Genomic DNA, 141092 nt, shown 5'->3' with positions numbered 1-141092 from the left:
AAAGGGACCTCAGGAGGTCATCTGGTCCAATCCCCTGCTCAAAGCAGGGTCAACTATGAGATCAGACTGAGTTGCTCAGGGCTTTGTCCAGTCTGATCTTGAAAACGTCCAAGGATGGAGACTGCACTTGACCCATCAAACTAATGGTTAATGACCTGAACCATATCATCCCGAACCATATCATCCATTTTGTGCATTTCTTTATCTACTCATCTTCCCACCACAGCAACATATCTGATCGTAGCAGGAGAATGTGACGCTGAAAGAGCTGTTCAGAGAGGAACTGTCTCTAGCAGATAACTACCCTGCTGACTGACCACCACTTCCCTGCTGTCTCACTGCAGTATTTGCATGCATTCACTGTTAAATATTCAGATTCTTTGGTGATAAACATGAGCAAGGACAAATAACAGACTGAGCAGCTCTGCATGTCACTTTAAAATGCATCATGTCTAGCAAACTCTCTAAGATGCTGCTTAATCCACAGGTATTCGCATGGAGTCCTAACCTCCTTAGACATTACTTTTTTAGATCCATGTCTGTTAATCACCTGTGATGCTTGCTGATAGGTAGGCTGACATCAAATACGTGCTGTGTAAAATTCAGAGGCACAACTGTTCTTAATCCCAAAGATACACTTAATGTTAAAGATTCATATTTCATCTTTGCAAGCCCATTATAGTAGCTCAATGCTTGTTATAAGCACCCAGGGAATATCTTTGTGTGTAGGAGACCTGTCTAACACATGTGGTGTCACAAGTGAATGGTGAAGTTCTGCAAATTCCTAATGTTCATTTCTGTAGTCATGGCTATAACGGAGGCTGGGGTTACTCTCCAGGACTGGACTGGTTCTCCACCAATACCGATAACTTCAGGTGGCTTTCAATAGCCAAAAAAGTAAATCAGGTATGTCGTTATTCACACAGCTGCCTATTTTTATTAGGACTAACTCCTGAATCAATTAGTGGACCATGCAGTGTGGCTGTACACTGAGAAACTGTAGTATGGGACACTGGAGGGGACAATAGATGGAAAGGTGGATGCAAAGTCATCTTACTGCCTGTTTCATTATGCACTCTGTGAGACTGGGCTCCTGGTCGGTGAGAGTGATCCTTGTCTAGAAGACACTCGGTGATAATGACAACAGTTACATTTTTCATTTATTTCTTGTCAATTGGCTGTAGCAGACAGCTTCAGCACATAGCCACATACTCTTTTATCTACACTGGCATATGCCAAGATAGATAGAGTCTAAGTGCCTGTATGTCTAGAAGCTTCATCCTTAAGTCCTTACAGGAGTAGAAAAATCTCAGAGTCAGCAGGAAGGCTGCCAGCACTCAGTCCAAAGCTGCCTGTGAGGGTGTCTGCACTGCTGCTTTAGGGACACAGCAGCCTGCTCCCCCTACTCTTGAAGTCCAACTGCACCTTTTAGGGATCCAGGAAATGGCGAAGAGCATGCCAAGAGGTGGCCAGAAAGAATCAGTGACTCTTGACTTCCGAAAAGTTCTTGATTTTTATTTTCCACAGGATACAGGGTTGTTTTTTCTCCCTCCCTTAAAATGATTTTTTTAGGGCATAACAAACTGTTAGTCTGTTAATGTGTTTCATTCCAAGGGCTGGTATGTTCATAGGGGTGATTCTTACACAGACAGAATTTTCAAAACAAAGTCCCTGAAGAAAAAGAGGTTTCTAATACCTAATGTGAATGCCTCTGTACATATTCTGGGCCTGATTTCAGGAATTCAGGTTTGGTATATTTTTTTTTTGCCATCATATTTATAAGACATTATATTATGGATGACTCATATATTTTATATGAAAAAAGAATCTTTTGTTAAAAGAGTTACAGATGCCTAATGCTAAAATCCACCTACAGAAATGGTTACTGGCAAAGAAAAGTCCTTTAGCATCCCCTCCTTTAACATATCTCAACTCAATAAAAGATATTCCCATTTTCAGCTAACTGAATCCCACCTCAATAAATAAGAGACAGGTACTTTGAAAATGTGCAGTAACACAATAAATGCCAACTTTCTTGAAAGTTGCACTGAAAGTCAAAAGTTCACCTCTGAAAAGCCAAGATGGATGTGCATTTTCTGCAGCACAGAGGGTGTCAGATGTGTTACGTTTCCAGGGGGAAGGAAGAGATTGTACTTGAGATTTTCCATTTTAGTGCATTTGAGAGACATTTTTTATCCATTTACTCTTCTAGCATCAGTAGCAAGAAAGTGTGTGTGAAAGAGATTACTGAAAATATAAAGCCATTCAATAAATCAATAGTGTGCTTTCACTTGGAATATTGTGTTCAGTCCTAGTCACCAGCCATCAAGCAGCTGCAGTAGAAATGGAAGAAGTTCAGAGACCAGTGACATGAATGATTATCTGCTTGGGAGGCTGCTGTTGAAGAAAGATTGAGAAGGATGCGATCCTTTAGTTTAAAGAAGAGACAAATACGAATAGTTAGGTTAGGGGAATATAAAACAGTAAATGGAACAGGAAAAGTAGAGTTAGCATTTCCTGGGACTCTCCCCGTTAAGACAAACACTGTGCAAATTCCCAGCCTGGACAATCTTTGCAAGTGGTTTATTATATATTATTATAATAACTACCATTTAATACAGCACCATTTAAAACTGTGTGCTTTATAGACAGACTTAAAGACAAGAAGCACCTACTAAGCATTCTGACTTGCCGTCCTGCAGGACAGTTGTCACCACTCCTGGTCAGCACAAGTCACCACAGAATGAAAATTCTGCAATCATCACAATCATAAGTTTCAATAAATATTTCTACCAACAGGTACAGAAGTGCTGTACCCTTCTTCCTTCCTCTTTCTGTTTCTTTTCGACTAACACTGCAATGAAGCACAAATTTTCAATAACCTGATAATTAGGGACAGCTAATTTAGGTCCTGTAACCTTTAGGGCTCAGTGAGATGATTCCTTTGAATGCATCAGTGTTCAGCAGCTGAACTTTCTCTGCCAGTTTGGCAGGTTTTGGCTCTCTTTAGATGCTTCAAAGTCTTTTCATAGTCTTTGATCTTATATTATGTGGGGTCCAAGGGAGAGAGGGGTCAAGCCACATCATAGCTACTTGGGACTTGATCAGTTTGTAAGAAGCATTATGGTACAGTTGCTTTTGTTAGCAGGGGCTGGATTAAGTCGACCTTGCAGAACTCCTGCATTCATATGTTCCTAAATAATTGCACATCTAGCTGCAGAATTTTCCAGCTGTCTAATTAGTAAAGTGTGTCCAATATGAAACCCTGCAGCATTTTGCCCCATTGCAAGCTAAACTTCTGGTCATACTCGTGGTTCTCTCTGCTGCATGCTGAACATCTGACCCATAGGACAGTTTACTCATCTTAGTTTCCTTAAGTGTTAGCTGCTATTTCTTTTATTCACAATGAATAATATCTTATTCCCTCAGCTGTCCTGCTGAAATAAAGACAGCGATTAGTGATGGAGCAAAGTACAGCTACATGCTGGGGGAAGTGGTGGAATTTGTGAGACTTAGTTGAAAATGCAAATTTGTCATATTATCTCAGAGTCTGGTAGAATAAATCCTGACACTTCAGTCCTGAAGGCATGGAGCACATTTGCACAGGGAGGCTTGGGGTGTAAATCATGCTTTGCTCAGAGCACTATGAACTGCGGTGCCCATGTCCTGAGGTGGCTCCCTGCAAGATCACTCTTTAAGCACCACCAAGGCATGTTGCAAAGCAATGCCATGATTTTTTTGTCTGTAGTCTTCACTGGGACATCAGGACCCCACAACTCTGAGGGCCAGGAAAGGTAACAGCCACCTGACACCATACCCCCATCAGCCCAGGGTTTCACTCCAGAACCCCCTGCCACCGCCGGGGAGCCCCAAGCTTTTGTGACAAATATGTTTCTCTTCAGCCACACTACTGCTAAACCTTTTTGCCTGTAGCACTGCTGACAATCCATCCATGACTAATACTGTTCAGATGGAGCTGAGTTCCTCTTCCATTTTATCATGCAGGCAGCAGTATGAAAGCCTGAGGAAACAGCTGATGTGCCCCTTCCTTTGATGTATTCCCTTTTAAATGCTTGACTCAGCTGAGAGGTGACCAAGCATCTCCTGAATGATTTGCACTGGAGCAGGCACCTGAGCTTTTCCTCAGCCCAGAGTGACACAAGTGTTGGTACTTGGTGACTTGATGCTCACAATGCATTGAATGTGACAGGGGAAGAGATGAATCATAGGCAGGCAGAGAAGGTGGTTGCAATTTGGGACAAAGGAATAAGGTATCTACCCTGACCCATGTTCAATGGCAACAGAAACTATGGCTTGCAGCAAGCTGGACAACAATATTCCACATGCTTTTGCATAGAGACAGTGTTGTGAACATACACTGGAATCAGATTTTAGACTAACTGCCATTTTACACACTGCATTTCCCAGATAAACTGCTCATTGCCCTCTTGGGTGTTTCCTGTTTGTTCGTTTATGCTGTACAAGAGAAAGCTGAGGCGTATGAGCAAATAAGATCTCTGTCTGGTGTTGCACTTAGCAATAAAAGTGTCAGAGGCTTGTGGCTGAGAGTCTAAACTGACAATAAGCATGGACCAAGAGCAAGTTTCTGATAAAGGTACGTGTTGTGCTAGGGAGATTTGTTTTTTCTTGCTTTGGTTTGTTCCCTATTAGCCGCTGCTGGAGGAACACCAAGCAGTGTAACCGATGAGTCTTTCCCTTACAGAGGAGGTGAGGACAGTGGCTGGGTAGATGCCTGTCTCACTCCAGGAAGAACCAACGTTGGCTCTCTCCCTGCAGCCTGCTCCAGGAGAACACAACAAGCCTGCTATGGGTTGAGAAACCACTTGTCAATTGAGTCAACTTCTCTTTCCTGGTGAGCCCAAAGATTTGAAACTGATGAGTGAGACCTCAACATCTGTGGGATTGGCTCTTTAAAAACAAGAAATTTTTCAAGGGATTATACTGAAATTTTAATCTATATTATCACTCTATCTATATGTGCATGACTATCCGCATTGCAAGATCTCCTGTCTCAAATTTATTATTTGGTATTTGATGTCCTCTGCTGCAAAGATTTTTCTCCCAACTGTCTGTTCCCTGCTCAGCAAACGGTCCTTGTAACACACGCCCCAGGGAAGCTACAGAGGAGACATCCTGTTACGATGGACAGTTGCTCATCTGCCTCCAAAGCTCCTGCCTGCATGACTTAATACACTACCCTCTGAAAACCCTTGGGAAGATGGAGAGATGTCACTGATTCCCAGTCTATTGCTAAACAACTATGCATGTGACATGGCCAGCACCACTGGCCCAATTTCAATGCACCCTGCGATATTTAACTAGAGGGAGAGCAACTCAGGCAAGAAAGACATTTAGCTGGAGCACAGAGGGAAATATTCTGACGGGCCTTATGGCTAGTAGCTAAGGGACTCCCTGCCCTCTGGAGCAGTTGCACGGATTCAGCTGCGTCCTGGACTCCTTATCTCATCATCTTTGGACCAAAGTACAAGAGGTACTTTTTCCACTAGCTCCCCACAAACATCCCTGCAGCTGTAAATATGAGAAGCAAAGACATTTTTGTCTTCCTTTCTTTAGTATGTCTTGGCATTAAATATCATATCATGAGCTTATTGAAGGCAGACAGACTTGACAGGTGCCAAGTTCCAATGCAGTAGTTTTTACGGTTCTTGTAGGCAAAAGAGCAAGCCATCTCCAAAGCTAGCCTCTAGCACCGTTATAAAACAAAGATGCTGATACAATCCTGATACCAGATCACATACTCGACACCCTGAGAGTAGAGCCACAGTGTGCAGGAGTCAAAAACTGACATTGAACTCAGCTCATCGCAAATAAACTGCACTGATGCAGCAGCATATATGGGAAGAAGTGTTTCAGCTGGTCACGTTGCAGTGCAAAGAGGCTCTGTAACAAGCAAAAGAAATTAGAAATTTTCATTGACATAATTGGCATTGCTGAAACCTGGTGGGACAATTCGCATGACTGGAATGTTAAAATCCATGGGTTTAATCAGTTTAGGAATAAGTGAGTAGATAAAAGAAGTGGAGGTGGCAGTCTGCATTAAAGACATCATTACTTGATTTAGAGTTATTGATAATCCAGAACCAAAGGATGTTGAATGCATACGGATTAATGTGTTACCTAATAAAACCCAGGAGGCATGCTGGTACAGGGATGTTCCAGACTGCTAAATCAAACCAGAAAATAAGGTGAGTTATTCTATAAGCACCTGTCTTTTCTTTGTACCTACTGCAGAAGGAAAAAATGAAAGCACTGTTTTAAGGAGCTTTGATTGTAAGGATATATGCTGGAGCTGATAGAGTTTAAAGGTTTCTAAATTTATCAGCAGTCCTGGCTAACCAGGGAGTTCCCAGCTGACTCGAAGTTAGCAAATGTGACACCCATCTACAAGAAGGGCCGGAAGGAGGATCCGGGGAACTACAGGCCTGTCAGCCTGACCTCGGTGCCGGGGAAGGTTATGGAGCAGGTCATCTTGAGTGCCATCACGTGGCACATACAGGACAACCAGGGGATCAGGCCCAGTCAGCATGGGTTTATGAAAGGCAGGTCCTGCTTGACTAACCTGATCTCCTTCTTTGACAAGGTGACCCGCCTAGTGGATGAGGGAAAGGCTGTGGATGTGGTCTACCTGGACTTCAGTAAGGCCTTTGACACTGTTTCCCACAGCATTCTCCTGGAGAAACTGGCTGCTCATACGTACTCTTCGCTGGGTAAAAAACTGCCTGGACGGCCGGGCCCAGAGAGTTGTGGTGAATGGAGTTCAATCCAGTTGGCGGCCGGTCACAAGTGGTGTTCCCCAGGGCTCAGTATTGGGGCCAGTTCTGTTTAATACCTTTATCAATGATCTGGACAAGGGGATCGAGTGCACCCTCAGTAAGTTTGCAGACGACACCAAGTTGGGCGGGAGTGTTGATCTGCTTGATGGTAGGAAGGCTCTACAGAGGGATCTGGACAGGCTGGATCGATGGGCCGAGGCCAACTGTATGAGGTTCAACAAGGCTAAATGTCAGGTGCTGCACTTGGGTCACAACAACCCCATGCAGTGCTACAGGCTTGGGGAAGAGTGGCTGGAAAGCTGCCCGGCAGAAAAGGACCTGGGGGTGTTGGTCGACAGCCGGCTGAACATGAGCCGGCAGTGTGCCCAGGCAGCCAAGAAGGCCAATGGCATCCTGGCCTGTATCAGAAATAGTGTGGCCAGCAGGACTAGGGAAGTGATTGTCCCCCTGTACTCGGCACTGGTGAGGCTGCACCTCGAATACTGTGTTCAGTTTTGGGCCCCTCACTACAAGAAAGACATTGAGGTGCTGGAGCATGTCCAGAGAAGGGCAACAAAGCTGGTGAAGGGTCTAGAGCACAGGTCTTATGAGAAGCGGCTGAGGGAACTGGGGTTGTTTAGCCTGGAGAAGAGGAGGCTGAGGGGAGACCTCATCGCTCTCTACAACTGCCTGAAAGGAGGTTGTAGCGAGGTGGGTGTTGGTCTCTTCTCCCAAGTAACTAGCGATAGGACGAGAGGAAATGGCCTCAAGTTGCGCCAGGGGAGGTTTAGATTGGATATTTGGAAAAATTTCTTCACTGAAAGGGTTGTCAAGCATTGGAACAGGCTGCCCAGGGAGGTGGCTGAGTCACCATCCCTGGAGGTATTTAAAAGACAAGTAGACGTGGCGCTTAGGGACATGGTTTAGTGGTGGACTTGGCAGCGCTAGGTTAACGGTTGGACTTGATGATCTTAAAGGTCTTTTCCAACCTAAATGATTCTATGATTCTATGACTGCAAGATGATTACATTAAATGTGGGCAAACAGAGGGCAGCTGCAAATAGCTAATTTCTCAACAGTAGAAGAAAAATACAAACAAAATTGATGGGGTAAAAATTAGGCATGGAAAATGAATGAAAATTGGCAGGTCTTACAGAAGCATTTGTTAGAAAAAAGTATGGCTTTGCAATCAACAAAAGGCATGCTTTGGCTGAGAGCTCATCATCCTTATTCATCTGCAAAGTCAAAGCAGCAATCAGGAACTGGAAAGAAATGTCTGATAAATGGGTTATACTGTATCAAGAAATAGATGGCAGTCAATATAAATTGGAAGTCATGAATATAGAAAATTGATAAAGGAAACTAAAGACACATTGAAAACAAGTGACTGGTAGACCTAAGGACAATAGGGAGAAATTTGTGTTAGGAACTAAATAAATTCTATAAGTTGCATGGGTCCGTGACTAATGGAGTTAATATTTTATTATATATTGGAAAAAGGGAGACTGATTTAAGTACTTCTTCTGGTCTGTATTAAAAAAAAACCCAAAACATCGTAAGAGGATGAAGAAGTACTTTCCAGTCCATTAGTGCCTGAAGATATTAAACATCATCTGCTAAGGTTAGATATTTTAATGTTTCCAGATCTGAATGACTTCTACCCAAGAGTCCTAAAGAGTTTGTTGTGTTACCTATTGATTAGAGACAGTAACCTACAGTAAACAAATCTTGGCATGGAGGGAAAATCTCAGAAGACTGGGAGAATGCTAATGCTGTGTTAACGTAGCAAAAGATGCAAGCAGCTTGTTCCAAGTAATATGGAAATATTACTTGGAATATTATGTCTGGTCAGATAGCCAGACATCAGCTGCTGACAAAGTAATGAGCAGAAGTATAATTAATGCCAATCAACATGTTCTTACTGAAAGAGAACATGTCAAACCTGTTGTGATTTTCTTGGATTCGCAAGTTTAGCTGATGAAGATAACCACACTGATTTCTGTTCACTTAGTAGCGCATGATATTCTGATTAAAAAATAGACCTGTGATGATTTTACAACATCCATAAAGCACATCATAAACGGATTAAGAATAAACAGCTGTAAGACCTCTAAAAAGAGTTGTCAGAAAGAACAACACTTCAAATGGGGAAGGTGTCTTACACAGCTCCACAATCAGAACTGGGCCTGATGCCTAATGATCTGGAAGTAAATAAAAAATCGCAGCCAGTAAAGCTTATAGAGACATAAAGTTTGGCAGAGTAGTAAATGTAAGAAAAAAGACAGTCATGGACCCTGAATTGCATTCAGTAGCAAGTGGGTGCTTACAGACAAAATGCATTTTGACGTAGTTCAATGCAAAGCTAAGAAGAAAGAGCGCAAGCCATTCCTACCAAAAGTGCCTCTGTACACATCGACTCTGAATAGGATGTAGAGGCTATGGCAGACAAGTGATAATCATCTTGTACCATTGTGTGATAAAGGGGGCTAATAAGAGCCTTGAATGCAGAAGAAAAAAATGTTTCTTACTTCTCTGGTGTTGAGAGGTTATTTTATGTTTGTATAACGGTATTAGTGAGACTAAGTCTAGAATAATACGTTCAGTTCTGGTATCCATTCCTTAAAAGATGCTGAAAAATCAAAGAGAAAAGAAAATAGCCACTCAAATGTTTAGAGGGCTGGAGAAAGAGCCTTACAATGGGAATCTCAGTGTTTAGTTTGTTTAGCTTATCAAAAAGAAGACTTAGAAGTGACTTGATTGCAATGTACAAGTACCTTCATGGGGAGAGAATGCCAGCTACTAAAGGGGTCTCTAATCTAGCAGAGAAAACCAGAGTAGGAGTCACTGACTGGAAGCTGAAGCTGGACAAATTTGTGCTGAAGACGAAGCATGAATTTCAACAGGGAGGGTGGTTAACAGGAAACAGCCACTGGTGTAAGATACAGACGTCCCATCCCCTGCTGTCCTTAAATCAAGACTAAATACTCATCTGAAAAGAAGATGCTTTCATCAAACACAAGTTCTTCCTGTCATTACAGTGGCAACGGAATAAGAATGCAAAAGACCCGCAGTGCACCAAAGGTCAGACTGCTTGATCAAACTGTGATTCCTTTTAGCCTGAAACTCGGCAGACCTAGGAATTACATTTGTGTTCACTTGGTCAAATGAGCCATGCTGTAAAAATCTGATCTCCAAGAAATAAAGAGAGGGTCTGTTCCTGCTGACTGCGAACGTGTTATTCCCCTTCTACTGACCATCTGCTGTGGAAGCAGATGGGGAGCTTGGAGAATCACAACTAACACTGTGCTGCTCCTTCATCTGTCTTCCTTTTTGTTGCCTTTAGAGGTTTGGGTAGCAATCCCTAAAAATCAGCAAAACATGAGCACAAGATCATCTGTGGCACAGCGTTGTGGAGAGTGTTGAACTCATTTCTCTCATCTGGAGGATTGTCTTTAACCAAAACCCTTTGGTGTTACTCAGTAATATTGTGTTGTGCTGTAGTGTAGCAGGGAAAGAATTTGTACAATGCAGGACCAGCTAAAGGCAGCCACAGAGCCACGGAAGATCTTTAATTCCCAGGACAAAACAGCACTGCAGTCCAAGATAATACTTCCAAAACAGTTTGGGGCTGTTTTAGTCATCGAGTCAGACTGGCTGCATAGCACAGACCATAGGAGGGTAAGAATTGCCTAGATTTATGGGGGATCTCCACCACTGACAGACCATGTACTAATGCCCACTAGCCAGAGGGCACTGCATCTCACCTCCTATTTGAGGTAGGAATGCGTGTGTACTGTTTCTCTGCCTGCCAGCCCAGGGGCTGGCTCCTGCAGGTCGAACTGGCTAACTCCCCCCTGCAGTCTGAGCAAAGCGAAAAGAATGGAAAAAGCCAAAGCAAAAAAAACTCAACTCCATCTTGCAGCTAATTATTAATCATATGCGGTTTCCCAGCATTTCCAGAGTAATTCCTTGGTCCCCTCAGGACTATGCCTTAGCCTTATGAATCAGAAACAAGCTTTTCTCTTTTTCTGTCTTTGCCACATCTTTTTCCATTCTTTTGCCTCTTTTCCCCTCTCCATCATCACACACCTTCATTCCTTTCTCTGATCCTTCTTTCCCCAGCTCCTACTTTCCAGCTTCTGTTCCCTGTATCTCCTTCTCTTCCATCATCTCTTTTGCTCCATACTGTTTTCTCTCATATGCCTCTCTCATAGCTCTACAACAGCAGTGCCCTGACACAGAAAAAGTGATCTGTTCCTATAAGAATAATGCAGCTGCAGCTCCGGCCTATTTAATGAAAGCCTCTAGTATATGGCAAGAACGGCTTGTGAGTCCCTGAGGTAGAGGTAATATTTTGTATCAATATTTGATATCTTATTTAGGATGCTAAATCAGATGCATGAAATCTCTCAGGAAGAATTGAATGCAGAGTTCTGTTTAAATGATACAGTGCTAAGCCAGACTGCCGGACCACCCCCTCTTCCAGACAGAACTCTCTGAGCTGCCCTGGTTTTAGATGGAGCACAACCTGCTGTCAATCTAAGAACCAGGGGTATAGTATTTATGAAGCCCCTATATTGCTTAGGTTAAAATTCCCTGCAACTGTGCCATCCTCCAACTTTTGTCTTGAGTTATTTCTTTCTCTGGTGGAGTGCCTAACCCCAAACGCTGAGTCAGATCCCTTCCCACATACCTTAGATCAAGCAAAGAGGATTGTGTGGTTTTTACTCTCTCTCTCTCTCTCTCACACACACATATGCAGAGGGACTTCACCCCCTCTCTGCATCCACATGTATGTGGCAGGGTGGATGAAAAAAACCCTGTCACTCACTCTTTCAAAATGCATAAAGCCAAAGTGATTTGGCCCCTGTTGAAGATGAAGAGTTCCCAGCTTTCCCCTCAAAGCTTCATCCAATTAATGCTTGTACCCTCCCTCACGTTACCCCCAAAACCTGTATGTGCACCCCTTGCCTTTCCTGCAGATGATTTGGAGACCCTCAGCTCCAGAGCAACCTCATTCTTCCAGATCTGCTCCTGCAGCTCCTGGCTGAGCTCTTCTCTCCCCTTCCTGAAACCCTGTATCTCAAGGTGGCACTAGCAATAGCCTCTTACCCTTCCCAAGCCTAAAAGGGGGGGTAGCTCTGGGCATGTTTTGTTCTCATTGCATTTTTCTGTAGTTGGAGAAGCAGGAGGGAAGGTGGATGCATTCTCTATTTGTCTCTCTTCTACCCCTACCTTGAAAAATATCTCCTTCTTTCCTGAGAGAATATGATGGGGTTGGAGGGAGTAAGGAACAGGGGGCAGAGGCAGAACCTGCCTCTCGCTGGAGCCCTCATTGCCTTTTCTGCTCCAGGAGGCAGGTGAGATTGGGGAAGATCTGTCCTTCGTGCTGCAGTCGTGGCTTGTGTTCAGACAGGCATCAATGCTGCAGGACTTGTAGTCAGACAAGAATCACGAGGCTTGGGAAAAAGTTATTTCTCTGGCCTGGAATTTTGGTCTCAGGAGGTCAGAGCTATAAGAAGCTATGATCTTTGTGTACCGCTTCTTGAAGCTAACATTCCCATCTACTCTGCCCCTGAGAAGCCCTAGCACAACAGCTCCTCACTGCATGTCTACTACCCTTCATCTAGGCACTTTCCAAAACCGCCCTACCTGACAGGGCTCCTTTCTTGAGGATGCAGTATCTCAGCGTGAGAGCAACCTCAGCAAATGGGGCAGCGGGAGAAGGGAGGTTACCTGCCCCTCAAACACCCAGAAAGGAAGTAACAGGATTAGCAAGGAAAAAACACGCTTTTTTTTCCTTCTGGGCTTGGGCAGACTGACAGGCACAATGAAATGTGTGGGTGTCACTTGGCAGGTGTGAATCGTTCAGGCAAGCTACAGTACACATATTTAGTTGTTTTAAACTGTCTTCATACATCAGACCTCGCTGCCCCTTACGCAGATTTATTGCCACAATCTTTCATTGAAAGGATTAATGTCATCCAGACCTGGTTGCTTTGGACATTTGCATCAAGGCTACCAGCCTGGTAGTCGACATTTCCTCCATGGCCGTTTCTTTCCCGAGTCATTTAGGAGAAGCTCAACGCAGGGAAGGGGAAATTCTGGCATCCTTGCGGTGAAGCAGTGTTCTGTCAGTAAAATGACTCTCTATGGCCCTTCTCTGCTAATACACAGTGCATTGCCTCTGCTGAGCAGAGAAAACCCACCCAGGGCCGGGGGGCAGGTTTGGAGCGGAGGTATAGCCAGAGGTCTGAGCACGCATCTGGAAAGTCACACGTTCTCTCTCGTTCTCTCATTAAACTCTGAGGCTGACTCACTGCATGACCCTTGCAGGCAAACCACCTCCCTTTGCTGAGCTTGTTTTCCTGCGTGTGAGTTAGGGCTGATGGTAGGGACATAGCTAGGTGCAAGATGGGGCGTCTAAACTTACTACTGTGAGAAAAAAATCATTGTTCATGTTGAGCAATTAGGCATGTGTTTGTGTGTAGTGTTTGGCAGAGTCCGGTCTTAGATCTGGCTTCATACAATCAGAGGATTATTTTTTTTCCTGAGGAATAGTGATCAGCTTTATCTCAAGAATAAGTTGGAATAACTTTTCAGTTCTTCTAATTTCCTCATGGAAGCAACACAAATATTTTCCCACCCCAGAGCTAGCACTTCCTTCTCTCTCTCATTCACTGCTGGCTACACAGGAGCCGGTGGGCAATTAGTTTTCTTTTATCAGGCTGCCTGCCAGCATGGTTAACCTACCAGCTCCTCAGCAGAACCATTACACTTTTGGGGAAGCAAAAAACCACTGCCACCATGGACAGACAGCCCTGCCTCCCTCAGTCCACGCAGTGCAGATGCACAGTTGCTCCCTGCATGGATGGATTATGTCTTCCCCATGATTAACAATTTTTTCCATGGCTTCTCATTTGGTTTTTTCACCTCAGGGCTGCGAAACTGAGTGGCATCTAGTTATATGCACATCCTTGTCTCTCTGTATTTAAGCAAGCTGGAGGATGCTGGCCTCTCACTACAAGCACAGACCTAAAGGCTCTGCAGAACTGTGTTACTGCCAGACAGCCTCTCTACAGTACTGTACCGTGGCTCCCAAGGGCACATTTTTTTCCTGATATAAAATACACTGTTCTTCATGTCCTTCTCTTGGCTACTGCTCCCAGTTGTATTTTGGTCATATACATTTGTGCTATTAATGGTGTCCTAAAATCAGAGCTTACCAACATTGGCTCTGGGCCGAGGGCTTCTTTTATTGCATCAAAGGTGCATTGACATTCTTCCATCTAATTTACTTCTCTTCTTTTTGGCTTTTTTTCAGCAAATGGGTCAGAGGGACATGGTAATAAGCAAAAATTCAAAAATAGAACTCTGATAATAACTTTCTACCCATAAAATTGTCTTGCTTTTTGGAGCTAGGAATTCAGCATTTCCCCTACGACTCCAACTTTAGAAACTACTTGGTTTTGATTTTCCCAGTGCCCATCAGATACTTTAGGTATTGGCTCTATGAACCAGCCAGTGTATGTTTAGCAGGGAAGGTAAAGAAGGCAGCAGCTGATAGCCATCCCCACCTTGACTATTTAGTTTTTGAACTAATTTCACTGAGGTTGAACATTGCTTCAATCAGTTCTGTAAGGGATCATGTCCTCTAACTAGGCTGCCATATCCTTTGCTTGGGGCTGTAGAAATAAATCCATGAGATGCTGGAAGGCCGCCTGTGGCCCCCAGAGTCCAGAGAACAGTGTAGCCTTTCAGAGGTGACAAAGCAGGTTTGCATTTGCATCCCTCCCCCAGGGCACTCAGTCATACACACTGGCAAGGTCTAGTGTGGAAGTGTATCTGGCTCTGCTTTGCAGATCTAGCAGATCATCCAGGTGAAGCAGAGGGTAAGCGGTGCTTCAAAGCAGAAGTTAGCTCTCAGGAAGCACCGAGTGCTGTGAACAGACAGCAAAGGCGGTGATTCTGTTAGCTGCGGACACCAACACCTGTGCTGCTTCCTTTCTTCACCCAAGGTTTGGAGGACTGTTTGTGGGGAGAAGCATGTCTTTTTGATATCATGCATTGGTCTGCGTTCACCTACGTACGAACATGTTGCCAAACGTGTTAAGGCTGTGAGTTCTTCCTGCTAGCTGTCCCTTTGGCTGCATACCTCTCCTTTCCCCCCATGCCTGTGTGCTTCCACCTACAAAAATTAAAAAAGGGAGGGTCTTTTTTTTTTCCACTTCTGAAGTACAGTTCAAAGCTTCCTGGGATTTCATTCAGGCCAGAGCCATAGTAAATCAGCTTCAAAGATTCTCCACGAACTGCTCCATCCCATAATCTTCACATCCCCCTTCCCCGCTCAGCCCAAACAGCTCTTGCCATTTTGCCAGTAGTTCATCTTCAGTTGCAGGTAGTAACAACAAAGCTCTTCCTCATTGCCAGCCTGATTAGTTTTGTCAGCCAGCCTGCCCTGCTGCTTTTGTCTGAGATTTTCCCCTGCAAGCTTCTCTCTCTTATCTGTAAACTGTGGTGGAAGTGTTTGGGGTTTAGCTTTGGACTGAGGTCCAGGAGGCTTTAGGCTGTCAGCCATTCAATACCTCAAATGGAGAAGGTCCTGCTGAATCCTGCGCGACCTCCCACTGGACAAACAAAATGTAGGACAAAAATCACCTGAGTTCCATTCACCTGCTTGTTTCTTCTTAGGGCCTGATTCATCCTCTCTACTAATTCGTCCATCCAGTGATGATCAAAACACATTCAAATGGCTTTTCTTGGGGGAAGAAAGCCTGGAAGTGGTCCTCTACTCCATCACAGTTTCTCAGCCTACTCAGAAATGTTTAACCAAGTCTTGCAGAGCTCTTCCTGCTGTAGTGCTGTGTAATGGAGCTCCCTCTGGCCATCAGGTCATATTATCACAGATAATCAGAGCGTATCAGTTTCACACAAAGCTCAGCCAGACAAGCAAGACAAGACAGTCTCCAATGCACCATGAATCTCTCACTCACATCACACATCATTTTGCTTTCAGCAAGACCACCCTGCCACAGCAAATAATGTATAATACCCATCTTACAGGGCAGCAGTGAAAATCAGGTTATAGCTGTAAAATGTTTTATTGCTAAGGCCTATTTATTCTTTTTATCCTTATTCTGAATCAGAACATCTCAATATCTATGTTTCTGTGTTTGTTTTAGGGTTTTGTCACCATCATGCCTCAGAAAACATTTCCTTCTGCTCAGTAACACCAGACAATAGAGTTTTTCAGACTGCAGCAGGGAAGGAACCAGTGTGCCACAGTACAGATGATCACAAGGTAAGGAAATATGACCAGGAACCAACACAGAGTGCAAGAGGTTTCTTGCTCAAAGGAAAGTCACATGGAGGAACATGGTGAACCTGCATCCAGCTTCCTCTCCATCTTTCAGACTGCAGTGAGCAAGGAAGGATCATGTGGGATCACAGAGACGTGGTAGGATGTTACTCACAGCTGGAGCCATGGTCACGGATGAGTTACAGGTTGTTTAGGAAGGACAGGCAGGGGAGAAGAGGATAGGGAGTTCAGTCCTGTGTAAAGGAGGTCCTTGACTGCACAGAACTGCAATGACGTGGTCAATCTCTGAATCAAGGTCAGCAGAGAAAGAAACATGGGGATGTTGTATTGGGGTTCCATCACAAACCACCTGACCAAAAGGAGGAACTGAATGAGGCTTTCTAAAAACAGCTAACAGAAGTCTCCTTACTGGAGGCCTGATCCTCACAGGGGATATCAACCATCCAGATATCTGCTGGAAGGGCAACGGGAAACCCAGGAATTTCCTAGGAAGCTCAAAATGCTACAGGGACAAAGCAATGCTCTTCTTCCTGCTCACAAACAGGGAAAAATGGTGGTGAACGTGGCCACAGAGAGCAGTTTGGACCACAGTAAACACACAATAATTGAGTTTAAGATCTAGAGGATGGCTGGGAAGGTAAACAGCAGTTAATACTCTGGACTTTCACAGAGCAAACTTTGCCTTTTTTTAGAGACTTTCTAGGCAGAATCACTTGAGAAGCTGTCATGAGGGGTTAAGATACCCAGGAGGCCTGACTGATTCTTAAAGTAAAATTATTGAGAGCTTAGGAACAAGCAATCTTACTGGGCAGGAAGACCGGGTATTTCAGCATAAGGCCCATTTGGATAAGCAAGGAACTTCTCAATGAATTAAAATGCGAAAGGAGAGCATACAGGCAGTGGAGACAAGGCTAGACATCAAAGGAGGAGTATAGAACAATTTCTTGGATCCTTGGGGATGAAATAATGAAGACGAAAGCAAACAAGGAACAGAGCGAGAGAGATTGGAAACCTCAGCAAGAAACGTCCAGATGGGATTCATTTTAAAAAGTCAAGGCTAAAATATTGCTAGAACATACTCAGCAAATAGAAGATATGTGAAATGTTTCTGGTAACAGCATAGGTCCTAGGGAGAGGAAGCACCAACTAAACAGAAGGTTTTAATATGAAACTGTGCTGAAAACGGCCCTTGTTGCTTTGGGCGCCTAACAAAGATGGGGAACAATCTGACTCTGGCAAGAGTTTACATCAGCTGTTTATCTGTAGCACTTCTGGAAATTTCTGGAACTGGAGATCAGAGAAAAATGATGAGACCAGTCAGAGGGCTAGAAGGTCAAATTTGCAGCAAGTATTACAGAAGTTAAATCTATATCTGTGGGATATAGATGACCAAAAGCAAACACAGCTATTCATCAATAGCTAAAGGGCAAGGCTGCTAAGGAGGCAGGGAGACAAGCTGGCATAAGTAGGAGCAAAAGAGGATATTTCCAACTCGGTGTCAGGAAAGTTATGTGGCCAAAGTTGCACTGGGTCATGGAAAACTTTCCTGTGGGCAGAGATGGAAGCTCTCTCTCCTTCGTTTCACTTGTATGGTGGCCTCTGTGCTGGGTAACACAGAGTGATCTGTGCCAGCAATGGGTGGGAGTTTTTGTAGTCAGGACGTGAGAGGGGCAAGGGGAAAATGGTGTCAGGTCCTAAGAAGGCAACAGTGCCACTACGTTGACTGCCCAGGGTTTCTGCCCGCCATATGCTCTTCCACCTTCACCTGAACCAAAACGTCCACCAGGGATGGCTGCAAGAGATCAGGGTTTGGCTCAGAATACAAACCTGATTTCTCGTAACCCTTTTTTTTTTGTCTCATTGTAACAGAACTGACTTATCTCTACCTAGAATGACACAGCACAGCAGGAGCTACAAGCATCTCCCATGGACCCCTTTCCTCTCTCCAGGCAAGAGCATTAGTCAAGTCACTCAGTTCCTTTGCAGTAAAGTCCCACTCAGCCAGATGAAAGGGACACAGACAGGATTTGGATTAAGAAGGTGTTGGAAAGGAGTGGGGGAAGGATGTTGGATGTCTGGGAGAAGTGAATGCTTCCTCAGTGGGGGCCATTTGAGGAGGAAAAAGTCAAAGCGGGGCCATATAGACATAGACCCCAGGAGCAGAGACCTGCACATCTGGGGCGAACTGAGTGCTATGTAGGGTATGGAGAGGCTGCATCATGGTTCTCCAATCCTGCCCCCTCTCCTCACCACACACACCCCTTTCCCAAGGGGCTGCCTACTCACTTTTTGCATCCTATCTCCCGGCTCTTCCACACTGGGCCTGCGACTGCAGATTTAACTCTTAACACATGCTTCAGAGAGAAGTGGCAGCTTTGGGTAATTGCAGTCTGGTCAACTGGAAAGCTGCCCTGTCCGTGCAGATGGCAAAAGGCAGGCGATTTCCCCATCTCCCCCGGCCGGCTCACACCTTGCGGTGCCCTGACTGAGCGCCGAGCTGGCAGGAGAGGAATCCCTCACTTGCCCCTGACAGCTGCCAAGCCGTTAGACAGAAGAGCACTTGGTAATGATGTGTATGCTTTGCTCTGTCAACACGAAAATTTGTCCCCCTGCTACCCTCCCCAACCTCACCCTGCGGCTGGGTTTCAGCCAGCGGAAGCCCTTTAGAAAATGGAAATGGATGCATCTTTCACAGTCATTAGTGTGGATCGTGCTAATGGGATGTCATGATAAATACTGACAGTTAGCTGAGGGCAGCAGCGTTCACTGTGAGACTCCAAATGAGAGGGCAGCAGATGCTACAACAAGCTCAAAGTGTGCCTTTGGAGGGGGAGGATGCAGTGGGAAGGCAAAGGCAAGCTGGCGGGCAGGCAGGCTGGTGACGAGGTAACAGAGCTTGCTGCTTCAAGGTCACCAGCCTGAGAGCAGTCCTGGGTGCTAGCAATGCTGCAAACGGAGAGCAAGGGGGTAAGGCCCTGCAACGGGTGGGGGTTTTGCATATTAGAAAGGCGAGGTGCTGCCGAAACCTCAGGAGGATCCCATGTTACAACAGATGTTAGCATATGTGGGGAGCCCGGGGAGGGGAGAGCAGGGGGCTGCAGGGCAGGAGGGGAGCACGGGCAGGATCACGTAAGTGCTACTGAGCACCACTAGCAAGGGTAGTTTCAGGGAAGAGATGAGATGCTGATGTTCAGGGGAGAGGATGACTTGACTCGCATTATCATTTGAGCTCACACGCACATGAAAAAAATGAGCTTAGAGCTTTGGTACCTCAGGGAACTGACCAGCATAACTATTGTTAGATAATTATACCATTAAATCTATGCTAATACTACTAAGGCTGGTCATGAATTTTTTAACAAACCAGTGTTTCATTGGAAAATACCAACTGATTTTATCAAAGATGAAACTTTTCTCAAGGACAAGCACATTTCAACTAAAAGAAAAAAAAAGAGACAACAGGAGTCAGAACACACACTTATTATAGTGAAGTGTTTTCAGGACGTTTCTCTCTAAGCAGGATTTCCAGGTAAATGTCCATCCATGAATCAGATAGTCAAGGGACCTCAAATTGTGGATCCTCTACCCATAGCAGACACCGATCAGCAGGCTGCTAAGGAGCTCTTCCTGACCTCTCTGATTTATCGTCCCTGCAGAATCTCAAAAGAATCTGATTTTCATTCTGGTGCAGATTAGAAAACAATTTTTGCATCCTGAAGTTTGGTAAGGCAGGAAAAACTAGTTCATTCTCTGCTCTTAGTATAATGCACCCTCAGGGAAATGCTGTTCTAGAATAAAAGCATTTTCTTACTTTGGAGTAATTACTCTTATTCCAGAATAGATTATGCACAAGAGGGAGTTAAAATAACATAGCTAGAGCAATAACTGTTATTCTATTGCCACACTACTCAACTTCCCAGTATATTCAAGTCTTAAAGGATACAAAAGTAAATGTATACTCTTTTTCTTATTGAGACTATTAGCTCTCCTTAGGTCAATGTTGTATACAGATGCCCTATCGACAAGATTAGTCCTGCCTGACAAAATCAGATCTGCAAAGACAGGTGAAGGATGAACCATGGCTTGTTCAAGGACTTAACATCGACTTTACTTCTTGAGCAGCAGTGGTGTGCAGTATTGGTGTGCACACATGTCCACGTAGGGACACGCATGCATGCACACATACATGGAGCCTTTGTACATTCATGCTTATTTCATGTCCCTGGCCTGATCCTTGGCTGATTCTGAGATGGGAAGCGCAGAAATAACGATGAGGTCTCTCATCACAGATGAGACTGAAATAAGGAGGGAGTACAAGGTGCATGTGGTGTCAGCACATTATGTTACATCTACCCATCTTTTTTCTCCCAGTATTTCTCACTGGAAGTAGCTCTGAAAACATCACAATAATGACTATTGGCAGGATTTGTGTAGGCGAGGTGCTGAGAGCCAAACAAGCCCAAAGTCTGAATTGCTGTTTGAGTCTCCCACGCAGAGTGGCCTCTTCAGCACTGAGATGAGGTCAACAGATGGAATAGGATGGAGAGGAAGGGAATTCCATATCGGTGCTCATGAGCTCATCCCATTTCTTTGCACAGAGAGTATTTCCACCTGTTTCAGGTTGGGTGAGACTGCCTCTTATTCTTAAAGGCAGCCCATCAGCATGAGCACAACCCGTGCAGAGGATTGTCCAGGGGTCTGAAGGCTTTCTGAGCCCTCTTATGGCATGGTAACATCACATTGTCCCAGCACCACTTTGTGATGCTCTGTTTCAGGCTGGAAAGAGAGTTTCGTGTTGCAAAAATTACTTAACTGGCCATGCATTACAAGCACTCAAAAGTGACAGCTTAAAGGTTGAGATGCTTTTAACAAAAAGCCCAGCACAGTGGCCTTTCCATTTGCTAGTGTAGCACAATACAGCAATCACCACGAGTCCTTAGTACTTCTACAGACCCTTACATTTGCAGCCTGTTGTCCTGTTCAAGTCCTGGGTTTTGCCCATGGACACATACTTCTTCACTGCTGATTGACATATGGAAACAGCATGTTTTGGCATCCAGCTATTTTTATTTTGCCATTTCACTCAGCACAACTGTAATCACCTTGGCCTGAGCAGTGCTCAGGAGATTTCCAGAAAGCAGGTGAGGAGTGTAAAATGCACTGAATCTGTAACGTCCAAGCTATCTCCCAAGCAGAAACCTAAGCAGGACTACTTTGGAGTGGTGGAGGCTGTTCACATTGAGGGGGAGATTGCAGGCTTAGAGGAAACCGTGTTGCAAAGCAAACTGCACACCATGTACTTCTCTGCCTTGACAAATTCTGCTCTCTCATCAACAGACTCAGACCTCCCATGATGGAAGGTTCTGCTCAGACTCAGCTGCCCAGCCTTGCAAGGCTGGTGTCAGTAGTCGACATAGTCAGAGGGACCCATATGCACAACAAGACTGGATGAACAAATGTCTAAGTGCACACCAGCAAAGACCAGTGTGCATCTTTCTGTGTGTCCATAACCCCCAGCAGGAGGCAGATTCTGTTCTAGCAGAGGCTGATCAAAAGCTTCCATCGCATTTGTGAGATCTCTTCCCATGCTTGTGTTGGAGGAGGCATGTGGCTGAGTCGGAGAATCCATAGGGATTCATGGCTGCCTCTCATTTAAAGACCAAAAATCACAGCTAGAGCTGTTACCCAGACCAGAACACCTCCACATCAAGAGAAATTTCCCATCCGACCTCCAAGCGTAGATCTTTCATGCAGGACTTTACAGCTGCGACTCCACCAAACTGCCGGCATGCTCAGATTCACATCCAAGCACTAACCCAGCGAGGGGGGGCGGACCAAGCGCAGAAAAGCCCTGCTCAGCCACTAGATGTTGCACAGACACAGTACTGGATGTTGCAGAGGGCGGCACTGCCCTGGCATTTGCCTCCTTCCCCGCCTCGATGTATGGACTCTGCCCCCGTGTGTCCAGTGCCAGGATGGGAGCCAGCCTTGGGGGCACATACAACTGACGGTGATTGTGTGTCTCCAGGACAAGCCCGTACTGTGTGAGGCAGGTTCCAGCCTGTGCAGGCAGTGCTATTTGACCCTTACGCGGACCATTCATTCCCCTTGTACAAAAGAAAGTCTTGTTTAATTTGATGTCGATGAAAGACGTGGAGTGGAGAGAAGCTCGGAAACAGAAGCCACTTTCTTATACAGCCAAGGACCTGGGTGACAACTGCCCTCTGTTCTCCACCCCCAGCCGCCCTCTGCCTCCCAAAGGGAACAGACAAAGGACGTGTCATGATCTGCTTTTGGAAAAAGGAGGACTTGACATCGCCGTCAGTAGAGCGGTTGTGGAAAGCAGGGCCCTTCGCATCCTTCTGGACATGAGATTAATATTGGCTGTTAGGAATGGCGGTGCAGAGAGATCTGCTGTGGTCGGTGCATATCGAGTGACAGCGTCTCCTCGGCAAGATCAGGGTCTGTATGACAGCACTTTCAAAAGCTATGCCTGCATCAATTTGATGTAATGGCATGGGGGATCTGGCCCATGCTTTCAACAGATAGGTCACTTAAGAAGTAGTTTCTTATAAAAGCAGTTACTTACCTTTATGGAAAAGCCTTATCGAATTTAACAGAGATGAGACTGACAGAATGGCATAGAAATTATTCTCAAAGCTGGTATTTTAATAGAGAGTGACTTTTTTTTTAAAGCCATCCTATAGAAATCAACCATCAGGATATAACTCTCTGCTCAACATTAAAGGATGGCTCATAAATTGATTGAAAGGTAAATACATATTTTCCCCTCTCAAAACTTTTCCAGAGGGGTGGGATGCTGAAGTGCCATCCCCCGAGTGCATAATGGAGCCCCTGCCCAAACAGCTCAATAGTTCAGGGAGACCAGAAGGGCTGGCTGCCTTCAGGTGATGGCTGTGTATCTTCAAGTTTCTCACCTGCTACAGGGGCTAGGGAAAATTCAATCTGAATTTGTCACCTGAGCTTGGGTTTCTTTAAACTTCTCCATCAATACAATGCTCCTTCTCACCTCCCTGCTCCCATCCTATTCTCCCCCCCATCACATGGGAATATTCCCCACTGCTGGGGTGAGACCCAAGCTTGAGACTTTCTTTTGTGCTGCACTTCTTTGGCTGGTGGGCAGGAGTGATTTAGTTTTGTAGGACCTGGAAAAGGCTGTCACTCAGGCTCTCTCTAGCCTTTCAGGGATAGACCCCATCCCTCGGGTGCAAGGTACGCACAGCAAGGCAATTAACCCATGCAGAAGGAGCACGAAGGCTCTGGCATGCACGCAGTGACCCTTACACACGCTGCATAACTGTAAGCTGATTCCCAGGGGTTTTTTGCAAGCTCGGAGCCCCTCTGCAGTAACGGTGCCTCACGGATGGCTAGCAAGGAGGCAGAGAGCCCTGGGAACCCCGAGCCAAAGCACTGTCGGAGGCTGCGAGCCGAGCCCTTGCAGCGGCTCCTTGCCGCACCTTTGGAGTTGCGCTGCTGAAAGAGCTGCCTCCCAGCTGAAGAATAACAGATGCGTTTACCACACATCAATCTGTCTCTGTCTGGGTCCTTACGCGGCCCCCATCATCATCCTATTCAAGAGCCTGCAAAGTGTTTAAAAATAGCAATAACACTAACAATCTCTCTTTCTTTCCTCCCCAGCTTGTAGCAGAAATAGCTTGATTAGTGTACAGTTCTGGTGCTTCAAGGGGGAGAGAAATGAAACTGCAAAGCTTGCAGAGCTGCTTTTCAGCTTTCTTTAGGCAGCAATTGCCGGCTGCTTCGTTGAAGCACAGGCTCTTCAAAGGATGGCAGGTTTTAGATCAAGGACTGCTTGTTCTGTCACACATCTTCTGAGGCAAATTCACAATGAGGAGAGAGGCATTGCCGCAGCTTTGGACCTTAGGAGAGATGCACCTGACTCCCCTCCCAACCTCCTGCCATCACTCCTTCACCACATCCAGAAAGCTGGGAAGAAAAGGAGTGTCGGGGGGGTCTGTCCTGGGGGCAGAGGGGTGGCTAGGCAGAAAATAGCCCAACAGGCTCTCTGAAAATATGATCAGGCTGTTGCCTGACCGGGGGCTTGGCAGACAAGACCACCAGGGTCTCATTGCGTCCCTCAGAGACAGATTTCAGGGGTGACTTTGAGGGAACCACTTGTCTTCTCCAGGGCTCACCCTCACGCTCAGCAGAAAGGGGGTGCCACCTCCTCAGCTCAGAGGGAAGGTTTCACTCGCTTTAGCATGTGCTGTGTTTTGAGATTCGTATTTACAGAGGCAGTGTGATGCCACTCCCTAGCAATGCTTTATGGGCCACATCAGCTGTGGGCATGACTCTTGACTGACCTTTTCAGTAGGTTTCCCTCTCTTCCCCACATCCTCTCTCTGCCCTCCTCCAGGGCTTCTGGCAGCGCTTCCTCACCTTTTGTTTGTGAAATACACCACGCCAGCCGGGAACCAGCAACGGCTCTGCTTGCTTCTCCCCTTCTTTGAGTGCAATGAAGAGGCAAGTTCTCAGCACAGCTGCTAACAGATGGGCACCCACAGCACAGCATCACAGACCTGCCCACAGCAGAGGACACCATCAAGGTCCCTGCTGCCCTGTAGCCAAATCCCTTGGCAAAAAGGAGGGTGGGAAGCATGAACAACTCACTCCCCCAGTCCTATAAGGTGCCTCGGTGCCATGCATTGCTCGTAGGAGCAGCAGCAGGAGCAGTGAGCCAGGAGAGTGGGGAGCAGCTGCAGCCCCTCAGCTCAGATGGAGTAAGACCTCGGGAGGCTTGCAGCGCTGAGGCAGAGCTTACTCCTTTGCAGCACGAGTCAGCGAACGTTTTCCACGGTGTTTCCTCTCCTGTCACTTACTGCTGCAAGACTCAGGGATGTGGTCTGCGGGTCTGCCTCAAGGCTGACACAGCATCAGGCCCCTTAGGGCATGGCAGTGAAAAAGCAAGAAAAGCAAACTGCAGGAATAAATTGCGTACAGATTGCAACAGTAAGCTACCCTCTCCAGCAGCATCTCTTCCAGGATCTCAAAGCACTTACCGCTTGGAAAGGAGCTTAGCTTTGTGGCAACCTCAGGATGGAGATTTCATGGAGCTTTTCACATCATGTTGTACTTTCAGTGGAGGAAGTGTGGGCAGAGAGAGGGGCAGATGGCCCAGGAAGGCACAGCGTGCCAGGGGAGAGCTCCCACCCGGCGCACTGGAGTGCGGATTGCTGCATTTGTCTGGGCGGGATACAGCCATGGTGGCAGTGGAAGGAGGAAGGTCTTACCAGTTCAGCGACTCCACTGCTATGTGGCTGGGAACACAGACTGCCCCGGGCGGTGCTTTCAGGAGGGATAAGGAAGGTTATGGCACACTGGATACCCCACTGTCGCCTCCAATAAATCTACTCTGGCTGCTGTAGCCAAGAGAAATGGCTCTGCACCTTCCCCAGACCTGAGTCTCAGTCCAGAAGTGTGCTGCTTGTGCCAGGAACCAGCTGACCAGGTAGGGGGAGCATATTCCTGCAGTACTGACCCTCAGCTCCTCTAGTCCAACCATGGGATGCACTGCCTAAACTGTGGCTCTGCGTGTAGCAGTGAAACAGTCATGTCAAAGGTTGTGGACATAAAAAGGGAGAGCCTGGAGCATGAGTAAGCAAAGCCTGAGTGGTTTAGGCTTCCGGAGTTGCCAGCAGTCTTGGATCTGATGTCTTCCTGCTGCCTTTGCACTTCGGAGAGATCCCCAGGAGTCAAAGTCCTTCTTAACCAACCTCTCCTAGAGAGGTCCCAGGGTTAAGGTGTTCACCCAAGACTCGGGTCCAACTCACTGACCACACAAGATGTCTGTGGCTAATAATCAGTCAGTTATCTCCTCCACACGTCCCTTCCCTGGCCACAGAAGGAGGATAATGGCTCTGCCCTGTCCCATGGGGATGCTGAGAGACTCAGTGCCTTGCAGGGGGAGGCAATCAGTTTCTTTGGTGCGGGTTTGCCTAAAATCAAGGTGCTACGGAGCTGGAGCAGCCCAGCTAGCTAATTCTTGGAGCAGGGTAATGCTTCTGCCAGTAGTGCAGGATTAATTCAGGCTTCTGCTGAGCCATCTGCGGGGAAGCATCTCGCCATTTCCTGACACCCACACGCTGGCTTTCAGCCCTGAGTGCACAGGACTCTTCTGGGCTGACTGTACAACCTGGGGACTTTGTGCCTCCAACACTGAGGATGGGTGGGTGGGTGGATGGATGGTTGGATAGATGGCTTCCTCCTAGTGAGGGCCAGCCTGGGATGCCAGGGCAGGATAATGCAAGCCCTCAACACACTTGGTGAAGGAGAGGCGTGATTCATGCCCTGCTCTGGCTGAGGGAGAGATGCGTGGGGACACAGCCAGCGGGTCTGCACAGCCATGAGCACAGCAGTGGTGAGCGTGGCAGCAGGTCCTGCCAGGGGCTGAACACATCCGACTCAGAGTGTCCCTTTGGCAAGGGGAGAAGCAGGTGAGCGAAGGCACTGGCATGCACACGCCTGCTGCTTTGCCTGTGTTGGGTTTGCCTCTGTGTTGTACTTTGTAAATGTCATTTGGGCTGTAAAATATCACTTGATGTCTGTCTTTCTGAGGTGTTTTCAGCAATGTCTGCTCCAGAAACGTGGCCGAGACCTGCCAGCTAACCCGAGAAGACAGACTTCTCTTGTTCTTCTCCAAAAGCACTTTCCAGCCAAGGATCTCAAAACATTTTGCCCTACTTAGTGCATCCCACAGCAGGAGCTTTGTTACCTGAAGCCAGACTTGACCAACAAGTCCCCACCTGAGCCTGGGACTGTGCTACCTTCTGTGCCGCATGGTTTGCTGAAAGCTGTGGCAACCTCTTCAGGAGAAACTCCTGGGATGTGGGAGTCACAACCCTCAGGAGAGTAAGCGGGAGACAGACGTGTGCTGCCCAGCCCTATGCGAGGAGGAGAGGCCTGGAAAGAAGTCCCCTAGAGCAGGGCTGAGGTGTGACAGCCCTCACTTCTCCTTCTGCCTTCTGTGCATTCAGCCCCCGTTGAGAGGTTGAAGAGTTGCTTCACACAGACCCCTTCAAGCAGCATGGTGACTTTATGGCCAGGAGACACAGCTCATAAGGGAGGCAGCCAAGGGAAAACCGAAGCGGCCCCGTCTTCTGCACCCATATAACCTGCTCCTAGGCGGAGGCTGCCAGACAAAGTGTTGGCTGTGGCTGCTCATGTGGCCAACGGAAGAAATCACCCAGCGGCCGCTGCAGTGGGAAGTGGTTGCACTAACACTCCTTGCCTACCTCAGAGCTAGAAGGGAAACCGAGGCACACAGCAGCGATGCAGGGATACCAAAGCCCAGAAGCATTGCGGCCGACTTCAGGCCGTGCCCCGTAGGTTGCCTTATCATTAGGCAACCCTCATGGTCTGTAGCGGTGGCGGGTGGCTCCTGCTTGGAGCAGCTGGAGCCTCGGTGGGGAGCGAGAAATCAGTCCAGCACCCGGTTAGCAGCAAAACGAGCCCCCCAAGACAGACCGGCAGACAAAAAAATCCCACCCCCTCGCCTTCAGCGGGGAGAGCACCGGCCCGGCCCGGGGAAGGGAAACCTCCCCCTTCGAGGGAAGGGCCCCGCGCCCGGCCCCTGCCCGGCCGCCGACCCCGGCCCCGCGTTGGGCGACGCGGCGCTCCCGGGCGCGGCGCTCCGGGCGGCGGCGGCAGCGCTGCGGCGGTGCCCGGCCCCGCTCGCCTTCGCCCCCCTCCCCGGCTCGGGTCGCCTTTTCGCCGCTCCTTCCCCGCTCGCCGGCTCCGCTCTCGCCCCTTCCCCGCTTAAGGTGGCCCCGCGGGATGCGCGGCGCGCAGGAGCCGGCTGCGGGCGGCCCTCGGCGCTCCCCCCACCCCCGGCACAGGGTGGCCTTAAATCGGCTCCGCGCCGCGCGTAGCCGCATCGCCGGCGCCGTCTGAAGGCGGTCGCCGCCATCCGCCGGCAGCGCCGACGGGCCGGTCCCGGTCCCGGTCCCGGTCCCGGTCCCGGTCCCACCGCGGCAGGGAGGACACACCTCCGCCCGGCGGCGGGCGATGCTCCCCCGGCAGCCCCCGGCTCGGTGCCGCCCCGCGCTCGGCGCCCCGGCATCTCCGCCGTGACCGGCGCATCTCGCCAGGTAAGCGGGAGCCCCCCGGGCACCGGGGTTTTGGGGGTGGGGGGAGCGCCGGGGATGCAGGGGTGACCTTGCGGTCCCCCGGGCGCCCAGCGCTTGGCGCTGGAAGGGGTACCCTGCCCCGCGAACAGCAGCCGGGTCCCCAAACTTCATCGGTGCTCAGAGCCCGAACCGGCTCCGCGCTTCTCGGGGAGCCCCTGTCCTTGCACCCCCCCGGCCCGGGCACCTTCCAGAGGAGAAACATCCCACTCCCAGACTAGAATTTTCCACCCGTGGCTGCGATGCCCCCAGTCCCGGTGTCTTGTCCACCCGTGGCTGCAGCAGCCGCTGAGTCAACGCCGCCGGGGTCTCGGGCCAGGTTGCCCAAACGCGGGTCCCGGGCACGCCGTTGCCCCCCGAGAGGTTTTATTGCGCCTCTTTGTGAAAGGCACCGGCGAAACCGAAGTACAGAGGGGCGACGGGGTTTGTGTGCAGGCATACGCAGCCCCGGTGGGAACCGGCCCCGAGCGGGCATCCCCGTGAGGAGCTCTGGAGGGGTGGACTGGGAGAGGGCAAGAGCAGGAGGGCTGGGAAAGGTCTCTGCCCCTTTTCACCCCTGCCTGGCACACGAGCGTCTGCCGAGGGATGCACTTGCTGGTTTTCTGGAGCAGAGTTTGGGGTGGATGTTCCTAGGTGAGTTCGAAAGTACTTTTTTTCGCCCCCCTGCTCCTGCCACTCACCCATCCAGCCCCGGGACAGGAGAAGAGGGGTAGGCTCAGCAGCTAGTGCATGAGAGGGGGACCCCCCAGGTGCTGCAAATCTGGAGAGAAGCAGCTGGTTCCTCAGTAACTCCTTAGGCAAACCTGCAAAGGGGCAATTTCTGTGCACACTTGGGAGAAAGGATGTTCGGATCAGGGGGGCAGCACCAAGCATCTCTGTAGCAGAGCAGTAATGACAAGCAATAAATACCCATCCGGCAACTTGAAGCCTGCACAGCTCAGCGAGTGAGTGGGGGAGCTTGAATGATGCAGCCTCTGCAGGTGCTTTCAGCTCCTTTCCTGGACCCAGAGGAGGCCTCCCTGTGCAAAGCACGTATGCAGAGAGCATAGCAGGGTACAGCGGCTTCACATGCACGTCTGATCCCCCACCTCTGCTCGGGCTCAAATCTTGTCTGGTGCAAAAGGGAAAACTGGATGGTGAGGTTCACGCCTTGTATCCCTGGACCACCAAACAGCCATCTCTTCCCTGCAGGAGAGCCTCAGACAGGGCTAGGAATGGGGACCATGTAGCAAGTTGGGAGATGGGTGCACAGAGACAGCAGGACAGGATCCTCACAGCAGGCAGGCCATCGTTACCCCGAAATGGGATACCTTGGTGGGAGATTATGGGGAGATCAGTCTCAGGTAATAGAGAGGGTTACAGGGCAGGAGGGGGGCACTAGCAGAGCTGCGTGTGACAGCCTGTGTCACATCTGTTTGCAGCTGCGCATGCCACCAATCCCCTTCTCTCCGTGCCTTGAAGCAGGATGCGGGGGCCAGGCTCGCTTTCGGTCAGCGCCTGCTCCATGGTTTCCTGGAAGCTATCTGTTAGCGGGCACACCTGGGACACAGGCCGTGCGTGAGCACTGGTGGCCGAGCGCACGCTGTGCCGGCCCGGCACAAGGCCAGGAGCCTGGTGGCTGTGATTCCTCCCCTCCCTCCCTCCAGGGAATGACTTCAGTATCGCTTTCAGGGCACTTCAGTCTGCACTGAGTTAAGGCTCTGCAGGGCAGTTAATGTACAGAGGTAGATGCTCTGAGCAGCTAACACGTAGTATCGGGTATTTCAGGAATCAGATGAGATCAAATTAAAGCTCTTGGCTTCTTTGACATTTTCAGTGTAGTAGTAATAATAATAATTACAATAATTGATAAACCATTTAGGCAACCTTGCAATCCCGAAGCAATTCAATCGGCTGACACAGCGCAGCTGAGATGCAGCCACCTTTACAGCGAAGGGCCTCAGCCTGACTTGCAAGACACTTAGCAGCCACGGGATGGAAAGTAAAGCAGTTGGGCTAAGGACACTTGCTCCCATGGCAAGGATTTTTAATGAGCGAGGCTCCCACACCTTTGGGCTTTGTTACGGTGTCATTTGGGAAGACTGTTGCCTAGGGAGCTGTACAGAGCTATAGAGCAGCTAAATGTATGCAAGAGAGAATATACTTCTACAGTGTACAGCCCTTAAATTCACATTGTTTCCATGGTTTGGGAACATCTTTGTGACTAGCACTTGTGTTGTTTTATGGCATCTTCCCTGTGGAGTGTCTGAGGTGGTACTGGACAGCTCAAGGCTGTCTCTCCTGTGTACCCAGCATTCTTTCTTCTTGCCTGTGAAGCATCGGTAGAGGTGCTTTCTGGCAGAGAACTTCCTTCTGCTTCAGCAGCAGGCCAGGAGATGTCCTTAGTGTCTGAGAGCAAAGTCGTACCTAATAGGCAGCTTGCTGGCAGGAGCCTGGAGTGGATTTACTCCAGCCGTACCCTTGGATGGCTTTCCTCCCCTCTTCACCACAGTAATCACCTGCCAGTGGCACTGCCCTGCACACCCCCCTGTTTCTCAGTGCCTTCATAGCTCTAGCCCCCACTGCCCTTCTCCCTCAGGGTGCTGGTGCTGCAGGCACACTCACCTCTGGCTTCCCACCAATGCGTCGGGAGGCTGTCCCAGCTGTGAGGAGCCACCCCACAACCCCATCCACCTCCCAGAGCTTCTTCCAAGGCCTCTTCTTCCTCCTCTTCAGCACTCTCAGTTGTCTTTCGTATTCCCAATATTTGGGAGCAATAAAGAGATCTCCTGACGTATGCTATAAGCCTTCATATGTATGCCTACGAGGGATGAGATATTTGATAGGCTCCAAAGATGCCCTTTACTGAGCATGCAAAATTGCTCTGGGAAAGCTCTGCAATTATTCTGCAGGATGTACACAGGAAAGATGGTATCTGTCCCCTTCCTCCTTGTATTTAATTGTTCCTAATAAAAGAAGAAGCCTAAAAAGGTGGTAATAAGCCAGACTGGAAGCCGGGTCCCACACACCTGCAGGGCCCTGGAGAAGTATAGGATCGCTCTGCCCTTTTTGCTCCTGGCCTTTCTATCTAATAATAAGCATTATGCTCGTCCGTGCCGCTTCCCATCCCGAGATCTCAAAGTACTCCGCATACGTGATTAAGAGCACTCCCTGCCCACATACAGAGCTGTTTGTCAGGATGACTACCCCCACTTTACACAGGAGACACTGCAGCTGATAGCGTCAGAGCTGAAACAGCCCCAGATCATCTGTCTCCTAGGCAAGGCCCCTGCATCTCTGAGAAGCACTTGCTGGGAAGCAGCTCAGCCTAACAGGACTGCAATTTAAAACCTACTAGTGCCATAAGAGACTAATAAATACAGCGTGTGGATGAGACCTGTGGCTATCGTCATCCTCCTCTCGGGCGCAGGTGTGACTGCCTAAAGCCTGCTCTTCGAAAGGGACGCTGGTCAGACCCCACCGATTCCTCCAGGCTGGTGTATGCCTCCAAATTGCATCCCAACCCGTGGTCAGCACACTTATAAAAACTTGCTCCTTTATCCTTTCATGCTGTTTTAAGCTGTGCAGGCTCATAATTAAGAGCTTGAAGTCTCTTTTAGCTCACTCTCATGTGACATTAGTGCTCCCGAAGGTCTTTCCTTAAGAGCTCGAATTTATCTACTTTGCCAATGTTCCCAAGTGTTCGATCAACTGCCTTGTTGGCTTCCTCTGCCGTGCAGTGCGGGGGGCTGTCTGAGATCCATCTCCCCGAGATAAAAACATTGCACTCTGCAAATTCCTCAAATTTATAAAATGTGAGCTAAGTTTCCTCAAGAGACATGGTTTCCCAGGGCTGTGACACAGAGCTGGGATCCGCAGCTCCGGCACAGGGACCTTTAGATTTTGCTTGCCGTTCCTCCCTCCTCTGAGCAGGTAATCCCACTAATGCCTGTTGCACACAGAGATTCGTTAAGATGGGGCTAGTTAGCTCAGGGAGACAAACGAGGAGGGACATCGTGAAAAACAAAGCAATCAGCAATGTAGAACAGGGACAACGAATGCCTCTCTACATTGCTTTTCTTAGTAGAGGAACTGGATTGTGTTCAGGAAAAGGTGAAAGGTAGCAATTTGATGATAAAAGTAAGTATTTTCCCATGCTGTGCGTAGTGGCATATGGAACTCGCTGCTACAAGATACTGCTGGTGCTGAGTGTAGGATTCGGGAAAAGAAGAGACATTTTGGTGGATAGTAGATCATTCATCACTGGACAGGACAGTCCATTTGAAATAGATCTAAATCTTCAGGCTTTAACCTCTCACAATCGTCTAGCATAGGTTTTCTTGTACCTTCCGAAACCCGTAACACGGATCAATGTAAGAGACAAAGGACAAAAGGAGACAGACATGCTCGAGTGAAGATCACTGGGGCATATTTTCATTTCCATGCAGAAGCAAAAAATATGTGTTTTCCAGCCTGTGTGCTGACAATTAGCTCTTATAGGTTTGATTTTTGTCAGCTAGAGCGGGTTCAGGTTAAGTTCTGATGAGATTTGAGCTGGTCCAGCGGTGCTTATGCTGACGCTTCCCCTGTCTGTGCTGTTGATTTTAATAGACTGCCAGCATCCTGGCAACTTTGTGTGGTGCTGGTTTATGAATAATGCTGCATTATAAAAGAAAATGGTATTGTCCTATTCTTTGGATGTTACCCCTTGGCAATGAGAGCAAGGACATTTATTCCCGGTACAGCCAGCCTCTAGCCAAGCAAAGTGCAGGGATTACTTGGAGCTGAACAGGGTTAGCAGTCAGACAATCTCAGCTCCGGATAAAAGATTTTAGAGCAGCAATGTTGTCTTGTTCTGTAAGTTCACGGTGGGTTTGTGTGTGGGAGTACAGGGCGCATGGGAACTGCGTTTTGCTAGCAAAGCAGGATTGCTCCTAGGCAGTCCTTGTGTGGGAGAACTTGGAGAAAAAGCCAAGGACCAGCAGGGAGCAGTAGGCTGCAGACCCTGCTTCCCCTGAGGTGATGCTCCCTGTGCGGTGTTGCAGGGCAGCCTGGTTCCTGAAGACACTGTCTCTAAGGGCAGGGGTAGAGATGCGGTTTTAGCAGGGTCCTCTGTGTCTGACAAATCTCCTGGTACCCCTTGCTAGAAACAGCGCAGTTGATCCTTGCCTGGCAGGAGTAGAGGTTGCTGGCTCCTCTCCCCCTTCATGCCCCAGTCGTTAAAGTAGGGTAGTTAATATTCTGTTTCTCCTTGAGCCTTCCTCATTCTGAAAGCATGCTAGAAAACAGCTGTAAGGGGATATTTCTCCTACAACTGGCAGATTTAATTTATTATTATGGTTATGTCCATAGCTACGGGTCAGGCAGCAGTGCTGGGCTCCCTGAAAGCCCTGGCTGTGACCACAGCAATAGGAGTGCCGTTCATCGGGGAAAACTGCACAAAGTGCCACCTCGGAGGCCAGTGCTGGGCGAGCCTGGGTGGCAGCAAGGGATCTTGTCCTCTCTGCAGTGCTCGGGTGCCTTCCTCACTGGAGGTGGTCCAGCCTAGTGCGTTCGTTGAGTCCCCCCCTCCCTTCCACTTTCTCCCACACGGACCGTCAGGGTGATCTTCGCTTTCTCCCTCCTCATACCCCATCCTCTGGATCCTTCCCTCCCGCAGCCCTTCCCCCAGCCCAGATCCACACAAAGGTGAAAAGGAAAGGAGACGCCGATGACTTTCCTGTATCTGCCAGCTTCCCTCTCCACCTCTGACGTGAATGAGGCCCTTCATGTGCTCCTCTTGAGCAAACACAGATGCTTTTGTTTTATGGGCTGGTGGGACGGGATGGAATTAATAAATCAGAGCGCCAGTGCTGTGCAGCCACATTCCTGCAATTTTAAGGCAAGATCACACACAAAAAAAAGGCAAAATAGGCAATCTCTTCATAGAGAGCTCAGATGCTTTGACTGTGCCTCCTGCTTGCTGTCCCACTTGGTCTCCTGCTCCCTCGCCCTTGTTCATTCCTCCTCTTCTTTGTCCTGCTCTCATCCCCATTAACCTCAGCTCTTCGCCTGTTCCCTCTCCTTCCCTCAGGAACCAGTTTCAGTCACACCTTAATATCTCACCTACACCCATTTTTCTTTCCTCACCTTCCTATCATCTGCACTTCCCTTACCCTCACCCCACACTAAGGTCCGCCTAAGGCTTGTGCATTCAGGTATGAAGTTCAGTGTCCCTTGTGCAAGCCCAAGAGCCAGGAACGCCTCGGTTCTTATACTGTGGACCAAAATGTCTCCTTTTATACCTGCTTCCTCCTCTCTGCCTCACTTTCTCCTCATAAGGAGAATCGTGCTGCCTGAGTGGTTCAATGAATGACTCTGGGGATAAAAAAACCACCAAGTATTACTGTTCTCCTCTCAGACATGGTATTTAACAGTGTTCCTGTGAGCGAAATTAGATCCTGCCCCAGAACTGGCGGGCCCTCTTTCTCCTTGAAGGATAACCAGAAATACTTTGCCAGGCTTTGCCTAAAATTAATTCTTTTGAGCCAGATAACAAGTTTTTAACATCTCTACTTGGCTACCATCAGGTGGTAAGGGGCTAGGAGAAAATCTTTTTTCTCGCCTATAATTAGCTAACTGTATGTTGGGCTTCAGGAGGGCAATGCGAACCGTGGGCTGAGACACTTTTTATTCACTGCAAGGGTTGTTTTTTCTCTAATGAGCTTAGGCGCTTGAAAGTCATTTCCCCAGAGTGCTTATACGTTATTGTGCTTATCTTACCTGTGGGGGAACTGAGGCACTGAAGCAGGTGAAATTATTTGCTCAGACCCACATACTTACGCATAGTTGAAGCCAGAAAAAGAACGAAGAAATCTGGTTTCACAGTTGAGTGCTTTATCCTCTGGCCTCGGAGGAGGCCAACAAAGACCTTTATCTTGTTTAGATGAGTGGATAGTCATTCCAAGAGGACGCTGGGGCAAGGGTATCTTTTTGTACTAATATGTGTCTTAATGAGTCCTGTTGCTAAGCAGCTTCAGTGATAGATCATGCATCTTCTTCACTAAGCATTGAAATAATTTTTTAATCATTAAAGCTAATATAGAATCCTCAGAAACATCCAAATCTCACAGCAGGGGCTCAAATGAGCCAGCAAACAGAAACCAAATCCTGATTATCCCTGTGCACCTCTACAAAGCCCACAGGCAGCATCTGCTGAAGTCAAACACGAGCCTGGCTGAGCTGGATCTCAGGGCTGGGCAGGGCAGTCAGAGGCAAGCTGGCAAATCCTACTGCTCCAAGGTCCACAGCAAGTTTCTTGCCTCCCTCAGACATGCATGCCAGCTCCTCGTCTCTGTGGAGCAATAGGAAAGGAGGTAGGGGCATTAACCACTGACTTCAGGTAGCTGAGGTGTCCCTTGGCAGATCTGTAGAAAGGAGAAATTATTTGCATTTTGGCAAGTGCTGTCAAGTGGCAGATCTCAGCCTGGCCAGCATTTCTCCCCCACCCCATTTTTTTTTTTTTCCCCTTGGAACCACCTCCTCCATCCTACTTCCATCAACCTCTTGCAGCCTCTGTTTTGTCAACAATTAGATATTTCAGGTGCCCTCTGCAATCCAGCCCCCTATGCTGCCTTCATTCACACATCTCCCCTCCACCGTGGGATACCAGCACCTCTTGCACTGTAGCAGCCCATAGCCTTTTCCATAGCTCCTCCAGTAATGCCAGTGCATTTCCCGTTCTGGTTAGCAACTCTCATGCTGTTTCGTGTTTTCCTCAAACCTACAGTGCTCGGCAGCATGTTATCAAATGATAACAGGAGCCTTCTTTACAGCAGAAATGAAGTTTCTAACTTCCACGTTAGAACAGGACTCTTGGAACGTTGAGGAAAACACAACAAATCTCTTATTACTCGATATGCATCAGCAGCTCCATTACAAGGGAAGGCACAGGACACTGCTAAGCACTTCGCTAAGATCTAATCATCACTGCTGACCTCTATGCTAAGAAGACTTCTGCGGGTGGATATAGTTTACCCCAAAGGGTTCTTTGGGAAAGGATAATTAAAAATTGCTCCTACCACCTCCAAAAGCCTTCATGCATGGTGCTCCCTTCTCTTGTCACCCTCTTGAGAACAAATCCAGTACTGTTCATGTATCATGACCAGTCTCCCCGCTTGCGCTCCCAGTCACAACATTAGCCTGCTAGACAAATTCTGCACACTCCATCCCTCCTAACAGCCTCTTCTGGAGGTGCTGCAGAGGACCCCTGTCATTCTCCTGTAAACATGTACTCCCATTCAGCGGTAGATAAGCTGCCATCAGCAAGTTTTGTCATAGTCCAGCAAGCCAAGCCACACTTTGATTGTAGCTCTCTGGAAGTCAAACCAAGTCCTGTAGCTGTTAAACGCTGGTCTAAAATAGTCACTAGGCGTGATTTCTGCTCTCTTGTACTGCCTTCTGCATCGCACTTACCAGACAGATAAAATCTGATACTAGATATTTCTCTCCTAACCCCAACATGGGTCCTGACCTGAGCATCAGGACAAACACAAATGGCCTAGAAATTAGTTACAGCAGCAGAACCAGGAGGCCAGTTTCTTCCTTCTTTCTCCCCAAGAGGTTTTGGCATGTTTCCGCTGCCTAGGAACTGTTGCTGACCCTTCAGGGGTATTTTTTGCAGAGCTTGTAAAGGATGGAAGTAGGCACGTTCACGTGTGCATGTGGGAAGCTGGGAATGCCTCATCTGGCTTGTTGACCTTCACAAATGTCCTCACAGAGAACTGCTTTTGGCCTCACCCTGCTGTGGCTCAGAAACACCAAGGTGTCTGTCACGCTGAGGACGCACTTAGATTCTGACACCCATTGACAGAAGACCGGCATGCCAGGCACCAGTCAGAGATGCAGGGTGTGTGCACGCTTGCAGGGGTTTGGGGAGGAAGTGGGTGGGAGCAACCTTAGTAACGTCATCCTAAGGTTAGCCCAATTTGGGTAACACCCAGCATGCCTCTGCTGAGAGAGAGAGTTAGTAAGTTGAAGAGTGAGTCTTTACTGCAGAAAGAGAGAAAAGACTGTTCACCAGTCACATAATGTACAGAATCTGGTTAAGGACAAAGAATCTGAAAAGCAACCAGAAGTGTGCTCCAGGGGCGGGAGGTCATTGTCCAGCAAGAACAAATCAGACCCCTGTTTTAAGGTATTCCTGAGTTTCTAGAGATCCAGTTCCCAGTTCTGCCGCTGCCACTTTCACCAGCATCTCTGTCTGTGGGGAGACTACCCACTGACCCAATGCTTAAAAAGTTTTTAGATAACCAGAGGGTGCTTTCCTCCCCCCAGCACAAGGAGAGAGCCAGATTCACCCGCAGAATCAGGAGAGATTCAGATCCACCTCTAAGACTTACAGCAGCAGCACATTTCCTGTTTCAACGAGAGACTGCTCTTTGTCTGCCCTGATGTTTCAGGCTAACCTGATCTGCCTTTGAAGTGAGCTCAAAGGGCTCTCAAAGTGCAGAGAAGGGTTCAAAAAAAGCCTGGTTCGTCTCTCCTCTCCAACCAGAAGTATCTGTTCATCAGTTTTTCTGCCCGAGGCCAACTGGCAGCCCATGCATGTGGAAAGGAGGTAGGAAGGACAGCACTTCGCAGCAGCCCTGAGTGCAGAGATGGAAGAGCTGGGGAGAGGCATCTCCCAGTATTTTCTTGCTGGTATTTGTGCAAAGATCGCATTCCAAGCTCAAGGGACAGATAGAGCAGACAACTTACCAGCTTGGAGGGTAGCATCAACCCCTTACTGCATCCAGGTCTGGAGCAGCCTGAAGCACACAGATTCACAGATAAGCCCATGAGTACAATACAGCATGGGCTGACCTCCCTCCCAAGAGGTTTATAGACAGTCCGTGCAAAGACCACTTTCAGCCCAGGTTACTTTCATGTGCAGTTAAGGAGCACAGCAGAGAGTAAGCCCTATGCACTCTAAGAGAGAGAGCGGAGTTTGTTTCTTGTGCTATGAGCTCGTCTGCCCTCAATTCCCTCACGGCCTTCCTTGCCTTACCGACAGACAAGCCTTCTTCCATTTTAACAGTACAAGACCTGGAAAAACAGAAACCTACACCTTTTCTTTCTGGTAGGACTGGATTGTTGTCAGAAAGGGGCATTTGGCTTTTGCTACTCCTCAGCTCCATCCGTTTGCCCAAATGCATCCACTGCACACTTTTTCTACCAAGAAAAACTTCTTTCTATCATGATGTAGGGTTATCTTCTGGCAGCTGCTGCCGGTGCCCAAGTCAGATATTTCGACTATTGCGCTCACTGCTCCCCTGGCATTCCCAGAAGGTGGGAATCACATATGGGTCTCTTGATCTCACATGCCCTGGCACCTGATTTGGACGTGGCCTGCCTGTGGTCCAGAGTCAACAGCTTCCCTGTTAGGACAGGGAAGGACAGCAGGACAGCCTCAGCAGGACACTGGCCATCACCTTTCTGCCCCTTCTTTACTTCGCTCCCTTCCTCCCTTTTCATTTCATATGCAGAGGGGAGGAGAATAAACGCTGTAGTCTTCTGATTCACTAATTTTCATTCTGGTGTTTCTTTTCATCGAGCCCAAGCTATACAGATCAGCTGTGGCACTTAAGGTACAAATCAAGCAGCGGACCATAACATATATCTATTGCAAAAGACAATTCTCCAGGTGCCACTTTGTTTCTCCATTCTACATTTGTTTTTAAAAGTGTCTGCATGACACTTGGATGCTGCACAGCAAGTGGCAAATCTAATGAGTGCTGATGATTTATTCGGAGGAAGAAATCAGAATTAGCATTTTGGACCACCTCAGCTAGTTATGGAGTGAGCGTATTTCACACAGCTCAGAGAGCTGCAACAGCAAAAATGTCCATCAAGGAGGCCAAAGTGGTGTTTCTCCTCTTTCCACTTCTCACTTAACCAACGCCTACATGATGTGGTGGCAACTCATCAGTGCTGGCCAGTGTCCGTTCTGTGTTAATCTATGGAGCAGCCACCCATGAAAACACTCTGCCCAGATTTGCTGTTTGCGTGATGCTTTTATTGATCACATAATTCAGCCAGCATTCCCAGATAAAAACTCCAGGGGATTGTTGCCCATACACCACACACATCCTCTGCCCACAGTTGTTTCCATACAATAAGGGCTCTGAACTCTTATTCTTCAGGGTGCCAGCACACACGTGCAACCATTAAAATGTCAGTATTTCCACAGGTTTTGGGAAGACAGTAGACATCTTTAGCTGCATCTGTGTTTTAAATGGCATAATTGCTGTTCCAGTCGTTTGCAGTGTGATTTCATCCAGAGCAGCTTCTCCTTTGGTTTCTTTTGCCCTCCCTAGGAGTAACTGGGAAGTCCGGCACGGAAGAGCATTTTGACATTGCCTTTGAAAGTAGGAGGAAAACAAGCTAAATCAATCAAGAGTGTGCATTAGTGATAGTATGTTCCTCTGGAGGTCTGCATTTGATGTCATATTGACACATAGCTAAAATCAAAGCCCATCTCTGCATCCTGGCTGCTACCAGAGGAACAGCATTGGCCTTTGGGCCCCATATCTTTACAAGGAGCTTGTGATCAATGTGATTTTTTTTTCCCCCCAAACAAGCACCTCTGAAACGTAGTTATCCATCAAATAATGCCTAATGCCTTTTTCTCTGAAAAAGTAATTCCTCTCCATCTTTGAAAATGTTCTGGAAGCAAATACTATGGGTTTTTCCTTCCTGCTTTTGTAAGAAACCTGTAAAATGACAGCTTCCACTCCTGCTGAACAGGCATCAGCTGTTAACTCAGTAGGGAAAGCTCTGGATAAAATGTACAGATACTTTGGAACAATCCAGTATTGTTTTCGCTTCCTTAGAATTATTTTGCCTCCTCGGAAAAAAGAAAGCTTTTTTTTGGATAATGCAGATATTGGGCTGATTCACGCTGATACATTTGGAATGATTATTCTGTAATAGTCATCAGCGCCTAAAAAGGACCTCGGTTCTGCCAGAGCTCAGCAGCAGGGGAGAGAAGTCGACATTTGAATAAGCCCCCGACTTCCCTTTCAAGAGAGGATAACTCCAAGCAGAGAGGTCTCTCAGGAGACAGCTGGCTTTCTCAGGAGACATCTGGTACCTCCTGCTCCTGTTTGGGCCTGAGCTGCCAATCTTTCTGCAGGTATTTCTGGCACCCCTGGATTACGGCTTTGCAGCACAGGGAAATTGGGACGGGGCGGAGGGCTGTGTCCCTCTGAGTCACAGCCCACCCACGCCAAAGCTCAGGGGGGCAGGAAGGCGGCGACAGGTCGCATGGGTCGATCATGAAGGACGTTTGGGTCCGGGCTGATAAAAAATAACCTTGTTTAGCTCCAGAAGGCTCCCTGCATAGCTGGGCTTTGCAGCCAAGTTCAAGGTCTAGTCTATATCCGAACTGGGTTATCTTCATTCCTGCTGATAGCCCAGATAGCGCCTGGATACCCTTGATCTACCTGGGGATAGCAGGCTGCGCCATGAGCTGTCTCAAAAGTACTGGCTCCTGTGGGACCTAGCCAGCAGATTTAATTAGCTTTGTCAACATTTCTTTTTTGTTTTCTGTTGGGGTTTTTCTGCTTTTTTTTTTAACTTGGGAACAAAGCCCTGTATAAAGCATCACCCTCCCCCACTCCATGCTGCTCAGACACGAGCCACACGTCTGGGATAAGGATGCTCTCAGGAAAGGTGCCGTGCCGAGCTCTTTACGGACCAAGGTTGGAGGAAGATGCTTGACTTGGCTTCGCACAGGCGGTGGAGGGATGGGAATGTGGAGGGTGCACGGCGCGTTCCCCAAGGACGAGCACGGTTTCTGGTCTGAAGTAACTGCAGTCCCATATGGTGAAGGGATCGGACTTGGCAGGGAGAGGATGAAGCCTTTCTTTACATCTGAGGAAGAAGCATGGGGGCTTGGGAAGGGCGGCTGTTTCACTGGGAGTGACTCACTTCCCGGGGAAGTTGTCCCCGCAGGAGCCTGTGCACCGAGTGACAGAGCGTAGGTGGGGCCGAGCCTTGAAACCCCACAGCTGCTGGTAGCTCCACTCTTCCTGCCCTGGGGAAGGACCTGGCCATCCTTCCCCGTATTGTTTTATTATTTGTATTTCTCTGTTTTTTGTCTCTCCAGGGGGCTCAGTTAATTTTGCCTCACCCTCTGTCCCCACGAGTGGTAGGGAAGTGCTCACCTCATTCAGATGGCAGGCATCACTTGCCTGGAGCCATTCACGAGGTCTGAGCAGAGGGATGATTAAAACCCCCAGCAGAAGAGCACCTTTCCACCTTCGGACAGGATCGCAGTAGCCTGCATTGCCTGTGCTACTGGGAGGTCAAGATCCCAGTTGTGGGTTTAGAAAAGAGCCTTTCTCTTCCCTGTTCCATCATTAAAATTTCCCTTCCTAGAAAAAAAATACTCTTCCTTTTTTTTTTCCTTTGCTTTTCAGCCACCCAGTTCCAGCAGAGTTTAGGGGAGAAATTGCTACTTATTGAGCAGAAAACCAAATCTCCCTTTTGCTCTTCTGTTTCCCATCCCCACAAGAAATACAGCTGGACGTGAACCCTCGGGCACTGTACTTTAGATCTAGTCTGTCCTTTCTGTCCTACATCGACGCCATTCCTGCAGACCTGTCTCGGGGTTAGAGAAGTCCCCCTACTGAGAAATGTCCTGTTGTGGCTGTGTTTGCACAGTAATTACCCCTGCTTATCCCAGAGCAATAACCCATTCCACCCACTTCTGTGGTTCCTTGAATCTGTCCTCCCACTTTATGGTGCACATCTCGAACAGGCAGGAGACTGCCGGGTGAGGCGAAGCGCTGCAGCATCTTGGCGTGTCTCAATTTTAAACAGTATTGAAGTTTCGGCTGAAGGCTCTGATGGGCCCGAGGGAATGGGGGGAGAGGGGACAGCGGCTTCCTGTGGATTTCAGCAAAGCAGAGACAGAGCCGTTGCTGAACACCACAAATACCAGCACTGACATGAATTATGCATTCCTTGTTTAAAGAGAGGTCGCTCTCATCAATAATTGAAAGCTCCCTGCTCTGCCTTCAGCATCACATCTCCCACACCGGGAGTTAGAGAACTCATGAAATCTGCATGGACTTCCTCAAGGTGGCTAGGGGCTGATGGAGAGAGGCAGCAAAACGCAGGCAAAACAAACCAAAAACCCTGCTGACAGTTTCAGTGCATGAAATTAGGAGTCATCTGCATCAGCCGGCAGCTCTGCTCCAGTTCTGCCCTCCTCCTCTCCCAACACCCCTCTCTCCTCCCCTCTCTATGCGTCTCTCCATGCACAGAACGGTAGGCTTGCAAACATGGTACAAACCAAGGTTAGGGGGTGTTTCTTGAAGCTTTTGGCTCCATTAGCTGAGACTAGTTTGCTTTGGGTGCTTGCCTAGAAAAGTCTTTACACTGGATGGCAGGATGTTCCCGGGGGACAGTTTGAACTGTGAAATTTGTCCCTGTGGGAAGATAATGATCTTTAGAGTCTGTCTCAGACTGTGCAGACATACAGTCCTGGGGCTGGGGTTGGTCCAACATTCAGGGTCTTGTAAGCCTGGCTCAGACAGGCTGGCTGCCCTGAACCAGAGGCTGCAAAATCATCTTTCTTGCAGAGCAAACTTTTTGAAAGGTGTGATTCTCATGCTGAATCAGGCGAGTGGAGGGCAGAACTGAAACCTCAGAACAGAACTACCGAAGCCTGTGTGATCCTAACCATTTCTGAATTATCAAAGAGGACATAAATTGAACAGCTTTTCAACAGGGCTATAGGAAAATCGAAGGCACCTGAACTCACACATCAGCCTTATAAACCCCAGACAGCTGGGCCTCTCCCTAACTTTCACCTTTCTCTACCATTAACCCAAGAGGTCCTTTCAAACTGCTCTGCAACTCAGGGAGAAAGTCACATATGTGACCTCCTAAAGTTGTATCTGAACAGTGAGGCTGCCTGGGTTGTTCTCCAGCCTGGGAATTCTTATCCCTCTTCCAACATCTGAGCTTCCCTGCCTGTAGCAAATTGTACCCTGTGTCGGTAATTGTCAACAGCAGATGAAGGGATCGGTCACATGTGATGCTCTGAGCCTCAGCCAGATCTTCAGCATCGGTCTGGGGCATCCAAGCTGGGGCTGGGCTCTTTCCCCATGTGCTTTTCTCATTCTCTTCTCCCAAATCCTTTCAGATTAATGCCCCCTGCATCAGCACATGAGCTTAAACAGAGACTGGGTTCTGTTGTATCCTGGGAATTGAGAAGTCTGACAAAGCAGCGCAAAGCGAGAGTAGTACGAGAAACATTTTGTCCCTATCATACTCAGCTTTGTGCACTGTGTGTGTGTTTGTTTATTTTTAATGGAGAACAGAAGATTGATGGATGAAATTAAGAAGAGGGATGTGTAATTGGAAAACAGCTCAAGAAGGCTACAGGCAGCATATTGAAGGCATCCATCAAACATCCAGCTAATGTTGTTAAGGGTGTGTAACACAAACAAGGGCTGCAGGAGACGCTAGGAAAAAAAGAAGAGGGAGGAGAAAGGGGAATAGGCAGGACAAGGGAAATAGCAAGGGAGGAAAAGAGCCAGCAAGAGAGTACAATCAATAATATTTGTATTGCAATCGCATCCAAAGGCTTCTGCTGGGATCAGTGCAGGACTGTACAAGCACATTAAGAGACAGTCCCTGCCCTCTACGGCTTAAACCCAGGAATTACGGGATGATTGCTGGAGATGGGTTTAGATGATCACAAAATTTTCTTCTGATCTTGAATCCCACTTAATAGGATCTACTCTGAATGGGTTTAAAGGCAGAAGGAAGGTAGCTGTTTGTGCCAAGAATACACACAGTAATGCCTGCCAGCCAAGCATGCAATTAATCTGAGCCACTTAGGGGACTTTGTTTTTAATTACAAAAAGTAGGTAAAAATATGTGCAGTAAACCTCCGTAAGCCCCACTGGGGCCATCAGCAGGCTACCCAGCGGCATTGACATGTGATTGGGTTTTGATGCTGTGTTTTCAGGAGGATGGGCTGATGCTTTAATGGACCACTTTGTGGGAGATATTCCATGCAGGGTCAATATTAAAAAAATGCAAAGGGCCTTTGTGTGGGGAAGGAGAGAAGATGAAGGCTAAAATTATTAGTAGGCCAGGGGATTCCTCTAGTCCTGGAAACAGGGAAGAAGAGAGACTCTTAAGGACTGAGAAAATGCAGGTGAAAGATGTAAAGGAACAGAGAAGAGCACAAGCATGATGGATGCAGGGGGCAGCATTGGGGAGAGAAGGTAAGGTTTTAAAGAGAAAATAAAGTATTCCAAGACAGATTTTCTGAAAACGGTGTTCAAGTCAGACGCCTCTGTGAGGTTCACAAATGACCTGGTGCTTTATGCGGGGTTTAACTTTTTCAGCATTGCAAGCTTTGGAAAAGCAATAGAGAGAAGGTGCATGTAGAAATAAATGAGCAAGGAGCACCAGGGGAGTTGCAAAGATCGACAGCATCTCTGCTTGTTTGCAGTGTTCGGGAAGCATGAACAGGGCTGGCTGTGAGGAGGAGGAGAAAGAACTAGAAAGGGAATTTGTTAAAGCTCTTCTAACTCTGATCCACTCTCCTCTGTGCTCTCTTAGTAACACAGCTGCCACCGCCACCTCCTCCTCTCCTTCCCTCCAGAAGCGACCTGAGTTCGCAGCAGTGGCAGGCCTGCTGCATAGAAACTGTGCCTGTATAATTAAGGGCTTTTATTAAAGGAAAAAAACACTGGCTGCCTGACTCTAGTGCAGGGACGTTTGTAATTGCAAGCATCCCAGAGGAAGCAAGGAGCTGTGATGACCCCGAGCCAGGGCCCGGGTGGACCTAGGTGTTTGCGGCTGTTACAAGGCAGTGCACAGCCCTCCTTGGATTTCTTTGGTGGCTCTGTCTGTTCCCATGGCCCTGAGTGATGGGAAGCTTTGCTCTGTGTTGCTATGCTGCTCAGGGAAGGGATTTCCTGGAGGGAAAGCAGCCCCTGGTGTGGGTAACACCATCCTGCCCTGTGTCCAGCCTAGATCTGTAGCTTACCAAACACACATGCCTTCGGCACTAAAGCTTGAAAGAGACTCTTGTACCTGCCCGGGATCCAGCCATCAGAAAGCAACGAAGTTATGCAGAGTCAGCATGTTTGCTGCACAAGGCTCCTGCTGGCATCACCAAAACACTCCTGTGTGCCCTTGGCCACACAGGTTCCTTGTCCCACTTCTTGGACCATTTTCCATAGCTTGAAAGTACAGGAATGGCCTCCACGGTGTTCCCTGAGTGAGGAGGTAAGAAGCATTAGAGATTATTACCACGAACAGTTTGGGGATCAGTGGAGGTGATAGGTTCCCTAGAGGGATTGCTCCAGTCTGGTACTGTTGGTCTCTAACAAGGAATGAGTTCATGTTGCAGCAATTTCCTTAATAGGGCTTGTGAGTATCTACTTCCCTGCCAGAAGACTTGCTGAGACATGCTAGTCTTCTGTCAGATTTGGCTGAAGTGGGTTTGATAGTTATTGGCGGCAGGGCACTGATGAGCCCTGCAATCGCATAATCCTTGTTTTGTCAGGAGACCAAGGTAAAATGTGAGGGAAAAAATTAAAGACAGGTCCCAGAGGATGAATTTAGAATAGCATCCCCTGATACTTTCCAGGAGTACCATGTGGCTACTGTCACTGCAAAGCAGAGCCCTTTCGAACCAGTCGTCATATTTCTTCTCACACAATTCTCTAAGGCTGAAGCGGGGCAATCCTTCTTCGCCTTTGGACAGATGAGGAGCTGCTGGGCCCAGATCCTGGGAAAGGAGTTTCCTTTGCACTCAATGTGCCTACGTCCCTTTGAGGACCTTAGTTTTAGACGACTGGCCTTCAGTACACCTGGAAAGTCCCTGGCAGAGCAGGAATTTAAAGCCAACCAATTTGAACCTGCTTTCCGTCCTTTGTATCAGTGTGATGCCATCACCCTCTTCCCTCAAACTGCCTTCAGCCTAGGAGAGCAAGAGGGCCTGGTGGGGCTGTGCCATTCAGCAGCTCTCCAGTTCCCAGGGCGTGTGACTTTAGTTTCCCAACAGAAATCTCTCTGCAGGAGGTTTATGAAAGTTTTATGCTCCCTTTAGCCTCCTAGTGAGCATCGCTGTGGTAGCGAGGAAGTCCACCAGGAGAAGTATTTGGCATCAGAAAGGTAATCCCAGAGGAAATCGATTACAGATGTTACCAGGAGGGAGAGGGGAATAAAATCCAGATATCAAACGTCAGGCAACCTGCTTAGAGTGATAGCAGAAAGTCCTCAGATGGTAACAAGTAACTTTGTTCTGTACCCTTCAGTGTTTCCGTGGGCTGCTGTTCTGCAGCAGCAGAAGTGGATCCCCCTTTCTGGAGCACTGCTTTTGTTGCTGGCGTGTAATAACAGTATCGGGAGATTTTGTACCCAGAGAGGGACCAAAGCAGAAGCTAGAAGTGGGAGGAAAATGTTCCTGACAGCATGCCAGAGCCATACAGAAGGCAGCACATGCACTAGGCAAGCCCATTTGATGTTGGCCTTCCAGAAGTTGTCTCTGGGATCTCATGCTTATGTGACTTACTGTACACAGGCTGTTAAGGGTCTTTCAAACAGGTGAGCCAGGACTGGGATCTCATCACACTATGACTATACTCAGGGCTGAGTTATGTCCCTGAACAAGTGGTCTGCAATAGACGTCCAAGTACTTCAGTCTGTGTTTTCCAAACTGATCATTAATGTTGCATACTTTGTTGAAGGCGTGACTACCTTGAGAAGCCAAGGATCTGATTTCCAGACAGACTGGCTGCACATTAATCATATTAACTAGTGGGAGCTGAAGGTGCTCAACAATTGTGAAAAATCAAGTACAGGACTGCTGTAGCTTGGACCATCTGTAAATAAGCCACTCCCTGTTGTTGATTATTCCTGACACTTTTGTCCTTTATTTCTCTTTATTTTCTTTTAGTTCCTCTCACCTTATAGAAAGAGTTTTGAAAATAAATGTTGCGATTCCTCAGATCTGATGATCACATACATTACAGAAATGCTAAGAAAGAAATTAAAGTATTCTGAAGTCTGTGATTTAAACTAAATGCTGCCGTGGCCAGACACTGCAAGCCAGGAGTAGAAAGGGATGTGGAATAATTAAACTTTCAGCAGGTATCACCAGCATTGTGGAATGACTGAGGCAGGGATTTTGTGAAAAACTTAGTAGGTAATAGTGTGCATCACTGATTGCCTCAATGCATCTGCATAAGGAAGATGAATTAAAACTGCAGGAGTGAAAGAGATGCTGGCTCTCTTGAGGATTCCTGACATTTTCTGTTTTGTCCACTTGCATATGCAGGAACACAAATCTTGCACACAGTTTTAAAAAATTCTACAAAAGAAGCAAATTAAATGGTTGCCACAAGCTCAGTAATGAATACCAGCCCCAGAGAAGGGGCAAGTAACAGTCCTCTCTGGCTTCAGAATCAGCAACATGAACAACCCTAAGTCAAGGACAGTGGGTTCATCATGGGGCAGTGGGAGGTTCTTTATGGCAACGTAAACAGATAAAAGCTTCTATTCAATAGCACAGGAACTGGCCAGGGCAGCTGGTTAATGGTTCGGGCCGGCAACGTTAATGGGGTTCCATGTAAACTTAGAGAAATGCTTTGCTGGATCAGGGCCCAACATTTATCATGCCTCCCTCCAAGCAAGACAAACTCAGTCTATTAGTCTGGCCTCTAGACTTACTGTCCTAGTGTTTGTGGTGACTGATATTTCGGAGGCTTTACTCTTTTCTCTGCTCTGAAAGGTAGAGAGATGCCTGGGCATTGGAAGCTCTCTGCAGCATGCTGAGGAGACGTAACCTTCTTACCACGCTCCTGATCGCCTTGCCATGGGCTCTTCTCCTAACGTTGTGGCACCAGTACCCAACCACCCGCTACCTCAGCCTGCTGAGAAGTAAGTGCAAGAGTTCTTCTGTCAGTGTGCTGGTGGTTGTGATGATTGCTGGTGCGAACCCTCGGTAGGAAATGCTCTCTCATGGGATGAGTTAAACAAAGACAAACTTGCCTGAAGGACCTCTCGGGGTTTGCCTACAGCAGGCACACAAACTGTTCTTAAGAGCACGTTAAACATGCACCTTAGGCTGACTTTGAGGAGAGGATGCTGATGGGCTAAGCACTGACTCCAGACAGGTGTGTCCCCAGCACTCCCTGGAGAGGAGGCAGCCCGGCAGTGATTAGTTCTCTAACAACATCTTTCTTCTTTTTCTTCCTTCCTTCCTTCCTTCCTTTTGTCCCAGAAGAGACAGATGAGAACGTGACCTCTAAAGCTCTCCTCAATGGTACCTCTGCACTGAAAGAAGAAGGCCTCCCATCATGCATTCGGCAGCAGCAAAGCATAGGGGCAACGCCTAAAATCATCCAGAATTATGTGTACTCCAGGCCTCCCCCATGGTCAGACACCCTGCCGACCATCTTCGTTATCACCCCTACCTACACCCGGCCAGTGCAAAAAGCTGAGCTGACCCGTCTGGCCAACACCTTCCTACATGTACAGAACCTGCACTGGGTGGTGGTGGAGGACTCGCCCCGGAGGACCAACCTGGTATCCAACCTGCTGGAGAAGGCAGGGCTCAATTTCACTCACCTTAATGTGGAGACACCCAAGAGTCTGAAGCTGGGGCTGTCCTGGATCCCATCCCACACCCCAAGGGGGACACTACAGAGGAACCTGGGGCTGCACTGGCTGAGGGACAGCTTCAGCAACACCGCACCACCAGAAGGGGTAGTGTATTTTGCCGATGATGATAACACCTACAGCCTGGAGCTCTTTGAAGAGGTAAGAGCCGTAAAATTACATGGGACAGAAAAGCAGGATACAGCTGCAAAGCCTCTTAAGGCCAGGTGCACTTGCAAAGACCTCTGAGATAGGGCTATCATGGACTTTTAGCATCAACTGGGAGACAAGGGCTCTGGCATGTTGCCTAGAGCCCTCCTCTCCTGCCCTGCACTCCGTGGGAGCTGGGTATAGGGCAGATGCAAACCTATAGCTATGCAAACCCAGTAGCTATGCTCTAAAGGACTGAAAGAGCAAAGAGCACATCTGCCATGGTGTAGGCTGCAAACGTGAATAGCCACTCACACAGTGTTGCACCAGCTAGAGCCCCTTTTGCCAGAGACCAGAGGATACATACTCCAGAATTTATTCCTCTCCGCAGGGAGAGCTGACCTGATTTAAATAAGCACCGAAGACAAACTTCTGGCAAAGCATAAATCTGCACTATTGTAGGGGTGTGATGGGTAGGGAATGTTAGAAGATTGACTGACTTTCTAATCCACCTTTTCTCCTTGGCTTCCCTTCTGTACTCTGAGTTCTAGCCACAACAGGGCTGTGCCCCTGGGACCACAGAAGCTTGCCCAGACTTCTGCTGGAAACCTGGCTTTTGTGAGACGCCAAGTCTATTGTAAACTTGCAAAAATGATTATTCAGTAAACTCCCTTGTCACCAATTTAAGCCAAACTGTACTACAACACTTGAAATACAGAGTTATGCATCAGAGCACATTTCCAGTTTTCAGAATTTTTTTGTTCTCTGTTAAGCTCATCCTTTCTTATTTCTTTCCAGGTCCTTTCTGACAATTTCAGTAAAACCCCACTCTTTTAGGCAGTAGCCATGGATGAAAGAACAGGGGTGGGGGGGATTTGCGGTAAATGAGGACAAAGGTGCATCAGTCAGGGCGGGAGATTACTTGCATGGGGGTGAAGTTGGAGTGAGTGGAGTTGATAATACGGAGCTAGAGGCCCGATAGAAGTTGTGTTTGGCATTCATAAAAATGATAAAATTTTACAAAAAATGATAAAAGTTCAGATGAGATCAGAAACCCAAATGTTTTTCTTCTTCTGAGGGACTGAACGTGGGCACAGAAAAACAGTGAGTTTGGTGTTCAGAGAAGGTGCTAAAACAGCCTTGTGGCTTTGCAAGCTGTAGTTCTTCAAGCAGTAGCACAGGTGAACATGAACTTGCGCTGCCTAGAGCTATGTGATTGTGTGGGAAGTCAACGGGGGAGGACAGCTGCCAATGACAGCAGAGGATGGTATACTAATGGAGTGGGACAAGCGTTGTGGGGTTGAATTCTTACAGCACTGTTTCTTTCTGGCACACAGATGCGCTACACAAGGAGGGTGTCAGTCTGGCCAGTGGCTTTCGTTGGGGGGCTGCGGTATGAATCCCCAAAAGTGAGCCCAGCAGGGAAGGTGGTGGGCTGGAAAACTGTCTTTGACCCTAACCGGCCCTTTGCTATTGACATGGCTGGATTTGCTATCAGCATCAAGCTGATCTTGGAGAAGCCTCAGGCCAGTTTCAAGCTGGAGGGAGTTAAAGGAGGCTACCAGGAAACCAGTCTGCTGAAGGATCTAGTGACTATGGACGGGCTGGAGCCCAAAGCAGCCAACTGCACAAAGGTGAGCAGGACAAGAGACCTTGAAAATACGTTCTCCTTGCTGGGTCCTGGCTGCTTTTGCAGCCTCCTGCCATGCTCCTCCACCTTCCACTGTGCCTGCCCTGTGCTGGCGCACGTCAGCGCCAAACTGAGCTGGGACAGACGGACAGAGCCTGCTAAATTCTTCACAGATGTGAAGCTCAGAGAGTGCTGAGGAACAGTTAGTGCTATGCACTCTGTGTTAATAAAGAGCCTCTGCTGTACAATTCGCACCCAGATTGCTTCTTCAAAATCCAGGAGGATTGGCAGAGGGTTGAGTCTGGGGTTTTGGTCCAAAATGATCCCCCCTCCTTGTCACTTATTCACGTGCCTGTGAAGTCTCTCCCAGGTTCAACCCCTTTGAATCACGTGCTTCAAACAGCTGCGAGCCCCGGGTGGCTCAGGATCCCACCTGATGGATGTGCTGCTCTCGGCATTTCCATGGCATCCAGAGCCCCTGAACTCTTTGTGATTCCCTCTAGGTGTTGGTCTGGCACACAAGAACTGAGAGGCCCACTCTGGTTAACGAAGGCAAGCGTGGATTTACAGACCCCAGAGTAGAGGTGTAAGCAGAGAGCCAGCTCCAGGGTGTGAGTACCCTTGTCTTTATTGTTTTTGGCAAGGCAAATAATCTGTACCTGTTTCCTTCTTTATGCTATTATTTCCTCAAAGACTGCATATATGATTGTCCCAGTAACTGCCTTACCATGCCACCCTTTGCACAAGAAGTAGCTCCTCATCTTTACCCACTTACAGTCTGCATTTCATACTCATTCAAGCCTCCTTGCAGTCCACATGGAAGCTTCGCCTGCATACAGACAAAAAGAAAAGTGGCAGAAGAATCCCATGGTTTCACTCAGTAATAATAACAAGCCAAATTCCTTGCTCCCCTATTTCTGCCAGCTCCAAACTCTCTTTAATGTGGGGTTGTCCTACAGTGTGTGGAAAGAGATCACACTCTTGCAGACGAGCTTTCCCCCAGCAGCCCTGCCACTTCTGCAGTGCTCCATGCATCCACCTTCAGCTTTTATCCTGCATGAACAACTGTAGTGTGGATGCAGCAGGGAAAGGCTGATGGGACACTTAGACGACCTCAAAACAGGAACCAGCAAAGAGCAACCTACACTAACTCTCACAGAGTTTGAGGGGCTCGGTACCAACAATACCAGGGCTAGGAACACATCTGCTGCTGAGGAGAAATCGTCAAGGCACTAGGCATGCCCTTGTGGTCCACAGAGCCAGGTTCAGCAGCAGGAGGAGGGATTATGGCAACCGCCACAGGTGAGGGCAGGAATGTATCAGATGTGTTCTTAGAAGTAAAGATTGATGAAGAGCAGGCTTCAGAGGAGCTATGACCTTCTCTGCCACCTGCCATGCCCTCTGATCCCAATGTCTCTCCTTGGCAGATTCCTAGCCCAAAAGTCCCAAAAGAATAAAGGTATCCAATTTGGGAGTACCCAGCTCTTTCTGGAATGACTCATATCTGTGGCAAGATACAGGATGCAGAATGATTTACTCCTACTTTGGAAGATATTCCAGGGCTCCTTTCAGTCCTGACCCCAATATACACCTCAGCTCTACCAGTGGAAATAAAACTGACGGCTTTTATACAGGCAGTCGTGAGTATTTCAACTTCTGCACTGGTCTGCTGTGTGCATTACTAGTAGCTGCATACAGCATTTCTACATCATCTCATCGTCTCTGAGTGACAGCCATACAAGGTGCAAAGCACTCCCAGTGCCTGCACACCCAACAGCAGATGGGAGGGACAGGAGTCAGTTGCCTAAACATAGACACCTGGTGCCGCCATAGGGACCCTGGGGTAGCCTACCTGGCCCTCCTGTAGGGCACAAACTCTGTACTGTATCTGCCAGTTTTTCAGTAATATCTCAGATATCCTAGCGATCCGTAAAAAATGCTAGACACCCATGCTTAGGCAGCAGCCCTTCTTTTAACCTGTGCTTCTGTGGAATCCACTAGCAGTAATGAGCTCATTTTACATACCCACCCATGCTGGGTCTGCAGTAGGCTAAAGCTACAATTGCCCAAACTCAGCTCATAAGGACTCAGAATCCAGTTAACTGGTCTGGAGGTACCACTTACTTTGTAAAGGATAAGCAGGCTTATAAAAACTCAGACAGATTAGACCTGCCTTGCCTACTTGTCAGAGGAGGGGTTGACTGCTCCACTACAGATGCAGAGTGTGGATGTGACGGTTTCATAAATGTGCCGTTTATGTATCTGCTCGTTTGTCCTCACCCCCTCTCCCCGGACAAACACTCAGCCATCCTCCATGAGAAATGCCACACACCTGCTATGGATCCTCATGGGAATGGCTCCCCGTAAGTCATTTGTTGTGGGAAAGGGAAGCGACCAGTCTGAGAGATCAAGACACTGCCACCCATTCACCAGAAGGACTTGCACCCTTATCCAGAGCCATCCTCTCAGGGTGCTTTCAAGCCAGAGTCTCGGCTGGGCCAGCTCTGTAGATTTTGAAGGAACTTTCCCACTTGCATTAGCAGAGAATTTGACCACAGTCCCTTCTGCACCGAAGTCTGCCATGTGGGGCAGTTGCTCTGACCTGCCAAGTGGGCACGTGGCATCCACTCCAAGAGACACCTGCAAGGTAAATTGCTTGACTGGGCAGTCAAGCAAAATCATTAGATTCCCCCCCTCTTAAAGTTTTAAATTGAGATCTCTGCTGACAGCTACAGTGTTTTGGAGGTCCTTACTATCAAGGCTGCTGAGCTTCAGAACCTTGACAGACGTGATCTAGGTAAGCCAGTGCTGAGAAAAAAAAGAGGTAAAATTGCTCCCCTGAGGATGTTCTATTCTTAGACACAACAGGGAGAATATTTCTGTCTTTCCCTCCTGGCAATTAGTTCTTGTTGAGGATCAGATCAAGCCAGTCAAGTCCCAAACCTCCCAGAGGCCTCTTTCCCCTTTAACACCTGCAGATGTGAGCCAGGTGGACACTGCTTGGCGCGAGATTTGGTGCTCTGTTAATCTCTAGTTGGACTACTTGCATGGCTGCTTGGCACGTGCGCCTACTTGGTGGATTGCCACAGACACAGCGTAAAGGGACCTGCTGATCACGTGAACTGCGAAGATCGGGTTTCAACGGGTGCTGTATAAATAGCAGTTATTTTGTCCCAGCTGGAGTCCACTCTCTTCCTTGCCTGCATTCCCACCACCCTTAGCTGTGTCCAGCTGAACCACGGCAGTTTTTGTTAGTCTGGGGGAGAAAACTCCACATGCCAAATCAGAGCAGATCTGCAAAGGGGGAGCAATAAGACACATCAGGGTTTTGCTTTTCATGAGAGACAACAAAAAGAAAAAGAAGAGTCCAACATTTAAAAAAAGGAAAGTGTTTTTCTTTTCTGCACTAGAAATTCTGCTTTTTTTGCTGCCCTGACAACCATTAGGCAGGATCTGAGGTGTGCTGGGATTGAGGATCAGGGTGAGATCCTCAGCTACTTCCCCAGCCTCTTCGTGCAAAGTGGAGGAGCAGGAGGGACACAAAAGGGATCTCTGAGCCCATCTTCAGCTGGACAAAGGCTTTCACTGTGGAGATATTGTGGAAAATGGCCATAAGCCTGGTCTCTGAGAAACATTGTGGGGGCATGCAGAGTAGGAAGGGGAATGTGGACAATAGTGGAAGTCCTTGGGATTGTCTGTATTGCAACAGGGGCCACGGAGCAATCAAAAGCTATCACAGCATATGTCCCTGCTGACTGTGTTGAGACCCCTTCGAAACACAGGCTTTGGCTTCTGAGAGCAGGAGACGAAAACTAATTTTGCTTCTTATTTTTCTTTGTTAAAGCCCTGAAAATTATCACTCAGGACTGGTGTTATAAAAACTACCTATTCTTATTGCTAACATCTATTTACAGGCATCTGAGAGAGAAGAGTTTGCTTAGGTTAGCATAGGACTCCAGCTGCCTTGTGATATTTGGAAACAAGGAAAGAAGAAGGTCACCTGCATTTCAGAGCTTCCAGACAGACTGAACAGGGATCCTCAGATCTCATCCTCCTGCTCTTTCTTTAAAAAAATATCAGAGAGGCTAAAATGGGGAGAAAAAAAAAATCCTTCAAAACCTTTTTCTAATTCATAAATAAAATATCCCAGCTAGGACTCCGTAGTGCAGATAGAACAAGCAGCTCTTCAGCCATATCCCCAGCCTGAAGCTGTGCGTAGTGTGGTTGAGGAACCTGGTTACTGTTGCTTGCCTCATGTCTACCTGAGCCAGGGGACAACCCTGTTGGAAATGTGTCTCCTGCCCTGTTGTACTGGATGTGGTATCGACATCTCTATCTCCTTCTTACTTCATCTTGTGTTTGTTTTGACAGAGGCAGCGGGCAGTGATCGTTCCTGAAATGTGTCAGCAACCACAGCAGCTGCACGCACTGCCTGTTCTGCCCGGCCCTCTGCTCCACCGCTGGAGGATGATAAACACCCCCAAATGTAGCCGCGCTGATCAGCTCCCACTGCCTGGGACAGAGCTGATGTGGTGCCCTGTGATCCTTCACCTTTGACTTCGTGCCCTGGCTCCCGTTTCCCACCTGGGAGAGGAGTGCTTCCCTTCCCCTGTGGGCTCTGTGTTTTTAACCATTCGTTAAAATCTATTAGATGCGATCTCCATTCTCGGCTGTGCCAGCACAGAGGCTGAAATCCAAGATGGGTGCGTGTGCCTCTGAAGATCCCTCCTGGCATATTGTCAAACCTGAGCTTCAGTACAGCAGCTGCAAGCTGGGGTGGTTCAAGGACAGAAGTTGTCACAAAAGCACAAACATAGACGTGTCAGCCTGAGGTTGGTATGCTTTCAAAACAGCTTTAAAACAAAGCTAGCCTGAGAGAGGCTCACACTCTGAAGGATGCACTCATACCTACAGGGATCAGCCTTCAGTGTTGGGGAGGGAGCTGTGCTGAAGCACCTCATTTGGGGCTTGGGAGTTCAGAAGGGATCTGGTGCCTACGCCTCAGCTGAGAACTTGAACTGCCCCCGCTTCAGGTTGTTTTGGAAAATGCCGTCCCAGATCCCCAGGCCCAGAGCCCTCTGGGTAAAGTTCCTCTCCCATTCAGGGAGACCCGGCAGGTACTGTACCTCAAAGGCCATGCCTCCACGTCTCGCTGCAGAGAGCAGAAAGCAGGGGCAAAGATGAGTGGACTTGAAAGTGTTGTTCCTAGCCTGGAACCCTGCTGCAGCAGTCAGGCACTTCAGTAGCCTTGGATCACGCATACAGACTTGCTTCCTAAACCTCCAGAGAGGAAGACACCTCTGGAGGTGGGTGAGAAGCGCCCAGAGAAGAGGAACCCTCAGCCTGCACTCATCTCCTGTGAGAACGTCGAGGAATGTGGAGAGACATCATCAGGAAACATATCTTGAGCACATAGATGACAACTGAAATAGCAAATGTGACAAGGTTTCCCATCTGAACTTTGAGAGGCATGTGTGGCCCTGTGAAGAGAGAGGAGGCAGTGTCATGCAGAAGGGTTTCCCTTTCCCTTAATAAAACAGGAAGACAGCCAGGTGGAAGGCAGCCCACAAAGGAGGAGGTGGCAAACGAGGACCGAAGGAAGGATGCACTGGTTTAAAAGCACAAGTGTTGGTACCATGTGTGTGCGTGGGGAGTGGTGTCGCTGTGACTTTTCCAGGAAGATTCCTTGAATGACCCAGAAACCCCTCTGAAAACCATCTTCACTCAGGCCACGAGAAACAAGGCTTCAGGCATTCAAAACACATCGAGGATTTCACAGCTGGGGAAAAGTTATAAGCAACTGAATCATCCCCCACCCAAGAAATTCTGGGGTGGCAGGCGACTTATTTATTTGTTGATTTATTTATACTAGAATTCTTCTCTGCCTATTCCTTGTTTAGTTTTGTTTTTTAGCTTAGATCACCTGACATGTTCATGAAGAAAGAACATTTCCCCCCTCGCCACAGACTCTCGCAGAACAGTAGAGCTTGGTGTTCACCGATCAATGTCATATGTGCTGCGCTCCCTGGGGTTTCTTTACAATGGTGTCTTAAACTGGCAAAATAATCAGAAACACAGCAAGGAGGGGAGTACAATGAAGGGAATTACAGTTCCTTTATGCAAGAGATGTGGGTGGCACAAAGTTTCTGGCTCCCGAGCAATCATAGCGAGGTAAAAACATGTGCAAAGGAGGGCCTCACTCAGCATAGTCCCCGTGGGATCTCAGGAAGCCTCCATGAAGGGGGCTCTTCGAAGGGTATCTGAGAGAGGGAGTCGGTCCATGTTCCCTCACATGGGGAACAAACAGCTGTGCATCCTGCTATGGGAAGGGGGCTAAAGTACAGGAGGGGGCAGAGAGGGTGAGATGCCTCCTGTCAGAGAGAAAGGCAGGAGAAATCACAGAATAGGCAGCAAATAGAGAAATGGAGGCTGTGTTTAGTGAGGCTTAGGCCAGGGGCTTTCTGGACGAACACACCCAGCACTACAAGGCCACCCTGCCAGCCATCTCAGCATGAAGGAATACTGAATGGGCCGTGAAAGCGATGTCTTCTCTGGGCCCTAGAAAGGTCCTTACAGAGCAAGGGTCTGGCATACTGGCACTGGATAGCATGAAGGAAGCCTGGCGTCTACAAAACACTTTTCATTCTCCATTTGTCAGAGCTTTGTGTCCTGTCCTCTGCAGGAGGTAACAGGCCTTGCACTCTAGTGGGCTTTGCCGACCCATCCCTGCCACCAGGCAGGTGGGCTCAATGCTTCCACCCAGCAGTAAACCAAGATTAAGTCCGCTTCTTTGTGGTTTCGATGAATGAGCGAGAGTGGGGGAATAAAGGGTTTATGATCCTCCATTTTCACCTCCGAGATGGGCAGGGTTTCTGCCTGTATGAACAGGAGGGGACATGGTGATTAATTCCCTAGCCTTTAATCTCACGCAGGTCCTACATAGGATTTTGGCACTGCCGGTGTGTGTTTGCAGCAAGGGTCTATTCCCATTGCAAAGGATGCCCTCCACACACATGTTTTTAGAGAGTTGTTCTCTCTGCATCCCTATAAGAAAGCAAAATTATTATTCCTGTTTTTCCCGCTGAGGACCTGGATTCCAGTGATATGAGCTGCACTGTCCATTCAGTGCCGGTCAGAGCCTGCTCTCACAACCAGCCCTATCACACTATCTCCATTCTTGCCCCAGCCTGGCCCTGTGGAAGAGAGTTTCTGTGAATCAAGAAATTCTGTCAGTCACTAAATTGTGCAGGACCAAGACCTTGTATGGACACTGTGGATGTACACAGCTGATATTCCACGCTAGCAGACATTTGGACCTGTTCAGCACAAATACTCTTTTTCTCTGTAGAGCAGCCTAAGGACAGCAAGGACTACTGCCAGCCAAAGTGTATCAGCTAAGGATAGGTGAGTAAGAGACACCACAAGTTAAGATGGCTGTTTGTTAGCAGAGCTGGGTGGGAGAGCCCAGGAGTGGAGCAGCGGTCAGAGTTACAGGCTTCAGGGAAAGTGAATGCAGTGAGTGCAATAAGGAGGGAAGCTGCAGATCGAGCCTGAAGTGTTTAAAGAAGAGAAGGCATCCCAGCGCCTGATTTTTACTAGCATATTAGTATCTGATATTCATGTTCTCTGAGATTCATCCAATTAACCAACCAATGAGTATTACTAACATGTCCTGTTGCAGAAAATACTATTGACGAAGGAAAGAGAATGTCAAGAAAGTAATTTTTAATGGTTATTTATTTATATCGAATGGTACTAGAGCGTTATTAAATATGATGTGAATAGTACGATATTGCACCCTTGTCTTGTCTTGCAGCATAAGTGCTTGCTTCTTTTCCAGGAAAACACAGCGGACTCTGTAATTGAGAATGTATCAGTTTTAGTTGTTCTCATTTCAAGGGTACTCCCTTTAGTCTTCATCTGACCCAAATGCCACAAGAGAAATTCAAGCAAAAACATTTCAGTTCCCTGAGACTGGTGCCTGCATTATGGAGATGAAGGAAAGAGACAGAAGGAGACAGGAGAATATAGCCTGAAGTCCATAGTCTTATGGCATCTCTAGCAGCAAGCTGTCATTTTGGTGATGTGGTGACAGTCCCTACTGAGATTGCCCTCTAAAGGTGCTGACCACAACTCAGAAGTGGGTGGTGGTCAAAACATAGGGCCGGCAGACAGTTCCCCATCACAAGGGAGAGGGGAAAGGTGCCACGAACTGTCTTAGTGCAATGGCAAGCTGCGTTGCACAGTCATGCCTAAACAAGGCTGCTGCTGGCAGTGAGCAGGCTGCCTGACTTCTGTGGAGGTCTACTGGGTGACGTCGTGAGGTCTGTTCTGCAGGGTGCATGGTATCCACTCCAGCTCTGTTGGGCCAGCCAGCTCCTGCACACTGTCCTCCCCCCTGGGAAGAGTCAGGACAAACTCTCCTGGTAGCAGTATGGTAAGTCACAAGGGGTCTCCTGCAGGAATGTGGGTACACATGACATCTCAGGTCTCAGCAAAAATTGATCCAAGGTCATATATCCATTTTGCCTGTCTAGGCAAAAAAGTCTCTCCCAAGTGGTTCTGGAGGCCATGAAACCTCTCAAGAGACATTTTTCAACTTCCTTCCTCCTGGAGGAGGACCAGTTGCTCAGGACAGGAAGCGATGGGAAGCAGGCGAGGGCAGTAGCTTGTGGCCCTCTGCAATACAGCCCCACTGCATCTCCTGGGGCAAGGGGGAAGACACCCAGGAGCCGCACCAACAGGGTAAGGAAGCACAGGCTAAGGCACTACAAGGTCTAGCCTTCCTAACCAACCACACAACTGTTTCAGTCCCTGCTTCTGCCAGTCCCTGTAAGCTACAACCTACTGGGAAAAATGTATGAACTCTCACTGGGGCACTAGATGTCAGTGCAATGGGATCAGGTAGGGAAGCAACTCTAGTCTCTTGGTTTCTCCTTCTCTCTCCAGACCAGAGGAGAACGGATGGGCCTATTTGACAGGAGCCCACTGTTGGCTAATCCACAAGCCTGGGAGAAGCTAGTAGACCCAGGTCCTGTTTCTAATGTTCTCACTGATTTACTCTGTCATTTCACCAAGGTATGTCACATCAGCTATCTGTAACTTTGGGGTTTTTTAACAACAAGGGACCCACCTCTCAGAAACATGGAAGCACTTTTAAGACTCTCTTGAGGAAGCATTGCTAAAAATTTAGCATACTAGAGTACAAGCCAAATCCATCCCAGTGTAAGAAAAAAAATCACATTCACAAAGGTGTTGCTTAAAGTGCAATGTGAAGTTTACAAGTCAAGATCCTGCAAAAGGCTGAGAAAGAACTGCCATGGCCAGAGTTACCTGAAACGTCCACCCCACTAGAAAACACTGTCACCCTCAAGAAAGAGGGACAGCTCTGCTTGGCTATGGTGGCTGAAAGCCTCTATGATGCCTGTACAAGGATTAATGGTACCTTCCTCTTCCCTTGACAGAAACCCTGGGGGTTGGGAGGGCAGTGGGCAAGACATTGACTGACAGTGCCTGAGCACCCTGCTTGGTATCACTGTGTTACACCAGCGCATCGTTCCTCCCCTCCTTGGGCCCTGCATTTTCAAGGCCAAGCTTCCCAGCCACTCTGCTGCATTTTCAACAGGGATCTGGTGCAGGCCCCGGGAGACAAAGCAAGGAGGAGAAGGGGAAAGAGAAAAAGCAAGCAAGAATGAATCTTACTAAACGGAGCGAGGTACTTCTCTCAGTCTCTCATCACGTTCAGGGCTGATTGGAGGTGAAATTACACTTGGAGGAGGGGAAGCCCCCTCCCCTGGGACAATCCAGAGGCTCTCGCACAAACTTAATTTCAAGCTCTGTTGAAGATGGTGTCTTTTTTTTTTTTATGCATTCAATTTAATTTCTTAGGCAGACGTGTGAAAATGAGAAAGGCAGACCTTTGACTGTGAAGACAGCCCGGTGCCTGCTTCTTAGAGATCCAGTCTCACATTGTTTTCCTCCATCACTGCCCTCAATAACTCTGTGCGCAAAGGTTGCTAAAATGCCCACCACCTCCCTTCCACGCTTCGGTGGAGACAGTTAAATTATTTTTTTTGCATTTAAGGAATCCGATTCATTTTTAATTTAAAACACACCCCAGCTTTCAACAGCTGTTCAAAACGGGAGCACTGTGACCTTGAAAAGTCTCAGACCTGCTGGCACCTGATCTGTACTCTGCTCTCCAGTCCGTACTTGTTTGCTCTCTTGTGAGAAAAAGGGTCATGGTGGTTTCTGATCCACCTGTTTTGGTGCCAGTGGCTGAAGGGGAAGGAGAGGGACTGCATTTGGTTTTGGAAGGCTCCTGAGGGAGACATTCCTGGAGATTCAGCTCTCCCAGCCCGCACAGAAACACATGCTATTCGGCTCCTCTGCAGACAGTTGATCTGGCTAGTTGCATGTTAGTTTTCCAGTCTTGAGAGCATATATACACACAGGTAAAAATACAGCTTGGGGTAGGCTGTTGCCTTTCCAGCTGACCTGCTTCTTGTGCCCAGGAACAGACACAAAGTGACGATTTTTACAACTAAGCCCTGACTGCCAGGAAGTTAGCAGAGCTGCCGGCGCAGGACGGTTCCAGCAGGTCCGGCTTCTCCCTGTCTCCGAGACAGATGGAAGCAGACAGTCCTTGCCCAAGTGGTTCCTACATCACAATTTCCTACTGTGGCCCAAGGGGTAAAGCATAAAGCAGTACCAGGCTCTGAAACAATTGCTGTCTGCAACCCCAGGTCATACCATGAAAATCTTGGTTCCTCTGTTTGTTTCATGGTTGACGCAGAGACTAATTCTTTCCTGTCCATGGCACTGTACTCGCTGGAGCTTTCAGCGGAACAGTGAGTGTTGCTTTGTTTTACGGAGGAGAAGATAAGCCAGGTGGGTTTGCCGTGGTCATGGGGGGAATGGCACAGGGAGAACGTAAACAATAGAGACTCACAGCGGTGCACAAGAAAAGCAATCTTTGCTGCAGCAGCACTGGGTGGGTTTCAATAAAGCAAGACTTTGCCCAGGCAAAAGAAATGTTAAATTTTTTATTTCAGAAACCAATTAATTTAAAATTAAATGTGAATTGTCAACAATTTACATCCAGGCCTTAAGCAATCCACTTAAATTGAATAATGGGTTGTTCTGCGCAGCAGAATGACTGAGGTCAAGCTTCCTGTAGATCTGTCCCCTACATCTTAGTCCAACTCTAAAGAAAGAGTACTCCCAGCTCCCCATATAAATGTTGTCACCCTCTCCCCCCATCTTTTTCCCATGCCACCCCATTTGGGGGGCAAACAGCAGCACGTGCTTTGCTTGGTTTGGGGCCAGGCATGCTGGCTGATGGGCCAGCACATGGGAGCTGACTGCCTAGCCAGTGGCTACATCTTGGAGGGGGACGGGAGGCTGAGCTAAGGGTGCCAGCGCCTTCTCGCTTGCACAAATTTCCTTTTTACTACTCTCCTCAGCGCGAACCCAGCCACTGACTTCTCTTTGAAGACTTTTAGGAATTTAGTATGTGTAAGACTTATTTTCCTCTGCCAAATTTAAGTGAAAATGGGCAACGCATTCAGAATCCGTTATGAGAACAGGCAGACAGGCTGGCAGCGCAGTCTTCTAAGCCCCATCTCATTAAGAAATCGGCCACTAAAAGGATGGGTGTAAAAGCCAAAATTTTTATTGGCAGTGAGGCCGTGACAGGAGGTCCCTCGCTGTGGAGGCTATGCTGCTGTAGTCCCTTCAGGCGTAGGTGGAGAGTAGTGTATTCATTTCAGTTTACCTCTCTCTGCTCGGTTCCATAAGCAATTCAGAGTTGGGACAGCGGCAGTGGGTTGAGAGACGAGAAGAGCCACGGTACAGCTCAGCAGCCGCCCCTACCCCTCTCCCCTCCGCCCCACAGCGCCGCTACTCGGCCGTTACCCGGTGGCCACCCCGGCTGAGGGCCGTGACAGCGGCGGGCGCTGAGGGAGCCCGGGGACTACATCTCCCAGCATGCCGCGCGGCGGCACAGCCCGGCCGGGCTCCGCCCTGCCCCGCTTTGCATGCTGGGAGCTGTAGTCTCGCCGGAAAGCGGAAAGGCGTGCGCGCGGGCTCCTCCGCACGCAAACCGCGGGCGCCAGGCGCGGGGCGTGGCCGCGATGGCGGCTGCGTGACGGTTGGGCGGAAACGGTCGCGCCGCCTCCTGTCAGCTCGGCGGTGGGGTGAGGGCTCTCTCTTCCTCGCCCCGGGCTGGGGCGGAGAGGGGAAGGGTCGGGCTGCCGGGAGCCTCTGGGGGGGGGGTGTTACAGGCTGCCTGCCCTCCGTCCCGCCCGTGTGCCGCTCTGTCCCTGGGCGTGCGGTCCTCTCCCGGAGTCGCCGGGGCGTGCTTCCCGCGGTTGCCTCTGCCTCAAAGAGCTTGTCCCGCGGGGGTAGGCGTAAGGGCGTGGGAGGGCGGCCGCTGCGCTTGTGCTGCTGCCTGCCGAGCTCGGGTGCCGCTGCCCCGTGGCTCTCACGCTCTGCGTGGGCTCGAACGGCTTTTTCTCTCCTTCAGTCCGGCTTGCAGAGCTTGTAGCGGAGAGGGGTGGTTTGGCTCAAAGCGTCCTGACGAAGCCGTGCTAGAAGAGCAGGCTGCCGCCTCAGAAAGTTTGAAGAGGAGGAGGAGGAGGAGGTCTTCCGTGCATAGCGATGTAGCCCTGAAGGTAGAACGGCAGCTCGTGGAAGGCAGTTAAAACTCTTCACCGGTCTGATTCCAGAGCATGGGCTAAAAACTATGTCCCTCTCTCGTGTCGAAAATCCTTGTTTTCTGCTGTTTCTGTTTGTCTTCCAAGCAATATTTATCCTGATACTCTACCGAGGTGGACCTTCAAATGTGTTTCGTGGGTTTTTAGACTCGCATCAGATTCTGGATTACTCGAAAACTCATGATGTGTACACAAACCTCAGCTTGTTTACCCAAGCTCCTAGTGAAGAAGCTATGCCGTACTGCTCAGTGCAGTCACCAATATTTGGTAGGTATAAACTGGTAGTGTTTGAAACAGCTGCTTTGGTACGTGATAATGCTGAACACTTTTTAAGTTGTATGTTTTTCAAACTTTTCTGCTTTAAAAGTGGTATACTGATGTAATACGCTGACAAAACTTTCTGGTGTTAATTAACTCATTTTTATTGGTTATACGAGGAAAAGTATTTTACTGACCTAAAAAATTCCAGTATTAAGGATTTGGCTACATAGAGATTGTAGAACATGAGTGAAAACAGTGCATGGTGTTGATAACAAGTTTGTAACACCTTTTTTTCTTGGTGGTCTTGTATAAAATGTGCCAATGGTTGTACTTTGGTAACCATGTAATTTTGACCTCTGACTCGCTGTAACTCCTGGGTTCTTTGTCTCAGCCTTATATCAAGCCTGTAGTTCAATATAAATTGATTGTTGGCTTTAAATATCGTTTGTATGAGAATGTAGCTTGGCACCTTGCTCTTCATGGTGATCTTTTTGGCCTGTCATTTATGTGTCCTTTAGATGTAGAAACTTCTCCTTTAGATTTAAAAGTCTGGTCACAGATTAATTTGTATTCACACTAGGACCAAATTAGAGCTGATCCTAGAAGCAGCATTAATCCAGCTACTGCACTACTAAAGCAGTTGAGAAACTTTAAGTAAAAACAAAGTCAAACTCATAAAACAAGTTTGTTGGTAGTAATGTTACCGTAAGTCGGCAGATGAGGAACTCTCTAAGACTCAATTTGGAGTTTTAGAAAGCAGGCATTCTTTATTGCGGTGCTGGGTGCAAGGTGGAATTTCCACAAATCAAGCACACCTATGGCTAGATCACCGTTACATTTATACACAAGAATTACAAGGTAATCCACTCCCAGTTACAATGATTGGTTAGTGATTTACATATAATTATAATATCGGTTGTGTCATTCTCTTCTGTTACTACGCTTACCCAGGTGAAGACCCTTCCCCTGCGCAAGGGTCGTCTTGACCTGTGGGTGTGTTTTTTAGTATTATAATGAAGGCAGTTCACTTCAGGACACCTTAAAAGTAAGTTTTGTTGCCAAGTTGGCCAGCTAAATATCTACCTTGCCAGGTTGTCAAATAACTCATCCTATATACAATAGAACCCAGGTGTTCTGGTTATGGTCTAGAGTCCAGAGAATAGGGACTTCAAGAAACACAGCCTCAGATAGCAAGTAATGCAGCAACCCATACATAACGCTAACATAGAGGCTAACTTCTTGAAATCAAGATGTTCTTATAGTTGATTATTTCACAACCAAACATAGAAAGATTCAGTAAAACTTAAGATAATCTTCAACAGTAAAGTGGTGCGTCTCTGGTAATAGTGAATCAGTTCCACTCAGCCAGCCAAGAATGGATGAGTTCTGTAAGCATGCACTTTCAGCTGATGTGGGGATGCCTACTTCTTAGAGTACTGTGTATTAAGTTACCCTTGTCTGTTTTTCCGTACTGCACAGGTTTCTGCATATCTAAGTCTTGCATATAACTAGCCTGGGAGCACTACTTAGTAGTTGCCCTGCTGTTCTAGGAAAGCTGATCACTGCATGTGGAGCCCAGCAAGAGCAAATGGCTGACCTTGGTTCACAGGTGGAAGTATTGTTGAAAGCTAGTGCTGTGGTTACTCTTGTGTCAAGTTGCTTACTGAGGTTAGAGAACTCTGCTGGGACGCTTTGGATGAGCCTTTTTAGACTGCAGTCTTCGTAATGATGCTTGTTCTTTTGGGAAGTTTTCTTCCTCTTTTGCTGAAGTTAAATACATGCAGTATGTATGATGAAATTGTATGATAACTTTAGGGTATATGCTTCAACATTTCCCTTGGAAACAGCTCTACTAAATAAATACTGAAATATTAATAGTACAGAGGCTTTTTGCACAGGTGCCAGTTGTACTGGTCTTAGTGCAGTCTCTGTTCATCACTAGCTACAGCCCACCAGTTCTTTTGGGAAGCTACAATTCTGTTTCCAACTCAATTGTTTTATTTGAAAAAGCACAGCAAAAATGTGCGTGCACCCTGCTTGTCTCCACTACTGATGAGAATCTGCTGTCCTGAAAAGAGTCAAATGAGAAAGCTTTGATCTCAAAAAAAAGAAAAACAAACAAACCTAGGTGCAATTCTGTGCAGCTTGCCTGAAAACCATCAGATAGGCAAGAGTAGTGACGTATATGGAGGAGGCAGACACAGGGTAAAATTACACTAATCAATGCTCTTAGAGCAGTGAAATCTTTTTAAGACCTCTTCTGCCCATCCCTGAGAGTGCTGAGAACAGAGGGGATTGGCCTGCATGTGGTACTTCAGAGCTAGAATGAAAACATAATGTTAGTTATAGACAGAAGCAAACAGTAAAGTTGACTGGGAGAAAAAAAAAAAGAGGCAAAATAGTTGTGGAAGTTTTGCTGCATAAAATATTGGAGTTGAGCATATGAAGCATTGTTGCTGTGAAATACAAATCATTTGGAGCATTGATAGAGATTCAGCTTAAGAAAAATGAGTGCTCTGCTACAACTTAACTTTTACTTGGTGATATTTCCCTTTAAATATAAGAAGTAAATTATTCCTTCTGGTATTACTATATGCCAGCCTCTTCTGGATGTTTTTGGTTTCCACTCCCTGAGAAATGCATGCTGTTCTGCAAGGTACTTGCCCTTTGTTTTGTATGTAATGGGCACATATGAATAGATATATAAATACTTTATAAATTACTTGATTGGTTGTTACCATCTTCTCTCATGGGACTGATCTCTCTTGGAAGTGTTATATCAGAGAGAATGATGCCTTTTAATATTAATTTCATAAACTCCATTAAATGAGATTTCAAATCAATTCTTGAGGACTCCAGTCTCCAATTTAGAGCTGGTAATAAGTCACTGTGTCCACTCCAAAGCATGTTAAAGTAACTGGAAGAATGCCAAATGGCTTAAATGGTTTTTGCATCAGGGCTTTTATAAAGTGCAGCACTTTTTCCACTTACATATATAGTAGATCATTTCGATAACTGTTTGAACGTAAGATCAGCTTGCAGCTCATCTGTTTTTTTTCCTGCCTCCTGAATCTACAGCATCTTGGTTCTTCCAGGGCTGCGGAGTAAGAATTAAAGTATAATTGCTAAACATCTCTGCCTTGGAGGAATTAGGCTCTTGCTGACTAATGTTACTTTTTTAGTGCTTAGTGGTGTCCATTGAACCTTTTGTGACCAACAACTTGAAAAGCATTGTACTAGATATTCGGTGTCTTCATTAATATTGTGAACAAATTACTCAGGTTCCCTTAAAGGTTTAAGATTTTACACAAATAACCAGTTTGCTTTTTCCAAAAACAAAAAGGAGGAAACAGACAAGTGTTTAATATGCTAGAGTTGTGCTTATTCAAACTTAACGAAGTAGCATTTAAATTCAAAATCTGACTCTCACGTTGCATGCAAGATGTGTAGTTTGTTTTGGTTCATCTTTTCCTCTTACCAGGAAGAAGCCTGATGCTAGAAGACTCAGGGTTTGGTTTTTTTTTAAAGAGGTACCTTACTTCATGCATGGTATGTGCTGAATGAGTTGGTTTGGTCCTTGAGGACTTCAATAGTTGAAAGCTCTGTCTGTAACTCTGCTGTTTTAAATATGCTCATGCTAGGGAAGAATTTTTTTCCAAGCCCTTCTTCTAGTAGTTACTCCCTTTCATCTCCATCTGTCGTAACCTTTTCATGAGTGTGACCATCTGTTGTGGTAATGACTAGCTCTTGCTGCATTTCCTAATGGATGCTGTCCTACTAGAGTTTCTTCTTTTGGATTTAAAGAGAAGTAAAAAGGTGGTAATGCTGAGGTTTATTTTCAGCTGCAGTTGAGGCAGCCTTGTATTCTGTCATTAGAAACTGGTGCTTAAATTAAGGCTGTTGGTCTGCTTTTTTTTGTTTCTTTCATTCAAGCAGTAGTAGAATTATACAAATATGACTCTATTAATGTAGTGTGTGGTGCTGCACTTTCTCAGTGAGGTATTAATCCATGCTGCTGTTCCCGTTTGTTTAGCTTGTGTAAGTTCTGTTTATTCCGATTGAATTCAGTAATTATAGCTGCTAAGCCTAAATGTGTATCAAGGAGTTTAGAAGTCATGGAGTTTCTTTCCTAAGGTGGGATAGATCTGGTCAAAATCAATAGATCCCTCTGATGGTCAAATGTGTTGCCTAGAAAGTAAAGCAAGCGGGGAGTATGCTGTCACTGGCACCAGCTAACAGTACAGACAGGGAATTGTGAGTTTTAACCCTACACACAAAAGTTTCATATTAATTAAACACCCTCTGTGTGATGGTACAGGCACAGAAAGAGCTTAGGAACCAGGCTACAGAGAAAGTGCTTGTACACTTCAGGGTGTTGATTCTGTACCTTGTCTGAATTGGGATCCTGTGCTTTCTAGCATGTCTAAGATGGGCTTTTCCTCTTTTCCCAAAGCTGTGCTTTAGCAGTCTTATTTTTCCCTATTTTGTCCAGCCTACAACTGCTCTGTTCACATCTGGGATTTAATTGGATTACAGTGCATTAGCCTTTTGTTAGTTGGGCAGGAAGGAGACTTGAGAGCCAGAATTTAGTTTATAGCCAAGGAGAGTAGGGCAGCCAGAGGTTTTGGGGATATAAGTCACAGACTATGTTCTTTTCTGTGTTTCCTTGGCGTATACTAGATTGAGTTTCTGAGCTGAGTTGTTTGAGGTATGGAGCTGGGCTGGGCAGCTCAGGAGAACATGACATCTTGAAAAACCTGAAAAATGCAGATATTACCCTCATGAATCATATGCTTGGGTATGGAAGGAGACAACAGTAGTGAAATTATTGCACGTTATCTTACTCATACGCTTATGTCCAAATTTAGATTTGATTTTTTGGAATTTAAGGATTATTGCTACAGAACCTTACTCTGCAATACAGAGAGCCACGATTATATTATAGAAAACAAAACGCTGCCTTTGTTGGAGAACAAAAGGGATTAATTTCCTTTCTTATATTTTCCTTGGAGCAATGATCTGGAGTTGAAATCCAATCTGAATAAAACATTTCTTTAATAAGCGCCAGTTGTCATCAAACCAGTGGTTAATACTGCTATAGTTAAAAGATCTCATAATCAAGGACTTCATCAATCTAAAAAGCAACATAAATTACAGGTTAAAAACAATGTTGGACTGAAGTGTGGTGCTCTTAAAGGCAGAACAGGAAACTGTCTGCATAGAAGTAGGTAATAACATCGTAAAATCTTAACAATAAATGTGATCTAGATTCATGGGCCCACAGCATGATTCTCTGATGAACTACTCTTCTCTTTCAGGTACAAAGGGACGGCAACGTACTCAAGTTTTCTACTGAGGGTAACACAGTCGAAATCAAATTCTGCCTGTGTTTTAGATACTTGGGGAAGTATTGAAAAGTGGTACTTAGGAGTCAGCTATTGCAAGATCTTGCTGACAAGCAAAATTCAGGTTTTCCTTTTAAAAACGAACAACAACCAACCAACAAAAACCATGAAGTGGGATTCATAGCGGCTAGACCTTTTTGACAGTGTGAGGAAGGGGATCAGTGGCTGTTCAGACCGACCTTCAGGAAATGTCATTATGTGTGTTCCTTGAGAAGGAAAAGGAGACACTTACTGAGTAGAGGTTTGCCCATCAGAAATGTGAGGTATACCAATTTCCACATACTAGCAAAATGTTTCCCAGTTCTGAATGGAGAGCTTGAATCTTATGCCAAATTTAGTCCCTAAGCCTTGTTAGTGCTCAAAAAACCCCAAACAAAACAGTGGAGGGATGTTGCTTCCTTCTGTGTCAGTTAAACAGGATGTGGGTGAACGCAGGCTCAATTCTTTTTGTTAGAGTTGTAGCAGAGACTTGAATGTAGGATGGGCTGGAAGAAGTATCTTCTGGACTCACCTGCTTAAATACTTAATTGGACTTAAGACACACCCATACCTTTCTCTGCTCAAATGAAAGCTACTAAACACCAGGCCTAAATGTTTGCTGTTTCTCAGGCTTCATGATCAGAAGTTTTTTGAGAGAATAATTTATTTCAGTGGTTTAAGAGGGAGTCTGACTTACAAGATACGGAAAACTTGCTTTAAGACAGCCATAGGATTAACTATGAGCTTGGAAGGAAAATAAAAACTTATTTATAGCTATTTGAAAACCAAAACCCAACAACTTGCCTCATAGGCTTCTGGTGCAAAAAAATATTTTGTCTTTGGGTAGCATGGCCTGCAGAGAATTGTTGGTCCTACTTGAAGCTGTCATTTGAAATTGTCAGCTTTTAACTGTGATTTAGGTAAGGGTTTCCTCCTAGTTCATTTAAGTAATAGATTTTGATCTTGTTCTGCATTGGTGCTTTATTTCCTTAGAAGTTGATATTGGTTGGAAACCGTTAAGACACACTGATTTGTGTATAAATGTAACTCTTTTGCTGGTTCTGGAACCTTTTCTCGCTACCCAGAAGGACAGGCATTTAAATAATTGTAGAATTTGTTTGTTCATATTGTTACAAGACTTGTGTTAAAATGGTGATTGACACTTTATATTGATTCTTTCTTACTTGTGACTTGTCAAGCTTTTTCCATCTGAAGGATGGAAGAATTCAGATAAAAATGCAGAATTATTTTTTTTAATTGGGTAAAAACTGTTAAACATACTGGATATGTTTTGCATTTAAAATTGAGGTGCTGTGTAGAGGAACTATCATACATAGTTTCTTTTGCTACCCTGCACCTGTTCCTGAAAATATGTAATATCTGTCGTCTTCCTTCTCAGTTCTGTCATCTGCTTCCAAAATTCTGAAGTACTGCCTATCACTGTGTATCATATGCCCTTCTGGCATGTGATTATAACATCAAATCGAACTTGAAACTTTTTTAATGATAAAGCTAACATTTCCTAAAGCGTTTGTATTCATCCAGGCTTTAAACTATTTCTCCCCCAACCTGCTGACTATCCTTTTGGACATCTTTGTCCTTGAATCTCCTCTGAAAGAGGCTTAGAGACTTTTTCCATATGGGTAGCAAAAGCAGGTATGTCTGTTTGTCTTGATTCATTTTCAGCACTATTCTTACAGTGAAGGTTTGCTTGTGTAGTAGGGAGCCAACACCAGGAACAAGCAAGCTGTGCAAGAGCCCGGTGAGGCTTGCTGGCTGTGCTGGGACTGGGGATGCCTCTCTGGCAGGTTGCTTGTGGGCCTGGTGCTGAGCCCGGCACACCTCGGTGTGGAGCCATGGGGAGGTGACCACCAGGCAGTGGTGGAATTCATCATGTGGGCGCATCTGCGTGGCGTTAACTGTTCTGTGCTAGGGTAGGGCTGGTGTCTTCAGTAGAAAACATCTGTAGCTAATCTGATAGGTTTGAATGAAGGTTGAGAAACATCACTGATGTTACTTTTTTTTTTTTCCTTTTTTCTGTCTCTCCTTACAGTTGGTCCGTTAACCATCACATTCCGGGTGCGCCCTAGTGAGAAAATGATCATAAAAAAAAATCCTTTTGTTCAGTCTGGTGGCCGCTATAGGCCACCTCACTGCTTGGCCCGCTACAAATCAGCCATCCTTGTAGCTTACAGGAACCAGGAGAAGTACCTTCACCATCTTCTCTACTATATTCATCCTTTCTTGCAGCGTCAGCAGCTCAGTTACAGTATCTACTTGATTCAGCAGGTAAATCTAAATCAGATGTGCCTGGTGGTATAGCTGAGCTTCCCAGTTAAGGGTTAGGTTCTGACCAAGAAATGTGAATCTTGTGATGTGGAAGTATGGTTTTACACATGGGTTTAGAGCAGGTCAGTTATCTGCTGTCCCATCTCTATGGCTGCTAATGATTGAAATACCATACCACTTGTCAAGATCATCATTCTGCTATTGATTTGTTCTGCTTTTTTTCCTTCTAGAGGGATAAAGTTGTCATTAAGTGGTAACTTGTATTTTCAGCTGTTCAAGAGTTGAATGTAGTTTGCCTGTAGCTTGTCAGTGTGGCTACTGAGCAAAACTGTTGAGACTAAATGCTAAAGTGAAGTTTGATATTTTTAGTCTGTATCAAATAAAAACATCTGGCTTGACCCTGCTGTGGGCCAACCTACGCAGGTCAAACAGCCATTTTTAACTAACATGGACAGGTGTTGCAAAAGATCAGTGGTGAGAGAACAAGTTTTGGATTCATTAATTAAAACTGATAGTTGATTGGGAGGGAGAAGAAGCTTTTTTGTTTGACCAAGATCTGTTTTCTCATTTCTAAGCTTTAATAAGCAGTAGTCAGGGCAAAAGCGTTGATGTGCAGATGTACACCTGAGGATTGGCTTACTGGTCTCTTAAGTCAGCCTTCTTCAGGTGCCCATGGTATACAGCCCCTGACACAGCAAAGCTTACAATTGCTGAGAATATTGTGAAGAGAACGGGTGAAATTTTCAGAGTCTGGAGCATGAAATTTGCAGCCAGTATTGATTCATTCCAGTGTCATTCAATTGAATAAGGCTTTTTTACTAGCATAAATTTTTTAATTTACTTATCCTCTTTGTTGTTGTGATGAAGAAATGTAGGTTTTCTTTTCCAGGTGGGAAACGGTACATTTAACCGAGCAAAGCTGCTTAATGTTGGTGTCCGGGAAGCCCTGAAGGATGAAGACTGGGACTGCCTTCTCCTGCATGATGTGGACCTAGTACCTGAGAATGATTATAATCTCTATGTTTGCGATGAATACTATCCCAAGCATATGGCTAGTGCCATGGATAAGTTTCAGTACACGTAAGTGCCTCCATTTGCTTTGGATGTGTGTATCATAATTGGTTCACTTTCTGCATGGAAAGTATGAATGGGGACAGTGAAAGATACAACCTTTAAGAGGTTTTCTGTTCGTTAGTTTTGCACTAATAACTTCCCCAGAAAAGGGTATTCTTGACCTAAGCATGCAATCTTGAACAGTTCCTTGCCTGCAGTTCCCTGTTCTGCTGTTAGCTCAGCTTGGCAAATGACTGGCAGATTTCTGTTTGCCTGTCGTTCCAGAATAAAAGTATAGGGTGGCAATTATTGGATCATGTGGAAGATGTGTGATAGGATGCAGGTATTTTGAGCTAACCCAAGATGTGAATTTCAAAACCAGCTTTACTTTGGTCTGCTGCGGGGGGAATGGAACACGATAGGAATTACACTGGGTTTACTGTTTTGGGTTTTGGCATTGTCATGACAGTGGCTGTGAGGTATGCGATTAATATACGTGTGACTTGGATCACGTTGTTAGTTTGTGGAGGACTGGTATTAGCCTTCAATATTGATGCTTTTTTTTTCTTTCTCTTTTAGTCTGCCATATAAGTCCTTTTTTGGGGGTGTATCTGCTCTGACTCCAGAACATTACATGAAGATGAATGGGTTTCCAAACACATACTGGGGCAGTGGTGGTGAAAATGACGACATTGCTACAAGGTACTAAGCACGGGACAGGCTTAAAATAGAACCAAGCTAGCTAGTGAAACATGTAGCATTACCCTGCGAAAGGAACTGAGATGTTGTTCCTTAACGTGCTCGCAGTATCATTATAATCCAAAATGCTGTTGGCATTGGGAACGGTTAATGTCAGAAGATGCTCAGAATCCATGAATCCAATCATTGTGTGCTGGGAGGACAAAGCTTTCCTCAGACTCTGGAGGGCAGAATGTTACTTTACATCCTTGTGCCTTCCGTCGCTCTGGAGTACATCCAAGGGGTTATAACCACCAGTAGTTGACAAGTGACTCCATTGACATGAACAGCCCCAAGGGAAGGAAGGAATCGGCAAGCTTGACAAATAAGAAAACCAAGAAGGTACTTATTAATTCTCAGACAGTTGGGAATTTAAGTTACGTTGGGCATCTAGGTTGCTCCAAGTATTACCTAATCACCAATACTTGGAATTAAGGAACACAAGGAATTCTAACTTCTGTCTTCAGTGCTGGATGATGGAGAAGCCTGTGTGCTACTGTGAGTCAGTGACAGCAAGATCTGATGTTTTTTCTTGTACTTCAGTTGCTGTGGCAGCAGCATGCTATGGAAGTGAGTACAATGAGTTTAGTTCCAGGTACTCTGCCTAATGCGAATTCTTCAAGTACAAAATCATGGCTGTACCTAGCTGCTTTATTCAGCTTTGTAGCTGCACTGTGCACCTTCATCATCCTGCACTGAGGCAAGCTCATGGGGAATTTATAAAACTAAACTGACAATAAAGGCCTTGTGTGTTTTTTGGTCTTGTACAGTGTCACAAGTTACACAGTTTTGGTGGAACGTTCTGTTCGAGGACTGTAGGAGTTTTTACAAAGCAGTATTCTTCTGGGAATTGAAAGTCAGATTTTCTAATGTAGAATTCCTCCTTTTCCTTTCAGAGAAAGCTAACTAAAAGGGTGTATGATTGTTTAGAGATTCAGCATTTACTAGAAGAATGGAATGCTAGGAAAATAGATCTTTAAATCAAACACTACAATGCCGGGTCTGTTCAGCTGTTCTCAGTACAGCTTAGGCAATTAATGTGGATTTCGGTACCAGTGGTAGAGAGTCACGCCAGTTATGCATAAGAGTGCACTTCCTTACAGAAATCTCTTAAGGCAAGTAGGTTCTGTAGATCCCAAAATAGCCCTTTCTTGAAGGGAAGTAAAGCATGTGTTGTTTCTCTGAAAACTTTACTAATGATTAGCAGTGTTCTGGTCCATAGGTACATGGAGGCCATGGACAGTGCCTGTTAATGATTTATTCACATGCTGAAGTCTCAACCTGCAGAAGTCGGGAATGAGCTGGCTATTTTTGAATGGCCAGCTTGATGCACCTACTGGGATTTGGAATTTAGGAGGTGCTCAAGCACTTCTTACCATGTAGCAGCAAAATTAATTAGTATTTGAAATTGGACATTGAAATGTCAAAAAAAAAAAAGTCCTGTGTAAAGGTTTTTTGCTGGGATACTGCTTATTAAAGCAGAGTTAGTGAAGAAACATGCTGGCTGCTACTTACAGTTGGCAGATGGCAGTACTCTATAGTATTAGTCCTAGCAAACACCAGGATCTACCTTTTATTGGAAGAAAATACTACTCTAATTGGAACCACTTACGTGTTGACATTATCAACTACAGGAAAGTCTGTTGGGTTCTTCTTAACAGTAAATGAATGTATTAACTGTTTCGTATTACAGTTTTAGTTTAATCTTGCAATGCAAAAACTGTAACAGCAAAACTAGTGTTCTTGCTTTTTCTTGTCAATTTAATGTGCAATAAGCTTATGTTCAGAAAACAAGAAAACTTGTTTAAAACTCAGTCTGAAATAATAGTATGTCATACTGTCAATGAAGCATTGTAATAATTTGATGGCTCTAGACTAACAAATATTTTCAGTTCTGTAGCTTCTTTCAGTGTTATAACATTCCTGCTTCAGCACAGCTTGCTGCTGTACCAGATCTCAATGGAAGGCAATCAAATGTTGCAAACATGCCAGTTAGATAACCTCAGCTGAGCAAACATTCATTCTTACATTCACAGGAATTTTCTCTGTCTAAGAGCTGCCCTGTGATAGCGGAGGTTTGCTAGCCCTAGCACTATTACAGGCACTTTTTATTGGTAAACTAACATAGATGCCATCAGCAATGGGTTGCTTGAAAGTCACCCAAAATGCTGTTTTTAGGAGCTCTCTCCTGGAATTCTGAGCCTTCAGTTCACTTTTTTTCTTATCTAACTGTCCTGCAGCTGAGCAGCTCACATTTGTTTGTCTGGTGCCTGTATTTATCACTAATTGTTTATGAAGCCAGTTCTCTAATCAGGCCATCTGAATGAATTGCACTTCTCAAAGAAGAGAGAGAGGCTTAATCTGGATCTGAAACTTGGGACTGGCTTCCTTTCAGAAACTGCAAGTTTGGGGGTTGGGTTTTTTTTAAAGTTTAGGTGACGGACCTCTAGGCAGTAAAAGCTCTGCTCTTACAAGGAAGTGAAAATACTGCTCAGTTGTCAGATTCATGGGAATTGCTCTGGAATGCTCTGTATGCTGTTGTTCATTCCCTGCTTGCTATAATCCTCTTTGTACCCTGTCGAAGTGCATTGCAGCTGTAAGCTTTCTAGCCCAAGCCTGGTTAGAACCTGCTAGAGAAGATAATGTGGCACTGTGGTGTTAAACTTGCTCCCTTCAGCTTCTATGTTTTGCTTTGATTGCATTAACACTGAAAATCATCTCTGACTTTGAATTCCCCTATAACTATGCCTAGAAATAGTATCTTTATGCCTAAGCAAACATTTTGTTTGTTTTTTTAAAGGATTCAGTTAGCAGGAATGAAAATAGTCCGGACATCACCTCACCTTGGACGCTACAAAGTGATGGACTACAATGAAGAGACAGAGACACAAGAGCCTTGGAGAAGGTAACTGTCCTAGAGGGGGAGGCAGTTAGGAGGCTACTCTTTGTCTTGTGGCAGGTTGACTGTTACTATCATCTTCCTCAGAACAGGCAGTAAGTATACCTAATGCCACTGCTTGTTTTTCTGCTTTAATGTGGCTATTTAAAGAAGGCTCTCAGTCAGTTTCAACTGAACTGTTCTGCTCCTGTCTCTGCATTTGACGGGTTTCTCCTAGTTTTCTACTTTTTTCCTATTGTTAAGGACACTTGCTGGCTAGGAAGCTAACACATATCAGACTTAGGCATCAAATTATTCGGGGAATAAAACTTAAAAAAAAAAAAAAACCTGCCTGTCTTGTAAATAGGGAGAGTTCAGTTTGAAGAGGCACTTTTTTATTATAGGGAATTTGTAACAACTTGCTCTTCAATCTGTGTGGATGTACAATGTGCCATTAAAATAGCGGAAAGGAGCATTCTAGTTTGAAGACATGAGGAAGGTGCTGTGAGAGACCTTAGCAAAGACCCAGTTTTACATAAAAGAGCTGGAGGAGCGTGTTGGGTCAAGTGTGGTGGAGGCTTCTCATACTAACAGTGCAGACTTCCCTCTATCATCTCAAAACTCAGGTTCCCATAACAACCCTGTCTTAAAACCTACCTACAGCAGCCAATGTACACCATTGCTGCAAGCCTCTGCGTTGCACTCCCAGGTCTCTCTAAGCTGCTGCCAGTTTCTTGGTTTTTTGCGGACTGTAGTTGCTGTGTCACTGGTCTCCCTGTCTGATTAGGTTCCAGTCCAAATTGTCCTTGTTTAGAATACTCAGCATGAACTTATCCATTTAGTCTTACAAAATGCCTTCTCTCTCTAGTCTGTATTATGTGAGAAGAGTTTTCTTGGGGCTTTTCTGCTAGAAGCTTTCATCTGCTAAGCCCTTGCCCCCTCTGGAAGTCTGTTTCTTTTGCAGCTTCAGCTGCAAACATCACCTTTGTTCTTCTGTCTAACTGCAGGTATTCTTCCTTCTTCAGGCCTACTTCCCGACACAACACCATAAAAACATGGAAGGATGATGGAATGAATTCGTTAGAGTTCAAGCTCCTTTCCAGGACAGAGCATCCTCTTTATACCAACATCACTGTGGACATTGGTTATGTTCCCCCATTTTCTTAAGAGAATGAAAACAAAAGCAGAGTTTGGGCTCAGCATGGCAAGCATGCATATGGGCATTCAGCCTCTACCTCCTGTTGTGGTGTGGAATCTGCACCACCTGAGACTAACCCTTTTGTCTTTCACTTTCCTCCTGACTGTTTAAGAGTTAGAAGAAAAGGCTTCAGGAATAGGGTATGATAGCTAATAAACAGGCTGTGGCTTACTGTAAAACTAACTACTGAGTCAGACCCACCTCCAGCCCTTGGGATCAAGGTCTCCTTGACAGTAAGCTGACCCAGGTTTTCTGGAACCTTTGTTCCATAGGTGGATAGCTCTGTCCTGCTTCTTACTTAAGTGTTAATTGGGATGCAAGCCATTCTGTCAGACAGGCCTCTGAAGTACTGTATTTTGAGAAAGTGTTGAAGCCATTACAGTTTTGTAAGTATCTTTTGTCAATTTGAATAAAATAAATTGAGTTATGTGTTTGGGTTGAGATTTTCTAGAATATTTAATAAGTGTAATAAAGGAGAAAGTTGCCCTGATACCAGATACAACCAGAGCTTAAGTCCTTGGGTTCTTTCTGGCCTGATCCATCAGTGTTTAAATGTTTTTATTGTAGCTGTAAGTAGTTCAGGCTGAATAGGACCTGAGGCTGTCACCTAGACTAACCTCCTGCTCGGACTAGGGAAATTAATCTAGTGTTTCAGCTGTTGCTCAAACATTAATTATCTTTCAAGGTTGATATGCCTTCAACATAAAATACTTCTGAGAAATTAAATACAAGAGAAAAAACAACTTAAGTCAAACATGTCAACAGTGGAGCTGTGACCCTGGCAGGAATGCATTTCTACTTACCTGACTGTGAGACTGATGCAGTCTCTCCAAGACCTTCCCCTTCCCGTAATCTATCTTTCTCTATAAAATAGCACTGCCTACCAGGTCCAGTTATTTTGCAAGCATGACACAGGATATTTTTGCTTGTTACTTGTAGATACTAAAATTCCCTGTTCACTGAAAAGCTGCATCTATCCCATTAACACCTAAGAATTTATTTAAAGCTTCAGCCTTCTCTACAGTTGGAATAATGTGTCAACCAGCTAGAGAACCATTCTTCAATATTATAGTAAGCAGAAGTTGCTTTTTGTCTTGTAATTCTTAATATATTGTGTCCTAAAAGAAACTCTCCCCACCCTGGCTTCACATCTACCTGCAAGGGATGCATATCCAACAGGCAGGTGTAAGGACAGTAAGGAAAGGAAAGTGCTCTAATCAAGATTTTAGCAGAAATCCTGCAGCATACTGGAACAGGTAGTTAACCATAGACTTTCACCAATCTTCTAAAACAAGAATCACATATAATAATGGCCTGGGTATGTATACAAATTGCACTCTGCTAACAGTGTGGCCCAAAGCATTAAGAAATGTGGACAGCAATTTCTTGGCCCCTGCCTTTCCTTCCAGATCTCTCCAGAATAACACAACCTGCAGCCTGCTGCAGAACTGAGACTTTCATTTTGCCACAGGACACTTCAGCAGTCCCACAGCAGGGTAAGCTGAGCTCATGAAGGACAAGAGAAGCCTTTTGAGTTCAATGGAGTGTATTTATTGAGAGATTTTTAACATCTCCTCACCTATTACCAATATTGCCCTTCCCTCACACATAAGCAGTTTTTCCTCAGGCTGGAAAAAATTAGCTTTTCTCAGCAAGTTTGTAGTTGGTGAAGAATTCTTGTGCTTTTAATGAGAAAAGACTGGCCTGTTCCTTTTGAAGTCATGGCAGTGTTGGCAGTGCTAGGCTGCCTTCCCCCTACAACAAGTAAATTTAGGAATAGTTGCAAGAACAAATTTTTTCTCAGGACACTTAGTTCAAGCCCTTCCACTGGACCAGCCCAAACAAGGACACTTTTGTAAATGTCCCAGCAGAAAGTGCATAGAAGAACACAAGGACCTGTCCCTTGGGACAGTCCCTATCTCCAGTCCTCACAAAAGGAAATTCTCAACCAACCAATTAGATGCTGTGAAGAAAGACTTTCTTCTCTGCTACTGAAGTACTCCTTCAAGCAGAGTGCCAGAGTCATCTGCTGTAACAGCAACCACAAACACGATCTGTTGCCGTTTCCAATAACCTGTGTGGTGTTTGCCCTTAAGAGATCTTCGGCTCCATGCTGAAATCCACCGTGATGTTGACATATAAAGGGTTATGTTCCACTGAGAGCAGTTTATATGAACAAGAGTTCAGCCCATCTGTTTTCCACGTTCTAGATACCTGACCTAGAAGCTTCATCCTGAGGACAGAGAGGAGAAAAATCTTCATTGCCATGCATAGGAGAGGAGTTTTGAGCTCTTTCCCACTACTAGTAAACTTGAGGCAGAGCTACAGCCATTCTGTATCTACTGGGAATGTAAAGTCATGCTTTTCCTGTCCTCAGCATGGACAGCTGGACATGGGGAAAACAGTCCTTTGGTTTAATCTCTGAAATCATACGCTCAAATAATATCCATGTAGCTTTGGAAGTTTCTAAGGAACATCATCCAGTCGATTCTAGGCAGATCTCATGTACTGAACAACAGCTGCCAGCTGTGAGCAGTGGTGTCACAGGACTCACCCCCAGAGCCTCTGTGTACCACAAAATGCCTGTTTGGCTTAGAGCAAAGAACTTTGCCCCCAGGTGCCTGGCTCCTAGCCACGTACCAAGACAATGCAAGGTGGAACACTGTTCTTGACTCACCTCTCTCCATTCTCTTCATTACCATGGTCTCGTCTATGGAAGATCATTGTGTACCTGGCTACATCAGGAGATGGCCTTACCACTCTCATCTTCTGCATCTCAACCCTGGAAGAAACAATAGTGCCATGAGCAAGACATCACCTATAAACAAGCTCTTAAGGGAAAAAAAAAAACCACCACACAAACCACCAAAACAAACACCAACATTTGGAGACTTCATCTCTTGTAGATGCCATTGAAGCAAGCACAGAGAATCGTAGGAAACTCATCTTCATCTCTTCCATGACCCATTTTGCCAGAGAAATGGGGCTCAGAGTTGTGTTTCTGGAGAACAGGTCCAGTAGGGTGACAGATAGCCCTTTCTTTTAAACAGAAGCAGGTAGCTACTACAGTAGAGATCATGTAGAGCTTTAAACACACATTTAAACAACAGAGTACATTTAAATTAGTATTTTCTGGTCTAGTTTGTACTGCCCTGTATTAAACCTAGGAGGTCTGTAGCAAGATTCCACCCTTTTTGCAACAAGTTCATCTCAACTCCTGCAATAAAGCCCCTATACTTGATAGTTCTCCACTTGAAAAAAAAAAAGCTTGTTTTCTTTTTTAATAGTTGGCAGACAGCTGCAAAATTTTTATTTGTTGACATGAAGAAAACTTACTTTCTGAGAACAGTGCCAGAAACACTGAGCCCCATGCATGGATTTAAGTGTCTGACATCAGGCACTTGATTGGAGCTTTTGGCCTTAAACATCTGTGGAGCACAACAATTTTGCTCTGTCAGCAGAAAACATTAACTTCATGACAGTGGAATTAAGGAATAGCCCAGGTCTTTGCTAGTCACAGCAGCAGCTGAAAGAGCAATAGGAAACCAAGAATTGAAGAAACTGAGCCCCTACAGTTTTCCAATGACTGTTTGTAGCAGTAAGTTATCAAACAAATATAACAAATGATCTGAAAAGTCTCTTTGTGATGCACACCTTAGGAAGGGGCCCAAAAGAGACCATCACATTTAACGTAGAGGCAAAACAGTAGGACCTAAGAGCACTCCAGCCCAGAGTTCTTGAAGATACTGAAGGGGATGCTGCCATCTGCTGTCTTCGCACAGGAAGGCTGCAAGGATCTCTCCGTACAGCTACCCACCGAGACAGCAAGCTTCCCATTACCTACCCACTGCAAACTCCATAACCAGCCCAGTCCAAGATCCACCCTTCCATGGAAAGGCATGAGCCAAGTCCAGTTGCAGTGTGCACTCTGGGTCATACAATTTGGTTTCCACACCAAGACCACAACAGCTGCAAAGTTATGAGGTGCCACGCACAAGTAGGCATCGCTTTTGATTCCAACCACTTGCAAACATCGTGGAGACCCTCAGTAAATCCTGCTGATCTGCTGCCCACAGGAACATTTGAAAGAACACCACTATCACCTTTGTTCACTCATTAACTGTGACACTTCTCAGGAACCTGGGGAATAAGATGGTACCAAGCCATCCCCTACCACTATAAAAGCCAGCTCCCAAGAGGTCACAGAGAAGAAGTTGGTGTGTCTAGCTAGGGGTAGAGAGAAAAAGAAAGTTGTGATTAAGAAGGGACAGAAATCCATGTCACCAGTAGACCTTTTAGATTTCTTGAGATACAGCTGACTGGTCTGCTGAACTGACGCAGCGAAAAACTTTCATTTGGAAGTTCCTAACTTTAACACACTTGATTTCACCAGTGTAATTATTTAATATCACCAGGGGTATGAATTTTATGTCCCCCAAATGTTTGTTTGCATATTTAAGCAATTGAAAAGGATAAACACTTGAAGAATGACAGAGTATACCCAAGTTACAAATTGACAGGCTCTGCCAACAGAGCTTGCGGGGTTTTTTTGTTTTTTTCCTTCCTTCACTAACAGCAGCACAGGATTAGAGGTTTCCTCCTAGGCAAAGGGCAAAAGATCAACATAAAAGTTTTGTCGACTTCTTTGTCCTACTAAACCTTTCAAACTAATAAGTTTCTCCTACTTTGACAGGCACGTCTGCAGACCTAGTTTTAACAAGAGCAAAGGGCATATGCATATACATGCAGTCTTTCTAAAATTCAAGTTACTCACTATCTTAACTATCATCACCACCACCCACGTACAAACTAAGCCCTGCTTGGAGTAAATCATGGTAGTCAATGAATGCAGAAAACCCAATCCCACCAAAACCAACATACTCCCATGCTCTCGCAAAGTATTGGAACTCAATACATCTGTGTCTCTTCGGCAAATCACACTCCAGACTTCAATCTTATTATTTCGGTTATAAGCAATTTCCAAGTGAGAATACAAAAAAAAAACCACCAAAAAAACCTGCACACAAACACACACACCTCACAACAAACCCCATACCCAACCAACAATGCTGTCAGGAGGAGGACCAGGTCTCAGGCGTGCCTAACCTTTTCAAAGAGGAAACCATTCACAGAACTGCATCTCACACTCCAAATCCCCACTGCAATACTGTTTTGAGTTGAAGGCTCCCATAGTGTTCCACCTTTGGAGGCTAGGTGTGAAGTCACACCGATTTTTTTGTTTTTTAAATCGATGCCTCCCCCTCTCACACCCATTTCCCTCTAGCCTTTTATTTATTTATTACCTGATTCGAAGGTCGTCATCTTCTCCACCCCAACCCCAGTAGTTGTTAGAGAATCCATTCACCTTGGAAAACTGATCTCTTGTTAGAGCAGTTACACCTCCAAAATATCCCTGGTACCGTAACCTGGAAGTACACAAGAAGAGAGAATGAGGAATTAAAAGTCAAGTTCTACCAACAACGAAAATACCACCCTGAAACTCTGGATCTAGACCTGTCTTTCACAGAGTTAAGGGTGCACAAATTCATGAGGCGGGTCTCGTTCTCCTCCTCTTTTCACAAAACGATGGTGATTTGCTTTAGGCGAGAACTCCCCAACTCAGAGAACGTAGACTTCTTCAATAGTTTCTCTCTCCCTTGCCAGCCAAAAAGGCACTTCACCTCAAGGACTCTGATGAGTAGAAAAGGAACAAAGCTATGCGCTAATATAGTGGAAGCTTTGCAATAATGATAGCAAGCCATCGATTATCTTAGAGCTGAATCTGAAAAACTTGGAATGAAATCAGATCACAGCAAGGGGGCACGTGCTATGGGATGTTGCAGGACCAATTCCAAGGTAAGGTACAGTGCAAGTTACTTGGTAACCTAATGTAATGGAGCTCAGCTCTGAAAAAGATCCATTTCTAACTTCTACCTTCCTTCTCCAGGAAACTGCATCTACTTTAAAAAGGTATTTACATACCATGCTTATTTATCTTCTTATACCATTTTGCTAATTGCTTTTTATGATACTCTCCTCTTTCTTGGTCCTTAAGGTAAGCATTACAACACAGCCTCTACTACATCGCACTTCAGAGGTGATGTGCACATGGCTGCAGATTGCATTTTGATTTCTAGATGTATGTGAATATAAACAGACGAACAAATTGCCAGGGCTAGAAAGTATCCATTATTGGAATTTACATGCCAGACAAGCAAAGGTGCAGTGTTTCTTATTATTTCTGGTTTACCATGAACCTAATTTAAAAACACCAACTCCCCCTGAAAAAAAAAAAAAAACAAACCACCACACACAACCTCCCTCATAGACTATTTTTCCTGGCTGATTTTTCCTGTCACAGCATCACAGGAGAATTGCGGAGGTTGGAAGGGGCCTCTGGAGATCAGCTAGTCCAACCCCTCTGCTCAGAGCAGGGTCTGCTGGAGCAAGCTGCTGAGGACCGTTTCCATTCAGGTTCCAAGCATCTCCAAGGATGGAGACTCCACAACCTCTCTGGGCAGCCTGTTCCAGTATTTGACCACCCTCACAGTAAAAAAAAAAAAAAAAAACCAACCACAACCCCCCCCCCCCCCATCCCCCCTTTTTTTGTATGTTTAAATGGAATTTCCTGTATTTCAGTTTGTGCCCATTGCCTCTTGCCTTGCACTGAGAAGGGTCTGGCTCCACCTTCTTTACTCCCTTCCATCAGGTATGTATACACATTGACAAGATCCCCCTCTGCCTTCTCTCCTCCAGGCTGAACAGTCCAGCACTCTCAGCCTCTCCTGACATGTCAGATGCTGCAATCCCTTCATCATCTTCATGGCTCTTCTCTGGACTTGTTCCAGCATGTCCACATTTTTATTGTGCTGGGGAACCCAGAACTGGACACAGCACTCCAGGTGTCCTCTCAATGGTGCTGCGTAGAAGGGAACAATCACCTCCCTCAACCTGCCGACAACACCCCTCCTAATGCAGCCCAAGATGCTACTGGCCTTTGTCATGAGGGCACATTGCTGGCCCAGATCCTTTTCTGTAAAGCTGCTTTCCAGAGAGTTGGCCTCCAGTTGGCCTACTGGTGCATGGAGTTGCCTCTCTCCAGCTGCAGAACTCTGCATTTCCCTTTGTTAACTTCTTTAGATTCCTGTTGGCCACATTCTCCAGCCTGACAAAGTCCCTGGTACATCAACCACCCCTCCAAGATTTCTATCTTCTGAAAACTTGCTGAGGGTGCAATCTGCCCTATTGTCCAGGTTACTAATGAAGATATTAACAAGTACCAGCCCCTGTATCAAACTCCGGAGTGAACCACTAGTGACTGGCCTCCAGCCAGACTTTGCTCCAATGATCAGAACCCTTTGAGCCCAGGAGTTCTGCCAGTTTTCACTCCATCTCACTGTCCACTTACTAGTCCATACTTCATCACTTTGTCAATGGGGATGTTATGAGAGACAGCCTTCTTAAGTCAAGATACACATTATCCACTAACTCCTCCCTCATCCACCAAGCTAGTCAAATCAGAGAAGGCTATCAGATTGGTCAGGTATGACCTGTGAACAGATTTGCTTCATCACCTTCACAGGGATTAAAGGTGAGGTTGACCAGCCTGTAGTTCCTCAAATCCTCCTTCTTGCCTGTCCTGAAGACAAGTGACATTTCTTTTCTTCCAGTCCTCAGGAACCTCCCCCAGTCATCACGACCTTTCAAAGATAACACAACAGCCTTGCAATGACAGCAACCAGTTCCGTTAGCACTCACGGATACATCCCATCAGGTCGCATGGTTTTATGGTCTATGCCCAGTTTGAGCATTCCTTGACTTGATCCTCCTCCACCAAGGGTAAGTCTTCCTACGTCCAGACTTTTCCACTGGTATCAGAAGCCTGGGAATCCTGAAGGCAAATCTTGCCAGTAAGGACCAAGGCAGAGAAGGCATTGAGTATCCTGGCCTTTTTCTTGTCTTTTTTCACCAGGTCCCCTGCCACACAGCAGGTACACGTTTTCCCTACTCTTCCCAGCAGCTGATGTACCTGTAGAAGCCCTTCACATTGCCCTTCATGTTGCTTGCGAGATTCAACTCGAGAGGCTTTGGTTTTCCTAACCCCATCCCTGCATGCTTAGACAGCATCTTGTGTGTCCTTGCAAGTCACCTGACTCTGCTTCCACCTCTTTCATGCTTCCTTTTTCTGTTCCGAGTTTTCTCAGGAGCTCCTTGTTCATCCATGCAGGCCTCTGTCCACCTTTGCTTGACTTCCTGCACATAGGAACGGACCGTGCTTGCGCACGAAGGAGGCAACCGCTGAAGATCTACCAGCTCTCCTGAACCCCTCTTCTCTCCAGGGTCATCTCCCAAATGATTCTTCTAAGCAGATCCCTGAACAGGAAGTCCAGGGTTGTGATCCCACTATTTGCCTCATTCCCTCCTTGTTTCTGACCTTCATTCACATCCCTGACCAGTTCTTCCTTGTTTGTAAGCATAAAGTTCAGCAGAACACCTCCCTTCATCAGCTCTGATCACCTGTGTCAGGAAGTTATCATCAATTCACTTCAGAAATCTCCTGGATTACTTGTGCCCTGTTGCGTTGCCCCTTCCAGCAGATACCAGGATGAATAGAGTCTTCCACGAGGACCAGGGCCTGTATACATGAGGCTTCTTCCAGTTGTCTGAAAAAGGCTTCAACTGTCATTTGCTGGGACTGTGATATACTTCCCAAAGAGACGATGTTACCTATATAAACATACAAAAAGGATTGTTCGAGGCAGATGCAGTCTCTCATGTGCTCTAGCTGCGTTTTTTTCTCCCTCTGGAATTTTTACTCTTCCTTGCTCTCTCCCCTTTATCTCTTCTCCTAGAGGAGACCAACCACAAGGTAGCAGAGGCCCTGTCGAGTTTTAATTATGCATCACCACCTTGAGACTTCTGCTATGGGTGCTCTAGAGAAACGCAGTCAACAGGTGGAATGGACAGCAAGGAGGTCCCATAAACAGCAACAGCAGGGAAGAGCCCTCCCCAGCCATGCTTTCAGGCTGCACTGCCAGTCACCAACAGTCCCACATCCCCCCATTCCAGCAGCCTGGTAGGGTTTGGGAACTGACTGCCCACCCACATATCCATATATGCACCCCGTAATTCCCCTACACCACTGGAGAGGCAGACACTGAAGGAGCCAGAGCTGTAACCAGGACAGTGCTGCCCACTCGTTCCTCCTCAGGCAGAGCAGAACTGGCAGGGCCCAGGCATATCCTGCTCCTAGGTGACACAGTCTTCAAAAACACACCTCTGAACAGAGGCAGTGACACAGAAAAGAAAGTAAGAATCTAATTCAAACCACCAGTATCCTAGTGAATAGTGATGCTGGGTATTCACAACAGAAACATTTTGTCAGCATAAGACTCTTTAAAGCCAAAGCTTAAAGCTGACCCATAACTAACAGCTCCTTCCCACAAACAGGAGAAACCTGAGGAAATTAATAGTAAGACGACACCTTAGTAAAAGCAAAAAAAAAAAAAAAAAAAAAAAAAAAAAAATCCATCTTTAGCTAAGCTAAACACTTGCAGTAACTAGGGCACAGGAGGTTAAGTAAAGTACCTCAAGCTTTGTGCCATGTTATTAGCCTGGATTCTGCATGCCTGTCAATTAACCAAGGCAATGTTTCTGTTGCTTTGGTGCACGACCATCCTGTAGCCCTCAGCATTCTCTCTGCAAGGCGCAGTGCTCCAAAAACTTGTCACAAGCCCTGTCCATTTGTGCTTGTTCCCATTTTCACTGAATAACTGGAAAGTGAATATTATTCTCTATAAGAATTTGCACATCCCACCTCTTTCTCATATATTTGACAAAGGAAACCCAGAAGTGAAGTAGAGCTTTACTTCAAAGTACTCCGAGATCAGCTTTTGAAAAGCCCACTTCTAATTAATATTAGGAGCGACATGACATAAGAGGTGACTCTTGAAAGAAACACATTCAATGAAACCACTCTAGTCATTAAATTCACCAAGCACAGGAGCCTTTTTTCTCTGAGGTGGACTGAACCTGACTTTTCACTTTAAATTATTTATATCACACTATCACTTAGGGGACCCATTTAAAAATCAGAACGATCCTGTATTAGATGCTGTACAGCCAAATAATTAAAGGACAACCCTTGGCAAATTCTCACACTTGAGCTCTCAATATCAGAAGTTACCTCTTCAACAGCAAAAGCTAAGTGGCAAGTTTTATTAGCACAATAGTAAGATCACACTGTCAAATCACAGGACCAGAAGACTGCAAGTGTATTTCTAACTTTGACGGAAGGTCTTCACACAACCTCTGTCACGTTGGTTTCCTCTCAGAACGCCCTTTACCTCACCCCAGAAACCAGAATGATGACAATGATCGTTTGTACGGGTGACCACGGAGCTGACTTCAGAGATCTTCAGCTATCTTTTGCCAGAAGGCGCTCCAGACAGGCGGAGCATTACCACCAGAAATCTGGTGTCAGAAGGAAGGGTAGATACCAGCATACAGCTCCAACAGAAGAGGAACATTATCAGTAACTTGGCATTTCCCAGTTGGTATTCTTTCCATAGTCCTGGTTTCCTACCTGTATCCAGTATTGTTCCTGCCAACTACAAGGTGCTTTGGTTGTCTGTCACACATGTAAATGTTAAAGTCATTTTCTGGCACCAGATCCACGTCATGGAAAATGAAACAGTCCCAGTTCGCGTCTTTTAGGGCCTCTAGGTATCCTACATTCAGCAGTTTAGCTCGATTAAATTTGGTGCTGCCAGCCTGTGGAAGAGAATGGAAAAAACCTCTGAAGAAGGTGTCAAACCTTTTGAACCAGAACTGCTCCTGGGCATTTGTTCTAATCTTGTAGTTTGCAGCCGCATTCGTGCGTCACAGCCTTTACAGCAGTAACTACACAAAGAGCTACCCCATAACTTTAGATACAGCAGCAGAGTGGCCAATGATGCAAAGTGTTTCTTCAGTCTCTACTTGTCATGAACAAACACAGACAAGGTCAGGAGAGCCTGCGGTTATCTGGGCACCAGAAGTATGCATACTGCAATTTCACTGCTATTGCTGCTCCTGTCCTGGAGTTCCCATCAGGCTACATAACAAGAGAGATACCTGTAAACAGTTTAGAAACTGGCACTCCATACAACTGTGTCAGTAAGGCTTAAGGAAGCTTAAAAAAAAAAAAAGAAAAAACACCACCAAAAAACACAACAAAACACCCCCAACAAAAACAAAACACCAAAACATTACTCCCATACTGACTGGTTTATAGATGTCAGAGCACCTGCCACAGATGGTTTATGCTTGTCCACTCAGTTTAGAGGATAGCAATGCTTAAAGAGTTCACTGTATTTCCTTAGGTCACACAGTAGGTGGCAGAGTGGGAAATAAAAAGCAGGTCTCTTCATTTTTAACTCCTATCTATAATCTAATTATTATGGTGCACAGGGACTCCCCCTGGCACAGAGCTTCACTTGACTTTTACTAGTCTTTGTTGCTTGCTTTTGCTATAAGTTAGTGCATCTTCGCTTTTCCAAAATACCATTTTTCACCTTTGAGGTATACATGTATATACACACACCTGGCAGTTTTGTAAGCTTACCATGTCACCATTCACTCTGGAGCAACAGGTGTGCTTATCTTGCTATTTATTTTTTACAGGGCTGTGCACACGTGCCAGCCTGTAGAAGGCTTTCTGCTCCTGAGGACAAGGTGGCGAGTCGCCTCAAGTTCCCACCTGGGAGTCAGAGGACCAAACCCTGTGCTCCCAGAAACTGACAGGGCAGTCACTTTCCAGAGCTAGGAACCTGATGTACTTGAAAGAATAAAAAAAGCCATTTTCAAGAGAAAGGGGTCATTTGCTAGAAGGTGCCTGGACTGAAAGAGGCTCCATGGAAGATGAGGAAGAAGCTGGCCTCCCCTGACTGAGAGGAGGTTAGCTGTAGGGAAAAGCAGTTGTACACAAAGCATGTTTCATCATTCTAAAAAGTAACGCTTTGCTCTGAAGGAGCAATTTGTTCACCATCACTAACAGCCATCTGCTCCTGTACAAGGATTTATGGGATTTATGGCTCCATACCTGCAGTAAGGAAATACAGCCCAGTGCCCGCTCTGAGAAATTGAGAGGGATAATCAATTGCTTCCATTCTCAGTAAGGGAAGGAATGTACCTTCCAAGAAAAACTTAGATACAATTCACCTACAATCTATCATGTCAAATTCCTGACTGTTTTTTTAGCGTGTCCTGTATATAAAAATATCTGTCAGAAAATATTCTCCTGATGATGAAAACATAGGTTATTGAGTGAACAGAACAATTCAGATGACTGGTAAAGAACGTACAGAGAATGTCACTTGTATTGGGTATAAGACCCAGCCTAGTTCAGCAGCAACGTGCACCATCTGCTGCTGTTCTGTCCCCCCCCCCATCAGCACGGTCAGCTACCGCAGCCCACTTCCTGCACAAAAGGTAGCCAAACGACAGCTAAAATTGCTTTCCAGGAAGGGCAGTTTTCAACGTCAGACCACATGCTGAACAAATAGCAAAGTTTACTCTCATCTTTTATTGAGGAGAGACTTGTCCTCCTTTGTTTCTATGGAAGAAGAACACTGAACTCAAGGCCAACTTACGTCGGGAAAGAACTTATTCACCCTTTAGGGATTACAAACTCACATGTTTTTCAGCACCGCACTCACATATGCACACATTTGTGCAGAGAAACACGATTTTCAAGATGTTAAAAGTAGCCCATAAAGAAGAGATCTCGAGTATGCCCTTCAATGGCTCAGAAAAAAATATAAATGGCCCATTTCTTAATCTTCCTCCAAAGTAAACTCTGTGTATTTTAATAGTTAAATCCTGTTTTTAACTATTTCTTTCCTCAAAAGATACTTAAAATAACTAATGACATCACAAATGGAGAGTGAGAATGGATTTGCCATAAAAGAGAGTTTTGTTAGACCCACTTTTCAGTATTTGGGTATGCCTATCTACATGGAAAGGCTAAGCAAAAGCTTCCAATCTTCCAAGTAAAAACTCCAATAGAACAAGTCCAGACCCGACATTGCTGCTCACATCAGACAAAACTTTCATACTTCTGTATTACTTTTTGCTAACGTGACAATGCCCGTTCTCCACCTCACATATTTCAATAAATAAAGAACGTATGTCCCTTCTCCCAATGATTTATGGCTAACCACTGCTTGCTAGCTGGAGTGAGCCATTATATGTATGATTACAGTACATACTAACGCAGAAAAAAGCCTCAGTTTTTCCACTCTACGGGCCACGTGACTCTAAACAATGAAAGAACAGTCTATTCCAACTGAAAGTATATATCCTGCCATGACTTTTGTTGCTGTTCTGCTGTGCCATTGAGCGAAAGTGTAAGCTTTCACATAGAATGCACTGCCTCATACTGGTTAATTGACTCTACCCTTTTTAAACAAAGGGAGGAGAAACTATATTAGTTTATCACCTTTTTCTCCTGCTATCTGAAAAATCTGTTTAGAGTCAAAGCAGAACAGGTAAGTAAATGATAGTAAAAGAAAGCAAACACAGTAAGAGATGAAGAAAAAGACAACATATTACAAAAGAGAAATCTATACTGCTTTTAGCTCATGTGGCCAGAACATAAGCACCTTAGATGAAAGACAACGTGGCACAAGTCTGTATGCTCAAATTTTAGCCGCTGACTCAGCAGAGCCAGAAAGAAGGCAAATAAAGAAATTAATAAATCTTTCAGGAACCAAATGCTCTGCCATGACTACTTCTTCCCACAGCCCTTGCTGGGCAAGTAAAGCACCTACAAGCAGTAGCTGGCGTGTTTAGTTTGAGACAGCAGAAGTAAGTACAATCACATGATACACACAGCTTACTAAGCATGACAGCCAGCAAGCAGATGGGAGAGAAGAGCTAGATACAAACTGAGGCCTTCGATCCAAACAACTCCAAATTTACAGACAGAAAACATGTCAGCCTAGTTATGTATGTGTACACTGCAAGAGAAGTGAGTTGCATTAGTAATGCAAAAGACACTTACCTGGAACGCTAACTCAGAAACAGTAAGTTACTTAGACTGAGAAATGGACGCCAGTTAAAGGCACTGTTTGTTAATACTTCCCAGCTTTGCTAACAGCAGCTAAGATCCTGTAGTGCTACCAGCAATGGCTGCATGCACCGTTGCATCCCTCAACAAGTAGGGGTGTTCGAAGCAGGCTTGGAGGACTGATGTTGGACAGCAGAGGCAGCAGCATGCCTCTCCTCAGGCTGCAGAGCACTGACATCATCCCCACCCAAACACGTCTCTGCACAGTTGCCTCACCTGGTGAATAACATAGATGCCGTAGTCCAGCTGCTGCCTCTGTAGGAAGGGGTGGAGATGCTCCAGGAGGTACAGCAGATGCTTCTCTCGATTGCGGTGTGGGATGAGGATTGCCACATGCTGCAATGCTGAGCACTCCGTAGGGTGATACCGGCCCTTGGCTACCTGAGGGTTCTCCTTTTCCACTTCTTCTAGTGTGAGAGATGCTTTGAAGGTGAGTTTGCTGGCACCTCCTGTAGGAGAAGCACAAGAAGCTTTCCCAAGCCATTTCTCGTCGTGGCTAGTGCAGTAACCTAATGAGGCACTCTCTAACCAGCGTAAGAAACCCAGGTTCAAGCCCCAGTTGGTTTCCCTGCCTTTCCAAGAGAAAAGTAGTGCTACAAGGACATTACGCAGGCAGTGGAAGGAGAGGGTATTGAGTGTTTAGTTGCTTAAACTGATTATAGAGTAATGATAATAAAAAGATATATTAAATAAAAATCAAGAGAAGTTCCACCCTACTGCGGGAGGATTAGCCAGAAACAGCTGTCAGGGCAAACCAGAGGAGAGGGAAGTGGAAAGAGACATAGGACTGTGGCTGTGAGAAGTCGTCTCTACTTAAAGCACGAACAAAAGCATGAAAGGCTTAAGGCTATAAATTTGTAAGATAAAATGTACCAAGGGTCTCTGTAGCCAAATGGAATTTCCATCACTTCTCTTGCACTGAGCTATCATTCCAGCTCCTCCAGACTCGGCAAACCCATGAAAGAACAATGCAGGCAACTGTGACGGCTACAGCCACAGTGCATTCACGTAAGCAAATATGTCCTGGGGGCAGGGGCGTGGGTGTGCAGCTAGACAGCAGCTTTTTGGACTATACTGGGGAGAAGGGAAAAATCCAGCTTCCCAAGCAAATCCCTAATCAGGTTCACAAAAAGGAAGAGGAAGAAGACAATGACATGGTACTGCAAAGCAGAAGCCTGGTGCTGCTAGCAATACCAAGACAAAAAAAAAGTGGACTATAAAAATGGCCAAACCAAGGAAACAGTCACCTATTTGAACCTTCACCATAAATAGTGCTAACCCCAACGTGGCTGTGAAGTCTTTCAATTGTCAAGATAGAGACAAAAAAGTACATCTAATAATGAAAAGGCAAAAAAATTGAGGGAAGGTGAAAAGACCTGTGGTTGAGATAAAGATAGTTTAATAAAAAAAAGCAAAAGCTGCACGCGTGAGCAAGGCAAAAAGAGAATTCATTCATTACTTCCCATCGGCGGGCAGATGTCCAGCCACAGCCTGGGAAGCAGGGCTTCAGCATGTATAGCAGTTGTTGGGAAAACAAACGCCATAACCACGAACACCTCCCCTTCCTCCTTTGCCTGAGCTTTTACTGCTGAGCATGATAAATGGTATGGTCATACGGTATGGAATATCCCTTCGGTCAGTTGGGGTCAACCGTCCCAGCTGTGTCCACTCAAAACCTCTTGCCCACCCCCAGCCTACCAGATTTTAACGGGCCAGGGAAGAGAGAGGCAAAGCCTCAACAGTGTGCAAACACTGTTCAGCAGTAGCCAAGTCACCGGTGCATTACCAAAGCTGTTTTAGCCACAAACGCAAAGCGCAGCACCATACGGGCAGCTATCCCCGCCAGACCCAGCACAGGCACTCTGTGCCACAAGTCGCTTCCTCACCCAGAAGTACTTACTGCAACTGGTTGTGCTGTATTTGTTTCACAGGAAAAGCGTCTAACTGTAAAACAGCTAGGAAGAAAACCAAGTCAGCAGTACCAAAGCAGATGTAACTTGTTAGAAAGGAAAGCGCCATCACTTACGCAGGTACGGAGACAGAGCTGGGCAGTAAAATGACTTCACCGTGGGAACTTTTGCAATTGATTCGATCTTCTCTTCCTTTTGACTGTCCTCCACCATGCTCTTAGCTTTGTAACTTTCCTGTCTGGAGTCCACAAGGTAACTGAATGTGGCCCATAGCACCATCAAACACAGAGTGACAAGCACCAACACTCTGAACTTACAGAAGAGATGAAAGACAGACAAGCTCAAAGCCATGGCTCTCCCTGATCCGCAGACTTTGCTCTGCTCTGATGCCGTGGCAGGCCACTGCACCCAGTGGGGATGAAACCAAAGGTCCTGAGAAGAATGTAACAATAAGGAAGGAAAGCTGGAGGTAGGGAGGGCTGCCACACTTCCTGCGGTTTCACAATTCATGGAGCCATGGTGCTGTTTGGTCTTCAAATGTCAGAAAATACGACTTAACCTGGACAAGGAAAAAAAAAAAAGGAAGGAGACAGTGAATTTCTACCACCCTCCACTGCTGTACCTTCACAGACTTCATGAAAAGAGCTTACGACAAAACATGAAAGAAATAGCAAGTATGAACTACTGGTCAGAAACTAAGACACTGAACTTTGGTCCTAGTTCAGCCACAAACCAGCTGCACGATTTTAGGCAAATCACTTTCCTGCTTTGTTCTCCACTCCCAGTCTTCCTCCCTGCCACCCCCCCCCCCACCCGATCAGAAAGTGCAACCACTACCCCATGTTGTGTTTGTTTACAGTGCCTGGCAATACACAGGCTTTACTGCTTCTATTCCTACCAAAGTTAACAACAGCTGCAAGGCAAGGGATTCTGCTGGCTGTGAGTAAAGTCAGCCCCCCCCCCCCCAAAACGAAAAGCACATGAATCTCTGCAGAATTAAACTGTTTAATTCTGATAGTATTAGAATTAGATATCTGAAAGATAGTATTATTGATGTTACATTGCTCTGCACAACGCAGTGTGAACCCCGCGATACTTGACTGGCATCAGAAATCATTCCTCCGTATCTGCTGCCCGCCAGTACCACTTTGTGGATCTTTGCCCAGTATTCCCCTCTCACATGCTGCTGCAGGAGACAAATCTTCCTGCTTTTCAAGGGACAGGTTCAGTTTTTCAGTGTTAGGTCTGTGAGGATCCAATCCTTTGTTCTGTTTCAAGAGCTCCATTTTCATACAGACTTTCATTGCCATCATACTATAAAGTTACCATGCTAATACTTCTGTCTGTTATTATCATCTCATAGCAGAGAAAGAATGAAATTTTAATAAAAGAGAGCTTTGATGTGGAAAACACATGAGAAAATTGCCACCTGTGAGAAGAACAAGGACTGAGGCTAAGTGAAGCAAAGGCAGTGATTAAAGACAATGCACACGAAACAAGCTGGATCAAAGAGAAGAAACGCAAAAACACGGAAGGTTATTTTATACCAGCTTTCAAAATACACGAGACCCTGGAGAGATATCGCAGGCAGAAGGAATACGGTAAATCTATATTCTCACTAGTTTAGCCCAGGTATCTTCTGGAAGTTTGCTGATTCACAGGGACATACGTGGGAGCCAGACCTAGGACTGACAAGATGAACTACTCGATGTACTGCCCGAGCTTCTTGGGGTTCGCTGGGCATGACCAGCTGCTGTCCCTCCCGGCAGGCACAACACAGAGTGGCTAACCTGCTCTCTCCACCCACATGCACGGCACAGTGCTGCTCTAAGGAAGCGACAGAAGAGTTTTCAGTGACCTTACCACTAACGGTGAAGGATCTCCACATCCACTTCAACCACAGAGAAGAGAGAAGGGGGGGGGGGGGGGGAAGCTACACCGGAGAAGAGAATATTACTTACAAGGAAAGAGGGGAAAAGAGAAAGGAAAATTAAAAAAAGGAGAGAGGAGAGGGAGAGGTTCTCAACGCGGGGGGCGGGGGGGGGGGAGCCATGCAGTCATACAGATAACCACAGTCTTTGGGGGCAGGTTGCTGGGGTCTTTTCCCCCTCTGGTCTTCAAGAACACAAGGACAGAATCACTGAAACAAACAAGAAAGGAAGCCTGAGTTCCTCTTAGTCCTCCCCTGCTTGTCTCCTGGCCCTCGAGACTACATTTTCCAATGAATTCTTTCTGTTCTTAGGTAAATTACACTGGAGACCACCTGGGTCTCTGCCTCACTGTTTTAAAAGACAGAAAAATTAGCTTAGTGCTCTCATTTACATCCTTTCCCCTGATTTTCCACATGGGAAATCATCAGAATAGCCTGTAAGGTATTGACAGCATGGGTCTACTACTCTCCAAAGGAAACCTGAGAATGAACAGAACTATCAATTAGCTCTGTTGTCAGAACAGGAAAGAAGACACCAGCCGCAGAGCAACACCTAGCATCCAACTGACCTCCAGAATAAGGAAATCTACACAGTTCAGGACAGCTATTACATCCAAAAAAAAAAAAAAAAAAAATCAAGAGGATAAGCAAATCTAAGCTACATGCTGATAGCACACTTCTTTCTACTATCAGCTTGTAATAAACAACTGGAAAGCAACTTTGAGGGGCAGTCAGTAACACATTTCACAGATACTGTAAACTCAACTACTTGTTTCTGAAGGTAATTCACTTTATAATGCTAAGAGGAGTAAAACAGTATCCGGCTTCTGCACTATCCAACAGAACAAATATAGACTTCACAACCAAATGCAAACAAATCTCAAGCCTCAGTTATGAAAGTCTTCATGCCTACTTAGCATACCTCCTTCGTGTATTTATTTACGTACTGTGGTAAAACCATACCTCCATCACTCCTCTCTCCTATACAGCCAACATCGATAACAGGAGAGCGAACTAGAAACTTTTTTTCTCCTTCTGCATCATCAGAGCTGTTCAATGAATTCTTACTACAGAATTAGCCGGCAGAGGTCTCGCATACCCCTAGAAGGGCACTGCTCTCACTGCTGGCAGCTACCCCAACAAGCCACGTTTCTGCAAACACCAAATACTCCTTTCACCACAACCCTGGGACAAGCAACATTCAGCCTCAACATCATGCTATGTACCACTCTGGCAGGCACAATACAGTCTCGTATTAAAAATACACATACAAAATAGTAATGTCTCAGAACCACCACACACGCCCCAGAGGAAGCCCACCCCAAGAATTCTGGGGCATGCTTTCTGACAATCTGCTCCAAACGCCAGATGAGGCTCACCCTGAGCAGCGCACGTATGAGCCTAGCTGCACCAGCTCACCTGGCAGCCTCATCCTCCTTCTGGTACAAAGGTCACACAACCTTTGTTACTTACAGCACAGGGTACGACACATGCTGGCTGAGTGCTGGAGAGGGTACCACTACCACTGTGAAACCAATTCTCAGGTCTCCCATCTTTCTGCAGCGCTCAGCAACTTTATCCTGAGTATTACAAACCAATCTGGACTGGAACGCAACCAGATGGAGAGATTAACGATGATTAACAGAGTCACGTAGATATGCCAAAGCCTGGAGATCAACGCAAGAACAGCAAGGATTTGTCCCCCTTATTCCCCCCGCCCCAAAAGGGCCACTTTAAACACACAAACCTTCTTTTGACCTGCTAAACTTCCTACTGGTTCTGGGTTTTGTGAACAACTGTCCTAACACAGCCTTGGTGGTATTCAGAACAGAATTCATTAATCCAGAGAGATGAGGGAGATGGCAGCGATGGAGAGGAATTCTCCAGCTTCTACATCCCTTAAGGGGGAGGTCTGACAGATCTGTTCTACAAAAGCTTCATCACCTTTTAAAAAAGTGTGGTGGTCCTCCATATTTTAAAACCAGAGGTTGAAATGGACCCCTCACTCTGCTGTTTTCCGTATTAAGAACCACTACAATCATTATTCTCTAGGGTCCTGCAAGATCAGAACCTTCATAAGCCCCAAATACTAGTTTGTTTTAATAACTTTTTTTTTTTAAAGTACTCCTGCAGTTGCTGTCAGTAGCCAATACTATTTATTCTGACAGTCTTTATTCTGCTTTTCCTCGTAACAGCTGTAGGCTATAGCTGAAGTACTGACACAATATACAAAACACACTACTGGGAATGCAGGCAGATGGGGGCAAGGGAATTAAGATGTGAAAAAGCAACAGAAAAAGAGGGAAGAGGAAAATCTCAATTAAGGAGAGAAAGAAAAAGCACAGGGGTAGGGGTATTCACTTTCCAGCAAACAGGACACTCCAGTTTGCCCAGGAAAATAGATGAGAGTAATCGCTGGTTTACAGTTAAGAAAAATTAATTAAGAAGTTTGAAGTGGGCTCAAGCAGAAAATGGATTAAACCCAGTTAAAAATCTCCCCATGTTTCTAGAGTCTTAATTCAATCAGTCTCCGCAACAGGTGTGGAGGAAAAGCCCCCTAACTAAACAGGAAAATAAAAGTAAGTAGAAGGAAATTAAATGGCAAAACTACATGAATGGAAGACAAAAATGCTGAGATTTTCAATTAATATACTTTGTTTCAGCACTGAATTTTAATTCTTACATTTTGCTGAGTCCTGCTGGCAGACATGCCATAATAATATAAATTAGCAGCCATGGTGCCCTAAGAGGTGACAGCAGAAATATCATATTGATACACCGAGTTAAATTGTTCCAGTTTTTAGCTCAACTAGTGAGCAGTAAACAGGATAACGTTTGTTTTTTCCACTACTGCCAGCTGAAACATCGCTGCGTGCCTTTCAGCCCAGCATTACTTCCTACTTAGCTGTCATTAGCTGTCATATCAGGGAAAGATGTTTGCAGGACAGAAGCGATTCTGAACAGCAGCTTTGTTCAAATTTCAGCTCGGTTACTTAAGACTCCGATTCACAACTGCAGCAACTGAGGAAATAATGGTCCAAAATGCTTTACCCTATTATCCCAATGTGTATCATCACCAAAACAATAGGGATTCAAATAAAAGAGATGTCCACCACCCCCCGCCAGTTTCTATTCTGCAATAGTTGCATACAGGAAATCAGTGATAAGCTATATGAACGATCTGAGAACAGTAAACACTGTGGACCCCATGGGTAATATTAGCCTGTAATTATTAAATCAAAGACCTTATAATTTGCTCATCCAAACGCTACTTGCAAGTTTCTATGGAATAATCTAAATTGCTGCCTTTCATAACCTCTCAGTTACTGTGCAGTGTTCAGCAGGTGAAGCACTTCCCCCGCGGGGGGTAATCTCTCCACAGTAAACCAAGGTTATTGCTGTAGAAAATGCATGCATGAGAAAGGAATTTCCTTCTCCACCACCCAACACAAATGTGTTCCAGATTAACCTGGGCTGAAAAGGACAACATAAAGTTAAGATACTGAACTTAACGTGCAGGGAATGACTATCAACAGGTGTTTGCTAAAAATCAATTTATTAAATTCATAACCTCCCACTTTATCAGAAGTGGACTGCATTCTTAAAAAAAATGTTAAGACAGTTGCTTACCTCTGATGCACAGACTACTGCAAATGGGCTGTCCACCCAAGAAATTCTTTTTTTCCCCAAATAAAATAAAAAATTAAAAATGAACTATCCATGGAAAAAGACATAATGAAACATCAGGAAGCAATCGGCAGTATTAGTCAGAAGAACAAGCTTCCGAAATACTTTTTTTTTTTTTTTTTTAAAGTATCAGGAGGAGCACACAGGTGCAAAATTGCTAAGGTACAAGGATGTTAAATTATGAACATAAACTCTGAACTTACTGCACCAACTTTCTTTCTACGCTCCTCCCCTTCTATTCAGTTAGGTGAAATGTCACACATACCAGTTTCCTTTGTCAGCTTTGCAAGATTCCTTTATAAGCAGATGTTACTAAAAGCTCACACTACTTGCCTCTGACAAATATACTCAGACCGTACTACTGTCAGTGTGAATTATTTCACATAACTAAAACTGCATCTTCACCGAGTTCTATGGCAGCAACAGAACGTTGCTCTTGCTTAAAATACACTTGAGCACTTCAACAGAGCAGCGTAAATATGCATGCATGATCACAACAATTAGTCACTTTCAACTCATCACAACACACATGCAGAAGGGCATAATTCAAGTTTCACAAACTTGCAGCTTGGTATTTTGATGTTTTCTATGGAGAATATAGTATGCATTTCAAAATGTGGAAAGCACAGAGATATTTGAGATATTTTAAATGGAAAAACATACACGAATCAATTTACCCATCAATTTACCTTACATTATTCATAGGTTAAAAGGTGTTATTTTTTTTTCCCCTGAGACACAAGAATGGCATGTGCACAGAAAGACATGTCTGATTCTACTAACAAACAATAGTACCCTTATGTACAAAGAACTGTACCCTTATGAATGAAGGCAACTGAAAAACACAGTAAAGAGCTGGCACTTTTATGATTCCCACCAAAGATGGAGAACTCGTGAACTTAAGAGGACAGTAACCAGAAATAAAAGTACAAGCAAAAGGTTAAGCCTCAACAAAAACTTGCCTGTCAGAGAAATGAAAGGAAAACTTGATCATTGCCCCGCTGGAGAATGTTGCTTTACTATTTCACACTAAGGACTCTTCATTTGAAAAAGTGACCTTTCACCAGCAAGCTTAAAATACCTGGGTTACTAAGTCAAGCAGCTAACCCAGAGCCAAGAACACCAGAGTTTGGGCCTTGTTAAAGAAAAAAAAAGTTAGGCCCAGGCCTGCTGTTAAAAAGACACACTTGGAGAAGTAGTATAAAAGCCAGAGTTGTAACACATCTGTAAAGTCATTATTAATGGAATAGCCTTAATAAAATACTGACTAGAATAGTCATGCAGAATCTACTTCAACCTTAATAAAGCCCAAGTCATTCTGCAATTCACATGAAATAATGGAGCAGATGCTTTGCACTTTGTCACTTCCAATTAGATGAAATTAAACCCTCACCAATTAAGTACAGGTTGAGGATACGCAAGTCAATCACAGGATGGTTGAGGTTGGAAGGGACCTCTAGAGGTCACCTGGTCCAACCCCCCTGCTCAAGCAGGGCCACCTAGAGCCAAGTTGCCCAGGACCATGTCCAGACAGCTGATAGCCACCCTCTGGGCCCAGCTGTTCAGCCAGTTTTTAATCCACTTCACTGCCTGCTTATCCAGCCATACGTCAACAGCTTCTCTACGAGGATCTTATGGGAGACAGTGTCAAAGGCCTTCCTGAAGTCCAGGCAGACAATATCCACTACTCTCCCCTTGTCTACCAGGCCAGTCATTTCATCATAGAAGGTTACCAAGTTGGTCAAGCATGGCTTCCCCTTGGTGAATCCATGCTGACTACTCCTGATGATTTTCTTGTCCTTCATATGCCTGGAAATGGTTAGCTGCTCCATCACCTTCTGAGGTATCAAGGTGAGGCTGACCAGCCTATAGTTCCCTGGGTCGTACTTCTTGCCCTTCCTGAAGAGAGTAGTGACGTTTGCTTTCCTCCAGTCTCCAGGCACTTCTCCCAGCCGCCATGATCAGTCAAAGATTATCGAGAGTGGCCTTGCAATGACATCAGCCAGCTCCCTTAGCACTCACGGGTGCATCCTAATGTGGCCCACGGACCTATGTATGTCCAGTCTGCTTAAGTATTCCCTGACCTCTTAAGTAATCCTCTTCCACCAAGGGTACATCTTCCTTGCTCCAGCCTTTCCTCCAGATGTCTGGGACCTGGGATTCCTGAATCCCAGTCTTGCTAGTAAAGAGTGAGGCAAAGGAGGCATTCAGTAGCTCAGCCTTTTCCATATCCTGCATAACCAAGTCCCCCATCCCATTGAGCAACAGGCTCACATTTTCCCTTGTCTTCCTTTTGTTACCTATGTACTTATAAAAGCTCTTCTTGTCATCTTTGATATCCCTGAATCATGGCTGATATATTGATTGGGGAGAGGAAAAAAAAGACCACCCAGTCAGACATTAAAACATGCGCAAACAATAATTCAATCAAAAATTCAATAATAAACAAATCTTGCTATAAACAATAATCCCAAGATGCTGGAAATGCGGTTCTTCCTTCTTCTATACTTTGTAACTCAGGGTGACTATCCATCAAATATGCGTGGGAAAATGTCTGTGGTGCAACTAACTTCACAGCTCTCAAACCCATCTCCAGCTAGATCTGACCTTCAACAAAGGTACCAAGAAACTTTCATAGGAACATAAAGCACAACTCTTCTTGTGAAATTAATTCTCAGTGAAGCATAACCAAACCTAGTTTAGAGAGTTACAGCTGACTGCAAGGGCACAGCACTTCAGGCCACAAGGTTAAAAACATCACGGTACACATTTCGAAATCCATGAAAAAAGTTAAACAGAAAAAAACCATAGTTATCCAAATATGACATCAGCCAGAATTCCAAAATCAATGAAAAATGAGAAGGGTCTCCATCTATATCTAGACAGACACTACAAACACACTTCTAAATATATCCATGATCATACTGAGGCACATAAATACTGCATGGTCTGCGTTCCCCAACATCATATCTGTACTGATAACTGCCCCTCTGCTCTGCAGCTTGTCTGCCAACTCAAGTTCTGTAGCCTACTACGTTTCTTGAAACATATGCCAAACCCTACCTGCTTGATCCAAGGTTCCTAGCACTGTTCACAATAGGCTACCTGTAGGAACCGATCAGAAATGGAGTACTATATGACTCACCCCACAAACAGGGGGGTTCAGTTCTGATCCTTGAGCCTGTTGGCATGAACACGAAGCCCTAACTTGCTCTCCATCCAGGCAGCCCAAAATAGTAAGCAAGGTTCCAGCATGGACAAGACTTCTTCCTAAGCAAACTAGAAAGATCAGAGCCATCCATTTTCATTCAGGGTTTTCCCCAACAGAAATACACATGCATCGGAATCCGATGGGCTGTGCAAGCACAGAGCAAGTGAGCAACGTATGTGCAAGCTGGTTCCCCATGCCAAGGCTGCAGTGTCAATCTACCCATATGCAGTGGGCATTTGCCTATGTTGTGGTTTAACCTCAGCCGGCAACTGAGCACCACACAGCCGCTTGCTCACTCTCCTCCCCCCCCGGTGGGATGGGGGAGGGAATTGGAAGAGTAGAAGTGAGAAAACTCATGGGTTGAGATAAGAACAGTTTAATAATTGAAATAAAATACTAATAATAACAATAATAATAGTGAAAGAATATACAAAGCAAGTGATGCACAATGCAATTGCTCACCACCTGCCAACCGATGCCCAGCCAGTCCCCGAGCATCAGCCCCCCCCGGCCAGCTTTCCCCCAGTTTATGTACTGAGCATGACGTCACACGGTACGGAATATCCCTTTGGCCAGTTTGGGTCAGCTGTCCTGGCTGTGCCCCCTCCCGGCTTCTTGTGCACCTCCAGCCTCCTCAGTCGGTAGAGCATGGGAAGCTGAAAAGTCCTTGACTAGTGTAAGCACTGCTTAGGAACAACTAAAACATCAGTGTGTTATCAGTATTATTCTCATCCTAAATCCAAAACACAGCCCTGTACCAGCTACTAGGAAGAAAATTAACTCTATCCCAGCCAAAACCGGGACAGCCTAGCAGCCTGATTAAAGCCACTAGCATTACCAAGCTCAGAGATACCCAGAAATTCTAGACTAAAGGCTGTTCTTTTTCCGTCTAGGCAAAATTCCTAGGTAGACAAAGACAGTATCAGCAGGAAGATAGGTTACTGGTAGCCCTGATCTAGATATTAGTGAAGGAAAGTAATCTTAAACAAAGTTTGTTATGTAATTGGAGCTGATAAAAACTCATTGTTTTCCAAGCACTTATTTTTCCCCGATACATTTTTAGATAAAAATTGTCATTATAACTATGCTAAAGCGTAGAGTCACATGATTACTTATCAAAAGAGTTACATTTAACAGTATAAATAATCAGCGAGAACATCCTTTCTGCCTAAATTTTATTTTCATGTGTTTGTATTTAAAATAATTCACCCTGTATGGAACGTCTGCAGAATAGCTTCAGAGAGATACTTTCATTTGATGCATGGAAAATTAATTTTTAATTTACACAACCTAACTTTCTGACTCTACCTGTTTCACACTGCCCAGTAAGGACAGGTTTCCTATCATGCAGGATTTTCCAGAAGCCCCTGCAACCTCCTCAAGCTCACGCACAAATTCACAGACAGCAGAACAGGTTCAGCAGCAAAAAGGATTCATCTCAGTCTAACTCTGAAAACCCTCCTAAGTTCAAGCAGGAAATGAAGCATGAAAGAGTTCCTTGGGACTGCATTTATCAGCTCTGCACTATGCAAACTATTACTTAGTATTATAACTAGGCCAAAGTCAAAAGCAGCAATAGATTAGCTCTGGGACTATCATGAAGCAGTATAGCAATCTCCTCCATTAAACCCTCCAAGAAAGAATTACATTCTTTACAATTGACAAGGTAGAAAGACCACTGTACAGCATCAGCTTTTCTGTGCAAGACAGTTCAAGTCCTCAAGTTTTAAAAGTCTAAACCTGCTCCTTTCACAAGCATTTCCTTCTTTTCAGCAGATTAGTTTTTTAGTAGGGCATTAAGCTAATAGTTTTTAACACCTCTTTTATACAACACTTTTATAATCCTATTACCTCTTCCTATTTAAAAAACACCAACTGCACTGAGAAATAGTGAAATCATGGGCTATTTAAAAAAAAACCAAACAAAAAACAAACAAAAGAAACCCAATCCTCAGACAAACACCCCTTCCACTTCTCAGGACTTCAAGCCAAATGAAGCAAGCGCATTAAACCACTCACTGCTGCTGCCACATCCCTCCTTCCCGTAGAGCAGTCACTCCAAGAAGTATGGAGAGTGCTACGCAAGCGGCAGACACTTCATCCAGGAAACCCCACACCATAAAGAGACCTCTGTTACCTCTCACATGCTGCAGGAAAGAGTCAGCTCAAAACTCGCAGGATGACTAGGGGGAAAAAAAAAAAGGGGGGGGGGGGGGAAAGAGAGAGAGACAACACATCCCGCTTTTCCCCAGCCCTAAGAGGCTCCCTAGTGCCGTCCCACACGCCCCTCCCTCAGCTCATGTCCCAGCCCGGGGTGGCAGACAGCCTCTCTCCTTTCCTCCCAGCACGGCAGAACCAGCACGGGGGCACTCAGGCATATCTTGGCAGAGCACTGTGCCAGAAGCAATACTGCATACAAATAATTACTATAACAAACCATCCGATTAGAAACAAAGGCTCAAGCCTTTGCTCCTAAAAGCAAACCACAATTTCTATTGGAGCCTTTTTGGTATCTGCTCCATTTGGAGATTTTTAACGTAAGAGATGCCATTCTTCTTATGTAGATCAAGCTGCCCACCCTCTTGTCCATACCTGTGGAGAAGTCCAGGTGCTCCCACTACACTGCTCTCCATTATCACCCGGACATCCTTGCCAATGACACTGCCACCACAGACAGAAGCATGTACTTTATGCAAGGGTCCTTCAACCAGCCTGGCTTACCGATCAGTCTTTCCACAGAAGGTAACATTATTACAAGGTTGTCCCTCACTGGTGCTTTTTCCACCACTTTGCCCCATAACACTCCTCTAGCAAAGTCACAGAATCAGCAGGATGGAAACAACGGCGGTGTCTCTCTGCCATCTTGCCCATCTGGGGCTCTCCCAGGCTACCAGGGCAGCAGCAGCACAATGTTAGCCGTGCTGGCCGAGCTCTGGTCCGGCACACAGCTGCCAGGAAGAGTTTTGCTGCCAACCTACCTAAGCCTCCTCCCTAGCTGCTATATATTAAGCTGACAAACACACTCCTTCGATAGAGCTGCACCTATATTAGAGGAATTTATGAACACACCTATGTCAGGTAAGGGGTGGGATTTTCTCACGCTTACAGTCAACACACAGATAATGACAAAACATGTGGAAAGGATGAGGCCTGAGTACACACAGGGTACGCAGCTAAGATGGATTGTATTAGAGGTGGGGAGAGAAAGTATAGCCCCATGACAACTGTTAATCTCCTGTAACTCAAACCTGTTTGAGCTCTTTGTGCAATACGTACATTCCACGCAGGTAGGTATTTCAAAGCTTCCCCAGTAAGCCTCCTCTATGCCACAAAGGTCTTATTTATTATTAGGACTGCACAAGAGTTTTGGGGAAAAACTTCCTTGTTTCAGACACTCAGTAGCGTAGAAAAAACCTTTAGGACTACTGTGTGTTTTAACTTGTCAGCCACAAAGTTAGACCAGCCTGGATCTCAGCTGTCACCATCTCACCTTCCTCTCCGCTCCACTCCCCAGACTACACTTTCTTTACACCGGCTCTCATGCAAACATGGGGTTAGCCAGATCAGGAGGCAAGCAGTATTTCTAGCAACCTTCTGTGATCCTCCGTCCACCCTTCCCGCTGAAGAATGTCAGAAGACATGGTAGAACTACCAGCAGAAAAACAGTAGCTCAGCTTTCAGTTGAATAGGAACGGTTATTTTAGGAGGATGATAATATACATTTCCAGGCAATAACTGGTAACATTCTACAAACTGCCTCCAACCAGACAATTTTAAAGAGGAAACATACAAGTTAAAAAGAAACAGACCAAGGTGCATTTGTGGGGCCTCATTAGAGTAACAGCCCACTGCCAGCTAAAACATTCCAGTTGTGTGGAGAATATAAACAGATGTGCTGGCTCCATGCTCTTTCCTTGCTATTTATTACTTGATAACTGCTTGATACTCAATGCAGAAGAACAAAAGTCCTGGCAGCTCCAGCTCCCCAAATTACAGATAAAGAATACAGAACACACCAGGAAATAACTTAGATATTTAGCTTACATAACTTATTGTCTCCATGCGTGTGGGCATCACAGAAGAAGCAATTGCAACAGATGTAAATGAGGAAAGGCTTGGCAGGCAAAGACAATAAATCCATTGCATACACAAGGAACATCATAGTAGAAAAGCACTGAAAGAAGACTCTCCATACATCTTTAACTCTGACATGCAGGATGGAGGAGAAAATAGGAGCGTCTCAGCATCTCACCTATCCCTAACAGGACGCCATGTTCTTCCACCCAACGTTACCCCAAATGAGGAGTGCTATTCCTGTGTTCCAACCTGCTTTGGTTTACAATCAAAGAGCTGAACAACTTGCTCCACAGTGGATGCACTGGACAAAAGAAGCAGTCCCTGAGCACTGGTATGCATTAAGTCCATTGTCCTTTGAATGTGTGTCACTGATTTTCTGGCTGCCAGACACCCACACAGCCACTCCCTCACTTCACCCCTCTCTCCCCAACAGGACAGGAGGAGACAATAAGATGAAAAAGCTCGTGGGTCGAGATAAACACAGGGAGATCACTTATCAATTACTGTCACAGGCAAGTCAGACTCGACTTGGGGAAAATTAATTTATTGACAATTAAAAACAGAGCAGGATGGTGAGAGACAAAAACTACAACACCTTCCCTCCACTCCTTCCCAGGCTCAACTTCACTCCTTCGTTCCCACCTCCTCTATTCCCCACCCCACAACAGTGCAGGGGGATAGGGAATGGGGGTTAGTCCACAACAGCTCTTCTCTGCCACTCCTTCCTCCTCACATTTTTCCCCTGCTCCAGTGTGGGTCCTTCCCACAGGGTACAGTCCTTCACAAACTGCTCCTGCGTGGGTTTCTCTCTACAGCCTGCAGTCCCTGCCAGGAGCCTGCTCCGGCATGGACTCTCCACAGGCTGCAGCTTCCTTCAGGGCATGACCACCTGCTGCGGCATGGGGTCCTCCACGGGCTGCAGGGTGGATGGTTATCTGCTCCAGTGTGGTCCCCTCCACAGGCTGCAGGGTGGATATCTGCTCCGCACCAGGAATGCAGACCTTGCATTCTGACCTTGATAACTGCTTGATACTCAATGCAGAAGAACAAAAGTCCTGGCAGCTCCAGCTCCCCAAATTACAGATAAAGAATACAGAACACACCAGGAAATAACTTAGATATTTAGCTTACATAACTTATTGTCTCCATGCGTGTGGGCATCACAGAAGAAGCAATTGCAACAGATGTAAATGAGGAAAGGCTTGGCAGGCAAAGACAATAAATCCATTGCATACACAAGGAACATCATAGTAGAAAAGCACTGAAAGAAGACTCTGACCTTGGTGTTCACAGAACTGTTTCTCACTCCCCCCCCCCGCCCCCTCTCTCAGAGCTGCTGCACAGCATTTTGCCCTTTCTTAAATACATTTTCCCCAAGGCACCACCAGCTCGGCTGGTGGGCTCAGCCTCCGCCAGCGGTGGGTCTGTTTTGGGGCTGGCTAGAACTGGCTGTGTTGAGCAGAAGTGCAGCCCCTGGCCTCTTCTCACAGAGGCCACCCCTGCTGCCAACACCTTGCCACCTACACCCCATAGAGCATTTCATTAGCTGAAGTGAAATACTGACTTAAAAGTGGTTTAAAAGACCCAGTGCATTGCTTGAGATGTATGGCTTCTTAATGATTACTCATACCTATTTACTCAGAACGTGTGTCATTTTCTGACTACTAGTACACCCAGGTGACAGAGACCTCTCCACCCTGCACCTCCAGCCACAGCACACACCTGTGAGCTTCACTGTCCTCTACTGATGTCCAGAATAGTAACTACACACTTCTACCACCTCAGATTAACCGACTGACACTTTTTGACTGTTCATCTAGACAGTCATTGCTACACGGCGTAACTATTCTGCCATAGCCATGCAAATCTATCTTCAGGTAGACAAACTTGAGGCAACAATTTCACCAATGCAGGAGAAATTTCAGGGGACATTTTCACTTAATATAGGGCCCTAAAGGAATCTTGGCTTTAGCATTACTCTTGTTCCAGTGCTTTACATCTATCTCAAATATTAGATAGTGGATATACAGCTACTTTTAACATTTCCAGACAATTTGGTGAGCAAGCAGACGACATTTTTATATAATCACATTTCACTTATAAAACAGAGGCCTAACTCTTGGCAAATACTCAGCGCCTAAAACACCCCATTAAGATTTCTGAGATTACCAAAGGAAAAGCTTATGCTTTCTTTACCAAGCAAGTACAGAGCCTTTGCTGCAAATAACCCAACATCAGCATCAAGCACAGGCCAGCTAAGCGGGTGCTACTCCAGTACAGTTTTTACTTTCCCAAGATGTAATGAACTCTGATTTTATGCTGGGGAATGCAGTCTAACATCTCCAGGCCAAGAAACACATTTATGAATGGCCTCTCTTGTTACACAACTACAGCTGAGCCACTGACCTCACTGTAAAAGACACAGCGCTGTCAGACTTGAGTGCAGTCAAAGAGATGGAGCAAGGCATACAGCAAACAGTACTGGCGCACCCTGTAACTACCTAAATGCTTACCACAGAACTACCTTTTAAAAAAAAAAAACAAAACAGCACAATTTAAAAACACCTTCCCCCCAAGGTCAGTGGAATATCCTGAAAAAGCACATGGTAAAACAGATTTCTGTGAATGCAGGAATCTCATGTATAATGGAAAGCTAAGGTCATGATTCAACTCAGCAATACCCTATCTTTTTCTGGCAGCTGCTGCCTTGCTGGAGTGGATGCCAGATGTCAGAGACCTTGCCACTTCAGAAAAAAAGAAAAAACCTCAGCACATTTCTGGTCAAATTCCTCACTCACCTCTCTCCTGCACAAAAAAAAAAAATCCGAGAAAAACGCTATATTAAAACTAAAATAAGAATGTGCACTGTTTTAAGTACTTCACAATGATTTTTTTTAAACCAAAGTGTCAACCTCAGATAGCTAAAGCAATACAGGACAGAAATTGAGGTAGGAAGTATAGCCTGTGGCTACTTAACACACAATTTTCAGTTTACAAGTATCTGAAGAAGTTTGTAAAAAAATGAAAACTAATAAATTTGTACCTGTATTATGAATGCGTAACTAAGAACAGAATCCCATTATTTGTTTCTCATGGAGGTACTTCAGCATGAGAACTGCACCAAGACATTCCAGTTGAAGCTTCCTTAGGCATGAAGAGATTTTACTTTTTTTCTTTTATTATTTTTGCAGTCTTATCTCAGTAAGGATTACAAATTGTCAGTGCCTACTGCATAGACATCTATCAAGAAACTGTGTAGATGTCATGACTTTGTTAAGCTATTAAATGTACAGGGCCTTTTCCATATTACAACACAATTTACATCTATGCCGATTTTCAACCAATCTGCAGATGGATTTTTATGCAGGAGAAAAGTTTCAAACATACAATTTAAGAGCTCTAACTCACATCCTTTGGAAGTGTTATGGCCTAGAACAGCATTTGACAGAATTCAAAACTGTTCCAACAAATCTAGTTCAACCTAGCAACAAGCAATTTTCATCAAATGCTTGTGGAAGTAATTCTAAAAACATATACACACACCCACCCCCCCGAATCAGGATACTATTAAGCCTTTTGGACAAGCCGCTCAGTAAAATTTCAGGCGGTGGGAGATAGCGTATCACTCCTCCTTCCAGTTACTAATATCTTTTCCCCATGTCACTGGATCTTGCTGGGGAGTCTGCGGAACTAAAAGTGAGATGTGATGTGGACTCCTCCTCTCTTACTCCCTCAGGGTTAAAGAGCTCCTGTCCCTCTACAACCCTCCTCCTCCTCACCCAAACAGCAGCCGGGCTCTAGCTCTTTCGAGGAACAAGAGAGAAGGTCGAGGGGGATGATACTTAACTCAGAAGCAGAGTAGGGGAAAGTGGCTCCTTTCCAACCCTTCACTTCTCATTACTGCGCAGGTATTACCCCCTCCCCATCTCACTGCTGAACTCTTGCAGCTAATTTTATTCATAAGTCAACTTACAGGACTGAAGACTGAGGGGGACACAAGATTAGTGCTGCAGACGCCCCAACAACATCAGATCCAAAAATTTATTTATAATTGCGTACATTTAGAATCATCATGGTATCAGTTTAAAAGGATTATCTGAATTATAACGCACAATAACTTTATCCCACAATTCACTGCCTGACAAATAAATATTACCCAGTTGTTGCTCTCAGCAGCAGCACCGCATATATGCTAAAAAAGTATTCAAGGACACCAAGATGACACAATCATAGCTGTAAGGCATGTTACTCGTAGGTATGCCCAAGCACTTCCAACAGAAAAAAAAAAAGGCACAGAGACATGATACTTATAAAACCCCCTAAACATGTTAAGAACTATAAAGAAAAAAAATGATGGAAGCTCTCTCCCATTGTTTTACAAAATTTTCAAGGTCCCATTTACACAGAATGCAAAAAACACAGCCTTTGCAGCAAAAAACAGCTAGCACAGTTGCACACCTGCTGGGTGACTGCTGGACTACGTATTTGCCTAAACAAGCAGGTTTTTAACTGAACTCTTGCATCAAAGTAGACAGTCATTTGACCAGGCTTCCAGAACCTCCAGGCGTACCACCTTCGAACTAGCAAAACCCAAGTTCACCAAACTCATTCCAGCAACTTAGATTTAGGATCATATAATTAAAAAATAGAGATCAAGTACCCCTCAACTTCTATTTTTGCCTACATATTATTGAAAAAGAGAAGAACGTGGCAACTCAACCCAGAGAGAAAAAGAAAAAATTTGAAGTAACAATTTTCTTACTGCTAACTGAAAAGTATTTGTGAAAATGAAATACAGCTGTTACAAAAATGACAAGGAAATATCTACATAAATCAAAACCAAGATCGATCACGCTCACATGTGTTTATCAAGAAAACTCATTTACAGGAACAGTATCTTGGATGAAAGGTGATATACTTCACAGTGTTAAAGAAAGGTTCACGAAACATTATCTAAGTTGAATAGTGACAGAGAATAATACAAAACTCCGAAGCCATGCTTTTCAGTATTCTAAATTTAATCAGAGTATTTGTAGTTAACAACAGAAGACTTACAGAATCATCACTGAGTTGCAGAGAAAAAAAAAACAAAACTCTTTAGAGAAAGAGCATCTCACATAACTACCAACCTTACTGATAAAAAGTGTAAATATTTAAAATTAAAGAATGTGAACAGATCTGAAAGTTTATTTCTTTAGTTTTTTTTTTAATGTTGGCCATCTCAATGACATCAAACTTTCACCTTCCTTTTCTCTAATCCTTTTAGTTTAGAAGGGCTCAGTTTTCAACAGACTCAGCTGTCCCTTGGGAACTTCCACAGCTGTTAACTGAAAGGGTGGAAAGAATGTTAAATCGACAAGAGATCTTCATTGTTAACTCTTTGAGACAAGCAGGTATTAGTAAGAAATTGAATACAAGTATTCTCATTTTTCACTATTACTACCATAGTGCTGTGAAAATCTTAAGTCTACAAGGTTTCTAATCATTCAGAGCTACACTTTAAAAGCGTTTGTATTACGACTCGGAAACCAAACCTTCTCAAATACTCCCACTAGTAGCCCTGCTTCTGCTTTCCCTCAAAACCTACAAACACATTTCTGTCATCACTAGCCCACCTGAGGCATTTTCATCAAATGAGGGCTCTCATGAACCTGTGCAAGTCTCCTCTCAAGCCCTCTGATCACTGTTCTGGCTCCTCCAAAACAAATCTAGAGCAATGAGTGAAGAAGTTCATGTCTCATCAGTGAGAAAATTTTAGTGAACAGTATCGCTCGCCTGTGCTCCAGTTTCTCCATGTGTGAAATGAAGAAAATAATACCAAGTACTGAATTTACTGTACCACAAAACCGTTCAAAAGCTTTAGTTAAAATAAGAACACCAGTGCACTACAACCATCCTCCTGACTTATGATCTCCGAGCCCGATACGGTAAGTACTTCCACCTGGTGCATAATTTTTAGATATGCAACTCTTCCCAGTTATATCAGTAACACTACACCGCAATGAAAGGATGTACCGGCTTATGTATTTGCGGGATCACATCCCCGAGTCCTGCCTTTGATGTTCGTGAGGGATCACTGCAGACGGACTCCCTGCAGAGGCAGGGGACAGCCTGGAAGCGATGAGCTGCAGCAGGCGAGCCGAAGTTTCCTGCACGTACCAGACGCTCAGAGTACGAGGCACAATTAAGCAAACCCCCTCCGCTCTTTCGCTAAGGATTTAAAACCGAAACACCGTCCGGAAACTAGGTATCCCCACCACCCACTTCCACCTTTTTACCCCTCCCTCCATAATTCAACCCAGTCCCAACACCCCGCTCCCTCCCGTACTCCCGCTCTCGTCGCCGCGCCTCTCTCCGCCCGCCGCGGTCGGGGGCGGGCAGGCCCGCCCTCACGGCAGGCAGCTCCCCACCGCGCTCCCCCGCTTTTTAACGGAAACTCGTACTTACGAGGCCCGCGCCTGAGGGCGCCCACGGGCCGGCCGGCCGGCCGCCTCTCGCCCCCGGGGCCACACGGACACGCAGCCCGCTCCCGGCGCGGCCGCGCGCCCCCGGCCAACCGTCGCCCCCGCGCGCAGGCGCCCTGCCGCGCGCGCCCCCTCCCCTCACCGCCCCGCGCCGCGTGCCGGGGGCGGGGCGCGCGCGCCCAACGGCCGCCGGGGGACCGCGGCGGCGGGGGGCGGACTGGAGGCGATGCGGCGCGGCCGGGGCGTGGGGGCAGCGGGCCCTTCCTTCCCGAAGGGAACGGGCGACGGGGTGATGGGCCGCTGCCGGCCCTTGCCCGCCGGCCGCGCTCCAGAGCGCGGCGACACCGCCGTCGACCCCAGCCCCTGCCGCCAACCATAGAGCGCGGGGATAGAGCGGCCGCCTCCCGCCACAGAGACCCCCGCCGGAGGGATAGAGCGACCGCCGTGGCGGTCGCTGTCCCCGCCGCCATGGCAGCACCTCGGCGGGGCAGGGTGTAGCGTGCCAGCGGGCCTTATCCGCTTGTTTACTTTAGGATTTCAGAGCAAACTCGGGAGGCATAACTTTATCAGCACAGGTCAGATGGTGCCGACAGCCCGGCACGCCCGGGGTGTTCGTGGCTGGGTGCCGGAACTCTGCCAGGTCTTGCCGTTTGCGGGAATGCAGAAGTGCCTGGGGTTTTTGAAGCTGCAGGGGAGCTTTGAGGGCCGTGGGCGTCACAGCATTCGCATTGCTGGTACTCGTCAAAAGTTGAGAGTTTCGCTTGCTCCCAAAATGTGTCATATTTAGCACTTCTTTGCAGCGAAATTCGATGGGGCTCGGCAGGAGTTCTTAGAATCCCAGAAATCAGAACTTAAGATACCTGCTTCCAAAACCTAATTGCTCAGGAAGGAGAAAGGTGTTGCCCTTAATCTTAAATGGAATCACAAATGGGCTTTTTGTGTCGAACCCTAGCAGAGTGCAGACAAAACCCCTTCGAGTGTGCATGCCCACATGCAGATGGCTGCAAGTGTTTATCTGTTATTAGCAAGTTTTCTTAGTATTTGGAAAAAGCCTCAAAATCAAAGGTATTTTCATCTGCAGTACAAATTAGATCACCGTATGGATTAACCAGAGTTCACATTGCTATAATGTGACGTGTTGTTTCTCCGTGCAAAACTTTCTGGCATAACTGCTCCTACCCGCAGAAAAGGAGCAATTATTTTAAATTATTTGGTCAAAATATCAAAGCCATTTCACCAACAATGGCAAGAAAAGCAGAAGGGGAGCAGTAGGGTTGACCATGCTGCTGCCCTGCTGAGTCCGCCTGGCTCTAGGGTAAGCCTGCAGACATGGCCGTCGGGAGCTGGAATATTCCACCCAGACCTCATAAAGTTGCACCCAAGAGGAATCTGCTGTCAAGCACTAAAAAAGCTCTTCAAGAAAAAGGCAAAATTCATCTTTTGTGGTGAGAAATTACTTCTGTTAAAAGAGCCAGAGAGGAGAAAAATTCTGTTTAAAAGTGTAAGAAATTAAATGAAGCAAAATGTTGCAAATGTTTTTGCAACAAAAAAGTAACCTCCACTGAAACTGTCAGATCTGAAGGAGAATGAAGCATAGTCTTAAAGCCCTTCTGTTTGTAAATAGTGAAGGATGTTGGTAATCCAAAATTAAAAGGTGTATGAATAGTTGTCCAGTAAAAACTGTACGAGTGACCCCTTTTCTAATGGTATCAGTCACACCTATTGATAGTTTTAGTCAGGTTTTATAATGTTATGTGATTGTCAAATCCGGATGCTACTTGCTGATTGTAATCAAATCTGTCAAAGCGGCATTAGTCTCAAAGACAGTAAGTTTCTGTTAGCGCTGTGAGAATCAGAGCTATAGATACAGAAGACTCTCCGCTGAGAGAGTGACAGAGAGCGTTCGTCACTGTTTGACCCGGAGAGAGTGTATTGGCATTATCCGGCTTGTCAGTCCACACGCTTACTGCAGATGTAATCGGCGTGTACCTGAAGTCCCAGCGCACCAGAAAATCACATTCCCACTCATCCTACAGGCCAACAAAGATAGGTAAGCAAACAGTGAGACATGGAGCTCTTACGGTGGCGGTCTTGCAGGATAGGTAAGGGGAGAGAAGGGGTGGCCAAAGGTATGTGTGAAGATGCTAGAAGCGAATCGGGGTATGCAGAGGATCTGCAAGCGTTGTGTGGACTTGGAAGTATCGGAGATAGTGTGTTACAGGGGTCTAAAGGATGTGCGAGAAACTCGGGCTATTGCAGTGAAGGCATCGTGGGGGATGTGGGAAAGAAATGCACTGAGAGCAGCAATTAACTCCATTTATGGCCATGGAACACTGTATTAAACTGATACAAGCACTTCTATGGCTACAGGTTTATAAAAGTCCCCCTGCATGTTTTCCTCCACAAGCATTCTTACCTGGCAAATTTAACATTTGCCAAACTTTCTTTAATCAGGTTTCTTTCCTCTGGACTAAATGTTATGCTTGTTCTAAAACATAAAACCCTCTTGTGGATCTCATGGGAACAGAGTCGTATTGAGAAGGGTCCTGAGTCTGGGGTGTCCTTCAGTGATCTATCTCTAATCTTTTATTAAGCAAAACCTTACATTTTCCCCTACCTCAAAAATTCAGATTGTCCTAGATGGGATCTTCAGCTATTGATTTTAATCTCACTTGTAGAATATGACAGGAACTGAACAGGAGCTACCCAGAATATCAGCCATGGATCATTGGGCCCCACGCCACACGCGAACGTAGTACAAGCTATTTTTTCTCCAAATGTCCCAGTGACTCAAGGTTTTCAAAGTGTAAAATGGTATTTTTGAAATCTTTGAAAAAGACCAAAGATCATTAGTTGTGGAAATAATGCCATCCAATAAATAATTATCTGTAAACTTAGTAGTAGGTATTTCAGTGGAATGCTACATCTCCAGTTTGGAGAAGGACATACAGTATATGGCATGTTGAGTAACATTATTATGTTGAGGTGATGAACAGCCTTCTTTTTTTCCTGTCTGGGAAGAGGCAATGATGTCAGACGGAAAACCTGATACCTCATCAGTCTCCTTAGCACAGCATAAACAGTTTCCCTCAGAAATCAAATCCGTACCAGCAGGTTCTTAGTGCTACTAAAAAATTACCAATGAAGTGATCCCAGATGTAGTTTATCTCAATACAGCGTCATAGAAGTAGCGGAATTTCTGAGCAAACAGAATCAGAACATGGGTCATTTGGGTCTGTTTCTGTTAGTGTTGCTATTTGCTGAGTAGGAGTAGATTTTAAAGCCCTGCAGGTTAGTTTCCTATTCACATAGGCATCAGTGACCTGAAGTAAAATTGTTCCGTAACACGACTTGTAGAAGATGTATGGAAGCACCGTTTTCTTGGACGCAGATACAAAGTCCGCATCGGACGCTCTTCCCTGCAGCAAGCGTGAAAGCAGCCTTTCTTTTTGGTTCTATTCTTCAATATCACAGTTTAAACACAGGCCTTTTACCTGATAAATCTTTTGGATGAAAGCTGTTTGCCTGACGCAATGTGGCCTCGAAAGGTGAACAACAGCAGTGACCCTTTCTTGCATGCAGATGTGATACAGAGGGACCTTTGGAAGGGAGATTTGACTTCCCAGGCTGTGTTTTGCGTGCAAAATCCACCTGGTGTTTGTGTGGGCACAAGAGGAAGTTCCGCCTCAAGTGTTCAGACACAGTGACTCGCGATCCCCATGACACTAGTCTTTTCTGTAGGAGTGTTAAGATAGTTGTGTTAAATCCAGAGTTCCGTGCTCCTATTTTTACTGTCTTGTTCAGCTACACCCTATTTTAAACGTTGGAGCCCCATCCTAGCACACACTCAGTAAACATTCTGCAGCACAAAATAACTTCCGTGGAAATATGCCCTGGCGGTGATGACTTACCATCACAGTTGTACAAGTCAGCAAAGCAGAGCTCACCTTAACGTGGGTCAGGTGCCGATAACAGTGTGGCGTCGGTAGCAAGGAGTTTAGAGTGGGCTTCAAAAGTTATCCCAGCAACTGGTGGATGTTCAAGCAATTGGTTCGTGCTGAATTTCATGTTGCTACCGCTACACTGTTAGTGGTACCCAACCTCATCTGGATACGCGTACACAAGACAGAAATCATGTCTTTGCTTTGTGGAGGTAAGGCTTTGACTCTCTGAGTTAAATAACAGCTGTACCCCGGGGTAAATTTACAGGACTGTTCAGGGCCACTCCTATTTATGTCCTACAGATTGTGGGGCGATAGCCCTGGAGTAAAAGGGTAGAGGGGGTGTTTGAGACAATGCAAAAGGAAGGAGTTAAATCAGTAAGACTGGAAAGGGATTTGAAACAGGAGGGAGAGTGAGTGACAAAGAAAAAGGGTTTAGGTCTTCTAAGGGACAGCGGAAAAGGCACAAAGCATGGCAGAAGTGAGAAGCAGATGAAAAGGGCATTAACCTGAAATACCAGAAAGGAAATGAGAGTTAAAAGAAAACAGGAACAGAGGCAAAATCAAGTGTGCTACTGGCTGAGAGTGTGAGAAGTTTTATACCGTTAGTGTTTGCCAGTGTACGGGCCAGTGGGGAAAGTGGTGGTACGGTCACTCAGTAAGAGTGTTTTATCAAAGTCCCAGTAGCAGTTACACATTTAATCAGAAAGGAAGGGTCTTTTTGAACATGGGCCTCTCTACTTTCCTGGGCTTCTCACTGATATAATCCAGTGTTTCACATGATAAAGTCCCATGCAAGGATCAGTTAAAACACTAGGGGGATTTCACAAAATGTAATAAGGATGGTCTCTTCCACATTCTGCCTGAGCTGCTCCTTGTTCCTCAGTACTAGTTTCCTTAGCTCAGTCTGGATTACAGTTTCCTTGCAAATATGAGGAGAGCAAGGACCCAAACGTTCACGCAACTCTCTGATGAATTCAGTCATAAAAATACAACACACCATGGATTGGCCACAAGGACCCTGGCAGATAAATGCAAGGTATTTCTGAAATAGCGTTATTGAGGATAGATGGGAATAAATTGTCACTCCGCAATTGTCCCGGGCTCATACTGTTTCCATGCAAGAATGAGAAAGGAAAAGACGAGGCACCCAAGTCTCCATACCATTTCATTGAATTCTGTATGCATAGCCATTAATAAGTAGTACGCTAGGGAGGAGGGTGTGTAAACCTTAAAACATCCAGTCAGAGTTGTTGTCAGGTCAGTAGCCTAACTTTTACAAATAACACAAAGTTTCTTCTGTTTGTAAATAGTTGCATTTATTGCAACTATTGTTGCACTATTGTTGCATTAATCTATGCGTTAAAATGCATAGCAGCTGTAAGATTCTTCCGCATGTATCCAGACTTAAACTGGTGGTCAGATTTGCGGCTGAGAAGAGATTTCCCCCCCTGTAGAATTAGCACAGACCTCTGTCTCCTGCCTTACTGTGCCCTGCTGCACAGCTCCATCAGCTAAGATCTTCTGGGCATATTTTACACAAAGAGCAGCTCTCTCTTGGAGCAGGGGCCTCAGGCCTTAGCGACACCTGGACTGAGGTTAAGAACAATTTATTTTTTGAAAGATTTCACATTTTAGTTTAGGTTTTTTTTCCAGCTGATCCGGAACAATAGAAGGCTGTGGCAGATTTCCTAGTACAAGGTGTGTATTACAGAGGTGCAGACACAGGGACTACGACCACAGTCTGCTGGTACAGCTGGGATGTCACTGGGCATTTTTGTGGCTACAGGGGGAAGGATGAGCAAAGCTGCGGTGCGAGGGCAGTGAGGCAGGCATATGCGGTCTGTTCAGAGTACGGCAGCTGTGGTCCAGTTCGTAGACATGAATATTATCTGAAGATGCTGCTGAGGCTGGAGGAGGGAAAGTGAATGCATGAGGGACAGATCCTGATCTGCCGGCAGGGAATGAGGAGGGAGAATTCTGTATCAGAAAGAAGCCCAACCACACTGATAAGCCAATGAGGCTTTATCGGAGCCCCTTCCAGACCATTGTTTTAAAAGTAAAACAGAATAGGGGGGAGGGTTGGTCAGGCCAGCTCTATGCCATTTATTCTAGACTTGCCTGGCCTGAGTTACTGGGTTCTCAGAGTAAAACTTCTAAGCGGTGCATCCCCATGCAGAATTGTCTATTGCTCACATGCAAGATTATTTCTTTCCTCCAATATTTCCTCTCGCTCCCTGGGAGAGTTTTCTTGTTGTGGTTGTGAACGCTAATCATTCAAAGAGACACCTTTTCACCAGTACAGCTCCCCAGCTTTGGGCTGGCACCTACAAGCTGGCCCAGAAGTCACTTGCTGAACGCTGCTCAGGAAAGCCTCGGGTTGGTTTCGTGTCGACCGCCGCCAACCTTTGATTATTTGCTGCCGCTTGGTGGCTATTGCAGATACTACCCGATGTCCCTTCCCCGCTGCTCGCTCTCCGTCGGGTCTTTCCGTGCCCTGAGGCTGTCCCGAGTACCTGTGCGTACCTGCTAACGTATTCAGGTGGCCCAGGTCTTCTCCAGTTACGGCATCTGCATCGCACCTCAGCCGAGGGTGGCAGTGGCAGCAGGACTTTTCAGCTGTTGATGTTCAGCCATGGGATAAATGGATTTTGCTGGCTGTAATGAAGCGGTTAATTATAATTTTTTTTTTGGCATCTCGTGATGCAAAACGTGGAGCTTTCTGGACTTACTATTGCTTGTGATTCTAGAGCAACAAAAACGTTCTTGGTGCAGCAAAGAGCAAATAAGGAGACGGGGCATCTCCCCTGGAGACTCCTGCCTGAGCCTAGCCAACGTGCCGGTGACGTACGCGTTTAAAAAACCGGCAGAAAGGACAAACCGGCGGCAGCGCCGAGGCTAACACCGCCGGCAAGGCAGCCAGGCGGCCCTGCTGCCACCACCAAGATGGCGGCGCGGCGCGGCCGCCCCGCCCCCGCGGCGCCCTTCCCTCCCTGGGCCGGCCGCGGCCGGCGGCCGCCGCGGTGGCTGCTGCCGCCGCCGCCTGTCGCCCTGTGATGAGAGCATCAGCCCTCACTGCCACGTCTCCCGGGCAGCTGCGGCGGCGGCGGCGGCGCGGGCAGCCGGCGGTGTGCAGGGCCGCGCCGGGGCGCCGAGGCCGGGCCCGCCCGCCTCCTCTTCCCTTCCTTTCCCTTCCCCGCAGGGCGGCCGCGGCTGCCCGCCTCTGCTCCTGCCCCGCCGCGGGGCGCCGGGCGCCGGCGGGCAGCGGCGAGGTGGGTCTGCCCGGCGGGAGGAGGGGCAACCCGCCGCCGCAGCCTCGTCCCCCGCCGGCGGTCCGGGGGGCTGCGGGGGTCGGGGCTCGCCGCCGGGCCGCTGTCGCCGGAAGGGGACCCCGCTGCCGGCTGATGTCCGAGCCGCGCCGCCGTCCGCGCTTGGATGTGTGAGTACCGGCCCCGCCGCTCCCTCGGGGCAGCTCCGCTCCGGGAAAGCCCGAGCGACCGAAGAGGGCGGCGGGCCGGGCGGGACCCTGCCCCGGCGGTGCGGGGCCGGGCGGCCGAGCCGCCTCCCGCCGGAGCCCTCGCAGGCTGCCCCGTGCGTGTGGGGTGCCGCCTCCCGCCTACCTGAAACTTTGTGTGTGTGTGTGTGTGTGCGTGCGTGCGTGCGTGTGGTGGGGAGGCTTCTGCTGGCTTTGTTTTGTCCTGCTGGTAAGTTACGGTACTGGGTCCCGGCCTTCTTGTTTTAGACATGTCGTGATGTGTCTGGGTTAAAGCAAGAGGTCCGAGCATGTCGCTGAGAGGTGGGTGCTCGGTGGTAGGAGGGTTGAGGATTGAACGTGAGGAAGTTGGTTTGGGGTCACGGGTAGGTTTGCTCTGGGCTTTTAAAATGCTGTTCCTGTGTAATCAGTCCTACAAAGGAGGTAGGAGAGAGCACCGTCCTGGTCCTGTGGAAGATGAAGAGCTAAGGCGATCCTCTGTAAGTCTCTAGGCAAATCTAACCCGCCATAAGGTACCGTTTCCAGAATGGACGTGCGTGCACATCTCTGAGGCTGTTCCTTTTTGTACCACTAAGAAAACAGTGTATCAATCATACTCCGTTACGTAGGATAGCAGTTAGGGTGATGATTTTCCTTACTACATGAGGTAGCTCTTTCACTACTCCAGCATTGTTTTAACATGTGAATGTGCAGCTGAAACAGACAGCTTTGTTTGCAAGTTATGATCACTCTCGTGCATGCCTTTTCGTCATGAATCACAGGCCCCCTGTATCACTGGCATCTTTTACGACTGTAAGTGAAGGAATGAAATGCCTATATTCCAAAGCGATGAGTCGTAAAGTTTATGGAGACGAGGCATCCCTTCTGTAACCAGCTCAGGTCTGTTAACTCGCTGTGATCAGAAGAGATTTTCTGGGAGAGGGATACAGTAGTACGGGGTTGGGGATGGGACTGGAATGGCTCAGCTCCAGGATGTCAAGAGCAGAGCAGAACACCAGCCCTTTAACCTGCAGTCTGCTCCTTCGCTCACCTCCTGGCACTCCTGTTGTTGGAGTGGCTTTGTTTCTGATGCTCGTTTCTCCTTCCAGGTGCTCCTCTGGAGCGCCGGCTCCTTCAGCCAAGGTGCTTGGTGTCGCGATGGGATGATGCTCTGCTGGTAAAACCTGGGCCCACTGGAGCCAAAGTGGTAGCAAGGCGATGTTAACCTCTCTGGGAGTTGTGCTGAAACTTCACCCGCTCCTTGTTGTCCCTTATTGGACCAGAAGTTCTTCAGGTGTAGATGCAGCTACTCCTTGTTTCTGTTCTTGAACATCTTTGACTGGGGTTTTGCGGTGCAAACCAGCATGTAGGGTGGGAATGCTGTCCAGGTCTGATTTATTTGGACGGACAGAGGAGCTCGGGTAATATCACTTACTCAGTTAACTGTGTCCAATGTGATGTGTACTCCTAATCTCAAAACCACAGAGGTCTGCATGCCTCCTGTACAGCTCATTCCTGGCCGTCTCTTTGCAGACCTAGTGACTTGCAGGCATTTGAGACCTGATTTTCAGAAGGTCTGGGTATCCACACTCCTACTGATAGAGGTGTCTATATTGCCTCAACCTGAGCATTCAAAATCATTGATAATTTAGAAAAGGCAGGCCTTTTATTTTTGTTTTTTATGTTACTTTACTTTTATATTTTACAGTCTTTCTGACTGTAAAATGGGGATAAAGCATTTTGCTTCCTACTTTTGCAGAATATGTTTCTATTCTGCTTGTAAGAAGATAAATTCTTTTAAAAACTTCTTGCAATGTACAGGTTAGCACCTGGTTGAATTATTCTTTTTACGGAGACACTGATGGCATCCTGCGGTAGCTAAGGAAATAAAGCTATTCTCATCTTAGTGGCCTGCCTATATTAGCAATGTTCATGCGATGTAACATCGCCAATATAGTTTTACTGCTACATATTACTCAAAAGCAGACAGGCCTAATCACTTTTTTGTCTATGCTTTCTTCAGACACTGCTTTTTGGTGTGAAATTTGAGAGAGAGAATTGAATTATGTGTGTAGTATTTTGGGGGGAAAAAACCCACACCTTCCTGCTGTTTTTGGAATTGAGCAGCACTGAACACAAATCTTTCTCTGAAAGTGTCTGTATTGCAAATTGACTTGGGCAACTCAAGTCTGGATATCATAAAACTAACATTTTTTTTTTCTTCTGCAGGCGTCAAATCTGGATGTTTGAGAATACAGCAAGAGCATATATGCTAGCAATGTTTGTTAAGGTGGCTAGCAGTGTTTGTTAAGGTGGCTTCCGATTTCCATGAGCGTTCAGTTCAGAAGCCAGTCGGGCCACTCAGTACGACTCTGTAGAGTTACAGCTCGTAAAGATGGATATGATGCAAAGCAACAAGATAGTACTGATTCTGAGACCATCCTACTCCTCAGTCTCAGTGCTTTCCCTGTGCCTCGGCATCATGAAATCCTGGAAAAAAGTGTTCTTCTGGCAGTTATAAGCATGTGGTTCAGTTTTAGTTTATGGATGTGAAACTCCTGAGTTGGAGGGCTTGGATTCGTACTCTGGATTTAAAGAAGAGATATTTTGTCAGTACAAAGATGTATGTGCTTTTTAGCACTGATGAAGATCAGAGATTTAGCTGAATTTGTTTACTATTAGAATGTTTGGTCTTAAAAATATTACTGATTTCCGACCATTCTTTTGTTTGTCCATTGTGAAATTTTATGTCCTGGCACGTTTATGGACTGAGAAATAGAGAGGAGGGTTGAATTTAAATGCTTGGGATCTTTAGACTTTAGTATTACTTCATCTGTCATACTTAATTGTGCAGTATGATATTCTGTTACACATATTTTCCTTTTTGAGGCCCAATTTTTGTTCTCCTTGCACTGCCATTCAGTTGGAGAACTGATAACAGTTTGATGACAGTACTGCAGTGTTGTCTTATGCGCAAGAAACTGTAAGGAGGGAGGATACGAAATTATGACAGTCGACCTTCCTCTTCTTTCGGTGATCCCTTCCCTCTGCCATGTCCTTAATCCGCTCTCTGGCTGCAGAGTTTGGCCTGTCACGGCAATGGATGGTGCCATGAAGTTAGCTCTCTCCTCTTCTTTGTTCACCTAACCGCAGCAGGTCTCTTGTGCTGATGGGAACTTTAGTCCATTTATTTCTAACTGTACCACAATTAGATAAGCGGTGTACAGCTTTTAGCAGGTGGATTTTTAAAATCAGAGGTAAATCTCTGGTAGCTGTGTGACTTGGGCAAATAGCTCATGAGCTATCACAAACTTGCCTGAAAGATTTCCTGCCATTCTTCGTGGGGTGTAGTCATTGGAGAGTCATTTCCAACCTTTTTTTGACTTTTTGGGCTGAACGTGTTGCAAGCGGAAAACGAGACTTCTGGTGGGAAGTGAGTATTATGCAAGCTAGTCAGAAAAGCTCTGCTGGCTAACATGGTGCAGCGGCATCCATACATGCTGGAGGGGTTTGAAATGGTTGGTTTAAAGCAAAATTGTCAGTAGACATCTGTGGCCCAGAAATACTTATAAGGGAGCATGTATGCAGATTCAGACAGCTAAATTAGTCTTGATATAATTAATTATACCAGGGATTAACGTATCCTATTGCATTTTCCTGGTCTGCTAGATTAGTTGCTCTGTAAATGGTCGTACAAGGTTCCGAGTGCCACCTACCAGAGTAATGGAAGTTGAATTGAAGACCCTTACCGTTTTGTGGGGAACTTGTATATTACCTGTACCGGTTATTTAAGAGGCAAGTAGAGGGGAGTTGATGTATTCTCATATGTGTTTTATATTTTAATGCAAATTTGACTTATGCAAATTACGATTTATTTAGAATTCCCTGCAATAATTTTGCTTTTCCATGGTGTCAGGGATATGCAAATCGTTGTTGCACTGATACTTTCCAATATGAATCCCAGTGCGATGACTTGGAGTAAGGCTCAAGGAAGTGTTTCTTCCTTGTGTTTTACTTCATGCCTTCAAACTCGTTGCTGCAGATGGCAGATGCCTGCCTTATTTTTAGCTATGCAAGGACAAAATAGAAAAATCCTAGTGACTCCCCATGATTTGTCATCATGGCTGATCTCCATTAAATTAAACATAGGGATTGGCAGAGGAGCAAAAACAGCAGGAAAGCTGCTTCTGTTTGTTTTAAAAAAAGCTTGTCTAAAGCACTAAAATAATACTGTAAAAATATTCACTACTACGTACAGGGACCCCTGGGAGGAGAAATACTTGCCAAACAGTTTATCCTGTTTGTGATAAGGAAATTGAGGTCTAAATTGGTGAAACAACTTCCCTCGAAGTCAGTTGAAGAGGAGAGATTAAAAAGCAGAAGAGTTCCTGGCTTGCGGTCCTATACTCAGGCTATTAGACCATGTGTATGTGTTCAGGGTTGGGAGGAGAATGCATATTTTGGTGGCTTGCTTGGCTGAAAATTACAAGATGGGCTCTTAAGGCAAGAGCATATTTTCTTCCCCCCCTCCCTCCCCCACCCCCCCAGTGATCTGTTTTGCTGTGCATTTGCCCTGATAAGTTGGAAAAGAAAATCTCCGTGGCCATAGCCAAAATTCCCCTCCTTTCCCAGTTGCTGTGCGTTGCACAGTGTAACGGAGGGCGATCAGTGGCTGTGTTTTAGCAGTGCTGTGCCTGTGCACAGTGTTTACTGAAGAGCTTTGGTGCAAGATGTACTTGGGAGTGCGTGTGATAAATCGTATTAACGGTCAGCTTTGCCCGTGTTGTGTCTGCTAATACATCATCCTTGTGATTTAGCATTACTTCCCAAGCAGCGTCCCTTTCTAAAGTGAACTTTTGTTTATATCTGTAACAGGCATGTGGAGTTGGAGCTTAAAACTTTTCTGTCGTTACATATCCAAATCCTGTTTTGGATCTGAAGTTGAAACTCTTCCGGGCTTTCAGACGACAGTGCAGGTTGTCTTTGAGATCCGTATGTCTAGCTCAGTAATTCCCACCAGAACTTAGTTTAAGCCTCTTGCTCTGGATGAGGCTGGACTTGCTGTCCCTTTCCCCACACGATTTGGAAGCATGGGAACTGTAGGACCAAAATAGACCATGACCCAACTGGTCAGGCCTGCGTTTCCCTCTGCTGCTGGAAAAGCTCAATTTTGCAATTCTGTCTTGTTCTCACACAAGAACAAGCCAATGCTTTCTTTATTCCCAGATCCAGTATTCGGCTGTGAGTGTTGCTGTATACATCAGAAGAAGCCAAAGAAAATGTTAATGTCTTGCTAATTATGCGATACTGTTGTCTTGGTGAGAAGTGCGTTATTGTAGCTGATGAGCCCTGAGGACCTGGTGTTGTGGGGGGGGGGTGTTGCTTTTTTGGAACATAATTTCACTTGTCTTCATTCATAAAATTATTATAGTCATTCATTAAAGTCTTACTAAGCTGTTTGCTTTGACCTCCTGCAGCAGTTAGTTGCACAAGGTAATTATATGGTTATGAGGTATTACTTTATTACTCCAGGAATCGTGGCTTTGTTCTTGTACTTGCCAGAGGTTCATTAAGAGCACTTAGTGTGTGTATCTTTTTTCCTTCAATTCACAAAGACTTGAACTCTTCTGTATTCTGAAGAGGACCGTATCTCCTGCATACCTCTGGAAATCTCTTCCTTGCACCCCCTGAAGTAAAGTCTTTGAGGAGGTTTTTAAGGAATATGTAGGATTTGGGTTGGAAATCCCTCTCTGTTTTTAAAAAATGCTTTTTCAATCTCTTCGATAATTTTCTTGGTCTAGAGTATTAAGAACTTAAATCTATGTCCCATCCTTAAAGAACACGTCTGCAAAATGAGCTGAACTGAGCTTACTGCACTTTAACCTGGAGAGGCTTTTCTTTCCTGCTCCCATTTTTGTTGGTGGGTATTTGATGTACTGTGGCAGCTACAGACGGCAAGCACTGCCTTCACTTTGTCTGTAGCTAGAACTCTTTTTTTCCCCACTTATCTGTCTGCTCAGCTCTAGCCTTCCTCGCTGAAGATGCCTGAAATGAGTCATACAGTATATATGCCATTTGTGAAATCTTGCCTTTTTCTTGCTACTTTCACCTTCGGTTTTGGCACGTGTGTAGAGGACTACATGGAGTAGTAGTCCTCTACTACTAGATGGAGCCTCTTCAGCCAGAGTTGTGCTCTATCAGCCTACGCTGACTTGCTCTTGCTGGGTTGGTTTTGTTATTACAGATGAGGTTCTTGGTTCTTAGTCACTGAGCAAAAATTAGTCTTGCTGGTGCATCACCTGACGGCGGTGATTCACCGCCCGGCTCTCGTCCTCCTCGCCCAACCCTGGGCTGTGCTTCAGGGGGGTTTCTGTCTCTCTCCACACCGAATCTCCTTCTTAATCTGTCGCTCCATACGACATGAGGACTTGGAAAATGTGCTGACTTGGGATACCTCCCTCCTAACCGGTTTTGCCTCCCAGCCTGGGGCCGGGGCCGAGGCTGAGCTCTGGGCCAGGTGGTGGGTGTGTGCCTTTGGAGCCAGCCCCAGTTGAAAGGTTGTGTTGACTTAGTGCTGGGGGAGCTCTGTACAAGCCAAATATTTAGCTTTCCAGCTGATAACCTGTGGTTGTTTCCTCCGTGGCAACAACCAAATGCTTTTTTATTCCCAAACCAAGTTAGGGCTTCCACAGGAGTTTTGCAGCTTCTCGGCTTTCGGAATGGCAGATGTGAGGGGGCTGACAAGGTGGCCTCGTGACTGAGGCATGGGTGCAGCCATCACTGTTCCTAGGCTCTCTTCTTGATTTTTTGGCACTGTGTTGGGTGAACCGGTTATCAGCTTTGTGTGTCAGTTTTTCCAGCTGTCAAAATGTTTTTAAATAAATAAATAAAAGGCTCACACTAAAAGGAAGTAAAAATGAGCCACGGTAACTAGGACTCACAGCTGTCAAAAAGAAAATTTGACTATAAGGCGGATTCACTGATAATTTGCAAAGACATTAGGATTGCTGGACAAATGCAAGTTTGGGATTAGGTTGACCAGCTACAGCAACTTGAAGTGAGGACATCAGTAACCAAGAGACCTTTTTACATTGCTTGTTTCAATTTCGGAGACTGATGGGGGTGGGAGGGAGGAAGACGAGAAGGAGCTGCTTGTCTCCCAGCTGAAAGTCACGACTGTTACGATATATATTTAATCCCAAAGGTTAGAGAATCCTACCCTATTTTCCTCCTCCCATCGTTCCAGAAATGGTTTCACCAGGGGCTAGTAACTGTCTTTTGCAGCCTTGCAAACAAGGTTTTATAAATAAGCCACTGTCAGGGACACAGTGAGTTGTTGTCACCTGTGGGGTTGCTTATGGGCATTGCCCATTAGCATCCTCAGAAGCTGTACAGGTGCTGGCTGTGCTGTTCAGTGGCAGCCCTGAGGACAGAGCCTTTCACTCAGGCTGGGGTGAACCAGCAAGGTCTTAAATGGTCCCTTGCCTTTGTTGTCTGGGAGCTCGTGGCTTGGAGCTTATCTAGACAGTCCAGTTCCAGAATATATGTTCCTTTTTGAAGGAAAATGAGCTAGAAGCCAGTGCTCCTGACAGCAGGGGGATAGGCGGCTGCTGCAGCGGGGGGAGGAATTGCTAGATACCTGTATTCAGGAGTGCTCTGGAGATGGGCAGCGCTGTTTGCCATGGCACTGAATGGTTGCTTCTTGCACTGCTGCTTCCACACTCCTTGGCTTGTACTTTCCCTGCGCCGTTCCCAGTTCCTTTATCCTTTTGTCCCGCACTTGATGCTAGCTGTGGTTCAGGGTATTACCACTAGCACCCAGAGGGGCTGGAAACATCAATGGTCTTTTGTCAGCACTGGTAGTTCCCCGCGATTCGTGTCAGTGGTCTGCAGCTGTGTGGCGGGGGTGGCCTGCGAGGGAGCACTGCACAGGTGGCAGGTGTGTTTCCGTGCCTGTGTAGCCATAAAGCACGGGCACCCCGAATGGAAAGTCTTGCTAGCAACCCAGACAACGCTGGGAGCTTCTGTGTTGCTGAGGAGGAGGCAGGCAGAGCTCCCTCACTAATGGCCACAGAGGCAACATGTTGCTTCACCCCAAGGCATCACGTGCTTACTCAGCAGGAAGAAGGCTGCTTTGATCAACGAGAGACCTGTGGTCTTCTCGGGCCACATTGCTGCAAGTGAGGATGGCCACGTTTCCCTTTCTGCTCTTGCGAGTATCTGGTTATAGGACTTGTGGAGCCAAGGAGAGCCTCTTGAATGTTTTCCAAGCTCTGAGAGTTCTCATGCCTTGGTGCAGCGAGCTTCCCGAGAGGATTGGAGGCTCAGAGTTTTCTCCAATTAAAAAACGTTAATGCCATCAAAATAACTGGCTGAGCATTGTAGCATTTCCAGCAAAAAGATGGGGAACTAGGCAGACTTTATTCTGATGAGTCACTGACTCTCTCCTGATTTGCCTCTTGTAAGAGCTGTTTGGGCAGCTGCTGATGCAGGAACATGATTCTGACTGATGGTCCCTGGGGAGCAGGAGAGGGCTGCATGCTGCTTCACCTCTGAACTGGTGGATGGTTTGTCTGTCTAGTTCTTCATCAGTAAAGCCTTGCTCACAGCTGTGGTTCTTGGCCGGCTTGATCCTGCCTCATCAGGATGGCTAGGGAACTGGTGGGGAGGAGGGGTGTTGGTGCAGAGAAACAAAATGCCCAAGCGCTTTCTGTAGTCCTAAAAGCACGAACTGGAAATCGGAGCGTCTGATGCCTTATGTTCCTGGATCTTCTTATAACCATGTCACAGCTGAAGGTTTTGTCTCTGTCCCGGAGAAAGAGCGCAGTCGCTCTCTAGGACCCAAGAGCTATCCGTACCCATATCCATTCCCTGTGCGTGGACAGGACTACTGTCCACTGTTCTGTAGCTGGTCCCCAGATCCTTCTTGTGTGTTTTTTTGATGCCCACGTCTGCCTGAGAGAGGAGATCTTGGAAGCTAGACAGTTTCTGTTCTGGGGATGTTGAGGATGAAGGGACTACCAAGTATGTGACTTATTTTTGAGGGAAATTATAGGTGAACGGGGAAGAACAGCATGGAATCGCATTAATGGACTGAAGAGTCTTGTCAGGAACAGCTTTTATCTTCCATTACTCATTTTATATAGAGTCACAGACACAAAAAGTAAGATTGCTGATGGGGCGGGGACTCTGCAAACAGAGAAGGGAGCCTGGTAGACTCCCAGCTCGGTCTGCGGGCTCTTTATTAATATTTAATATGGCTTGGATGCACACAGGAATCTTATCTATTGGAGTAAAGGGTCATGGACACTTTTTTTTTCTTGTTAGCATATTTTTCACAGTAGAATCATGCCTTTGTTTATTAATTGAAAACTATAAAAAGGCTTTTTCCCATGTCTCTCTCCTCAAAAAGGAGGGCTGTTGATTGGTTCAAGGCCAAAAAAAGCAGACTTAGAGTCAAACTGATCTGTAATCTCACTGCTTTGTCTAACTTTATCTGGGGAGCTTCAGTTTTGTATGGCTAGTTTTACAAAACAAAAGCAAACAAAAAAAGAATGGTTCTTAGGCAGATTTTGCTCTAACAGACACCTACCTAATTTGATCGGACTCCAGTGAAGTTATTTAAAGCTTGGCTTGAGGGACTGCCGACTCTATATGTTCATGAATCACTGTGAAAGGGCTTATGCAAGTGCATTTAAAATACAGTGCACTGATGTTAAGGAGGGCTCCTTCCCATAGGCATTCTTTTTTACTGGTAGAAACCTGCATTTTACTGGTTTGCAAAACCAGAGGTGGAAGTGCAATTACTCAGTGTCCAAGTGTCTATATCGGCAAGCATGTGAAGTGTACTAATGGGATAACACTAATGAGAGCTGGTAAATTACATGAATTACTGAATGTGGCATAAAATACCTTCCACTGTTAATACCACTAATTAGACCACCAATGTATTGCATCCTTTATCATAAATATCATGTAGGTTGAATCAGACCAATTGTTTTAGCTTCCATAGTCCCGTAATAGTTTAATTTGTCTTAAAATGGCTTTCAAAGTTGCTCCTTTTAGAGGTTTTTTCTCTCTTTTTTTTTTTTTTTCCTTCACCTTAGCTGCTTATGTAAAGTATCTGGATGCCCTAAGTGAATTCTGCATTGTCTGTTGCTGTCCCTGCCTATCTTGTGCATGCAGGAGAATTTTCTTCTGTTCATATTTAATTCCTGAAATATAAATATTCCCAAATAAAACTCTAGAACATCCTAGAGAAAGTTCTCTGAAAGCTTTAAAGTCTTTACTAGAAAGGTAAGGAAGGCTTCAATTCTCTGTTGTGTTGTCATTGGAATTATAATGAGAGTTTTGAAGTCTGCCAAAACATTCTTTTCCTCCAAACCCAGATTGTCCAATGTTTGCTCTCTCCTTTCATGCAATTTCACAACTCCTTTCTTCCCCCCCACTCCCCCCCTGGATCTCTGGTTTACCTTTTATTTTTTTTTTTTTTTTTAAGTGGCCGTCATGCGGGTATGTGGAAAGCATTCGTCTTGATTTTTGTTGAAATTTTGAGAATTGGTTATTGGAGTAGAGACGAAGGATGGGAAATTTTAATACAAAGGAGAATTCTTTGAGGGACGTTTTTAGAATAGTTCTCCTGCACACTGTGTTCATGGTGACAGTGGTGTGACTCATTGAGCAAACTTCCTGGCATTTCTGCCAGCTGTGATTTCTCAGGATTTTAAAGGAGGTGATAACTGAATTATAAATAGACGACAGGTTCCATCTGTAAATTTCGAAGCTAGATCCAGAGTTTCCCAGAAGGTGGGTATGCTTTTTTTGGACCCTGGGTTGGTTCTGGCTATGATATTTTACCAAGAGGGCAGCTAATTAATCTCCAGACATGCAGACACACCAGCGTCCTTGTAGCGAGATGCTTGCTCAGTGTCTTAATTCTGTAGAGCATGCATGCTTGGAGTGACTTCCAGATTCGCACTCCAATTCAACCCCTCACTCTCTTATGTCTGCTAGCCATCAGGAACTTACCTGACTGCTGAAATCCTTGCAGTGTCATGTGGGAGACCAATGAAATAAAAGCAAAATTGCATGGGAAGTGATAAAGTCTGTCCTAGAGAATCCACCTTTGGTACTGATATTCTGAGTTGCTCAGCCTCTCTCATACTAGTTCATTTTAAGGAACTGATTGATTTAAACGTGTAATTTAAAATAAATAAATATTTACAGGCTTACTTCTTAATTTTTTTTTTTGAGGGCTGGGATATGTGATTGCCTATATGTGCATTTGAAGTACATGCATACGTGTGTGTTTTGCTGCACTACTCCACTTGCTAGAACCACTTTTAAATGGACCTCCTACCATCGTGTCAGTCGGACTTTCTTAGCACAGAAGGGAGCTGAACCATGCAATTAACTTCATGGAGACCAGTCTGTCTGTTCAGAGCTCTGGCAGAGGGGTCCAAATTACCTACCAGCATCAGAGCCTGTCAAGTGATGCGTTGGGTGATTAAAAAGACCTGCGAAGCTCTAGTAGCTCCTTGCACCAGAACGGGGAGAGGGCTCTTCCCAGGCTCGCTTTTGAAATGAGGCACGCAGTTGTGCGGTCTCCAGCACTGGAGATGCTCGGTGGTGCTTTCCAGCCAACAGGAAGTGCTAGCAGTCTCTGATGGCTAATTTAAGCAGCTGTTTTTTAAAGACACAGTGTCAGTGGCATCCGTTCTGTGTATGCAAGCAGATGCTGATCTGGTGCCGTTGAAATGGCACGGTGTTTTAGGGTGGTGATGGGTGTCCCGCAGGGCTTTGAGTGTATGAGAGTGGCTTCCTTTTGCGTGAACTCACTTGGCTGGCGTGTGAACTAGGTGACCAGCAGTTTGCAGCTTAAGTGATGTTTCTGCCTCCTTTGCAGACCTGGGAAGGCTTCGGGATCATTGTCTGGGTCTCAAGGCACAGCCTGCTGGAGGCACTGGAAGTGGATTGGTTCCTGGTCATGCCCGGTGGAAGGAGGGGACCCAGCCGGCAGCAGCTAAGCCGTTCAGCTTTGCCTTCTCTCCAGACGCTGGTTGGCGGGAGCTGCGGAAACGGTACCGGTTTGAGAAACAGGTGAGGACAAAGGTAGGGTTATTGAGACACTTGTGGCTAGGATAGTGCTAAAAGCTAGGAGCCTTGATCCACTGCGCGGGAGTGTGGCTTCGTGGTTAAAGCGAGGAACTGGGAGATGGGAACCTTGAGCCCTCTGCTGTGGCATTAGGCCCATCCAAGAGGGAACGTGCCCTGTGTGACAAACCTCTTCCAGCTTCTCTTTTCAACTCTGCTGTGGCACCTGCTTCCCTCTGCGGCCCCTCTCTTGACTTCATGCATTAAAATCAGCCCTGTGGGGAGGATTGTGGAAGTGGTCTCAGCCACCCTTCACTGCTCACCGTGGTCACAATGTCCAGGGTGGAAATCACATAGTGCTCAGTTTGTCTTTCCCTGCAGCAGTTCCCAGAGCAGTGAGTCTTAGCAGATGATTAGCCCTTGTCTCTCTCTCTCTCGCTTGCCTGCAGTGCCACAGGGAGTTAGTGTGATGTGTCAGAGCTCAGCTGTGAGCCCCCTCTTACGTGATAGAAAGGCAGGGCAGGAGGATGCCTATATTCTGTTTTAGCCCTGCTGGCTGCAGATGAAACTAATTCTCGCAGTTGGCAAAGCTCATCTCCATCGTCCGGGGAAGTTGGGGGCTGAAAAAGGAACACACGGTGACATTTAGATCTCCGCATCTGGCATAAAGACTAAAAATGCCCAGTGTTACTTCCTTCCATACAGAAGTTCACAGACTAGAGAAGCTATTTGCTGCCCATTGAGGCCCTGATCTACTTGGTATAGGTTCATTCCTACAGAGTAGAGAGATCCAAGCCATTTAGCTTTGGCCTTTATAGACTTCTCTGGCTGGGACAGATGGGTGAATGGCACAAGTCTTGGATTCTTGAGGAACAAGCAACTGTGTTGAGACCATGGAGTCAGTGCCCCAAGGTCCTGGGGGAGCATTGCTTATCCTGGTTTCAGTCAGACACAGCATAGTTTGTCTGAACTTCCTCCATCAGTTTAGTCTGCTGGAGCTTTTAGTTGTCCTAGCCTCCTCTGAAGGCTATGAAAGAAGGAAGTGTGAGAAGACTTGAGAGGTCAGCCTCTAGGAAGTGGCTGAATTCCTCCATTCCATTTTTAGTTACCTCTCTTAAAAAGGGAGGAACTGCGAGCAGAAGGATGATGGGTACTTTGCAATACTGGAGAAGGAGGCTGGGTGCTACTGTAATGTCCTAGCGATGGGTAGAAGGAGCCAACATAAGGTGCTCAGTCTGGCGCAGAGTCCTCAGTGATTTTTTGCTTGGAGTTGCTTCCTCACTCTGTACCTCTGTTCCTCCATCTGCAAGTCTACTGAAATATGGCTGGGCATGTCACAGCACCTCTGGCAGACCAATCTGTTGTCTAGAGAAAATGCTGGATAAGGGTTTTGTCTGAGCTAAGAAGAAGATAAAGCTCACTACCGGTCTTGTGCCAGAAATATGAATGCAAGACTGCTGCCATCTCTCCTCTAGCAATGCCCAGTCCCGGATTCACAACCACAAGCACTCCATGTCCTGGAAAATGGTAGAGATGACGTAGAATGTTTACTAAACGAGTGATATCTATATGCTTCAGGAATGGTAGTGCCATCAGCCTCTCCGCGCCTCCGATCACAGCGCTGATTACTCCAGAGCCTGTACGTCACTGCCGGATCCCTGAACTGCCATTGGATGGGAGCCTTCTCTTTGAATTCCTGTTCTTCATCTACCTACTGGTAGCCCTCTTCATTCAGTATATCAACATCTACAAGACTGTCTGGTGGTACCCATACAATCACCCTGCTTCCTGCACCTCACTGGTGAGTTCCCCAGCAAATGCCGTCGCTTGTGCTTTGTCATTACACAGCTTCTTTCCATGCTCCTTCAGTCCAGGAATCACCAAGCGTTTGACATTAAGGGGATGAAGGGGAGTTCACATGCACTCCCCCATCAGCCAAGGCCATGTCATCCCCCATTTTACAGGGGAGAAAATACTTGGAAGGTGAGAGAGAGGTGTCAGCAGGGCCCCTTCAGTGGAAATTTCTTGCAGATACTTGCATGGCCTAGCTAGCCCCTAGGATTTGAAATGGAGTTGAGTCTCCAGGAACCTGCTGTGGGTGCCCCTTCCCAGTAGAAACAATGGAGCGTGAGAGAAGGGAGATGATGGAAGTTTTCATTAGGATCTCACAGCAGGTCAGCAGCAGAGGAGTTGGGGAGGGGGTCAAATCCTCAGCTTACATAAACTTTCCAGTTTCCTCGGTTTCAGTCTTCTTCCTGGCCCAATAATCTGCACAACGTGGCAGTGACCTGTACCTGAGTCAGCAAACCCCATCTGAGTGAAGCTAGCCTCTGAAGTGGTCCTTCCATTTATATTGTGTCCTTGCTGCTTGAAAGCATGAGGTGGTTCCTTAGTTAACTATACCGACAGGTGGTGCTGGTGTTCCAGTTATCCAGCTATTAGTTTCAAGTTCAGCTATGCGATGCTGGACGTAGCTTGCTTTCTTTGAAGAAAAATGCATTCTGTTTTAGGCTCCCTACCCAAAAGGATTTAATGGTCATTTGTTTGTTCCCATCAGAAGTCAAGCATTCTTTTTCACCCAAAATGTCCTTGAGAAGTCCCAGACAGCAGTATTCAGAGTCTGCTAACTGTTCTAGCCAGAACACATTTGATGGCTTCATTGAAAAATTGTAAGGGGTCCAAGAGCTGTATCTAACTTCTGCCGCTGGAGCCAACATTAACTTCTAATGCAGATCTATGGCCTGTGAAGATGACATTTCTCAGATCAACTTGATTATCAGGGAGTACTGGTCACTGCAGACCATTTCTGAGACCAAGAGCTAAAGTGAGCTGGTGTGCTCTGGACTCCATTTCAGCTGCCCTTGCTCTGGTTGCTCAGTGGCTTTTCCCGGGAGAACTTGCAAGCTGTTCTCCATAGTAGCATTCTGGTCCTAGATGTCCCTTTGACCCCAAAAATACCTGCCTGAAAGGTGGGGTTTTTTTGTTTTCAGTGGAAATCTCTCCATGGGAAGGAACCTCCATATGGGGAAGATCTTGATTCTGGAGACATTCCTGTGTTACCGAAGTTTATCCTTTTTCCCTCATCCCTAATAGAGAGATTTGGGGAATGCTTACACAAGGTCCTAATGTGCTCTCAGCAGCCAGCTTTCCAGTCCCACCCCAGCTGGGTGGTTTCAGAGTCCCTTCCCCTGGTGAAGACCTTTTCTCTTTCCTCCTTCAGAATTTTCACCTCATTGACTACCACCTGGCGGCGTTCATCACAGTGATGCTGGCACGGAGGCTGGTGTGGGCCCTCATCTCTGAGGTAACATTCCCACTGTTCCCTCTCCTGTAGTACTGATTGCAGAGCATGACCATCCATGGCCTGAGAAAGTTCTGCGACTTGGATAGCTGGAGGGTTTCTTCCCCCAGAACAAGTCTGGCTGTGAAGGACTAAGATTTTGGGGATGCCTTTCTGCCTTGGAGTTTCCTCCTTGAGCCCATTCATGTCCTGCAGTATTGAGTAGCTCTGTTGCCTCTGCAGCTAGACGGAGATGAAATTGTCCCACTTGCTTCTGTATCCTTGCAGGCGCGATACTGTACCTCGCTATCCTGTGCCAGAGAAGTGGCTGAGAGAATTGCAAGTCAGGTAGCAGAAAGGCAGATAGGGAGGTTAGCCAAGACTGGAAGAATGAACAGGAGGTTAGAGGGGAAAGATCAGGAGGAGGGTGTCTGAGTACGCTGAAGTGAAGTATGAATAGCTGGTAGAACTCCTTTTCCAGTCCTGGTTACTTAGTAACTCTAAGGCTCTGATCATGTCACCTCAGATTTTGAGACACAGAGAGTGTTTGTGAGAGCAGAACCAGGCCAAATACATGTTTGAGAAAGGTCATTTTGAGGAAAATGGAAGTTCTGTCCACTGAAATGGTTAATGCAACTCCAGGCTAAGCAACTAAGCAATAAGTTTAAAAATAAGTAAATAAAATAAAGGAATAGTTATGTCCTGTTGAATAGGTGAATGGAGAAGATGGGATCTCTGAAGTTCTCTTTTCATCTCTGATTCCTGCCATTTTCATTTATGTTCACATCCTCCGTAAAACCTCCCATAGACTGAAATTTCTGCATTGAAACCTTCCATGCAAGTTCTTGCACATACCATCTATTGGCTCTAACCCCTAAGAATCTTTTCATAGTTCAGTTGCCTTCTCCCCTCTGGAGATTGGAACAAGCTTTCTTGCTGTCCTTTTGAAGGTGGTGCCTCCTCACTAGACTGCAGCCTGTACATCCAGTAGAGATGAGTGGTGGAAATCTAGTTTTGGGATTGCCAAGGTGCACCATCTTCTCTTCCCTCAGCCGAGACCTGTGACATTCCAGTTCTTTAGGAAAACGAATGGTGAGACCTGATCCTTTTAAAGGAAAGAGCAAGAGGAAATGTGTTTCAGGCTATCCTGGACTATCATCAGAGCAATACAGGACTTTGCAGCTCTGATTTTTAAAAGGCCCTATTTTAGTCAGGCCCAACAACTTGTGCTTATTTCAAACTTTTGGACTCTACCAGTCATGAATAAAATCAAAGGCGTTCATCTTTGTAAGAGAGTCAGTCTCCTACTTCTGGGAGGAAGAGGGCAGCCATCCCTCTTACAGTGCCTCCTGGCACCCCTTTCCCGGCTCCTCCTCCACAGGCACCCCCTGTGCTCATGTTCTAGCACTAGTGTTGCAGGGCTACTGAATGTTTTTCCTCCATTTGCAGGCCTCTCAGGTGGGTGCGACATCAGTGATTCACTACATGGTGCGCCTGGTGCTGCTCACCCTCTGTGGATGGGTGCTCTGCTGGACTTTGGTCAACCTCTTCCGCAGCCATTCTGTTCTCAACCTTCTCTTCCTGGGCTACCCGTGAGTGACACCACCTTGTACCTTCAGGGCGGGGGGAGCATAGCCGCTTGGGGGTGGCATGAGCCACCATGGGAAGCAGAGCTGTTGGCTGTAATCTGCCCCCAAGACACATGCAGACAAAAGTCTCTTCATCTTATGATTAAAGAGGAAGTAGGAACGGCTGGGGATGATGCAAGGAGGTGGCGCTGAGCTTATGAAACAAATCGTCTGGAGTATGCTGTCTGTGTGAGGGGCCTTTACTGTGACTGAAGACTGAGCCACTGGGATCGCTGGTTCCACAAATGGGATTTAAAGAAGCTCCTCTGCATAGCTGTCTCACAGGAGTTTTCTCCCCTAGCCTCTTAGTGGGGAGAAGAGTTGGCCACTGCTAACTTCTGGAGTGGGGGCTCCTATGTGCTGCCCCTCTCACAAGGGCCAACATCTGTTGAGAAGGTGCCCCCTGCTTCATGTTGGGATGGCTGTCATTTCAGCTGTGTTTTTCTTTCTTTCGCTGCAGGTTTGGTGTCTATGTTCCTCTGTGCTGCTTCCACCAGGACAGCAGAGCACAGCCCCTACCTGCAGACTGTGGTTACTTGGTACAGGACCAGATGGTGGATGATGGGACTTCAGCTGTCAGCAGCCTGGTCAAACCCAAAGATTTCCTCTCGCTTCTGTGGGAATCCCTGAGAGAACAGTTCAATAATCCTACGTCTATCCCCACCCACAGCTGCCCCCTCTCCCCAGATCTCATCCGCAATGAGGTGGAGTGCCTAAAAGCAGATTTCAACCGCAGGATCAAGGAAGTTCTCTTCAACTCTCTCTTCAGTGCCTACTATGTGGCATTCCTGCCACTGTGTTTTGTGAAGGTAGCTCTTGTCTGGCTCTCTCTGTGCCCCTGCCCGCCGTCTCCTTCTGAATGTTGTGTGAATTGCTGCCAGGCCAGATTCCTGGTTAATTCCCCTTTTCTCTGTCTCCCCTTTGGCAGCCCGGATAGCGGAGCATGGCTGCATCCGGAGTGCACTAGTACTGCTCCTGGTTGGCGGATAGGTATTGCCATAAATGTGATGCACCTCTAGTCCCATCACCCCACTTACTAACGCCCCTTTTCCCACCCCCTGTCCTAGGCAGATGGATAGCTGTGTTCTTCCTAGAAAAGGGAACCTGTTGTTACCTGTCTCAGATCCAACATCCTGGCTCTCGAGTGCTTGGATCAGAGGCTTTGGTGTTCAGCCTGTTAGAGAACAGACCCAACTAGGATGCTTGGCAAGCTAAATCCAAGAACCTCTTTTGTCAGTGTGGGGGTTGTATTTTTTAATGTGTCTTTTTCTCTAACTTGAACGAGCTCCAGTTGGTGTAGTGAAATGAGCAGGGCTCCACAATACATGTAGCAGTCTTGGTGCAATTGGTGCTCCTGGGGCAGTTCTGTGGCAAGCAAACCCCCCTTGTTACCTGCTGCTGGAGGAGGAGATGCACCAGCTGCAGCATCATCCCCCTGCCCTTTCTCCTTCAGGTCAAGGAGAAGGGAGTCTTGAGTGTTTCCTAAGCTGTAACCCTCTGAAATCACTGGTCCAAAAGCGCATGCCTGTAATGTGCGGTGTGGGTCTGCTGGATGCACACGCAGTACGTCCCTTGTCATTCCCTCCTCTGTTTTGTGACAGTGGTGCCAAGTTCTTGTCTGGTCTCTTTGCAGAGCACCCAGTACTACGACATGCGCTGGTCCTGTGAGCACCTCATCATGGTGTGGATCAACGCCTTTGTCATGCTCACCACTCAGCTGCTGCCTCCCAAGTACTGTGACCTGCTCCACAGATCAGCTGCCCACCTCGGCAAGTGGCAGAAACTAGAACATGGTTCCTACAGCAATGCTCCACAGCATATGTGAGTGTGGGGATAGAGAAGGGTTAGCATACCCAGCAAGGGGCTGAGAAGACATTCTAGTAGATAGGGAGCATCGGCAATGCTTATCTACCGAGGAAGCTTCCCCATTCACCACAGTGCCAGGGCTCACAGGTGCCACTCTGCTGGTCTTCGTGTTCCCTAGGAATAGAAACATCTGCTCTAGAGAGCAGTCTGAGCTCCTGCGGTCACCGCTGGTTCCTTCCCAGAACAAATGCTGAGATCTTCTTGGCCACTGGAGAAGTACCTTGTGTAGGGGCAGAGGGTGGCCCCCTCCGATGCAGTGGGCTAGGTTCTTGCACTGGGAGACATTTGTTCACGTTACTCAGTCAGAGTCCATCTGGTGGGCTTGTGATCACCTCTCTGTGCTTTTCCAGTGGGAGCTGGGACATGTCCTTGTGGCAGAGGCTTTGGTATTTTTCAAGATGCAGTCCATTCCTGTGAACCCCCGTTCAGGGAGTTGGGAGCACAGATGCTAACGCTCTGGCATTCTTTCCCCACAGCTGGTCAGAAAACACAATATGGCCACAAGGAGTTCTGGTGCGACGTAGCCGATGCCTGTATAAAGCAGTTGGGCCTTACAACGTAGCAGTGCCTTCAGATGTCTCCCATGCCCGCTTTTATGCAAGTATCTCTTCTATTGCTTGACGTGTTATGACTGCGGGAGGGAGGAGAGGCTCAAACCTAGCTGCAGCAGAGTAGATTGTGTGGAACAGAGTTCAGTGCTGCGCAGGAGCCTGTTGCCGCTAAACAAAATACCTGTTCTCAGTAGAGGGGCTTTCCCATTGCCATATTGAAGTGATGTCTGGGCAAGATGGAAGCCACGGCTGCCTTGTCAGTGCTTTCTCATCATGGTGACACAACTCTCCCATCAGGCAGTGGCATATTCTTATAGAGGGTTCTAGTTAACATCTTCCAGGGAAATGGGGAAGTACGTCAGCTGGCCAATAGGTTATTTCACCCGTCCTCCCCTTCTCAAGCAAAATTACACTTTTGCATGCCTTGTTTTTTATGCTGCTTTCCCTAAGTGAAAGGGAAACCACCAGCCTGCAGTGGTTGGAGTACAAACACTTTTTCTGCCCAGCACAGTGGTTGCTAGCTCAGTGGTGCCTGACAGCATTATGCAGTGTTCAAGTTGGGAGGGGTATGTGCAACACATCATAGAAATCTGTCCTTTTTAACTGTTTCCCTGCAGTTCCTTTTTCACCGTCCATTACGGCTGCTCAACCTGCTGATTCTCATCGAAGGCAGCGTCGTCTGCTACCAGCTCTACTCACTGCTGCGCTCAGAGAAGTGGAACCATACCCTCTCCATGGCCCTCATCCTCTTCTGCAATTATTATGTCTTATTTAAGCTCCTCCGGGACCGGATAGTATTAGGCAGGGCATACTCCTACCCACTTAACAACTATGGACTCAAGGCACACTAGGCTGGCCAAACGTGTACCCCTTCTCTTTCCCTTCCCACAGGGCAGGGAAGGAACCTCAGAAAAAAAATATTTTCGTACAGTTCTATTTTTTTCTTGCGGCGTTTATAAATATTTAAGATATTTTATATTTTGTATACTATTGTTTTTGTGGGGCGGGAAGGGAACCAGTGGCAATTAAATGTCGCTTTATAAACAAGGTGTTATTTTATATATATAAAAAAGATCAATGTGTATATACTGTATATCTATACCCATACATATATCTATGTGAAGCAACAGGATTGTGTGTGTGGTCACTGTGTCCGCTTTGCTCACACAACCGCCTTGCTATTGCATACCGTGGGGACAGAACTGCTGTTAATTAGAAACTGGTCTGCAGTAGAACTTGGATAAGGTAACAGCCAGGGGAATAAAGGAATCACGGGGGCCTTTCACCAGGATGAGTAAAGCTTATCTTAGTAACCTCAGTACCAGGGAAGTCTTGCACTGGAAATGTGCACTGATGTGATACAGGTTTAGGGAAAGGGAGGAAGCAGCATGCGGAAAGACAAAACTACTGTCAGTCAGTAAAAGCTCTCAGTTCTTTCTTCTTCCCCCTGTTAGCAGGATACAAATATTATTTTTAAAAAATAGCAAACTCTTTACCCTTGGACTAGGTGATCTTAAAGGTCTTTTCCAACCTAAATGATTCTATGATTCACTTTAGCTCCCATCTGTCTTCCTAGTACCTTGAGCTCCCTCACTCTACCCAGAGAATGAGCTAAATACTGAAATTATAATTTCAGGGTAGTGTATCATTTAGGAAGCTATTTG

General features: G+C 46.2%; 4 protein-coding genes across 18 annotated transcripts; 3 read left to right on the top strand and 1 right to left on the bottom strand.

The window, feature by feature from the left end:
• The first annotated feature begins 28068 nt into the window (after window positions 1-28068).
• LOC143165420 (galactosylgalactosylxylosylprotein 3-beta-glucuronosyltransferase 1-like) lies at window positions 28069-58486 on the top strand. 3 transcript variants are annotated; one of them, XM_076348863.1, is made up of 6 exons: window positions 28069-28238; window positions 48047-48191; window positions 48535-49073; window positions 50399-50695; window positions 51195-51302; window positions 55063-58486. In XM_076348863.1, the coding sequence occupies exons 2-5, from the start codon at window positions 48080-48082 to the stop codon at window positions 51279-51281; spliced, it is 1035 nt and encodes a 344-aa protein (XP_076204978.1). In that variant the 5' UTR covers window positions 28069-28238; window positions 48047-48079; the 3' UTR covers window positions 51282-51302; window positions 55063-58486. The 3 variants fall into 3 exon arrangements, with proteins under 3 accessions (XP_076204978.1, XP_076204983.1, XP_076204970.1); XM_076348868.1 differs by having other exon boundaries at window positions 48043-48191; window positions 48538-49073; XM_076348855.1 differs by having other exon boundaries at window positions 48043-48191.
• Window positions 58487-62811: 4325 nt separating this feature from the next.
• On the top strand, window positions 62812-77635 carry LOC143165389 (beta-1,4-galactosyltransferase 3-like). Of its 5 annotated transcripts, none has more exons than XM_076348811.1 (7): window positions 62812-62888; window positions 63218-63674; window positions 71106-71341; window positions 72231-72421; window positions 72974-73096; window positions 75933-76037; window positions 77018-77635. In XM_076348811.1, the coding sequence occupies exons 2-7, from the start codon at window positions 63437-63439 to the stop codon at window positions 77175-77177; spliced, it is 1053 nt and encodes a 350-aa protein (XP_076204926.1). In that variant the 5' UTR covers window positions 62812-62888; window positions 63218-63436; the 3' UTR covers window positions 77178-77635. The 5 variants fall into 5 exon arrangements, with proteins under 5 accessions (XP_076204926.1, XP_076204934.1, XP_076204957.1 ...); XM_076348819.1 differs by lacking the exon at window positions 62812-62888 and adding an exon at window positions 62939-63095; XM_076348842.1 differs by lacking the exon at window positions 62812-62888 and having other exon boundaries at window positions 62939-63365; window positions 63495-63674.
• Window positions 77636-78736: 1101 nt separating this feature from the next.
• On the bottom strand, window positions 78737-112650 carry B4GALT4 (beta-1,4-galactosyltransferase 4). 7 transcript variants are annotated; one of them, XM_076348797.1, is made up of 8 exons: window positions 112581-112650; window positions 93546-93787; window positions 93345-93466; window positions 91535-91767; window positions 87794-87981; window positions 82512-82634; window positions 79886-79990; window positions 78737-79441 (listed from the first exon to the last, which is right to left on the bottom strand). In XM_076348797.1, exons 3-8 carry the CDS (start codon window positions 93439-93441, stop codon window positions 79300-79302), a joined length of 888 nt encoding a protein of 295 aa, XP_076204912.1. In that variant the 5' UTR covers window positions 93442-93466; window positions 93546-93787; window positions 112581-112650; the 3' UTR covers window positions 78737-79299. The 7 variants fall into 7 exon arrangements, with proteins under 7 accessions (XP_076204912.1, XP_076204875.1, XP_076204878.1 ...); XM_076348760.1 differs by adding an exon at window positions 112149-112282 and having other exon boundaries at window positions 93345-93787; window positions 112581-112644; XM_076348763.1 differs by adding an exon at window positions 112149-112343 and having other exon boundaries at window positions 93345-93787; window positions 112581-112628.
• Window positions 112651-114629: 1979 nt separating this feature from the next.
• Window positions 114630-140279, top strand: TMEM39A (transmembrane protein 39A). Of its 3 annotated transcripts, none has more exons than XM_076348757.1 (9): window positions 114630-114647; window positions 131916-132109; window positions 133682-133904; window positions 135324-135407; window positions 136833-136975; window positions 137472-137820; window positions 138645-138832; window positions 139354-139474; window positions 140046-140279. In XM_076348757.1, the coding sequence occupies exons 2-9, from the start codon at window positions 131997-131999 to the stop codon at window positions 140277-140279; spliced, it is 1455 nt and encodes a 484-aa protein (XP_076204872.1). In that variant the 5' UTR covers window positions 114630-114647; window positions 131916-131996. The 3 variants fall into 3 exon arrangements, with proteins under 3 accessions (XP_076204872.1, XP_076204873.1, XP_076204871.1); XM_076348758.1 differs by lacking the exon at window positions 114630-114647 and adding an exon at window positions 119886-119977; XM_076348756.1 differs by lacking the exon at window positions 114630-114647 and having other exon boundaries at window positions 131720-132109.
• The last annotated feature ends 813 nt before the right edge of the window (window positions 140280-141092 follow it).

The sequence above is a fragment of the Aptenodytes patagonicus genome, chromosome 1 (genome assembly GCF_965638725.1).
Source record: "Aptenodytes patagonicus chromosome 1, bAptPat1.pri.cur, whole genome shotgun sequence".
NCBI classification, from domain to species: domain Eukaryota; kingdom Metazoa; phylum Chordata; class Aves; order Sphenisciformes; family Spheniscidae; genus Aptenodytes; species Aptenodytes patagonicus.
This window is presented reverse-complemented; position numbering and strand designations above follow the sequence as displayed.

What these genes read in the sequence shown, in the direction of transcription:
- LOC143165420 (XM_076348863.1), top strand. Translation starts at nt 48,080, where the DNA reads ATGCTGAGGAGACGTAACCTTCTTACCACGCTCCTGATCGCCTTGCCA. An exon ending in CTACCTCAGCCTGCTGAGAA is followed by an intron (nt 48,192 to 48,534) that starts GTAAGTGCAAGA and finishes CTTTTGTCCCAG; the next exon opens with AAGAGACAGATGAGAACGTG. An exon ending in AAGCAGCCAACTGCACAAAG is followed by an intron (nt 50,696 to 51,194) that starts GTGAGCAGGACA and finishes GATTCCCTCTAG; the next exon opens with GTGTTGGTCTGGCACACAAG.
- LOC143165389 (XM_076348811.1), top strand. Translation starts at nt 63,437, where the DNA reads ATGTCCCTCTCTCGTGTCGAAAATCCTTGTTTTCTGCTGTTTCTGTTT. An exon ending in ATGGATAAGTTTCAGTACAC is followed by an intron (nt 72,422 to 72,973) that starts GTAAGTGCCTCC and finishes TTTCTCTTTTAG; the next exon opens with TCTGCCATATAAGTCCTTTT. An exon ending in AATGACGACATTGCTACAAG is followed by an intron (nt 73,097 to 75,932) that starts GTACTAAGCACG and finishes GTTTTTTTAAAG; the next exon opens with GATTCAGTTAGCAGGAATGA.
- B4GALT4 (XM_076348759.1), bottom strand. Translation starts at nt 93,738, where the DNA reads ATGAATTGTGAAACCGCAGGAAGTGTGGCAGCCCTCCCTACCTCCAGC. An exon ending in GCATCTATGTTATTCACCAG is followed by an intron (nt 87,982 to 91,534) that starts GTGAGGCAACTG and finishes TCTCTTCCACAG; the next exon opens with GCTGGCAGCACCAAATTTAA. An exon ending in AGGAACAATACTGGATACAG is followed by an intron (nt 82,635 to 87,793) that starts GTAGGAAACCAG and finishes GTGTACTTCCAG; the next exon opens with GTTACGGTACCAGGGATATT.
- TMEM39A (XM_076348756.1), top strand. Translation starts at nt 131,895, where the DNA reads ATGTTTCTGCCTCCTTTGCAGACCTGGGAAGGCTTCGGGATCATTGTC. An exon ending in CTTCTCTTCCTGGGCTACCC is followed by an intron (nt 136,976 to 137,471) that starts GTGAGTGACACC and finishes CTTTCGCTGCAG; the next exon opens with GTTTGGTGTCTATGTTCCTC. An exon ending in AGCAATGCTCCACAGCATAT is followed by an intron (nt 138,833 to 139,353) that starts GTGAGTGTGGGG and finishes CTTTCCCCACAG; the next exon opens with CTGGTCAGAAAACACAATAT.